The sequence below is a fragment of the Salvelinus alpinus genome, chromosome 29, assembly GCF_045679555.1.
Source record: "Salvelinus alpinus chromosome 29, SLU_Salpinus.1, whole genome shotgun sequence".
Taxonomy (NCBI): Eukaryota; Metazoa; Chordata; class Actinopteri; order Salmoniformes; family Salmonidae; genus Salvelinus; species Salvelinus alpinus.
Window position 1 is genome coordinate 37,158,034 of NC_092114.1, and position 114,644 is coordinate 37,272,677.

At 43.9% G+C, this 114,644-nt stretch overlaps 7 protein-coding genes across 13 annotated transcripts; 2 read left to right on the plus strand and 5 right to left on the minus strand.

Annotated features, from left to right (window-relative positions):
- Positions 1-6,956: 6,956 nt before the first annotated feature.
- plekho1a (pleckstrin homology domain containing, family O member 1a) lies at positions 6,957-36,247 on the minus strand. Its single transcript, XM_071374486.1, has 6 exons — positions 35,976-36,247; positions 35,188-35,334; positions 28,432-28,572; positions 12,533-12,637; positions 11,786-11,887; positions 6,957-11,635 (listed from the first exon to the last, which is right to left on the minus strand). The coding sequence occupies exons 1-6, from the start codon at positions 36,000-36,002 to the stop codon at positions 10,346-10,348; spliced, it is 1,812 nt and encodes a 603-aa protein (XP_071230587.1). The 5' UTR covers positions 36,003-36,247; the 3' UTR covers positions 6,957-10,345.
- Positions 36,248-39,073: 2,826 nt separating this feature from the next.
- Positions 39,074-55,302, minus strand: LOC139558646 (vacuolar protein sorting-associated protein 45-like). The gene is made up of 15 exons (XM_071373904.1): positions 54,964-55,302; positions 54,388-54,522; positions 53,629-53,689; positions 51,812-51,891; positions 51,454-51,522; positions 51,117-51,254; positions 50,932-51,042; positions 50,262-50,396; positions 49,584-49,697; positions 49,181-49,348; positions 46,975-47,133; positions 46,176-46,283; positions 45,938-46,059; positions 45,613-45,744; positions 39,074-39,797 (listed from the first exon to the last, which is right to left on the minus strand). Exons 1-15 carry the CDS (start codon positions 55,054-55,056, stop codon positions 39,713-39,715), a joined length of 1,710 nt encoding a protein of 569 aa, XP_071230005.1. The 5' UTR covers positions 55,057-55,302; the 3' UTR covers positions 39,074-39,712.
- Positions 55,303-55,581: 279 nt separating this feature from the next.
- On the minus strand, positions 55,582-66,615 carry LOC139558650 (retinol dehydrogenase 12). Its single transcript, XM_071373913.1, has 7 exons — positions 63,401-66,615; positions 62,254-62,388; positions 61,764-61,955; positions 61,214-61,375; positions 61,003-61,122; positions 57,705-57,909; positions 55,582-57,449 (listed from the first exon to the last, which is right to left on the minus strand). Exons 1-7 carry the CDS (start codon positions 63,465-63,467, stop codon positions 57,344-57,346), a joined length of 987 nt encoding a protein of 328 aa, XP_071230014.1. The 5' UTR covers positions 63,468-66,615; the 3' UTR covers positions 55,582-57,343.
- A 1,078-nt stretch (positions 66,616-67,693) lies between these two features.
- pogza (pogo transposable element derived with ZNF domain a) lies at positions 67,694-90,929 on the plus strand. Of its 2 annotated transcripts, none has more exons than XM_071373905.1 (19): positions 67,694-67,974; positions 68,820-68,975; positions 69,131-69,205; positions 70,617-70,771; positions 74,255-74,339; positions 75,304-75,516; positions 75,759-75,917; positions 76,174-76,262; positions 76,522-76,874; positions 77,009-77,166; positions 78,154-78,254; positions 79,607-79,753; positions 79,861-79,995; positions 87,336-87,511; positions 87,753-87,893; positions 88,012-88,071; positions 88,171-88,292; positions 88,403-88,424; positions 88,607-90,929. In XM_071373905.1, exons 2-19 carry the CDS (start codon positions 68,822-68,824, stop codon positions 90,243-90,245), a joined length of 3,984 nt encoding a protein of 1,327 aa, XP_071230006.1. In that variant the 5' UTR covers positions 67,694-67,974; positions 68,820-68,821; the 3' UTR covers positions 90,246-90,929. The 2 variants fall into 2 exon arrangements, with proteins under 2 accessions (XP_071230006.1, XP_071230007.1); XM_071373906.1 differs by having other exon boundaries at positions 67,694-67,930.
- On the minus strand, positions 71,035-81,906 carry LOC139558652 (uncharacterized). Its single transcript, XM_071373915.1, has 2 exons — positions 76,502-81,906; positions 71,035-75,956 (listed from the first exon to the last, which is right to left on the minus strand). The coding sequence occupies exon 1, from the start codon at positions 80,977-80,979 to the stop codon at positions 80,230-80,232; it is 750 nt and encodes a 249-aa protein (XP_071230016.1). The 5' UTR covers positions 80,980-81,906; the 3' UTR covers positions 71,035-75,956; positions 76,502-80,229.
- A 297-nt stretch (positions 90,930-91,226) lies between the features above and the next one.
- LOC139558651 (proteasome subunit beta type-4-like) lies at positions 91,227-98,961 on the minus strand. Its single transcript, XM_071373914.1, has 8 exons — positions 98,938-98,961; positions 95,570-95,730; positions 94,819-95,025; positions 92,662-92,808; positions 92,318-92,399; positions 91,800-91,916; positions 91,582-91,670; positions 91,227-91,383 (listed from the first exon to the last, which is right to left on the minus strand). Exons 1-8 carry the CDS (start codon positions 98,944-98,946, stop codon positions 91,371-91,373), a joined length of 825 nt encoding a protein of 274 aa, XP_071230015.1. The 5' UTR covers positions 98,947-98,961; the 3' UTR covers positions 91,227-91,370.
- On the plus strand, positions 96,756-109,538 carry LOC139558648 (DNA-binding protein RFX5-like). Of its 6 annotated transcripts, XM_071373908.1 has the most exons (12): positions 96,800-96,840; positions 98,808-98,899; positions 100,301-100,450; positions 100,639-100,672; positions 100,771-100,853; positions 101,388-101,471; positions 103,300-103,428; positions 103,612-103,728; positions 104,061-104,139; positions 104,258-104,456; positions 104,576-104,670; positions 104,799-109,538. In XM_071373908.1, the coding sequence occupies exons 3-12, from the start codon at positions 100,341-100,343 to the stop codon at positions 105,717-105,719; spliced, it is 1,851 nt and encodes a 616-aa protein (XP_071230009.1). In that variant the 5' UTR covers positions 96,800-96,840; positions 98,808-98,899; positions 100,301-100,340; the 3' UTR covers positions 105,720-109,538. The 6 variants fall into 6 exon arrangements, with proteins under 6 accessions (XP_071230008.1, XP_071230011.1, XP_071230012.1 ...); XM_071373907.1 differs by lacking the exon at positions 98,808-98,899 and having other exon boundaries at positions 96,756-96,840; XM_071373910.1 differs by lacking the exon at positions 98,808-98,899 and having other exon boundaries at positions 96,756-96,840; positions 103,306-103,428.
- Positions 109,539-114,644: the final 5,106 nt, after the last annotated feature.

Here is a 114,644-nt window from a genome sequence, read left to right on the forward strand (position 1 = left end):
AGGACGAGAGGTCAAAAGGACGAGAAGTCAATAGAGTAATAACGATTAAGGGAAATAGGGTTTTTTCTGTAATAGGGAATTATTGATCAATGGTTCAGACGCATGGGAGGAATACGTCTTCTGAAATAGGATACTTGTTATTTGGCCATTGGCTAGTTTTATTGCAAGGAATTCTAATTGGTCAACCACAGGCTAGGGATGGGTTATAAAACTACATGCTGTCCCTTTGTTCTGGGGAGAGAACCACTGGAGAGAATAACTGAGAGAACATCACTGTGGACAGGGGAGAATGACCATCTACCTCTCAGTATAACATCTGTGATTTATCCTCTTTGAATAAACCTATTTTCCTCCCCCTGATTTGCTTTGGGGTTTGTGTTATTGAAGAGTAACATCAACTTCTAACAAAAGTGTGAAAATGTTTTGGGTTAAATTGACTCTACTGGGAGTTATTTTAACCCTCAAGAGAGTTATACACTCCCTGGAGTCAATGTTGATATCTGGAGTTCATTGGGACGGACTATTTTTAACTCCATTAAGAGTAAGCAGAGCCATGGAGTTAAATCTATGGAGTTATCCACTGATGTGGGAGGGGCCTCATTAGATGCAGGTAGATTTTTAAAATAGTTTGTAACAATATCTGTGTTTTCACATGTACATTGATTGTTTTTGATCTTATGCTTCACATTGATCAGAACAGTGCCTTCAGAAAGTATTTACACCCCTTGACTTTTCCATGTTTTTGTTGTGTTACAGCCTGAATTGAAAATGGATCAAATTGATATTGTGTGTCACTGATTTAAAACATGCTTAACCAGTCACATAAAAAGTTGCATGGACTCACTCTGTGTGCAATAATAGTGTTTAACATGATTTTTAAATGACTACCCCATCTCTGTACCCCCCCACATACAATTATGTAAGGTCCCTAAGTCGAGCAGTGAATTTCAAGCACAGATTCAACCACAAAGACAGGGAGGTTTTCCTATGGTTCACAAAGAAGGGCACCTATTGGTAGATGGGTAAAAAAAAGCAGACATTGAATATACCTTTGAGCATGGTGCAGTTATTAATTTTACACTTTGGATGGTGTATCAATAATACACGAGTCACTACAAAGATACAGGAGCCCTTCCTAAATCAGTTGCCGGAGAGAAAGAAAACCGCTCAGGTATTTCACCATTAAAACAGTTACAGAGTTAAATGGCTGTGGTAGGAGAAAACTGAGGATGGATCAACAACATTGTAGTTACTCCACAATACTAACATAAATGACAATGGTGATAATGGTGGTGCCTGCATCATGTTAGGGGTATGCTTGATAATGGCTGTCTTTTGTCTCCCTCACGACGCCAGGTCAGCGGAGTCAATCACCACCTTTCGGAGACACCTGAAACCCCACCTCTTTAAGGAATACCTAGGATAGGATAAAGTAATCCTTCTAACCCCCCCCCCCCCCCCCCCCCCCTTAAAAGAGTTAGATGCACTATTGTAAAGTGGTTGTTCCACTGGATATCATAAGGTGAATGCACCAATTTGTAAGTCGCTCTGGATAAGAGCGTCTGCTAAATGACTTAAATGTAAATGTAAATGTCTAGCAATGATCAACAACCAAGTTGATAGAACTTGACAATTATTTTTACGAATAATGGGCAAATATTGTACAATCCATGTTTTCAAATCAAATTGTATTTGTCACATGTGCTGAATTCAACAGGTGTAGACCTTACAGTGAAATTATTTACAAAAGCCCTTAACCAACAATGCAGTTTTAAGAAAAACAAGTGTTAAGAAATAATTTAACAAAAAAAAAAAAAAACGGATAAACTGTAGACCACAGTATTTACCAAGAGAGTTTTCATCTATATTCTTGGTCGCTGTCTATTTACCACCACAAACCGATGCTGGCACGAAGACCGCACTCAACGAGCTGTATAAATCCATAAGCAAACAAGAAAATGCTCATCCAGAGTCGGCGCTCCTAGTGGCCGGGGACATTAATGCAGGGAAACTTAAACCTCATTTCTACCAAATCAAATTTTATTTGTCACATGCGCCAAATGCAAAAGGTAGACCTTACAGTAAAATGCTTACTCACAAGCCCTTAAACAACAATGCAGTTTTAAGAAAATACCCCCCCAAAAAGCAAGAGATAAGAATAACAAATGATTAAAGAGCAGCAGTAAATAACAATAGCAGGGCTATATACAGGGGGTACCGGTACAGAGTCAATGTGCGGGGGCACCGGTGTCTCGGTAATTGAAGTAATATGTACATGTTGGTAGAGTTATTAAAGTGACCAGCATGTCACAGTAAAGCAGCCAGAGTAAAAAAAACTCTAGACCACCTTTACTCCACACACAGAGATGCATACAAAGCTCTCCCTCACCCTCCAATTGGCAAATCTGACCATAATTCCATATAACTCAAAGGAAGTAAACTGATAGAGAAATGTACTCTGCTGTAGTTGATTGTTAATTCAAAACAACACAGAAAAGTGTAAAATCGAAGGTAGACAAATATCAATTGGTGTTACATTTAAGCAACTCCCAGAGTTGGATATTTACTCAATTTAGTGTTGTTTTAACAAAAACAATATCAACACCGTAACCAGGGTAGTTTTAACACATAAATGGGCGTGGGACCATATAAACCCCAAAATAGTGTTACATTTTTTTAACTAGGCAAGTCAGTTAATAAGAAAAAAATCTTAATTTCAATGACAGCCTAGGAACAATGGGGTAACTGCCTTGTTCAGGGGCAGAATGACAGATTTTTACCTTGTCAGCTCAGGGATTCAATCTTGCAACCTTTTGGTTACTAGTCCAATGCTCTAACCACTAGGCTACCTGCCTCCCCTGACTCCATAGCAGTTTTACTGCAATTTTACTGTGCAGAAAGAACTTTAACCCTTGTGTGGTGTTTGGGTCTGTGGGACCCATCTTCAATGTGTACTAAAATAGAAAATTCAAATTCAACCTGAGACTCATGAACATGTAAAATAACACATTTTCATTGAGTGCACTCTGTGCACCCCCCTACACATTTATACCCGAGGGTAATAAAAGTGTGGGAAAGTGTGTGTGTAGGTGAAAACAAGTAAAAATTGTACAAAAAGGTTTGCTATGTGCCTTCCCGCTGTCTTCCTCCTCCATGGGCCTGCTGTTTCAACATAGCACAAAGAACCTGTCTCCCTGCCTGTCTCCCGCTTTTCTCAAACTCTTTACCCTTTGTAGTGTGTGAAACTACACAATGTCTTGCTGGAACCTGCACAATGTTATTACAATACATTATTTCGATACATTATTTCAATACATTGTAAAAATGCAGTATTTTCCCACACTCTACCCCAGCCAGGTGCACATTGGGGGAGGGACACAACAAATAAATTGCTTTGCGTGTGTGGTTCCTTACCACAATCAATCAGTATGGCAAAAATAATCTCTGCTCAGGGGGCCGTAGAAATAATTTTTGCAGAGAGAGAAGCTAGTGTGGAAGGTACATCTTCCACTTTGGTAGATTCAGCCAGCCCCAGGACAAGCCTGTCAGCAACCAGCTCATCAGCAGCCTGCAGGAGGAGAAATATGGAATAAAAAAATAAAAAAAATGAAATTGGATGGTCTTCTTGCCCAAGGAATGAGCCGCCCCGCATGGCTGCCAATGTGATAAGGATGCAACCAGGGCAGACGCGGATGGCGGTTACTCATGTGATGTACATAGAATCTTCTTTTGAACTGTTCATCCCCGACACCATTCAGAAAATCATTCTGGACTGCAATAATTTGGAGGGTAAGCGTGTTTTTTTTAAAGAGATGGAAGGAGATGGATCAAACTCATGTACATGCATACATTGGGGTTCTTATCCTTGCTGGTGTTTTCAGATCCAATGGGGAATCCACAGAATCCCTGTGGGATGCAGAAACTGGCAGAGAACTTTTCTGTGCAACACTGTCTCTGGAAAACTTCCAACTTATTTCCAGGATTATCCGCTTCGATAACCGAGACACAGACCAGCTTGACGGCAGAGAGACAAGCTAGCTGCAATCAGGTCATTGTGGGACAAGTGGGTGGACCGCCTTCCCCTGCCTTCCACTTGCAAGTTCCCCTGCTGCCCCTTTAGGCAGTACATACCGTCTAAACCCACAAAATATGGAATCAAGATCTGGGCTGCCTGTGATGCTGCTTCATCAAATGGGTGGAACTTGCAAGTGTAAACGGGGAAGCCAGATGGAATAGCCCCTGAGAAGAATCAAGGGAAGCTGGTTGTCCTGGACGTGACACAGGGACTCCGTGGCCACAACCTCAAATGCGATAACTTTTTTACTTCGTAGAAGCTGGGACAGGAGCTCCTCAAGAGGAAGCTGGCAATGGTAGGAACAGTACGAAAAAACAAGCCAGAGCTCCCACCTCAGCAGTTGAATACACGGAACAGGCCTATCAATTCCTTTAAGTTTGTGTTCATCGCCGACACATCCCTAGTGTCCTACGCGCCAAAGAAAGGCAAAAATGTGGTACTCATGAGTACGCTGCATAGAGATGGGAGAATCTATGGCCAAGAACATCAAAAAACAGAAAAAATAATGGATTACAATGCCACAAAAGGAGGGGTGGACAATGCTGGTGACTGGCTACAGCTGCAAAAGATGAACCCTACGCTGGCCACTCGTGATATTCTTCAACATATTGGACATCTCGGCGTACAACGCGTTTGTCTGGATGGCGTTGAACCCAGATTGAAACAGAGGGAACCTCCAGAGGAGACGGCTCTTTCTCAAGGAGCTGGGCAAGTCATTGGTAACTTATCCCAAGGACCCCAGCTTATGCAGCCATCGTGAGGAGGATTCAGGAGGAGGATGCTGGTAACCATCCGCCTGACCCACAAAACCACCAACTCCAATACTGGAAGTAAGTGTGAGTGATGTTGTTGCATGTGTGTGTGTCTGACTCTCCTACCTTGGCCTGCTGTAACTATATATGTGAGTGAGTTAGATGTTAGTAAAATTCCTGAACTAAGTGTTTTCATCATTCTAGATTGCAGCCGATAGCAACAAGAAGCGCTGCGTGTGACCAAAGAAGGACAGGAAGACACAGTACACATGCATCAAGTGCAAGAAATACATTTGCAACACACCCACAGTAAAACTCTGTCCCTCATGTTTTATTTATTTATTTATTTATCCGTTATTTTACCAGGTAAGTTGACTGAGAACACGTTCTCATTTGCAGCAACGACCTGGGGAATAGTTACAGGGGAGAGGAGGGGGGTGAATGAGCCAATTGTAAACTGGGGATTATTAGGTGACCGTGATGGTTGAGGGCCAGATTGGGAATTTAGCCAGGACACCGGGGTTAACACCCCTACTCTTACGATAAGTGCCATGGGATCTTTAATGACCTCAGAGAGTCAGGACACCCGTTTAACATCCCATCCGAAAGACTGCACCCTACACAGAGCAGTGTCCCCAATCACTGCCCTGGGGCATTGGGATCTTTGTTTAGACCAGATGAAAGAGTGCCTCCTACTGGCCCTCCAACACCACTTCCAGCAGCATCTGGTCTCCCATCCAGGGCCTGACCAGAACCAACCCTGCTTAGCTTCAGAAGCAAGCCAGCAGTGGTATGCAGGGTGGTATGCTGCTGGCATGTGGTGTGTAGACCGGCCTTAATTTGTGTTCAATGGGGCTCATTTAACATTTCCATAAAATACTGTATGTAAAATTTGTCCATCCAATTTGTTCAGTTCAGTTCAGTCCTAAAGCCTAGTGTCAGCCAATGCACACTAGAACATGCTTAGCCTGTCTGAAGTGAGTGGACCGGCCGGCTGAGCAGACCCACAGCTGAGCCACATCAAGGGATTTATAACTCCAGAGATACCATGCTATCCTATCGCCGCAGTCCCACTTTACTGCCTCTGAAATATTCAGTCCCTTGTGTCCCTAAAAGCCTTTCGTTGTCATGTTATTTTTATAAGCAACCATGTGCGCGGTGCGTTCATCTGCAAAGGAACGACGCATTAGTTTCAGAGCTTTGGTTCCTCCTATACAGCTTCTGAACGTGCCGTTGGTTAGTCATGTTGTGGTTGTAATAAGCAGGATGTATTTTTAGTGCTGTTGCTAACGTCCCTCGCTGGGCCATGACAAGGAGCAAGTTGTAACCTCCCTACTCCAAACGAACACGTTCTCCTTCGAGGCAAGCATGGCAACGTGGAGCACTGCGTGAGGAAATTATGTTTCTCTCTCCTGCATACCAATGTTGTTGTTGGGTTCTTTTCTACACGCCTGATGTTGTGCTTCAGTATTCCTGCTCTTGTTGGCTCCAATAGTGTACAGTAACTACCTGTCTGATGTTATGTTTACTCTTACTGTACTCTAGCTGTCCTTTTGCATCCATTCATTTGGGTCATATTTATCTATTATTATGAAGTCCTCTCCTATAAAATAAACTGATGAAAACAGGGGCCAGGCAGTAGCACTTTTGCTCCAGGCTCCAATATTACTAATGCCATAACTGGAGCGTCATTATTAATCCATTTGAATCAGTGGCCAAGCTATAGCCAGATGCTGCAAGGTTATTGAGTCACAATGGAGCACGGAGCAGCCACTCCCCCCACAACCCACACTCATCTACCCCCCCCCCCCCCACACACACACAAAGGAATCAGGTGATATGATTCTTCCACCGTCACATCTGCTCTACCATACAACCTTTAAACTGTTAATCCCTCTGCGTAAACAGGGCTACTGGCAAGAACATGCAGTAACACTCCTCTAGTACAAAATGGATGGGGGGTAAAATGAATTGAACCGCAGTAAAGATGGAGCCGTGAGTCACGTTCGTAATAATGTATTATTAAATTTGAATACTTAAATCAGTCCTAATGGGTAAAATGATAAAAATGAAATTCTGCACCGAAGGGACTCAAACCCATAGTTAAAAGTGATGAAAGACAAAGGGAATTCAGTGTAAATAATTTATTTCACTTATACATACATTAGTCATTTCACAATTGCTGTTAATACAATCTATTTATGCAGATTGCTTGAGACATGTTAATGCCTTTTCACTTCTTTCTGGCAGAGTTGCTATACACTGGTCTATGGCTTAGCTCAGATTACAAAGCGGTGGTGGATATCTCTTTCGTTATCAACATTAGGCCTACTATATTGCATGTTGTCATGTGCATCAAGGGCATATAATTGCTGCTGAAGGGACACATACACATAATCAAATAAACCAATAAACCGCAATCATATATGACTGATTTTAACCGTATGTAAGGTGAGCCTGGTGTAATGGGGTGATGTTTGTCCTGTCCTAGATGCACTGTGCATTTTAATTTCAACTCAGTGACCTATGAATCATGTTTTGGCAGTCAGCCAATGACATGGCAGGAAATGCTAACCATGTGACTAAACAAGGACATGATACTGAGAACATTGATTTCCACCCTAGTTTGGTATGAAATAGTGCAGTGTGACCAACCCATCTTCATATCTCCAAGTTTAACATCTCTGTGCCCTGAAAATGTTTCAGAAGCTTTCATTATCCCCTCTCTCATAAAATAACTGATCCTCATGAAATGATTAATGAAAGCCTATGAAATGTGAGATTACCCTGTGCACCTTTTGGAAGAGACAGAAGAACTGTTGAAATCATCTGCCCACTTGATTCGAATCGTAACGAACGCTACAGAGACTCAACATGACGCCTGCAATTATAATCCCATAATAGCGTTTCTCCTCAGAAGCTGATCAGAGTTAATGAGCACTTTCTCTTGCTCTCTGCCACCGAATCACTCACATGCAGGCTTTTGTAGATCATAGAACCTCAATTAACCAAAACAATAGAGGCATTCTGAGTACAAGCAGGAGACCATGTTACATGACCAGAATAATAAAAGTAAATTTAATAGAGCGAAGTAGTTAGCTACTTAATATCCTTGCAATCAAAGTGGCCTTGTGGTCCGTGAGTTTCAGCTATAAGTGTTGGGAATCCAATTGGTGACATTAGTCAGTTTGATTGCATAATGTAAACAGACATCTTGAGTCTGTCCCTGGAATACTATTGCTCAGTTTAGGACAGAGAAGGGATGAGGAACTAGTTCATTATCTGACACGCTCACAGTAAGAGAAAAATCGCCTTTGTATTCGGTCTCTGAGAAGACCAACAACTACAATACTTGGTTTCTGACACCAAGAGACTGGGGAAATTCTTAATGTTTTGAAGGTCATTGGACTTGACTGCAAGTTGTCAATAACTGAAGCTAACCGAAAGAGAGCAATCCCAGGCAGCTTCTCCACATATGAATTTCCGCGAAAACACGTTCCATTCGTCCATTATAAAAAAGCATCTAATGTTTATGTTTACAGTACAAAGCATTTTCCAATGAAACCTAATCCACCTCTGGCGGATAATAAATGTAAATACACGAGCAGCATTACTTTCCCTGGTGGTGTCAGCGTTACCGAGGCACGGCAACTCTGATCTTAGCCCTGTTTATGCCTCTGTCTGAGTCACCCACTCTTCCACGAACCAGGATTGAGCCATGGTCTGCTCCTACAACCCAGAAGCCCATCCCTCCATTCACAGTGGACCACAGAGCCATTGACAAAGGGAACAAAAATGAGTGCACAGAAAATATATTATGGGTTTAAGGTCCATCCAACCTATTCAAATCAGAAAGCAAATGGCAGTGATAATGAAATTATTATTTCATTACTTGCTCAGCTTGATTTGACTAGTATACAGCACACTGCATTCAGAAACTATTCAGACCCCTTCACTTTTTCCACATTTTGTTACGTTACAACCTTGTTCTAAAATTGATTTTGTTTAATTATTCCTCATCAATCTACACACAATACCCCATAATGACAAAGCAAAAAACAGGTTTTGAATATTTTGGGAAAAAATTTAAAAAATGAAAATATCCCATTTAGTATTCAGACCCTTTATTCAGTACTTTGTTGAAGCACCTTCGGCAGTGATTACAGCCTTGAGTCTTCTTTGGTATGACGTGACAAGCTTGGGAAGTTTCTCCCATTCTTCTCTGCAGATCCTCTCAAGCTTTGTCAGGTTAGATAGGGAGCGTCGCTGCACAGCTATTTTCAGGTCTCTCCACATATTTGTTAGATCGGGTTCAAGTCCGGGCTCTGGCTGGGCCACTCAAGGACATTCAGAGTCTTGTCCTGAAGCCATTCCTGCGTTGTCTTGTCTGGGTGCTTAGGGTCATTGTCCTGTTGGAAGGTGAACCTTCGCCCCAGTCTGAGTTCCTGAGCGCTCTGGAGCAGGTTTTCATCAAAGATCTCTCTGTACTTTGCTCCGTTCATCTTTCCCTCGATCCCGACTAGTCTCCCAATCCCTGCCGCTAAAAAACATCCCCCCAGCATGATGCTGCCACCACCATGCTTCACCATATGGATGGTGTTGGCCAGGTGATGAGCGGTGCCAGACGTGACGCTTGGCATTGGGGCCAAGGAGTTCAATCTTGGTTTCATCAGACCAGAGAATCTTGTTTCTCAGGGTCTGAGAGTCCTTTAGGTGCCTTTTTGTAAACTCCAAGCGGCTGTCATGTGCCTTTTACTGAGGAGTGGCTTCCGTCTGGACACTCTACCATAAAGGCCTGATTGGTGGGGTGCTACTGAGATGGTTGTTCTTCTGCAAGGTTCTCCCATCTCCACCGAGGAACTGGAGCTATGCCTATGTGTTCTTGGTCACCTCCCTGACCAAGGCCCTTCTCCTCCGATTGCTCAGTTTGGCCGGGCGGCCAGCTCTAGGAAGAGTCTTGGTGGTTCCAAACTTCTATTTAAGAATGATGGAGGCCACTGTGTTCTTGGGGACCTTCAATGCTGCAGACATGTTTTGGTACCCTTCCCCAGATCTGTGCCTCGACACAATTCTGCTCCTTTGACCGCATGGCTTGGTTTTTGCTCTGACATGCACTGTCAACTGTGGGACCTCATATAGACAGGTGTGTGCCTTTCCAAATCATGTCCTATCAATTGAATTGACCACAGGTGGACACCAATCAAGTTGTAGAAACAAGGATGATCAATGGAAACAGGAAGCACATTTGAACAATTTATCATTATGGGGTATTATGTGTAGATTGATGAGGGAACACATTTATTTAATCCATTTAGAATAAGGCTGTAACGTAACAAAATGTGGAAAAAGTGAAGGGGTCTGAATACTTTCTGAATGCAAGGATCAAGATAGGAAAGTGCAAAGGGAGCAATAAAGCCTAAAAGCTTTGTACTTCAACACTGGCATGTAATGACAACAAAACATGACAAAAATGTATTTACTCCATGCCCCTAGTGCTGGAGACAACCCAGCGTGCTTTTCAGCTGTGGTGGCGACAGAGGCATGCGTCCTCCAGCCTATAGTCCGGTGGCGGTGTTGGGGGCCTGTCTGTTGTCTTCTTTTCAGAGCGGCGGTTTAGTGACTGCGTCTGCAGCTCCTTCACCTCGTCCAGCACCTTCTTAGCCTGGCGCCAGGAGGAGACGGCCTCCTGCAGAAGTCGCTCCGCCTCCGCCCGTCTACTCTCCAAATCACAGTCACTGAGAAGTGAGTGTGCACTCTTACTATGGAGTGAGTCAGCACGGGGCGAGTCAGCACCTTTCAGAGAAGGTGAGCCGATACTCTTCAGACTTGGGGAGTTCTTACCAATTATATTTGGCGAGTCCTTACCCCTCAGAATAGTATCCTTGATGCGAGGCGAGTCAGAACCCTTCAGACTTGATGAGTCAAAACTTTTTGAAAAGGGTGAACCAATGTTCTTGAGACGTGGGGAGTCAGAACCCTTCAGACTTGGCGAGTCTGTTTCCTTGAAACTGGAAGAATCCAAACCCTTCATACAGGGCGTGTCAGTAACCCTGAGACGGGGAGAGTTGTTACCCCTCAAATTAGGAGAGTCAGCCCTCTTTGAATGGGGTGAGTCTGTACCTTTTGAGCGGGACTTCTTGCCCTTCGTACGAGGCGAGTCTTTCCCCCTCAAACGAGGCGAGTCTTTCACCCTCAAACGAGGGGAGTCACTACTCTTACTGCGAGGTGAACCTGAGGGCCTGGAGTGAGGAGACTCAGAGCCTCTTAGATGGTACAAACGGGGTGAGTCAATGCCCTTTAGATAGGGCGAGTCTAAACCTTTTGCACGTTGCAGTTCCTCCAATCGCATTTCTTCCAGCAGTTCCTGAGCCCTCTGCATTTTCTGGGCGATAAGACTCTGCAGTGGCCCGACAAGCTGGACAGGTTCACCTATGGGGCGAGGGTGAAGGTCACCCCTGACTGGCCGCAAGGAAAGGACCTCGTCCATGGAGGCGCAGCGGCTCCTACCTTGGGCATTGAACCTCTTCCCTGGTGGAGGGGTATGGGATTGAGCCTCAAGATGGTGCGCCCGGTCCCAGGAGAGCTCGCTCCCGTGAGGCAGGCTGCTCGTCTTGGGTACCTTTAGGTCCTTTGTGGTGACACAGAGTTTGGAGACGTCTGTGCCAGAACGCTGACGACCTGTGGTCCATTTGTATAGGTCAACCCTGAAGTTATTTTCCCAGAAGCTTTCTTCCTCATCTTCTGGGGTGGAGTCATCTTCCTCGTGGACAAGGTCAAGGGTCAACATTCCGTCTGAGGAGGTGGATGCCTAGGGAGAGCACAAGAGAGTTTAGCATTCGACGCAACAGACCAGGATAATCCTTACAATACAAACAGTATAATTCCTTGTTTGCCTTCCAAAAATATAATATTGACTTGGAACTGAATTGTCAATGTTAGCCAAGGTAGCAACACCCACCACAGCCATGAGATGTCCCCGGGTGGGCAAGCGCCGTGCATGGGGAATCTTGGCACGATCACGTGTAGGGTGCACCAGGACACTGTCCTCTTCAATTGTAACCTATGGAGACAATCAGAAAGAGATAGAGTGATTTTTTTTGACAATCAGCATAACAGAAATGTATATTTGTGGAGGGAGAGTTATGGGATTGTAATGTACAGAACATGATGTACATTAGAGTAGAGTACATTGTAGGGCGTTGACAGAGGATTCTTACAATCAGGGCGGCAGACATGCTGCAGAGTTCATTCTCACTTCTTGATGATCTCTAGCTACGGAAGATGGATTTTCACCCCATAGTGTGTGATGGGGAGTGAGCCACTGTTTGATCGCGAGGCACTGGGAAAACATGTGGGAGTCGGCAGGGACGGAGCATTAACAAGGACTCTGTTCCCGATGGAGATGGATGAGTCAGCGAGATATAAACACTTTGATCTCTCATTCACGCCTGGGGAGATTGAATTTACGTGTTTCCCGTATTGATAGATTTTGTCCAAATTCACCAATTTTACAGTGTGCTTAGTAACTGCAAGGTTACATTTTGTTAGGGCTGGCTGTGGGGGCATTTGGAGGTTTCATTCATAAATGTTGCACGAGAGACACGCTAATGAGAGAGAAAAATAAGAAAAGCTCTAGAAAGCTGGGGAGAAGTGAGAGCTAGCGAAATAGGGACAGGGAGGGGGAGGAGAAGAGTGACTGACCTACCTCGTCAAAGATGCGGTTCTTGGCTTTGATGATGGCTGTATTGAGGGCATTGACCCACGACTCCTTCTCCTCGGGGCTAACAGCCAAAAACACAAGATTGGGAACCTGAAGAACAAAAGGAAAGAATCAATTGATTGGTTGAAAGAAGATGAGAAGGTTTAGGCTACTCCACCCCTCCTTCTTAAGTGTGCACTTGCACACTCCCATCATGGATTTGAAAGGAATAAATTGGGGTAAGCATTGGTTAGAGGGAGAGTCGGAAGGTAGCCAATTTGTGAGAGATGGAGAGGGGCACAGAAAGCTTAATGGGGCGGCTTTGCCTAAATCACCAAGAAAAGGGGATTGCACCTCATTAAATGCATTGACAAAGAATTATGTTAAAGATGGTTCTTATCTAGAGCACGGTCTAAGCTGTAAACTGGAGGAAGAATCTCTGCAAAGCTCGACAAAAACAGGTAAATTGAGTATCTGCCCTCCAATTACATCTCCTTGTATATACTTACAATCTTCTCTCAAACACACACTTCCCCCTAGAATATCACACTAAGACAGTGAATAATGACGCAAAATGAACCACAAGCTGGTGCCAAGATCTACAAGAACTGCAGTGGGTCAGAAGTGACAACTGTGAGTGGAATCTCTGTAGGATTTGGGATTTAGAGGTAATGGGATTCTCTGGATTATGTCTTTCTGGAGAAATCCACCAATCCCGGTCTGTGGTGGGGGTGTATTAATGTCCGATCTAATGTGGCAACACAACCATATCATCATCAAGGGAGACAAATAAATAAATTCCATCAGCTAGACACATTTTTTGCACTAACTCTCTTGCACTGACTCTGCACACACACTGGACTCTACCCATACACTCACACATACTTACACTGATACCCCAACACACACACGCGCACACATGCATACTGACGCCACACACACACACACTCACACTTACCACATACACTCATTGGTCAGTTTATTAGGCACATCCATCTAGTGCCGGGTCAGACGGACCCCTTTTGCCTCTAGAACAGCCTGAATTCTTCAGGGCATGGAAACGTTGCTCAAGTGGTATCAAGGGACATAACGTGTGCCAGGAAAACATTCCCCACATCACTACACCACCGCCACCAGCCTGTACCGTTAACACCAGGCAGGATGAAGCCATGGACTCATGCTGCTTACGCATCTGGGTCTGGGTCTCGCCTTGTCATGATAGTACGAACTGGCCATGACAGACCCAACAGACTTGGAACAGCTCCGCCACACTGTCTCCTTGCAGGGAGCCACCATTGGGAGACATCAGGAGTTGCTACAGGGCCTTTTGGAAGGGCTCAGTTCCTTGACGGAACGCCACGACCATGGGTTAAAGGCTATTATGGAGCAAATCAGAGAGTTAGCTCAGACTGTCTGCCACCTCTGGAAAAAACCCAATCACCCAGGATTTTTGTCCCTGTCTGTGGTGAGTTGGTACAGCCTATCCTGACTCCCCGTGAACCCCGCTTACCTCCTCCAGAGTGATATTCGGGGAATCCTGGTACCTGCCGTGGTTTCCTTTCTCAGTGCTCGCTTATTTTTGAGTTACAGCCATCTTCGTTTTCTTCAGACCGATCAAAGATAGCGTGTATAATTACGCTAATGTCGGGAAGGGTGCTCTCCTGGGCTACAGCAGTTTGGGAACAACAATCTGCCATTTGCGGTAATTTGCAGGAATTCATGGCAGAGGTGAGAAAAGTTATTGAGTCTCCGGTATCTGGGAGATAGGCGGCCAGCAAACTGCTTGACTTACGTCAAAACTTTCGCACGTTGGCTGCCGAGAGTGCCTGGAATCCGGAGTCTCTTTTCGATACTTTTCTGCACGGATTATCTGAGGAGGTAAAGGATGGGCTAGTTGCTCGGGAACTGCCGGTGGACCTCGACTCTCTTATCGCCTTAACCATTAAAATTGATGGACGCCTAAGGGAATGCAAGAATGAGAGGAGGTCTGGTCTCGTGCACCCGATATGGCGCGTTCACCTACTATGGAAACCAGATGTTTCCGAAGGCAGCTCTTCCGAGAGAAGTTGAAGTCACCCGAGCTCTCTCGTGAATCTACGACGGCTGAGTTGGATACTCCTGAGCTTATGCAGTTGGGAAGAACTATGCTATCAGTTTGAGAGTGCTCACGGAGGATGAATAATAACTGCTGTCTGTACTGTGGAGGGGCAGGACATTTTATTGCTACCTGCCCTATTAGGAAACCCTTGTCCCTAGTGGGTACCAGTACTATGGTGAGTCATACTGGGAGCTTGGTATTCCCACGCAGCCTCTCTCTGTGCCCATGGATGCTAGGGCACTGGACAGCCGCTCTATAGGGGAAGTCACCCATAGTACTGTGTCCGTTCAATTACGGGTTTCTGGTAACCACAGTGAGACAATACAGTTCCTCCTCATTGCATCTCCCCATGTTCCGGTTGTTTTTGGATTTTCCTGGCTCCAAAAGCACAATCCTGTGATTGACTGGACCACAAGCTCCATCCTGGGTTGGAGCCCATTTTGCCATTCCCACTGCCTTCAAGCAGCACAGCCTTCCCCTAGTCGTCTTCCTCAGGAGGTTAGCAAGACATGTTATCTTCACAAAATACCATGACCTCCTGGAAGTGTTCAGCAAGGCACCTGCCCCTGCGCAGTCCTTATTATTGTGCCATTGATCTTCTCCCAGGCACTACACCACCTTGGGGTCAGTTGTAATCTCTGTCCCGACCAGAGACCATTGCTGTGGAGGAGTACATAGAAGAGTCTCTGGCCACTGGGGCCGTCCCTCCGTCTGCATCTCCTGCCGATGCAGGGTTTTTCTTTGTGGAGAAGGACAAGACCCTGCGCCCACGCATTGACTACCGGGGACTTAACTTCACTAGGGTAGGGGGCACTATTTTCACTTCCGGATGAAAAACATGCCCAAAGTAAACTGCCTGCTACTCAGGCCCAGAAGCTAGGATTTGCATATAATTGGTAGATTTGGATAGAAAACACTCTAAAGTTTCCAAAACTGTTAAAATAATGTCTGTGAGTATAACAGAACTGATTTGGCAGGCGAAAACCTGAGAAAAATCCATCCAGGAAGTGGGATTTTTTTTATGTTTGTAGTTTTCTATTGAATGCCATTACAGTATCCATTGACTTAGGACTCAAAATGCACTTCCTATGGCTTCCACTAGATGTCAACAGTCTTTAGAAATTGTTTCAGGCTTGTATTCTGAAAAATGAGGGAGTAAGACCTCTCTGAATGAGTGGACACTACAGTGTCGCAGAGCTTTTTCATGCGCGCAACCGAGAGTGCGCCTTTCTTGTTTACCTTTTATATTGATGACGTTATTGTCCGGTTGAAATATTATTGATTATTATGACTGAAAACAACCTGAGGATTGATTATAAAGATCGTTTGACATGTTTCTACGAACTTTACGGATACTATTTTGATTTTTCGTCTGCCTGTTGTGACTGCGTTTGAGCCTGTGGATTACTGAACAAAACGGGCAAACAAAACTTAGGTTTTTAGATATAAACATGGACTTTATCGAACAAAACAAACATTTATTGAGTAAATGGGAGTCTTGTGAGTGCAACCATATGAAGATCATCAAAGGTAAGTGATTAATTTTATCACTATTTCTGACTTGTGTAACTCCTCCACTTGGCTGGTTACTGTTTGTAATGATGTGTCTGCTGGGCGCTGTTCTCAGATAATCGCATGGTATGCTTTCGCCGTAAAGCCTTTTTGAAATCTAAGACCGTGGTTGGATTAACAAGAAGTTCATCTTTAAACCCATGTATAACACTTGTATGTTTTATGAATCTTTGAGTATTTATGTTTTTGAATTTGGGGCTCTGCAATTTCACTGGATGTTGGCCAGGTGGGACGCTAGCCTCCCACGTACCCTAGTGAGGTTAACGATATCACTGTCAAAAATCGTTATCCCCTACCTCTCCTCGGCATTTGAATCTCTGCAGGTGGCTACCATGTTTTCCAAGTTGGACCTTTGGAATGCCTACCACCTGGTTCGGATACGGGAGGGGGATGAATGGAAGACAGCCTTCACCACAGCCAGTGGACAATATGAGTACCAAGTCATGCCATTTGGACTCACAAACACCCCCACTGTCTTCCAGGCTTTGGTCAATGATGTGCTTCGGGACATGCTAAACCGGTTTGTGTTCGTCTACCTGGACGACATCCAGTTTTTTCCCCGATCTGCCCAAGAACATGTACTCCATGTCAGACAGGTCCTTCAGCGCCTCCTGGAGAACTGTTTGTGAAAGCCGAGAAGTGTGAGTTCCACCGCTCTTCTATCACCTTTCTGGGATATGTCATGGCTGAGGGCAATGTTCAGATGGATCCTGGAAAGGTGAAAGCAGTGGTGGATTGGCCTCAACCAACATCCAGGGTGCAGCTGCAACGGTTTCTTGGTTTTGCAAACTTTTACCGACATTTCATTTGGGATTACAGCACCCTGGCGGCCCACCTCTCAGCACTCACCTCCCCCAAGGTACCGTTCAAATGGTCTCCAGCTGTCGACAAAGCATTTGTGGACCTGAAGCATCGGTTCACAACAGCACCCATCCTCATCCATCCGGACCCCTTGCGTCAATTTGTGTTGAAAGTGGATGCTTCAGATGTTGGAGTGGGGGCCATACTGTCCCAGCGATCTGCCCAGGACCAGAAGCTTCATCCCCTTGGGTTGTGCTGTGGCGGAGATCTTTGTGGGCTTATACTTGGCCTTGTCTGAGGATGGTAAGTTGGTGATTGAAGATATCCCTCTAGTGGTGTGGGGGCTGTGATTTGGCAAAGTGGGTGGGGTTATATCCTGCCTGTTTGGCCATGTCCGGGGGTATCGTCGGATAGGGCCACAGTGTCTCCCGACCCCTCCTGTCTCAGCCTCCAGTATTTATGCTGCAGTAGTTTATGTGTCGGGGGGCTAGGGTCAGCCTGTTATATCTGGAGTATTTCTCCTTTCTTATCCGGTGTCCTGTGTGAATTTAAGTATGCTGCCTCTAATTCTCTCTCTCTTTCTCTCTTTCTTTCTTTCTCTCTCTCAGAGGAGATGAGCCCTAGGACCATGCCTCAGGACTACCTGGCCTGATGACTCCTTGCTGTACCCAGTCCACCTGGCCGTGCTGCTGCTCCAGTTTCAACTGTTCTGCCTGCGGATATGGAACCCTGACCTGTTCACCGGACGTGCTACCTGTCCCAGACCTGCTGTTTTCAACTCTCTAGAGACAGCAGGAGTGGTAGAGATACTCTCAATGATCGGCTATGAAACGCCAACTGACATTTACTCCTAAGGTGCTGACCTGTTGCAACCTCGACAACCACTGTGATTATTATTATTTGACCCTGCTGGTCATCTATGAACATCTTGGCCATGTTCTGTTATAATCTCCACCCGGCACAGCCAGAAGAGGACTGGCCACTCCTCATAGCCTGGTTCCTCTCTAGGTTTCTTCCTAGGTTCTGGCCTTTCTAGGGAGTTTTTCCTGGCCACTGTGCTTCTACACTTGCATTGCTTACTGTTTGGGGTTTTAGGCTGGGTTTCTGTACAGCACTTTGTGACATCAGCTGATGTAAGAAGGGCTTTATAAATACATTTGATTTGATTTGATCCCTGTGCTTTCCTGTTCCATCGTCTCAGTCCTGCTGAGAGGAACTACGATGTTGGCAACCGAGAACTCCTGGTGGTGAGGATGTCGTTGGAGGAGTGGAGGGACTGGCTGGAAGGAGCAGAACAGCCTTCCTGGTCTGGACCGACCATAAAAATGTGGAATATCTCCGTTCAGTGGGCCCTCCTGTTTACCAGATTAAACTTGACCATTTCCTACTGTCCAGGGTCTAAAAATGTGAAGCCTGATGCTCTCTCCTGCCTATACAGTTCCTCTGCCACACCATCGACTTCCAAACCATTCTCCCTATCTCATGCCTTGCTGCCACCGTGATTTGGGGTATTGAGAACCTGATTCGCGAGGCGCAACACTCCCAGCCTAGACCTGAAGGGGGCCCGGCTAACCGTCTGTTTATCCCTAACCCAGTCCGGTCCCGGATCCTGGAATGGGCTCATTCCTCCAGGCTGACCTGTCATCCAGGGTCCCGTCGTACACTAGCCTTCCTTCGACAACGTTTCTGGTGGTCCCTGACGTCTCTGCCTTCGTCACCGCATGCACTGTGTGTGCTCAAAAAATGGAAACGTTGCCCGGTTCTCCAAGGCTGCCCATTTCATCCCTCTCCCCAAACTACCTTCTGCCAAGGAGATGGCCCAGCTTATGGTGCAGCATGTCTTCCAGATCCATGGACTCCCGGTAGACATGGTCTCCGATCAGGGTCCTCAGTTCTCGTCTCAGTTCTGGAAGGCATTCTGCACCCTTATTGGGCCATCGGCCAGCCTGTCATCCGGATTCCATACCTAAACTAACGGTCAGTCGAAGCGAGCCAACCAAGACCTGGAGACCACCTTAACTTCTTATGGCTGCAGGGGCAGTATTGAGTAGCTTGGATGAAAGGTGCCAAGAGTAAACGGCCTGCTCCTCAGTCCCAGTTACTAATATATGCATATTATTATTAGTATTGGATAGAAAACACACTGAAGTTTCTAAAACTGTTTGAATTATGTCTGTGAGTATAACAGAACTCATATGGCAGGCAAAAACCTGAGAAAAAATCCAAACAGGAAGTGGAAATTCTGAGGCTGGTTGAGTTTCAACCAAGATCCCATTGAAATCACAGCGAGATATGAATGAGCATTCACTTCCTACGGCTTCCACTAGATGTCAACAGTCTGCAGAACTTTGTCTGATGACTCTACTGTGAAGGGGAGCCGAATGAGAGGAGAATTAGTCACCACTGCCATGAGGTGAACATTATTTGACCACGCGCGTTCACATGAGAGGCAGCTCCGTTCCATCGCTCATCTGAAGGCAATGTAATTCTCCGGTTGGAACGTTATTCAACATTTATTTGAACAACATTCTAAAGATTGATTCAATACATCGTTTGACATGTTTCTACTGACTGTTACGGAACTTTTGGACATTTCGTCAGGTTTTAGTGAACGCGCTTCGTGACTTTGGAATTGTTTACCAAATGCGCTAACCAAAGTAGCTAATTGGACATAAATAACGGACATTATCGAACAAATCAAGCATTTATTGTGGACCTGGGATTCCTGGGAGTGCATTCTGATGAAGATCATCAAAGGTAAGGGAATATTTATCATGTAATTTCTGGTTTCTGTTGACTCCAACATGGCGGCTAATTTGACTATTGTTCTGAGCTCCGTCTCAGATTATTGCATGGTTTGCTTTTTCCGTAAAGGTTTTTTGAAATCTGACACAGCGGTTGCATTAACCTGTTTGGGGTGCAGCCCGACACCGGTACACTTATGACAACATCCAGCTCAAGTGCAGGGCGCGAAATTCAAAAGCTATTTTAAAAAAATATTTAACTTTCACACATTAACAAGTCCAAGACACCAGATGAAAGATAAACTTCTTGTGAATCAAACCAACATGTCCGATTTTTAAAATGTTTTACAGGGAAGACAAAATATGTAAATCTATTAGCTAACCACGTTAGCAAATGACACCACTTTTCTAACTCCATCAGTTTCTTACTCCATCAGGTGCTATCACAAATTCGACCAAATAAAGATATAAATAGCCACTAACCAAGAAACAAATTCATCAGATGACAGTCTGATAACATATTTATTGTATAGCATATTTTTTTTCAAAAAATTTGCATATTTCAGGTATAAATCATATTTTACATTTCAGCTACACTCAGAAAGTGCACCGAAAGCAGCCATAATATTTACAGACACCAACGTCAAATAGCTAATTACTCATCATAAAACATTTCCGAAAAATATATAGTTTGCAGCAATTGAAAGATAGGCAACTTGTGATTCCAAACAATATTTCCGATTTATAAAATGTTTTACAGCGAAAACAAAATGTATCGCTACATTAGCGTAGCCACAATAGAGAGACACATTTGGGCGCCCACGACCCGTTCACATGCACGACAGATATATGAAATAACATCATAAAATGAGTCTTACTTTGGCTGATCTTTCATCAGAAGGTTGAAGAAGGTGTCCTCTGTCCAGATGAGTCGTTGTTTCGATTCAGAATGGCAAATTTCCCTCTTCAATTAGCATTGGCACGAGCCGAGTGGCATACATTTCTCCAACGTAAACACAGTCAGAGGACGGAACACGGCAAAACTCCCGAATAAAGTTTCAATAATCTGATTAAACTATATTGAAAAAACATACATTACGATGATATGGTCACATGTATCAAAAAAAATTCGAGCCGGAGATGTTAGCCGTTCGTTACGAAGGCAAAACAGAAGTCAATCCCACTTCCTTCAGAGTACCGGAAGTGGACGCTCACGTCAAAGAAATAGTTTTTTTTCCACCACAGGACAAGATGAGCACAAAAATTTCTTCTCTGACATCCTCTTTACACCAATAGGAAGGCGTATAGAGTGTCAGCAGACTCCTAAGTGTCAAGACCATGTATAGGCATCAAGTTGAAAAGAGCATCGATTTCTGACATTTCACTTCCTGGTCAGGAAAAGTGCTGCAGAAGGACTTCTGTTTCACTCAGAGAAATAATTCCAACTCTTTTAGAAACTAGAAAGTGTTTTCTATCCAAAAAGAATAATACTATTCATATTGTACGAGCAAGATTTGAGTAGGAGGCCGTTTGAAATGGGCACGATTTCACTGGCTACTCAACACTTTGCCTTGCAGCCTTAAGGAGAGGTATATCTATAATTCCATGTGTATAACTTGTATTATCATCTACATTTATGATGAGTATTTCTGTTGAAACGATGTGGTTATACAAAATCACTGGATGTTTTTGGAACTAGTGAATGTAACGCGCCAATGTAAACTCAGATTTTTTTATATAAATATGAACTTTATCAAACAAAACATACATGTAATGTGGAACATGAAGTCCTATGAGTGTCATCTGATTAAGATCATCAAAGGTTAGTGATTCATTTTATCTCTATTTGTGCTTTTTGTGACTGCTATCTTTCGCTGGAAGAATGGCTATGCTTATTGTGGTTTGGTGTGACCTAACATAATCGTTTGTAGTGCTTTCGCTGAAAAGCATATTTGAAATCGGACACTTTGGTGGGATTAACAACAAGATTACCTTTAAAATGGTATAAGACACATGTATGTCTGAGGAATTTTAATTATGAGATTTCTGTTGTTTTGAATTTTGCGCCCTGCACTTTCACTGGCTGTTGTCATATCATCCTGTTACCGGGATTGCAGCCATAAGAAGTTAAGGTGCCTGGTCTCAATCAACCCCACTACCTGGAGCCGTCAACTGGTCTGGGTGGAGTATGCCCGGAACACTCTTCCCAGGGCGGCTATTCTCAAGACCAACTCCAGATATCGTCGAAAAGCGGACCTTCGCTGGACCCCAGCTCCCCGCTACCGCATTGGGCAGAGGGTATGGCTTTCCACTCGGGATCTGCCCCTTCGGGTAGAGTCCCGCAAGCTGTCTCCCCGGTTCATTGGTCCTTTTCCCATCTCCAGAGTCCTGAGTTCCACTGCTGTCCATCTTGTGTTACCCCGTATTTAATTATACTGTATTTACCCCTACCTTCCATGTGTCTAGGATTAAGCCTATGTCTCACTGTCCTTTGTCTTCTGTCTCCAGGCCCATCCCTCCCCCCGGGTTATAGGTGGCCAGCCAGCATATACGGTGAGATGCCTCCTGAAGGTTCGACCGTGGGGCAGGGGTTTCCAGTACCTGGTTGACTGGGAGGGTTATGGCTCGGAGGAGAGGTGCTGGGTCCCTGCTAAAGCCATCTTGGACCCGGTCCTCATCGCCGATTTCCACTGCCGACACCCTGGTCAGCCAGTTATGCGCCCAGGTAGAACGCCAGGTGGCGGTACTGTCACGCCCTGATCTGTTTCACCTGTTACTGTGATTGTCTCCACCCCCTCCAGGTGTCACTTATTTTCCCCAGTGTATTTATCCATGTATTTCCTGTCTCTCTGTGCCAGTTCACCTTGTGTGGTAGTCAAGTCAACCCGCGTGTTTTTCCCATTCTCCTTTTGCTATTCTCTTTTTGATAGTCTTCCCGGTTTTGAACCCTGCCTGACTCTGGACTACTTTCCTGCCTGCCTGATCATCCTGCATCCCCTGACCTTGATTCTGCCTGCCCTTCGGTACCCTTTGGACTCCAAACTGGTTTTGACCCTTTTGCCTGTCCACGACCATTCTCTTGCCTTACCCTTTTGGATTAATAAATATTGTAAGACTCCAACCATCTGCCTCCTGTGTCTGCATGTGGATCTCGCCTTGTGTCATGATACTGATAGGAGTGGAACCCGATGTGGTCGTCTGCGGCAATAGCCCATCCGTGACAAGGACAGACGAGTTGTGCGTTCCGAGATGCCGTTCTGCACCCTACTGCGCCATTATTTGCCTGTTTGTGGTCCTCCTGTTAGCTTGCACAATTATTGCCATTCTCCTTCGACTTCTCATCAACAAGCTGTTTTTTGTTTGTTGCACCACTCTCGGTAAACCCTAGACACTGTCGTACATGAAAAGCCTAGGAGGCCAGCCAGTTCTGAGATAGTGGAACCGGTGCACGTGACTCCATTTTGGTTAACGGGCTGATGTACCTAATAAACTGCCAACTGAGTGTACGCTGCTGCTACTGTCTATTATTCTGTTGCCTAGTCACTTTACCCCTACCTACATGTACATAGCTACCTCAATTACATCGTACCCCTGCACATCGACTTGGTACTGGTACTCCTTGTATATAGCCATGTTATTTTGACTTGTTATTTTGACTCTCCCTGCCCACACCCGCCCCATCTGGAAACCTCTTTGTTAAGGTTTATGTTTGTGTCATGCTTATGTTTGCAATACTGACAACAAAGTTTGTATATGTCGATAATGTATTATGTGTAAAACATATAAATAGTGGCAGGGTCTACAAGAAATCATGGACTACAAGAAGAAAACCAGCCACGTCACGGACACCGACGTCACGCTTCCAGACAAACTAAACACCTTCTTTGCACGCTTTGAGGATAATACAGTGCCACCGTCGCGGCCTGATAACAAGAACTGCGCCCCCCCCCCCCCACTCTCCTTCTCTGTGGCCGATGTGAGTAAAACATTTAAACATGTTAACCCTCACAAGGCTGCTGGCCCAGATGGCATCCCTAGCCGCGTCCTCAGAGCATGCGCAGACCAGGTGGCTGGTGTGTTTACGGACATATTCAATCGCTTCCTATCCCAGTCTGCTGTCCCCACATGCTTCAAGATGGCCACCATTGTTCCTGTACCCAAGAAGGCAAAGATAACTGAACTAAATGACTACCGCCCCGTAGCACTCACTTCTGTCATCATGAAGTGCTTTGAGAGACTAGTCAAGGATCATATCACCCCCACCTTACTGGCCACCTTAGACCCACTTCAGTTTGCATACCGCCCTAACAGGTTTACAGACGATGCAATCGCCATCACACTGCCCTATCCCATCTGGACAAGAGGAATACCTATGTAAGAAGGCTGTTCATTGTCTACAGCTCAGCAGTCAACACCATAGTACCCTCCAAGCTCATCATCAAGCTGGAGGCCCTGGGTCTCAACCCCGCCCTGTGCAATTGGGTCCTGGACTTTCTGACGGGCCGCCCCCAGGTGGTGAAGGTAGGAAACAACATCTCCACTTCGCTGACCTTCAACACTGGGACCCCACAAGGGTGCGTGCTCAGCCCCCTCCTGTACTCCCTGTTCACCCATGACTGCGTGGCCATGCACGCCACCAACTCAATCATCAAGTTTGCAGACGACACAACAGTAGTGGGCTTGATTACCAACAACGACGAGACAGCCTACAGGGAGGAGGTGAGGGCACTCGGAGTGTGGTGTCAGGAAAACAACCTCTCACTCAACGCCAACAAAACAAAGGAGATGATCGTGGACTTCAGGAAACAGCAGAGGGAGCAACCCCTATCCACATCGAAGGGACAGCAGTGGAGAAAGTGGAACATTTTAAGTTCCTCGGCGTACACGTCAACGACAAACTGAAATGGTCCTCCCACACAGACAGTGTGGTGAAGAAGGCGCAACAGCGACTCTTCAAACTCAGGAGGTTGAAGAAATTTGGCTTGTCACCCAAAACCCTGACAAACTTCTACAGATCCACAATCGAGAGCATCCTGTCGGGCTGTATTACAGCCTGGTACGGCAACTGCTCCACCCTCAACCGCAAGGCTGTCCAGAGGGTGGTGCGGTCTGCACAACGCATCACCGGGGGCAAACTACCTGACCTCCATGACACTTATAGCACCCGATGTCACAGGAAGGCAAAAAAGATAATCAAAGACAACAACCACCCGAGCCACTGCCTATCATCCAGAAGGCAAGGTCAGTACAGGTGCATCAAAGCTGGGACGGAGAGACTGAAGAAAAGCTTCTATCTCAAGGCCATCAAACTGCTAAACAGCAATCACTAACTCAGAGAGGCTGCTGCCTACATGGAGACCCAATCACTGGGCACTTTAACAAATTGATCACTAGTCACTATAAACAACGCCACTTTAAATAATGCCACTTTAATAATGTTTGCATATCTTACATTACTCATATCATATGTGTATATACTGTATTTTATACAATCTATTGCACCTTGCCTATGCCGATCGGCCATCGCTCATCCATATATTTATATGTACATATTCTCATTCCCCCCTTTAGATTTGTGTGTATTAGATAGTTGTTGGGGAATTGTTAGATCACTTGTTAGATATTACTGCACTGTCGGAACCAGAAGCACAAGCATTTTGCTACACTCGCATTAACATCTGCTAACCATGTGTATGTGACCAATAAAATTTGATTTGATTTGATGTACAGGTTTCAAGACTAGTCATTCAACTGAGACTGCTCTTCTCTGTGTCACGGAGGCGCTCCGCACTGCTAAAGCTAACTCTCTCTCCTCTGCTCTCATCCTTCTAGACCTATCGGCTGCCTTTGATACTGTGAACCATCAGATCCTCCTCTCCACCCTCTCCGAGTTGGGCATCTCCGGCGCGGCCCACGCTTGGATTGTGTCCTACCTGACAGGTCGCTCCTACCAGGTGGCGTGGCGAGAATCTGTCTCCGCACCACGTGCTCTCACCACTGGTGTCCCCTAGGGCTCTGTTCTAGGCCCTCTCCTATTCTCGCTATACACCAAGTCACTTGGCTCTGTCATATCCTCACATGGTCTCTCCTATCATTGCTATGCAGACGACACACAATTAATCTTCTCCTTTCCCCCTTCTGATAACCAGGTGGCGAATCGCATCTCTGCATGTCTGGCAGACATATCAGTGTGGATGACGGATCACCACCTCAAGCTGAACCTCGGCAAGACGGAGCTGCTCTTCCTCCCGGGGAAGGACTGCCCGTTCCATGATCTCGCCATCACAGTTGACAACTCCATTGTGTCCTCCTCCCAGAGTGCTAAGAACTTTGGCGTGATCCTGGACAACACCCTGTCGTTCTCAACTAACATCAAGGCGGTGACCCGTTCCTGTAGGTTCATGCTCTACAACATTCGCAGAGTACGACCCTGCCTCACACAGGAAGCGGCGCAGGTCCTAATCCAGGCACTTGTCATCTCCCGTCTGGATTACTGCAACTCGCTGTTGGCTGGGCTCCCTGCCTGTGCCATTAAACCCCTACAACTCATCCAGAACGCCGCAGCCCGTCTGGTGTTCAACCTTCCCAAGTTCTCTCACGTCACCCCGCTCCTCCGCTCTCTCCACTGGCTTCCAGTTGAAGCTCGCATCCGCTACAAGACCATGGTGCTTGCCTACGGAGCTGTGAGGGGAACGGCACCTCCGTACCTTCAGGCTCTGATCAGGCCCTACACCCAAACAAGGGCACTGCGTTCATCCACCTCTGGCCTGCTCGCCTCCCTACCTCTGAGGAAGTACAGCTCCCGCTCAGCCCAGTCAAAACTGTTCGCTGCTCTGGCACCCCAATGGTGGAACAAACTCCCCCACGACGCCAGGTCAGCGGAGTCAATCACCACCTTCCGGAAACACCTGAAACCCCACCTCTTTAAGGAATACCTAGGATAGGATAAAGTAATCCTTCTAACCCCCCCCCCCCCCTTAAAAGAGTTAGATGCACTATTGTAAAGTGGTTGTTCCACTGGATATCATAAGGTGAATGCACCAACTTGTAAGTCGCTCTGGATAAGAGCGTCTGCTAAATGACTTAAATGTAAATGTAAATGTAGCCTACTACCCTCCTGAAAAAAGAACATGAAATCCTGCTTACGCTTACTGATGCATGGAATGCAATGGTTCGAACAGTTTTGTGTACAATGAAGTTTGTAGGCTACACCATTGACCAGACAAAGGCGATCAAGGAAGGGGACCAGCAGCAAAGCAGTCAGCACAGCAGCTACGTAGGTAGCGGAGTGGGCACAGCAGGAAACAAGGTCTGAGGTTAACACAGGCTTAGGAGATCTTATACATTTTGTTCTATGAGATAATATCAGTCAGTTAACATGACCTCTATGAATTATGAAGCCTTTAAGTGCTTTTGTTAATTGCATAAATGCTTCAAGATCTCCTAAGCCTGTGTTTACCACAGACCTTATTTTCGGCGTTTATCCAAAAACGGCATTCATTTTCCCATAGGCTTTGTACAATGAACCATGGCGGAATTAGTGCCTAGAAAAAGACGCCATTACTATTTATCTCTATTGGGATACAAAGACTCAGTATCCGTAGCCACTCCATTATCTTTAACTCTGCAATGTTGGAAAAGGACTCGTAAGTAAGTATTTCACTGTAAGTCTACACCTGTTGTATACGAAACATGTACATTTGATTGTTTTGATTTGAGCTTGTACTTTGTCTCATACTCTCTCTTTATAGAGAACCACAAACTATGTCTGATGATAAGCTTGTACTTTATGTCTCATACTCTCTCTTTATAGAAAACCACAAACTATGTCTGATGATAAGCTTGTACTTTATGTCTCATACTCTCTCTTTATAGAAAACCACAAACTATGTCTGATGATAAGCTTGTACTTTATGTCTCATACTCTCTCTTTATAGAAAACCACAAACTATGTCTGATGATAAGCTTGTACTTTATGTCTCATACTCTCTCTTTATAGAAAACCACAAACTATGTCTGATGAAAACCGCAAACTATATCTGACGATAAGCTTGTACTTTGTCTCATACTCTCTCTTTATAGAAAACCACAAACTATGTCTGATGATAAGCTTGTACTTTGTCTCATACTCTCTCTTTATAGAAAACCACAAACTATGTCTGATGATAAGCTTGTACTTTGTCTCATACTCTCTCTCTATACAAAACCACAAACTATGTCTGACGATAAGCTTGTACTTTGTCTCATACTCTCTCTTTATAGAAAACCACAAACTATGTCTGACGATAAGCTTGTACTTTGTCTCATACTCTCTCTTTATAGAAAACCACAAACTATGTCTGACGATAAGCTTGTACTTTGTCTCATACTCTCTCTTTATAGAAAACCACAAACTATGTCTGATGATAAGCTTGTACTTTGTCTCATACTCCCTCTTTATAGAAAACCACAAACTATGTCTGATGATAAGCTTGTACTTTGACTCATACTCTCTCTTTATAGAAAACCACAAACTATGTCTGACGATAAGCTTGCCTCAAGTTTCAGATTTTAACAAAAGAAAACTTCAAATGCATTTTCAGCTAAAATCAACACCTGCAGTAAGGACTTCCCACTGAGGCCTACACACCCCAGGCCCTGCTGAGCCTCCCTGCCTGACTCCTTCACTCTCCCTGGGCAGAAGGACTCACTATATTCCCAGGCTGCTTGCAGCGGAGCAGGGTGAACCTGCTGTGGTTCTTCTTACTGCGGCTCTTGGCCTTGCGCAGCTCCTCAGAGCGTTCGTAGTCAGCCAGGTCAAACAACTCCTGGACTTTCCTCTCATCCTTCACCTGGAAACACACAGAGAAAACAAGAGGTAGTTACAACTCAGGTCTGTGCAAGATGGCACTGGCAAATGAGTTTTGTCAATTTGTTTTGAACCTTAAACCATCTGTCTACCACAAAAATAGACCTATGCACAAACACACACATATGCACACGCACACACACACACAGAGAACAACCTACTGTGCATTACAGCAGGACATCTTGAGTTTAACCCAAGGGAAAAGACTAATTACCACTCTCTGTTATCCAGCAGCTTTCGACAGCACAGAGACACACCACAGTGCCTGGATAAAACTCAGCCGTTTGAAATAAAACCTTTTCTCACATTCGTATCATCCATTATTTTAGGATGTTAATGAGGTTTCAAATGGAATTCTCTTGCATATCAGGCCTTACATGCCCATACAGAAGATCTTCTGTAGGTGTAATGGTCTTTTTAGGATATGTCCAAATGTCTATAAAACAAATCCATTACAGGCCTGATGTTACCATGTTTTGATCATACTTTTACCCAGAGCATTGAAAAATGTGTTTATTTTCAAAACCTGCTTCCCAATGCCACCAAAACGCAATAGCCAGAAAAAATAGGTAGGTAGAAAAATTGAGTCTTGGAGCGGGTGTTCATGTGTTACTCCCCTGCCTCCCATTATTGGTCTTGTTGCCCCGCCGCAAAGTGTCTAATTTAAACGCAGATCAATTGTAATCAACAGTGCTGGGGCAGAGACATCGACCTCTCCATTCAGCCTGACTGACAGGTGATTACATACAACCCCAGGGGTGGTGGGACCTCTCAGAGGGCCCCATTAACTTCAACACATCAACGGGATCACTGGGGGTCATGGTGGGTGTGCGTGTTTGGAGGTGTTGGGGGTTGGTTATTGACATGGATACAAGTCTATGTGTAGGTCTGTTGTGAGAACCTAAGGAGACGCAGAGAGACATGGTTGAACGCCATTGGTACACACAGCAATGGTGTGTGTGGGTGGATGTGACTGTGTGTTGGGAAGGGGCAGGGGCGTTCCACTTTCATCTGGATGAATAGAGTTTTTCCACAGCAACAGAGCCGTGCATCAGAGGAATCTTCCGATGTTAGAACGAGACACGGAGCCACTCTATGATCAAAGAAACAACCACATACGGTATAATTAAATAATGTGTCACAGCCTTGGATCAACCCCCATTAAACCACTAGCAGCCTGAAATCCACTTGTTAGGGCTGTTATTAGTTGTGTCCTAAATTTGACCATCTGCCTTTTAATTTCATTGAGGAACTGTATTATGCCTAGCGATACAGTATATGAGGACAAAACATACATCAAAGTGTAGTCCAATTTCTTCCTGACAAAATACAGATCTAAACTGTGCCCCACCTCATGCTGATACACCTTCATTAACCACCCAAATTGCATTTAAAATGTAAAAGATAAACAAGAGCTGTGTGTGTGTGTGTGTGTGTGTGTGTGTGTGTGTGTGTGTGTGTGTGTGTGTGTGTGTGTGTGTGTGTGTGTGTGTGTGTGTGTGTGTGTGTGTGTGTGTGTGTGTGTGTGTGTGTGTGTGTGTGTGTGTGTGTGTGAGTGAGTGAGTGAGTGAGTGAGTGAGTGAGTGAGTGAGTGAGTGAGTGAGTGAGTGAGTGAGTGAGAGAGAGAGAGAGAGAGAGAGAGAGAGAGAGAGAGAGAGAGAGAGAGAGAGAGAGAGAGAGAGAGAGAGAGAGAGAGAGAGAGAGAGAGAGAGAGAGAGAGAGAGAGAGAGAGGCTCACAACTATAATATGGGGCAAAATAAGCCCTGAGGATCCATTCTGGAACGCCCACCATCCCATCAATATTTCACTCCCCTCCTGCTACGTATATGGAAAAGCAGAGTTGGGGGTGGTAGTGGGAGTAAAATACCCACCACTAAGAATAACCCAGCAACATACCGCCGTGAAACGCAAAAATAGAGAAAGTCTATACTAGCCGGCGGAAGCCCATCAAACAGTACAGTGCAAGGAAAAACCCTAGAGCGAATGGAAAGGCGATGTCCGATTGGTCACACTCCAAAATCTGGTTGACATGCCGTTAATACCCTGTAATCAAGCCCTGGAGGAGTTATGTTTATATAAACCAGGTTGGAATTAAGAGGGGAAGTGGATTAAAATCATATTTTCAATCAGTGTGAAAAATGTGATGTAGTTAAGAGCTGGGGAGTATAAAGAGGCTGGTTTATTTATAATATAATACTATAAATATAATATTCCCCAGAACTGACCAGTAGGCTTTCCTGAAATAACTAGCATAGCAAGTATGGAAAGCTAAACCACCATGGCCTCCCTGCACCAATCATATAGATTTATTACATTGACCATGTGGTATGCTTGACCAGTCATCTTGCACTATTTCCAAATTACAGTACATAGGGGTTTCACCAACAACCCAGTTCTCCACTGATCACGTTGATCCGTTGGACCAGTAACAACACTTGTGTGGTCCTTGACGAATTTTAGAGGTGTGTTGCTAAGCTCCTCCAGTCACAGGGCTCCTGTATCAACCACTAAACTTGGTCACACATTCGCCTTCTATACCAATCCCATTGCAACAGTATCTGTAAACTACATCAATCACAAAGACCTTGACCAACTACAAAACACTTTGCCCAACTGCGTCACCACATTTCTTCAACGCATGGCCTAAAATGTTACCTCAAGTACCCCCTGGCCTCGGTTATACAGTGTCTGATGAATACAAGCTTCACTTTCTCGCTCTAAATCCTGTTTTGTTGGAGTGTCCTCGTTCATATGCCGTGCACGTCACCACTGAAAACCATAAAGACCTCTCTCTATGTATCTATAAACATAGGTGGAACTCCCAGCAATTATTCACATAGATCATAGATGTAGTGTTTGAAGTGGAAGCACTTTGAGCATTCTACAGGAGCATCTCTGTCTGCACGTGTAAAGCCTCCTATCATCACAAGACTTGAGAAGAGAACAGAGAGTTCTCTTCTGAAAGATGTATGATGTGTGTAACCTGCAGCCAATAGCACAGCTGTAAGATAAGAGCAGAGCAATATGCAGGGGTGATATCCTCGGAGCAGAGACAGGACACACTCCTCTGCACAGGAACACACGCCTCCATAACATACACTCTCAGCACTATTCTCAACTATGACAACATACTGTACACTTTTCACACAGAAGACATGGCCTTCTATGGAGGAACAGACCTCAATGTAACTCACGTATCTATGCAGTTCATGTGTTGTGTACTGCATGTTCTTGCAGCGTGTCTGTCTGGCCAGCCAATCAAGGCTCTCAGAGCTATGGCTCTGTAGACTATTATGGGAAGCTTGAGCTGACGATGATTTACTTAAAAAAAAAAAAAATCCTGGTTTTGCACAGATTTTCACTGTGAGCAGTAGCTGAGTCGGCATATTACGAAAAATACACCGCAGTTAGCGGGCTCTTTGAGATTATGGAACTTTTAATGATATCTTGACATTTTCAACATAAAAATACTGTAGCTGTTCCTTGAGTCATTTCCCCTGACACTACTAAGTAACCGGCAGGCGATGAAATCCAATAGTCTTAAAATTATATTTGTGCTCTGCGCCCAAGTCTCGTGGTAGCGCTACCGACCTCCAGACTATATGCCCTCCAGCGGCAGGAGTTCTCTCTCTGAACTTCCCTCTAAAATATCACCTTTCCTTCACAATAAAAGCACAAAAAAATAAGACAGGAGAACAGATAGGAACATATTTGTGCTCTTCTTAGTGGTCAAAGGATGAAGTACATTTTAATCATCTGGGGTAGTACAGAGTAATGTCACCAGCAGTTAACTTCTCAAAGTCCCAGTTGCATGGTAGCAAATCCTCCTGGAGAATCTCTCACATCGAACTGGTGTCCCGTGTGAGGATGCTTAGAGGTAATAGAGCAACATAGCTGCTTACTGCCCTTCCCTAGTTTATGTAGCTAATCTTATGAGTTAGCAGACAATTTGATACGGTCAATGCCAGCCTGCACACTCATGCCACAATTCAATCAATTGCAGATAAATTCAACCTCAATGTCGGTCACGTTTTAACGCAAGTGTTTAACAGCCGCAGGCTGTATATTTTGTGGATATTGATGCTTGATTATGTTGATTCCAAACCACACCTGACATGAAATACAGTATACACTTTCAGAGTGAACCCACAGTATGATTTTCCTTCATCTGTGATTGATAAAAATGATTGAGGCAATTCATTCAGTGAATATGGGTCAAAAACATCATTTGTGCTCAAACTCGCTCACGACATGATATCACTCAACGTCTATAAAACATTAAATCAAACTCAAAGACGGGAGTTTTAGATGAAAGATTATCCCGGGCCCCATGAGGCGGTTCGGCTGTGGTTACGCTGAGCGTCGGAGATACAAGTCTCTGTGTTCTTTTTAGCCTTCTGGCCTACTTCATGAATAGCGTGCTTGTCTTTTCAAAGTTCTCATTTGAATAATCCACCACCATTAATCATGTGGTTAAGAAGTTGCAGCAGAGCACATAACACACACAAGTACACGCAGGTCAAATAGTTATCACTGGGTTTGCAGTTACCTTCACCTGACAAATAGGTAGCACACCACTTACCAATATACATGATATAACAATGGCTCCTTAACAAACATTGAATTGTACGTGTAAAACGAACAATAGGTGCATTACATAAAATAACTATAAAATCCAACAAATTACAGAGCATGTGGGAGACGCGATAATGAGAGAAAGAGAACCACGCTGAACTGATACGTTCTGTTCCACAGGTGAACTCATTACAAAGCAACTGAACCTCAGCTGAGCGTGTGTGTGTGTGTGTGTGTGTGTGTGTGTGTGTGTGTGTGTGTGTGTGTGTGTGTGTGTGTGTGTGTGTGTGTGTGTGTGTGTGTGTGTGTGTGTGTGTGTGTGTGTGTGTGTGTGTGTGTGTGTGTGTGTGTGTGTGTGTAAACGGTAGGGTTGAGGGGGTGGAGGCCTTAGATGCTTGGGGGTCCTCAGGCACAGCGAGAGGCGCAGCTGTGTCAGCCGTGGTCTTTTCAGTTTCTGACACGTGTTTGTTGCTCATCCAGCAGGCTGTAAGGGAGCACAGCACAGATGAAAAAAATCATTTTAAAACTCTGGTTCTAAAATTATCCGGGAAACTGGCATTGCGTGCAGCTGGAGCCCTGAGTCCCACTCTCTCTTTCATTAGAGCAATAGAGAGATGCAGCCCTTATGTGGAACTTTCATTCGCTGTTCTGGGAATCCTTTCCAGGAATCATTTAAAGGGCATTATTCAGCTTTCAGAAAGACATGTGCCCTCTCAGCTGTCAGTAGCGTTTATCTCCATGGTTACTGCTTGTGGGAGGAGTATTGAAACAGCGACATCAAACAGAATCTGACCCTCCTCCTCCTCCAAAAAAAAAAGAGAATACAGAAATGGACAGGTGATTCTGTCCACGCCCTGTCCTTGCCCTGTCCATGGTGATGGTTCAATGCCTTTCGACAGAATACAGTAGATGAAGGGTGTGAATTCGCTACAGCTCAAGGTTTAACATCTAGGTCATGTGATCTTGAAACTTGTGCTGATAATGAGGCTGTTCACTGGAACCTTTCATGTCATAAAAGCACTTGGACATAAGTCATTACTTTCAGCCAAACAAAATAGTTATATTTCTATGCCATGGCCAAAACCTTGTTCTATTGTAACGGACAGTATTCTACATTTTCCCAACGATGCTACTGAGTCACCAATGTCCATAGTAGTACCCACTAGGCACACACTGGTTCAATCAACATTGTTTCCACAACATTTCAATTAAATGATTTTGAACCAATGTGGAATAGACGTTGAATTTACTTCTGTGCCCAGTGGGTATTTTGTTGACCTCAAAAGTTGGGCACGTTTGAGCCAGTGAAAGTAATACGAATTCAGCGCATAATGTTTTTTGCTTGCATGGTAATTTGTGCTTAGATTTGACAATTTAGCCTATTTATTTTCAACAGCCAAGGAAATTCAGTCAGATTTGATCCCCTTTCCATGGAGAGCCTCGATTTCCAGACTTATAACAATAGCTGGTTTTGAAAAACTTAAGGAATCTTGGTTAAATTTGTTGTTGGAAACAACAGACCAAGCGCTGACAGCCCAGGCGTAGGTTACATGCAAGGCTATTTTCACAAAACAAGTTCCCCAGAACTCTGAAACCTGAGAAACCCAGGATGTCCATCTACGGCTAAAAGGTGAAATCCATGTTTGCTGTCAAAGCTGTCATCTTAATGATGCATCTTAGACAGGCTGTGTGGTATTTGTGGTTCATTGGCCTTCAACTGTGTGGTGCATAGACATACATGCATACAGACAGACAGACAAACAGACAGACAGACACACAGACAAAAGCATCTCTACTGAAGCAAGGTGAGCCTGCAACAAAGGAAACGTGAACCTTCTAATAGCAGTACAGGCAAACTAAATCAAATGTTCATATGTTCCCACACAGTCACACACACACACACACACACACACACACACACACAGGTTGGCCGTAACAATTTCAAGTACAGGGGTGCCTACTGTAGGCATAGACACAATTACAGCCTACACATGCGATTGGAGGTAAAAGAGAAGTGCATACCTCTTTCTCAGAGATGTACAGATGGTCTCCTCTCAGTATCACGAAACGGTTTTTCCATATTTCCCTAAAAATCCCTTTACCACAGAACTTGCGGATCCAGCCGACTTTGTCTGGCTGCGATGACAGTTGGTTGACATCTTGAGGACCCTGCATGTTCAAAGTGGAATAAATCCGTTAAAACCTAGTTAAGTTTACGTAACAAGATGTTCGCGAGAGTACTGAGAAAATAAGAGCTTCTTTCAAAGGCAAATGCATTTTCAATTTCATTCTCAGTAAGACATAGGACCTATGAGTCTCCTCGCTTCTTTCCCCCAAAATGATAACTGTGCGCTCTTCTGTGCGTAAAATTGAATTGCAGGTCTTATACCATCCAGGGTGTGGCAAATAAAACATATGAAAGCTACCAACCGATAGAGCACAACGAGCATCTGGCAATGGTACACTAATGACAAGAAAACACATTCTCCTCTTTCTTCACTGGAAGATTGAAGCCGTATGTTGAGGAAATTCGTGCAATGGCACAGAAGCAAATTGACAGGCTACACATTGAATGTGGGACGCGTAAGGAGCTGCCAAAAGGCCATTGTTTAGGAATTGTAGGCTATCAAATGTGTGATCTAGACAATGTGTGTGATATTGCCGCCAATGTGAGCTGTGGTATCAAAACGCGCATAATGCCCGATTCTGGGCAAATTGCCAGTTATACCCTAGAAAATGTATAGCCTAATGCAAAGATGCATATCAAAAAAATATGCACCCAATACTTGAAGAAAAAAGCTATATCTTACCCGTTTGGCTAAATTGCTCTTCTTCATAATGACAGAATCACTTTTGTGGTTGTGAGACAGGGAGTTGATCCAGTTTCAAGTATTTTCCTTTCTTTCAATAAGATATTTTTTTTAATGAATAAGCTGTCTTTCCCTTTCTTCTACTGCCCCAATATGTCGTATTAACGGTTTCTATTCTTAATTTCGATGACGTGGTCAGGTCGTGCACTGTCCGTTATTACGAGACGTTGGCATCGTCCCTCCACCTCCGTAGGTAGGCTACACTGATCTCGAACAAGCGGGCTGAAAGGGTATTCCCGTTACTATAGCGCTCGACAGCTCCATCTATTGCGCTGTCGGCGTGATGTCACCAAGACGGCTGATGTCAAATTGCTCGTAGGTTAGGAAAATAGAAGAGCAAGGGTCAGTTGAGAGGAAGCCAACAATAACCTGCCCATATAGGGGCCTATAAACAAAAATCCACAATTGATATCATTATGATAATGATTTTATATGCCATTATTGATTTTCGATAGAACCTATACATTATTGTAATAATTAGGACTACTAGATTTATCCATAAAACCAAGAGGATGAGATGGGAGGTTAGCCCAAAATATTTCAATTTGAACCATATTACAGAGGGGAAGGTGAGTATTTGTGGACCATCATAGAAATATAATCTATTCTTTCTATGGTGAGTATTTGGGGACCAACAAAGAAATATAATATATTCTTTCTATGGTGAGTATTTGGGGACCAACAAAGAAATATAATCTATTCTTTCTATGGTGAGTATTTGGGAACCTACATAGAAATAGAATAGATTATATTTCTATGGTGAGTATTTGGGGACCAACATAAAAATATAATCTATTCTTTCTATTATATTTCTATGGTGAGTATTTGGGGACCAACATAGAAATATAATCTATTCTTTCTATTATATTTCTATGGTGAGTATTTAGGGACCAACATAGAAATATAATCTATTCTATTTCTATGGTGAGTATTTGAGGACCAACATAGAAATATAATCTATTCTTTCTATTCTATTTCTATGGTGAGTATTTGGGGACCAACATAGAAATATAATCTATTCTTTCTATTCAATTTCTAGGAGACCACAAAGTTTTATCTCATGTTGGAGATGTTTAAATGACTGTTACATGCACTCCAGACAGTAGGCTAGTACAGTCACGGCCAAAAGTTTTGAGAATGACACAAATATTAATTTTCAGTCTGCTGCCTCAGTTTGTATGATGGCAATTGGCATATACTCCAGAATGTTATGTATAGTGATCAGATGAATTGCAATTAATTGCAAAGTTCCTCTTTGCCATGCAAATGAAGTGAATCCCCCAAAAACATTTCCACTGCATTTCAGCCCTGCCACAAAAGGACCAGCTGACATTATGTCAGTGATTCTCTCGTTAACACAGGTGTGAGTGTTGACGAGGACAAGGCTGGAGATCACGCTGTCATGCTGATTGAGTTCGCATAACAGACTGAAAGCTTCAAAAGGAGGGTGGTGCTTGGAATCATTGTTCTTCCTCTGCCAATCATGGTTACCTACAAGGAAACACGTGCCGTCATCATTGCTTTGCACAAAAAAGGGCTTCACAGGCAAGGATATTGCTGCCTGTAAGATTGCACCTAAATCAACCATTTATCAAATCATCAAGAACTTCAAGGAGAGCGGTTCAATTGTTGAAGGGTCAACACTGCAAATATTGACTCTTTGCATCAACTTCATGTAATTGTCAATAAAAGCCTTTGACACTTATGAAATGCTTGTAATTATACTTCAGTATTCCATAGTAACATCTGACAAAAATATCTAGACACTGAAGCAGCAAACTTTGTGAAGATTAATTGTCATTCTCAAAACTTTTGGCCACGACTGTAGTTGTCTATTTCTTGACTATTTTCAGCTGTGCCTGTTCCCTCTCCCCTCCTCAATATACAGATATACAAATGAGAAGAGACAAATGCTGTACATATGACTGCTCAGTCAGACTGACTCCATCACATTTACCTTAGTCATTACAAACACAAATTGGGCAAATTATCCTGTCGTATGACTCATGTCTCTTGGGTTCAGATGGAAGTTGTTGGCAAATTAGAGACATCCTGGGGCGACTTTCCTAGTAGTCATATTCCCATCTACTTAGCCTCTAAATAAACAAACTGAACACCGCATTTTTTTGACCTCAAATAAGAAAAAGCAGTGTTGTGTAAGTATTCTGAATTAAGCTGCTCAGAGAACAAACTCAGAGCCTTTTCCTGATCCCCAGATCTCTCAGAACACTCAGCCAGAATCTCCAGGGGATGCACCCGGACTGTGCAGTTGCTACTGTGTTATGGTGAACAGGCTCTGGTTTATTTGGTATTAAAATAAATCAAATGGATTCAAACAGGGAGAGTACAATAAGAAATGCACATTTCCCTTTCCCGTTGTAAACGCTTTCTGCTGTATTACTTATGAACATAACCCAAGCAATGCTGGTTGTTGTTGTGGAGGATTAGAGGATCTGATTTGGGGATGGGGGGGGGGGGTTTGGAGAGGTTTTATAGTGAGGCAGGCTGAATATCTGTGGCCCATGTGGCTGGCAGTGGAGGTAGGCACTTGGCAAAGAAACAACTGCCAAACATTGGCTGCCAAACATGTTTGGGTTGTTTGTTGTGGAGGGGGGTGGCATTCAATTCCTTACCTAAACATGAAATCACTGAGTTGAACCAGAGCAATCATACTAACCCACAATCAAAGACCAAACACAGCCAACAGTAGATACAGTTTACAATCTGTACTTTCATGTCATAGCGGAAACACGGTGCAGGAAATAGTATAAAAACAAAAAGTACAACAGAGGGGCATTTCTCAAAAGATATTCAGAGAGAGTATGGCTTAGCATAATGGAATTGGATGGGGGAACAGGATTATGTTATCATTATTGATCGAAGGGGGAATGTTGTGCACAATAACACTAGATATGAATGAAATCAAAACAGTTAGGGCTACTTCCATCAAATGCCACAAGAAATGGGTGATGGGAAGGAAAATCGATTACACCATAACAGGAAATTTGTACAATCCCAAAGATAAATGAGGGACACACAACATTTCACTCTTTATTGGTATTTTCTTTAAAATATTCACACAGTCATTTCAAAATCAGTATGTTTGGACAACATGTACATAGCATGTGGAAATGTACATAGGCAAGGAAGAAAAACATACACTGTACATATTGTAATCTTCGAGAGAAATGTTTGACATTTTTGGGCCCATTTATTCACTTTTAAGATAAACAAGACTCAAAAGTCGTGTCACTTCTGTTTTCAGTAATTAAATAAGGGTCTAATATAAGACTGAAGTTTTCAACTTCAATTTAAGAGGAAATGTGACATTGCAATAGGTTCAAATGTTAGACACTAACATTGCGAGTGTTCCGTTCAGTCACAAGTCAGCCACTGGGTAACCTAGTTACGTGGGGAACAGATCGCTTTAGTACCCAGGGTTAGGTAACCTGGCTGTCTAATTGGGTTACATGTTCATTTGGTTGGAGTTAATTGGCCCAGTTACAAGTTTTTAAGGGGTTGATAAAGAGTCCAGCAGTGTGGTGGTGACAGCTGAGCACACCGGAATGTTTTTAGTGGGACGCCTTCATGAATTAAAGCATGGGCTAGTGATACCAATAAGGAACGGACACAAGATATCGTGAGAGTGTGGGGGGGGGGTGTGTGACGACAAACATTCAGCGTCTGTTTGGTTGACCACCCGCCCTCTGCAGCCTCTCGGCCTGGCCTGCACCCGCCGTCAATGTCACCTCCTCCAGGAAGCTGTGCGAGAGGGCAGAAAAGGAACATATCATTCCGTTGCTTCCTCACGAGTTGAGAGACGCATGAGCAGTACATCAACATCTCTGTGACTCTCAAAATAAATGTTCATCTAAAAACAGAAGCCAATATGACAGACACGATTACCTCAGTCCCAGCCCTGTGACACTGACAGACACACAGTGTGTGTCACTAGGGTTCCGGTCTGTAAAGCAAGGATATGGCTGAGACATGGCAACAACAAAAAAGAGACCTACTAGAGAAATGTCAAAATACCTATTTCTGTTAGCTGATCAAGCCAAGACATTTCAAGGTGTGATTGCAAACGACACGAGAGACATTTAGGCTTCTTCTCACTCTGAAAGGCAAGGTTCTAAAGAGCAGCCGTCTTGTCTCTCTTACAGTCCTCTGCCAATGAAAGATAGTCATTTTGACTTTTGATAGAGCAGTAATTTCAAAGTATTGCAGTGATATATCAGGGATACCAGCGCGACATTTGCCGATGTTCATCTGTTCTCAGTGGGTTTCCATTCACGCAGCCTGCTCTGGGCGACTAGCCTATGTCAGCGAGTGACTAAACACATGGTCTAGGTCTAGGACCTAGGTCAGATAACCTACTATCCACCCATCTACACATTTATTTATTTTTATCCTGAGGTTAAAGTTCAAACGGCACAAGAGAGCAACGTGGTATCATTCAATCAGCCATTTTATAATTCAATACCAGTCCTGGTTTCAAAAGGGAGATACTGACCCCTGCAGTGACGATGGTACTGGTCCATTATTGGTTGGCATATATCTCCAGCCTTTTGGCCCAGCACACAGCAGTACAGGGTGGCCTGGACAAATCGCCCAAATGTGTTTATTGTGTCTTTGTGTGGCTGGTTGCAGGGAGCATTATCATGAAACAGCTCATGAGTACCTATGAGCATCGAGTGACTCATGCAGTACAAAAGGGGGGAAGAAGCTTAAAAGACGCATTTAAGAGCCCCATTCATATTGGCTTACAGTGCCTCTGGGTGAAGGGGTAGACCATGAATCAAATGTACCACCAACTGTGGCTATGAGCTACAAAAGCATGGGACGTGCCGTCACAGCCAACATTAAAGGGTTATTAAATAACGTGTAAGTAGATGTCAGAAGAAGACTACTTGTGGCGCAGCGGTCAAAGGTACTGTATCTCAGTGCTTGAGGTGTCACTACAGACACCTTGGTTCGAATCCAGGCTGTATCACAACCGGCCGTGATTGGGAGTCCCATAGGGCGGTGCACAAATTGGCCAAGCGTCGTCCGGGTTTGGCCGTCATTATACATAACAATTTGTTCTTAACCGACTTGCCTAGTTATATAAAAAATGAATAAAAGAAAAATGAATGTGCATTGTTATTTTCAGATCATGGACTTTTTTCGCTTGAACCAAACCTCCCAAGCAACACACACAAACACCCAGAAGAGTTGGAAACCAGGGCCAACCAGGCAGGAGGGCAACAACTTGCCTTGACCCACTCTGCAACCTATGGGTTAAGTGCCTTACTCAATGTCACATCGGCAGGAGACGGTATCTAGATGGCATCTATCTTGGATACCTAGAATCTGCCCTAAGAGCGAAACTATAAAACTGGCAGAATTTTTTTTATCTCTAAAACTGAATGAAAATACAGCTAGCAGCATAGAAGTGAATAATGAACATGTGACACTATGTCAACATCAGCTTATATAAACAAGCCTGCTTGTGACAGGCAAAACAGAGACAACGTCACGACACTAAAATGTAAACAACTCATATATAGCGAGAATCAGCATTTCACTAGCATGGGACAGCAACGGCACGCTAAAAAATAAACCTCACAACACAGGTGCACCCATTACCTTTAACAGCACAACAGTGACTGCTGCAGTACAACACGAAACGCCTCGGGACCAGAGAAAGACAGTTGAAAGTTGAACTCCCAGACGTGGAAAGTTTAAGACGGTGTTACATAACCCGGTGTGGGAGACACTTCACCTGAGGGGCATCAGCAAGCGCTCCGCGATAAAAATGTGAAAGACGTGGCCAAGGAGCATCATCACTCAGCACATACAGTAGGTGCTGCTTAGCAACCCGGGTGATGTAATAGCACTGCAAACAGGAAGCGTTGGTCTCTCTTGGCTAAATCACTTCTCAGGTAAGACCTGGTCAATCTCAGCCTGCTCGGGTTGGAATTTCATCAACAGTTGACGAGGACCACTAAGTTGTCATATAACCGGGAGAAAAATGTATGGTTTGACATTTGTGTGTGTGTCCAGACCCCGTGATGAAAGAGAAGAGGGCTGATCCCACACAGGAGTGTCAGAAGGGGCATCACAAAAAGAGCACGGACGCATCTCCTGAGCACCATCGTGTTACGTAATCACACAATGTTCTATTCAGCCAACACAGAGACAGAGAGACAGAGAGAGAGAGAGAGAGAGAGAGAGAGAGAGAGAGAGAGAGAGAGAGAGAGAGAGAGAGAGAGAGAAATAACTGCTTTTCAGAGAAAGGGCCTTGATTCCACATCTTCGCACAACACAAAGAACAACTAAGGTTCAAAAGAGGACTACAAGCTGAATTACTCTTCAGGCGACTCCATTGCAACCAAGGGATATCATGGACATAGTAAACCATACAGAACACAACTAATATCCTTAGTCGTCATCTAAAAAGTTTAGCCCCATTTTTATTTTACCTTTATTTAACTAGACAAGTCAGTTAAGAACAAATTCTTAGTTTCAATGACGGCCTAGGAACAGTGGGTTATTAGCCTTGTTCAGGGGCAGAAAGACAGATTTTTACCTTGTCAGCTCGGGGATTTGATATTGCAACCTTTCGGTTACTAGTCCAACGCTCTAACCACTAGGCTACCTGCCACCCCCATGAGTAGAAAAGTTACAGAAAGGGACATTTTACTCAAAAAACAAAATTTTATCGAGTAAAATTCCCCTTTAACATTGGTGAAGTTATTTCATGTAATTTAACAAAAACCGAAATGCCGAAACTTTAACATTAGTGAAGTCATTACAGAAAATGACATTCAAATGTGGCCTACACTGTACGTACAGAACAGAACACTGACTCCCAGAACACTGACTCCGAGTCGATATTCACGTCATAAGAAGGAATTCCCCTCAATCACAAATTGGGGAAAGCAAACATTATTTTCCAACTTCTTGTCGATTTTTTGTTATACAGAAATAACAAAATATGTAAAAGAAAAAGATGCTGTGTTGTTCAATGTACATGTAACCAAGTCGGAAAATCCCGACCTACGGTTCGCAATGCTCCCACGTAGGGAAATAGAGCCTGCGAGAAAAACACTGTGGCTTCAAGCTATTCGGCGTGGGAGAGTGGGAAATGTGGGGACCTGGTGTCCAAGTAGGTTACATGTACAGTACCAGTCAAAAGTTTGGACAAACCTACTCATTCAAGGGTTTTTCTATATTTTTACTATTTTCTACATTGTAGAATAGTAGTGAAGACATCAAAACTCAAAACCAAAAAAGTGTTAAACAACTGAGATTCTTCAAAGTAGCCACCCTTTGCCTTGATGACAGCTTTGCACACTCTTGGTATTCTCTCAACCAGCTTCATGGAGGTAGTCACCTGGAATGCATTTCAATTAACAGGTGTGCCTTGTTAAAAGTTCATTTGTGGAATTTCTTTCCTTCTTAATGCATTTGAGCCAATCAGTTGTGTTGTGACAAGGTAGAGCTGGTATACAGATGATAGCCCTATTTGGTAAAAGACCAAGTCCATATTATGGCAAGAACAGCTCAAATAAGCAAAGAGAAACGACAGTCCATCACTACTTTAAGGCATGAAGGTCTGTCTATCCGGAAAATTTCAAGAACTTTGAAAGTTTCTTCAAGTGCAGTCGCAAAAACCATCAAGCGCAATGATGAAACTGGCTCTCATGAGTACCGCCACAGAAAAGGAAGACCCAGAGTTACCTCTGCTGCAGAGGATAAATTCGAGTTACCAGCTTCAGAAATTTCAGCACAAGTAACAGATATATCTCAACATCAACTGTTCAGAAGAGACTGTGTGAATCAAGCCTTTCTGGTCAAATTGCTGCAAAGAAACCACCACTAAAGGACACCAATAAGAAGAAGAGACTTGCTTGGGCCAAGAAACACAAGCAATGGACATTAGACTGGTTGAAATATGTCCGTTGGTCTGATGAGTCCAAATTCGAGACTATCATTTGTTTTTCAACATGACAATGGCCCAACACACCTCCAGGTTGTGTAAGGGCCATTTGACCAAGAAGGAGAGTGATGGAACGCTGCATCAGATGACCTGGCCTCCACAATCACCCGACCTCAACCCAATTGAGATGGTTTGGGATGAGTTGGACTAGAGAGTGAAGGAAAAGCCGCCAACAAGTGCTCAGTATATGTGGGAACTCCTTCAAGACTGTTGGAAAAGCATTCCTCATGAAGCTGGTTGAGAGAATGCCAAGAGTGTGCAAAGCTGTCATCAAAGCAAACGGTGGCTACTTTGAAGAATCTAAAATATATTTTGACTTGTTTAACACCCATATTTAACAAAGAAATTGGCACTAAACTACTTCCATATACACTGAGTGTACAAAACATTATGCACATACTTATTTAACCTGTTTCCTCCCCTTCATCTACACTGATTGAAGTGGATTTAAGTGACATCAATAAGGGATCGTCCATGACAGACTGACCAGGTGAAGCCAGGTGAAAGCTATGATCCCTTATTGATGTCACTTATTAAATCCACTTCAATCAGTGTAGATGAAGGGGAGGAAACAGGTTAAAATAAGTATTTTGAAGCCCTGAGACAATTGAGAAATGGATTGTGTATGTGTGCCATTCAGAGGGTGAATAGGCAAGACAAAATATTTAAGTGCCTTTGAACAGGGTATGGCAGTAGGTGCCAGGCGCACCGGTTTGTGTCAAGAACTGCAACGCTGCTGGGTTTTTCACGCTGAACAGACTCCCGTGTGTATCAAGAATGGTCCACCACCCAAAAGACATCCAGCAAACTTGACACTGTAGGAAGCACTGGAGTCAACATGGGCCAGCATCCCAGCGGAACACTTGACACCTGGTAGAGTCCATGCTCCGACAAATTGAGGCTGTTCTGAGGGCAAAGGGGGGGTGCAACTCAATATGTTCTGTACACTCAGTTTATACTTCCATGAATATTTATCTGGTACCGGGCTACCTTCAGATTAGTCTTGTGGACGTCCAAGAACAAAGCAAAACGAAATGGACATGTTTATGAGAGTCTCACCGTTCCATAGAGGGGTCATATTTGTGTGTAGCCCAAACTGTTCAGATGCTACAGACAGACGTTAGCAGATTGGCGGTACCGACTTCAGACGAGTCCCGTGACGCTTGTGGGGTCGTAGAGCAAAACGGAGAACACCATCATATTCGGGAGAGTCTCATCTGTCCATAGAGTGGTCATATTAGTTCAACCAAACCGTTCGGACGCTACAGAAGTATTCGTGAGAAGACCGATTTTCGGGATGTCTCATGGTCTGACAAACACCGCTGTAACTCGGCCACCCTTGGCGGATGCAGTGGATTGCAACGCATCCCATGCAAAATACAGATATCTCTATCTTACAAAAGAAGGATTTTAACAGGGATGTTTTTATTATGCTAATTAGATTTCCGCAGCGCGGGAACATTGACTCTAAGGGTTTAAGCCATTTTGATCATATGTGTAGACCTGGTATCAAATAATGGATGTCTAATGGCTATGTCTGGATGTAATTTGACTGAGGCGAAAAGGTCACGAGGTGTGGTTGATGATTCTGACCTCTTGGTGTTGTGGATGGTGGTGCCGCCCAGTACGATCCGAACCCCAGGCACGGTGCGGTTCAGGTTATAGATCGCCAGTGCCTCCTCATAGGTGGCCCCTCCGATGACGAAGACTATGATATCCTGTGGCCTGAAGAGGAAATACATGGTTACCCCTGATAGGCTATCATCTGGTTGGGGTAATCCAATAATGGTGATGAACCGTAAGCCTATCCGTGCTCATACACACAGAATATGTGTTTTTACGTATCAGTAACAGTGTATGTTTGGCTATACAGGTAAAGGGTCTGAGGTTGTGTCTAAGTGTGTGTGTGTCAGTCTACCTGTCTCTAAGGGAGCTGGGTCCTAAGTAGGGGAACTGACTGTCCTTCAGCCGCCCCTTGATCAGCTGGTCCAAGGTCTCCTGCAATAACGGTGCATGCTGCGTGTACACATTCTCAACTCCCTGGAGACATGCACACACACAAAACAAAGGTGTTTTATTAGAAACTGGCCGAGAATGGCTACATGGACACACAACTCCAGCTAGTATCTGTCTAAATTGTGGAGAGAATGGTGTACCTTCAGCCCCTTGAAGAACTGTTTGGTGATGGCGACAGCATCTTGGGGGTTGACGAGGTCACTTCCTCTCACCCTCTTCCCTCCATACTCCACCATGGACGTTACCATCTGAGGTAAAAGATTAAACAGGATAAACAGGCATACGTTGATTCTTCTAACCTGGTTTTCACCTAGATTGGTGAGACAGATACATCAAACATACTGTATTGTACTTTGTTGAGTTGAACAAATATTTATTTATCTCACAGAGGCATTGACAAATCCCAAAATAATAACATCCTCCACATAATATAAGACAGATACAACAACAATATACAGTCCTCATATTGCCAAGGGTCAGGTAGTATACAGTCCTCATATTGCCAAGGGCCAGGGAGTATACAGTCCTCATATTGCCAAGGGCCAGGTAGTATACAGTCCTCATATTGCCAAGGGCTATGTAGTATACAGTCCTCATATTGCCAAGGGCCAGGTAGTATACAGTCCTCATATTGCCAAGGGCTATGTAGTATACAGTCCTCATATTGCCAAGGGCTATGTAGTATACAGTCCTCATATTGCCAAGGGCCAGGTAGTATACAGTCCTCATATTGCCAAAGGTCAGGTAGTATAGAGTCCTCATATTGCCAAGGGCTATGTAGTATACAGTCCTCATATTGCCAAGGGCTATGTAGTATACAGTCCTCATATTGCCAAGGGCCAGGTAGTATACAGTCCTCATATTGCCAAAGGCCAGGTAGTATAGAGTCCTCATATTGCCAAAGGCCAGGTAGTGGTACAGTATAGAATGTTCCCTTACCCTGCAATGCCTCTCTGACACGCCCTTCCTGTTGAGCTCCTCCATGAGGCCCGGCAGGATGCTGCTGCTGTGTCTCTCGTAGCGCAGTGCGTACAGCATCACCAGGCGCACCGCGTCCATCTCGCTCACCCGCGGGTTCTGCAGCAGCCGACGCACGTTCTGCAGAAAAACAGGGAGGATATTTTACATAGCCTTTAATACAGACTTAAATTCTTTATTTTTCTATGATACTTCACTATGATTTCTATGTGCAGTGTTTCATTGTATTCTGAAAGTCATTATTATTATTACAAGTGGCCAAGTCAATATACAATACAGCAGTAGGCTGTATTCTTCAACAAACAGGGAAAATTGTGTATTTTTTTATGCGAACTGTGTGTGTTATGGTATAATAAAGCATTGAGCTGTAAGCCCCCTCCAGAAATAAACATGTGATGTCACATGTTCATTGTTGACAGTGATAGGACCCTTACATATTGGGCAGTTCGGTCTGGTGCCTGCTCTTTGTCTACCTGATGTCAATGTCTATTTCAGGCCTGCATCTGGTCAGTGTCTAGCCTCTGCCTGGTTCATATTTGACTTGTGTTCCATCTACATAGAGTATCTAGTAGTGTGATTCTAGTCAGTCTCTGGCACCACGTCAGTGTAGAGCAGGGTTGTAGTGTTGATTCATTTCAACAGCCAATTCAGGAAATGACATTGGTAATAATAGAAATGTTTCCTACCGGTAAATTGAAAAATAAAACACAGTGCATTCGGAATGTATTCAAACCCCTTGACTTTTTCCATATTTTGTTACGTTACAGCCTTCTTCTAAAATTGATTAAATTATTGTTTTTCCTCATCAATCTACACACAATACACCATAATGACAATGCAAAAACAGATTTTTAAAATGTTAGCAAACGTATTCAAAATGAAAAACAGAAATACCTTATTTACATAGGTATTCAGACCCTTTGCTAAGAGACTCGAAATTGAGCTCAGGTGCATCTTGTTTCCATTGATCATCCTTGAGATGTTTCTACAACTTGATCAGAGTCCACCTGTGGTACATTCAATTGATTGGACATGATTTGGAAAGGTACACACCTGTCTATATAAGGTCCCGCAGTTGACAGTGCATGTCAGAGCAAAAACCAAGCCATGAGGTCGAAGGAATTGTCCGTAGAGCTCCGAGACAGGATTGTGTCGAGGCACAGATCTGGGGAAGGGTACCAAAACATTTCTGCAGCATTGAAGGTCCCCAAGAACACAGTGGCCTCCATCATTCTTAAATGGAAGAAGTTTGGAACCACAAAGACTCTTCATTGAGCTGGCCGCCCAGCCAAACGGAACAATCGGAGAAGAAGGGCCTTGGTCAGGGAGGTGATCAGGAACCCGATGGTCACTCTGACAGAGCTCACATGACAGCCCGCTTGGAGTTTGCCAAAAGGCACCTAAAGACTCTCAGACCATGAGAAACAAGATTCTCTGGTCTAATGAAACCAAGATTTAACTCTTTGGCCGGAATGCCAAGCATCACGTCTGGAGGAAACCAGGCACAGGTTGGGGCAAAGGTTCACCTTACAAAAGGACAACAGCCAAGACAACGCAGGAGTGGCTTTGGGACAAGTCTCTGAATGTCCTTGAGTGGCCCAGCCAGAGCCCGGACTTGAACCCGATCAAATATCTCTGGAGACCTGAAAATAGCTGTGCAGCAACGCTCCCCAATCCAACCTGACAGCGCTTGAGAGGATCTGCAGAGAAGAATGGGAGAAACTCCCCAAATACAGGTGTGCAAAGCTTGTAGCATCATACCCAAGAAGACTGTAATCACTGCCAAAGGTGCTTCAAAGTACCGAGTAAAGGGTCTGAATACATATGGAAATGTCATATCAGTGTTTTATTTCTAATACATTTCTAATTTGTCAATGAGGCCCTTTATCCACTTCCCCAGAGTCAGATGAACTTGTGGATACCATTTTTGTCTCTGTGTCCATTATGAAGGAAGTTAGAGGTAGTTTCTCGAGCCAATGCTAACTAGCGTTAGCGCAATGACTGGAAGTCTATGGGTATCTGCTAGCATGCTGCTAGTTAGCATTGGTTATCAAACATAACTAACTTCCTTCACACTGGACACAGAGAAATAACTCTGGGGAAGTAAATGAAGGACCTCATTGCCAAAATCCCAAAGTATCCCTTTAACTTCAGAGCAGAGTCTTACCTGTGATGCGCTTGAGTGGTCATTCTGGCAGGCCAGCTCCTGCTCCAGCTCTGACACCTCCATCAGGTGCCTCTCGCTCACCAGGCGGGACAGCTCGCCCACCACAGTCACGTGCTTCGACACTGTGCCCGACATCTTTTTGAACTGGGGGTAGTTGTCTACAAACGCCTGCAGAGAAAAACAGAGAGAATGATTAGAAAGAAGAAAGAAAACAGAACGATTTCTTAAACTTGCAGCAATTATTTATAGTTTGTATCATTATTGGAATTAAGAAATAATTTATCTAATTCCGAGTGGTTATTAACCAATGAGACTGAGACGTATTTGTGGTTCTAAATGAGCAACTACTACAGGACATGCTGGGAAATTGAGTTCTTGTGGGACTACAGTTCCCAGGTCTCACCTTCATATCAGAGATGGACTCCAGCTTCTGTTGCTCCTTGGGCTTCTTCTTCTGAAAGTCCTCCATCAGGTTCTTGATGTTTGTGCCAATCTCTCCAAAGTTCAGGTACAGATTCTGAATAAGAGAATGTGAGAGTGAATTGGAAGTTGTCAGCCAACATCTGGCCCTGTCGGAATTCTTTAACCTTCCCCATTGACCGGCTGCTACACATTCCGGCATTTTTTCCTTCAGAGTCTTCTTAAAGAGGGCTGCTGGCCAGCGTTCCTAACCTTTAGGCCAGGGATCATCAGCTAGATTAAGCCACAGGCTGATTATTTCTTGAGCGGATGGTCAGGGGGCCGGAACATAATTACAAAAAAATTGTAGACTGCAAATTGACCAGCAAGAAGCCCAAATAGATATAACATTTGACGGAAACATAATCATTTCAAACCTTGCTTATATGTGATCATATACAAATGTCTATCTATTATGCATGGAAATAGTTTGGAACAGATTAAAAAAATTAAAATCACTTGGTGCTATAATACTGGTGTTTTTACAATCATTTATGTCCAACATTAAGAAAATAACATTTGTATAACCCTGCTCTGGGCTACCGGCCAGCCGGCCCAATGGGACCATTTCAAAGCCAAATGGCACATTTGTGCAGAATTGGAACCAGGCCTAGAGACTCACATTGGCATAGAACTCATCGTTCTCTGCAGACAGCACCACCTCCTTCAGGTCCTTGCTGATCCCTGGGACTCTGGACAGGTCAATGCGGTTGTTGTTGAGGCCAAGCAGCTCGTGCACCATGGCCTGGTACGTCCACTAGATGGAGCAGGGAAACAAACAATGAAACCTACAATGAAATAAAGTTAATGTCATCTCTAAATTCCTTCAGCGATGAAGAGTATATGTAGTTTTCACCATTTGATTAGCTTGTCTAATGTGAGCTAAAGATTGGTGCATTAGCTGTGACACTAAGGGCCTTGAGTACATGACCTAGTTTACAGTGCAGTTTGCAGGCTTGGTAAATATAAGTACAAGACTCTGCTGCCCCCAAGTGATCAGAGGCTGCAGTACACATCAGAATGATGTGAATATACTGTCTGTATGTAGTATGACTATAATGACCTGATCATTGCCTATCTTTTTGTAATAATGTAGCCTGGGTTCCCGACTGATAAAATGCTCAGTCTGGTCCCGGGCTAGAAAACATGTATACCAAACATATTATCTAAGTAGATTATCTTACAAATTATTTTCTATTAGTTCCCATTCAGATAACACTTAGTTTCACTTAGTTTTGGAGCATTTACTTCTGTTGTGCATACTGAATACAACCCTGACTCTTAGTTCTGACCTGGTTGAGTAGTGGGGTGATGGCGTCATCGCTGCGGTCCAAGATGAGCAGGAGAGGAGGCACCTCTGTCTTCCTGAAGTCAAACAGCTCATACTCCTTGGTGATGATTTGCTGGGGGAGGAGATGGGTAGTGTGATTGCGTGTGTGTATGCGCGTGTGATAGGTGTGCATGTGATATTAGTCACCTTCACGCTCTCTCCCAGTCGCTTGGCCATGTCTGAGGACAGCTGGTAGCGGATCATGGGACATTTCTTCAGGGCCAGCAGCACCGAGGTCAGACCCTGGGTGGTACGTGGCAGGAGAGTTGGCTCCCAGCTACGACCCTGCAATACACACACCACACACACACACACACAGTATGAGATATGAATGCACTCTGTAAATAGATCAGAAATACAGAGGGAATATGACATACGCAGAGACAAATAGAAAACGTTCATCTAAAATCAATGCAGATGAATAATGGGTCACTTTATAAATTGTCACATATCCAAAGCGTTATGGCCTATTTGCATGTCTTACCCTTGCCACACCACTGAGGTTGAGGGAGAAAAGGTGTGGGTTCACAGCAATGAAGTCTCCATAGAACTCCTGCAGTCATATGAGAGAACTTGAGTTATTCGTTTCCAGTTTAAAATGTCAAAAGATATCACATACTCATTTCTACTATTACAAGACTACATGTAGCGTAAAGGGGTTCTAACTAGAAGTAGAAATGATACAACATTTAGATTTAGGACAAGTAGGAAAAACCTATGGACCATCATTCTACCAAAAAAAACAATACAAATAAAAGTCCAGAAAATTTAAAAAGAAAAGAAAAGTTGGGTAACTAACGTATGGTTCCTATCCTAAAGTACTGCCCTTAGTGTTAACTTACCTGCACTTCTGCGACCACCTCCTGTTCATCCGCCTCGGCCAGGGCTTTTATCTCACTCTTACTGATGACGTTGCTGAAGTCTAGAAAGGATTATGAGGAGGATGTCACCCATACAGAAAAATATATTGATATATTTCAATAAAATCTGAATATATTTCAATATATTGGGGAAATATATTGATCAAATATATAAATAAATAAAATATATGTACATATATTTGTAAGATATATGTGAAAAAATACACATTCACACCTCACAACCTTCTCTACCTCAATGATGATGTTGAATCTCTATTGACCTCTGGTACCTTAGCATTAGGTTCCCAAAATGCCGTTTTGCATGCAATAGTTGGATCATTGAGTTGTAGTTGAAATTAAATTCTGCAGCTTTTGAGGTATAGCCTACCTGCCACTTATGAAACATAGTAAAAAAGAAATTAGGTGTTTCGAAAAACAACACTTGAATGTAGAATATATGTAAATATATTTTCCCGAGCTATCAATCACAATTTGAAATGTTCCATTATTTTTGTCAAAATTGCTCCGGCTCAGTAAATTTGGTTGGGGATCATTTATGGACAGCTTCATGTTATGGGTATGCTTTTCACCGGCAGGGACTGGGGAGTTTGTAAGGATCAAAATAAGTAATAAAAGGAACAAAGCCCAGGTACAAAGTTAGAGGAAACCCCACCTCAGTCTTCTGAAAACCTAACCCTGGGATAGGGTTTTATTTTTATGCAGGACAATTATACAAATGTTAACGCCAAAGACCAGAATGGCTTTCTAAGAAGTGTTGACTGTTCCTGAGTGGTCTAGTCTCTGTCCTGACTTAATTCTGCTTAAAGAATCTGAGACAAGGTTTAAATATTGCTGTCTGTAAATATAATATATACGGTCAAGCATGGTGGTGGCAGCATCATACTATGGGGATGGTTTTCAGCGGCAGGGACTAGGAGACTAGTCAGGATCAAGGCAAAAATGAACTGAGCAAAGTACAGAGAGATCCTTAAAGAAAACCTGCTCCAGAGCTCTCAGGACCTCAGACTGGGGCGAAGTTTCACCTTCCAACAGGACAAGAACCCTAAGCACACAGCCAAGACAACGCAGGAGTGGCTTCATGACAAGTCTCTGAATGTCCTTGAGTGACCCAGCCAGAGACCGGACTTGAACCCAACCGAACATCTCTGGAGAGACCTGAAAATAGCTTTGCAGCAACGATCTCCATCCAACCTGACAGAGCTTGAGAGGATCTGCAGAGAAGGATGGGATAAAGCCCCCCAAATACAGGTGTGCCGAGCTTGTAGCGTCATACCCAAGAAGATTCAAGGCTGTAATTGCTGCCAAAGGAGCTTCAACAAAGTACTGCGTAAAGGGTCTGAATACTTATGTAAATGTAATATTTATTTTTTATTTTATTTTTACAAATTTGCAAAAATGTATAAAACCTGTATTTGCTTTGTCATTATGGTGTATTGTTTGTAGATTGATGAGGGGGGAAAATAAGGCTGTAACTTAACAAAATGTGGAAAAGGTCAAGGGGTCTGAATACTTTCCAAAGGCACTGTACATGTTGTTAAAACACGTGTCAATATATAATTGTTCTGTATGGGCAATTACCGTCAACATGAAATTACTGAGTTGTCATAATTCACGGTTGATACATGGGCAATCAATTTTGAGTCTAGTTCTAAACCATATAAATGATCCAGAGACATAAGATCTTAGTCCTTGTTATCTGTCTTTGATCTATCTAAAAACATTCACAAGAATCAGAACATTGAACCATATGATTTGAACAACAGTGCAGAAATCCTTACAGATGAAGTAGACACTGTACTTGGGTCGCCGGAGCTCCTGTATCAGATTTTCCACATTCTCCTGTAATGAGGGCAGAGAGAAAGTCAGGGGTGTCATACAAATCCAAAATTGAGCATGACTAAAGTCCTTTGCCTTCAAATAGTGCATAGTGTATGGATGCAATGCAATATGCAGTGTACATTCGGTATAGGTACAATGAAGCAGTTGAAATATGCATTCATACAGTTGTGGATGGACACAATCCAGTAGATACAGAATGTGTAGGCTAAAGTCTTAAAGGCCCAGTGCAGTCAAAAACATGATTTTTCCTGTGTTAGATATATATTTCCACACTATGAGGTTGGAATAATACTGTGAAATTGTGAAAAAGATTATCCCTTTTAGTGTAAGAGCTGTTTGAAAAGACCGCCTGAGTCGGTTTTGCTGGGATGGAGTTTTGGCCTTCCATGGTGACGTCATCACACAGTAAATTAGTTAATAGACCAATAAGAAAGTTCCTAACCTCTCTGCCAATAACAGTTCATTTTCAGTTTTCCCCTCCCCACTCAGACCACTTTGAGACAGTCCTAGCTAAATTCATGCTTGAGAAATTGCTAAGAAGCTATTTGTTTATTTTTTATCATTTTAATTGATAACAATCATAGAAAGTTACTTAGTTGTTACCCAGATATGATTTGATATGGAGATAAAAACAGATGAATTGGACCTTTAATGCAGAGCAAAGGCTGGCTACAATGTGTATACAGTGACTGGGGCACCTTGGTTGGCCTGAGGAAGCAGATGGCTTTGAGGTGCTTCATGTTGTCTCGATTCTGTGAGTCGATTCTTTCGAACAGGTAGACCTCCTTCTGTAGGATCTCAGATTGAGTGTAGACCACACTGACGATGCTGGTCTGATGAGAAAACACAAACAAATAGGCATGTGATGCAGTACATTCCTTTTTACCTGAGCCAGAGATTTTGCTGAGAGATTAATGAGATTCATTATTTTCCTTCCATGACTGGTTGTGACAGCTGAAAGGTTACAGTCCTGAATATGGTCTTGAGTCCAAATGATGCAGGCCTATCCACATTTGTGTATCCACTTTTCTGATGTTTTTCCTATGCAACTTCCAATGGGAGTAGCTGCTGACAGTATGACATTATCAAACATCCTTGGTTCTCCTTTCTATATTATTAACATTTCTCAGGAATTGTTGAATAATTCAAGGTTCTGTCCCTTCAACGTGTCTGTCTCTGATAGACAATGGATGTCAACAAAAGTAACCTGATACATTGTAACCACTGTAACGTTACATCGTTAGAACTACTACATTCTAGCTACAATTACTTACAGTCTCTTTATCCATGAGCAGAACCTTCATCCCTGGTCCGCTGTTTTCTATCATTTTGGAGATATACTGCTTGACAGCAAGTGTCACATTCATTTTGACAATGTTCTAAAATGCAAATGATGGCAGCTTGAAAAATACACAAAGACCGAATTATATTCGGTAAAGGTATCTTAAACCAGGTAACGCTTCGATTCGTTTGGTCAAATTAAACTATTGTTGACAAATGTTCAGCTCAGCTGAGGTTGGTTACAGCTGTCTGCTTCGAAATGAACCTCGAGATACATTTCCGGATGAAGAATTGGTTAACTGATTCAGGACCAGTTTGTAGAGCAAACGCACAGGCAAAAGCATTAACTGAGCATGCATTTCACTGATCCGAAGTCAGCATGTGTTTGTTATATCCCACAATGCACCACTAATTGTTTAACGACGAGGACGCCTTTTTGGTAAGGGCAAACCATTCAAATGAAAGAGATTTTGTTATTATTAAACAACTTCTGAAAACATTGCTAAATATTGAGATGTACAAATAGCACATCATTTATTACAGTCTTTAAAGTAAGTAACCATTTTTAAAGGTAGTTTAACTAAACAAAATAACTGTGGTGTAAAAATTGAAAACATGAAAAATACTGAATTTTATTACATTCGTCAGTCTATTCAACAGCATGAAGACCATTGTAACAATAATAAACTGCAATGCAATTCAATACAGTAAAAAAATGTGACCAAAACATACTGTATTATAATAAAACATGATACAAGCATTGATACATTTGTATTTTCCCACAATATAAACTCAGCAAAAAAAGAAAGTCCCTTTTTCAGGACCCTGTCTTTCAAAGATAATTTGTAAAAATCCAAATAACTTCACAGATCTTCATTGTAAAGGGTTTAAACACTGTTTCCCATGCTTGTTTAATGAACCATAAACAATTGATGAACATACACCTGTGGAACAGTCGTTAAGACACTAACAGCTTACAGAAGGTAGGAAATTAAGGTCACAGTTATGAAAACTTAGGACACTAAAGAGGCCTTTCTACTGACTCTGAAAAACACCAAAAGAAAGATGCCCAGGGTCCCTGCTCATCTGCGTGAACGTGCCTTAGACATGCTGCAAGGAGGCATGAGGACTGCAGATGTGGCCAGGGCAATAAATTGCTATGTCCATACTGTGAGACCCCTAAGACCGCACTACAGGGAGACAGGACGGACAGCTGATCGTCCTCGCAGTGGCGGACCACGTGTAACAACAGCTGCACAGATCGGTACATCCAAACATCACACCTGCAGGACAGGTAAAGGATGGCAGCAACAACTGCCCAAGTTACACCAGGAACGCACAATCCCTCTAACAGTGCTCAGACTGTCCGCAATAGACAGGACAGGATTGGCAAAAAGTGCTCTTCACTGACAAGTCTCGGTTTTGTCTCACCAGGGGTGATGGTCGGATTCACATTTTTTGTTGAAGGAATGTGCGTTATACCGAGGCCTGTACTCTGGAGCGGGATCAATTTGGAGGTGGAGGGTCCGTCATGGTCTGGGGCGGTGTCACAGCATCATCGGACTGAGCTTGTTGTCATGGCAGGCAATCTCAACGCTGTGCGTTACAGGGAAGACATCATCCTCCCTATGTGGTACCCTTCCTGCAGGCTCTTCCTGACATGACCATCCAGCATGACAATGCCACCAGCCATACTGCTTGTTCTGTGCGTGATTTCCTGCAAGACAGGAATGTCAGTGTTCTGCCATGGCCAGCGAAGAGCCCGGATCTCAAACACGTCTGGGACCTGTTAGATCGGAGGGTGAGGGGTAGGGCCATTCCCCCCAGAAATGAAATGTCCGGGAAATTGCAGGTGCCTTGGTGGAAGAATGAGGTAACATCTCACAGCAAGAACTGGCAAATCTGGTGCAGTCCATGAGGAGGAGATGCACTGCAGTACTTAATGCAGCTGGTGGCCACACCAGATAATGACTGTTACTTTTGATTTTGACTGCCCCTTTGTTCAGGGACACATTATTCAATTTCTGTTAGTCACATGTCTGTGGAACTTGTTCAGTTTATGTCTCAGTTGTTGAATCTTGTTATGTTCATACAAATATTTACTCATGTTAAGTTTGCTGAAAATAAACGCAGTTGACAGTGAGAGGACGTTTCTTTTTTTGCTGAGTTTATAGTATAGAAAATGTGTATTTTCCCACAATGTATAATATAGAAAATGTGTATTTTCCCGCAATATATATATAGAATACAGGATATCTCACAATTACCCTTCTGAGATGAAAGTTAAGAGCAAACATGGGAAAAAATATGGCAGTATCCGGGGTGCTCTGGCAGGTGGGGTTGGGAGTGTCAACTTGTTGCAAGGCGAGTTGTTCAGTTGTTTTTAATGAGTCCAACAAGCCCGGCGCTAACACCCCATAGTCTCAGTGCTGCAAGATCATCTCTCCCCTCAGGAGCTGGCTCCTTTACCTGACAGTCACTGAGAAACAAGCACATGTTAACTTAAAGCTCACCTAAACGCCTAGTTATTTATATTGTCTACACTCAGAATAAACACCACATTGTACAAACATACTCTTGATGGGATACTTAACCATCACATACACACACAAAATACACTCCTACTGTAAATGTAAATCATCCAACTCCAATTAACACCCAAACACACAGACACAGAGAGACTGATTCAGGTTAATTCACTCTACATACAGGGATGCTAAACTCAAAGTGGTACCTGAAGTAGCAGCCACTCTTCTCCTCCAGCCCCTCATTGACGGCGCAGTAGATGGTGGTCTGGGCACCCTCCCTGGGGGTCTTCATCAGGAGCCAGGCGGGGGCTGACAGCATGGAACTCAGCGTGGGGTACTTTGACTGCGAGTGGCGCCACAGCTCTGTCCGGATAACCCCGGGGTGCAGGGAATACGACGTCACTCCAGTACCTGATGGGGTGAGTGTAGGGATAGGGCTCCTAACCTTAAAATGTGGACATTCAGAGACATCACGTGGCAGGGAGCACTGCACTGTACACCAGTTATAACCTGATTTTGAAACAACATTATTTGTTTGTATAATTTTTGTTGTGCATACTAAGACGGCTACTGATAGGGGGGGGGGGGGAGGGGGGGGCAGCGTTAATAGAATCCTGAAATACAGTAATTGCAAAGGTCATGATACTTGATGAGTACTCTTTGACAAAGGCCTCAACGGTATGGGCTTTAATCCACTAGTAAACATGAGTTGCCTTATCTTTAGCCATGCATTGCTAAACCATGATAGTATACAGTAAAATCCATAACTATGGTAAAATACAACTTGATTGTTAACCAATAAATGTAGACCTGTGTGTTGGAGCATCTATTTTCTGACCCCGCACAAAGTTATGGCCCATTGATAATGTATTTCTATGTAAAGAGCTGGGGTCCACAACCCCTCTTTTACGCTGCTGCTACTCTCTGTTTATCATATATGCATAGTCACTTTAACTATACATGCACTTAGGTTGGAGTTTACATACACTTAGGTTGGAGTCATTAAAACTCGTTTTTCAACCACTCCACAAATTTCTTGTTAACAAACTATAGTTTTGGCAAGTCGGTTAGGACATCTACTGTGTGCATGACACAAGTAATTTTTCCAACAATTGCTTACAGACAGATTATTTCACTTATAATTCATTGTATCACATTTCCAATGGGTCAGAAGTTTACATACACTAAGTTGACTGTGTCTTTAAACAGCTTGGAAAATTCCAGAAAATTATGTCATGGCTTTAGAAGCTTCTGATAGGCTAATTGATATCAATTGAGTCTATTGGAGGTGTACCTGTGGATGTATTTCAAGGCCTACCTTCAAACTCAGTGCCTCTTTGCTTGAAATCATGAGAAAATCAAAAGAAATCAGCCAAGACCTCAGAAAAAAGTATAGCAAGTATAAACACCATGGGACAACACAGCCGTCATACCGCTCAGGAAGGAGACGCGTTCTGTCTCCTAGAGATGAACGTACTTTGGTGCGAAAAGTGCAAATCAATCCCAGAACAACAGAAAAGGACCTTGTGAAGATGCTGGAGGAAACAGGTACAAAAGTATCTATATCCACAGTAAAACGAGTCCTATATCGACATAACCTGAAAGGCCGCTCAGCAAGGAAGAAGCCACTGCTCAAAAACCGCCATAAAAAAGCCAGACTACGGTTTGCAACTGAACATAGGGACAAAGATCGTACTTTTTGGAGAAATATCATCTGGTCTGATGAAACAAAAATATAACTATTTGGCCATAATGACCATCGTTATGTTTGGAGGAAAAAGGGGGAGGCTTGCAAGCCAAAGAACACCATCCCAACCGTGAAGCACGGGGGTGGCAGCATGATGTTGTGGGGGTGCTTTGCTGCAGGAGGGACTGGTGCACTTCACAAAATAGATGGCATCATGAGGCAGGAAAATTATGTGGCTATATTGAAGCAACATCTCAAGATATCAGTCAGGAAGTTAAAGCTTGGTCGCAAATGGGTCTTCCAAATGGACAATGACCCCAAGCATACTTCCAAAGTTGTGGAAAAATGGCTTAAGGACAACAAAGTCAAGGTATTGGAGTGGCCATCACAAAGCCCTGACCTCAATCCAATAGAAAATTTGTGGGCAGAACTGAAAAATCGGTGCGAGCAAGGAGGCCTACAAACCTGACTCAGTTACACCAGCTCGGTCAGGAGGAATGGGCCAAAATTCACCCAAATGATTGTGGGAAGCTTGTGGAAGGCTACCCGAAACATTTGACCCAAGTTAAACAATCTAAAGGTAATGCTACCAAATACTAATTGAGTGTATGTAAACTTCTGACCCACTGGGAATGTGATGAAAGAAATAAAAGCTGAATTAAATCATTCTCTCTACTATTATTCTGACATTTCTCATTCTTAAAATAAAGTGGTGATCCTAACTGACCTAAGACTGTCACGCCCTGACCATAGAGAACCATTGTTTCTCTATGGCATAGTAGGTCAGGGCGTGACTAGGGGGTGATTTAGTATATGTATGTCTATGTTTTATTCTAGTTTATTATTTCTATGTGGGTATTCTAGTTTTCATATTTCTAGGTTGGTGTGCTTGATATGGTTCCCAATTAGAGGCAGCTGGTTATCGTTGTCTCTAATTGGGGATCATATTTAAGTAGCATTTTTTCCACCTGTGTTTTATGGGATTGTTTTGAGTTAGTGCACGTAGCACCTCTGTAGTCACGGTTCGTTGTTAGTTTATTGTTTATTTGTTTTTGTCTTTGCTAAGTTTCACTTTTTTCATTAAATTATGTGGAACTCAACATCCGCTGCGCCTTGGTCCGATATTTATTCCAGCGAACGTGACAAAGACAGGGAATTTTTACTTGGGATTAAATGTCAGGAATTGTGAAAAACTGAGTTTAAATGTATTTGGCTAAAGTGTATGTAAACTTCCGACTTCAACTGTACATACTACCTCAATTAGCCCGACTAACCTGTGCCCCCGCACATTGGCTACCCGGACTATCTGCATTGTGTCCCGCCACCCAACACCCGTCAACCCCTCTTTTACGCTACTGCTAATCTCTCTGTTTATCATATATGCATAGTCACTTTAACCATACCTACATGTACATACTACCTCAATTAGCCCGACTAACTGGTGCCTGTATATAGCCTCGCTACTGTATATAGTCTCGCAACTGTTATTTTTCACTGTCTTTTTACTGTTGTTTTTATTTCTTTACTTATCTAGTGTTCACCTAATACCTATTTTTTACTTAGAAATTGTACTGTTGGTTAGTGCCTGTAAGTACGCATTTCACTGTAAGGTCTACACCTGTTGTATTTGGCGCACATGACAAATAAACTTTGATTTGATTACTGTACATTTAGCCATTGAACAGGATATGCAGTGGAAATGTAAAAATCCATTACTTAATTTCCTACACATAACTAGGTTAATTCATTTGAATTTGTCTAATTTCTAACTACATGTATATGAGTAGTAATAGAGCTGTAATAAGGCAACCCCTCACCTTTGGTCCTTCGTGCCAGCTCCCTAGAGAAGAGGAGGTTGGCCAGTTTACTCTGCTTATAGGCGATTACTGAGTTGTACCCCTTCTTATCAAAATTAAGGTCTTCAAAGTGGATTTTCCCTGAAAGAAGAGGAGGTAGAGCCAGATAAAAATATAACTCAATTGATTATATTTATTTTATGACAAAAATATCTGAACAGGATGGGCTTACCTCCTTGATGAGCGATGCTAGACACATTGATGATGCGGCTGGGGGTGGAGGCTTTCAGCATGTCCAGGAGCAGATTGGTCAATAGGAAGTGACCTAGGTGATTGACGGCAAATTGACTCTCAAAACCTTCCACTGTGAGGCTTTTGGGACACAGCATTATACCTTTGAGGAGTAGAGGGAGAGTATTTAAAGGATGGTTCAAAAAGCTCAAGCCCACAACTTTGACAACGAAAAACATGCTCTATTTCAAAGCATATCCAGAGTAAGAAGGATCTTCAATGACAACACCAACACAATTCAGGCTCTCAAAGTATGTTGGGTAAAATCATTTTATTTTTAATAATTTTTTTTAACTAGGCAAGTCAGTTAAGAACAAATCCTTATTTTCAATGACGGCCTAGGAACAGTGGGTTAACTGCCTTGTTCAAGGGCAGAACGACAGATTTGTACCTTGTCAACTCGGGGATTCAGTCTTTCAACCTTTCGGTTACTAGTCCAACGCTCTAACCACTAGGCAACCTGTCGCCCCAGTCTGTGGCATCAGTCTCACCTGCGTTGTTGATAAGTATGTCCAGACGGGTCTCTGTGGCAATGAATTCCCGAGCAAACTGACGTACTGAACCGAGGGAGGCCAGGTCTAGTTGTTGCACCACCACGTTAGTATTTCCTGTGGAACTGCGGATCTCTGCTGCAGCTGCTTCTCCCCTGGTGAGGTCTCGGCAAGCCATGATCACCCGAGCTCCTGAGAACACGCAGTACCGTCAGTCTGAGAACACCCTCATCACATTACCCTCCAATAGAATATATAGGATCAGCCCTATCATCAGCTGAACAACATCCACAATCTATCACACCCCGCCACTAAGCCTCCTACACTCAGGCCTTCCATTGAAAAGCCACCACAGTTGCCCTTAAATCCAAATTTTCCTCAGATTGCATTGGGACTTGTTTGTGTCCAAAAGGGACACCATGAAAGGTAAGGTAAATCACAACACAGTTAGAGTACAGTCCAATAGAGAAGTGCCATAGGCCTTCTGTACCTCTCATGGCCATATCCCAGGCCGTCTCCTTGCCGATGCCAGTGTTGGCACCAGTGATCACCACAGTCCTTCCATGTAGTTTGGCACGGCTGCGGCATATCCCACCGGCGATCCACTTTCGCAGTAAAACATAGCCTGGTTTGGAGACAAACGGCACTGAGCCAAAATATCACTCTTACTTCTTCTTATGTTGACCTATGAACTTTCCACTAGAGGCACCCTACCTGTTGATTGTGTAAGTACTGACAGGTTGGCCACCTCTCTCATGGGAATAGAAAGCATGTTCATTGGTCACATTGGCCCACAATAGTTTTGCTACTCATCGCTTTTAATCCTGGGACTCTATGTGAAACATGTGGAAGAGTAAACATCCTTATTTTGGAGCACCAATGTGATCAATCCATGGACAGGGAAAGATAGAGCAACTGAGGGCAAACCCTTTATTACTGGCATTGTGTAAAAACAAAGTCTATGGTCGGTACAGGGACAGTGAACAGTTACAGTCCAATAGAGAAGTGCTGTTAAGACAACAGTTCAAAGGACACTGGACTGGTTCCATATGGGAGGAATTTCACAAGCCCTAATCTACCACAATTAAAATCTCTCAACCAAACAAGATTTAATCCTGGCTTAACATTTTTCAAGTCTGCGTAAAAATCCCTTTGTTGTGGAAATAGGAATTGTTAACATAGCATATACTGTATGTGCAATTGTAAAGCCTTTACACACATAACAGTATATGTCGGGATCTTGGAGCTACAGGGAGTGAACACGTTACAAATCACAAACCTTAAATAGACACTACAATCAAGCATTACCACATACCACGGTCAGTCATGCTTCAGTGATTCTGTGGATTTTCATGTAAGTCAAGAAAAATGTACAATCTGAAGACTTTTACATCCTGTATGTTACAACATGGCACAACACACTTCATGCAGGCAGTTTTGATATACAATACACTTTGTTGGTGGTTTAGTAGTGTTAACTTTTGTTGAAATTAGGCTACTATTCCCCTAGCATATATTCCCATGTAGAAATGTTAGAAAAATATTACCATTATAGAAAACTGTAAAAGTAATTGAAAGGAGATCTGAGACCCACAATACATCAAGATAACTTGCATAGCAGTAGAGCTGTGACTTACTGATGGTTGTCACTGTGGTCACAGCGCCGTACTTGACTAGCTGGTTTTTCTTCAACTCTTTCCACATCTTATCAGCGCTTGTTGCCAGAACAGTTTGACTACCCCAGACCAGACAACTTAGCCTAGTAAATCCTGAGCTTAGCGAGTCTGGCTATTCTTCCTGAACTGTGTTGCTTTGAATGTTGTTACAGCACGAGCAGTGATACAGATCGAGTGGCTATGAATAGGTCTAAGTATCTTACACAGGAGGTTTAGTCTTATAGCCAGATTAAACCAGAACTACTTCCTTAAACAGTCAATGGTGTACCACTAGTATGGCACACTAGTATAGTTCTCCTCCTTGAACATTCCTTAAAGTGGGATTGTGTGGTGTCTTTATACACTGACTATACCAAACATTAGGAACACATTTAACCTGTCTCCTCCCCTTCAACTACACTGATTGAAGTGGATTTAACAAGTGACATCAGTAAGGGATCATAGCTTTCACCTGGATTCACCTGGTCAGTCTATGTAATGAAAAGAGCAGGTGTTCTTAATGTTTTGTATACTCAGTGTATTTGTCAAGAGAACACCTTAAAGACAGATCTTGTCTAGCTCTGGTCCAGTGAGATTGTCCAAGCCCTGGTCCAGCTGCTCCCCCTCAATTTCGACATTGGTAGCAGTAGTGGCATAGTCCCTGTCTCTCAGGGGAACAGCGTGCTCTCCGTGTATTTGAGTGTACTAATACTTCAACTTTTGTTATAATGACACATGAAAGGACCTAGTGTATGGGTAGGGCCCACTGAGGTATGGGTAGGACCTAAAGTGCCACCTACTGGACTATTGTAGGGCTACCATTTAAAAATAGCAATAGTGAAGGCAAATAGGACAAAAAGCTATAGCTAGATTTTGCATTGGCTAATTATTCATAATGGAAGGAAGTTATTTTACTACAAAAAATCTGGTAATCATATTGTTGACATTGTCAAAGATTTTGATTGGGAGGCTACCAGTGGTTATATTAGCATGTAAATCTAGGTGGGGAAAACTCCAGCAAAGCCAATACACAACACAACAGAACACTAAATAATACATTAATTGGACTATAACAGTGACAAACTGTGCCCACAAACTTATGGGCCTACATAAAACTGTCCCAACAGCAGAGTCCCAAAACCTTACCACTGCTACACCTGGCTATCAGCGGAGCCTTGTCTGGCAGCGAAACAGTTCATTCAGCCTAATTTACTGCCTTTAAAAAAACATAGCTGATATGGCTAACTTGTGTAAACAAATGTGGTTTCTACTGACAATTGAGATGTACAAACTATGGCATAAGGGGATGACGAGCGGATAAGAGGCAATTCGTAATTTCGATTAAGACATTAATGAGCAAGCTAGGATGGACATAATCAATATAACTATTTGTTCAGCACTTTTGAAATGTACCGCGACAGAATTCAGAGCATAGGCCGTTCTTACAGTATTCTCCCTGTACACCAAGTCAGAACCGTAGGATAAATAAAATGGGGAATATCAAATCAAATTAATTTATATAGCCCTTCTTACATCAGCTGATACCTCAAAGTGAAACCCAGCCTAAAACCCCAAACAGCAAGCAATGCAGGTGTAGAAGCACACAATGAAAGCTCTTACAATATTCGATGATGACATTTCTTTAAAACAGGCTATGGGCTACATGAAGAGAAAAGGAACCAAATGTTTAGGTTTAGGCACATGGGCTACTAACAGCTTACTACATTTACATTTACATTTAAGTCATTTAGCAGACGCTCTTATCCAGAGCGACTTACAAATTGGAAAGTTCATACATATTCATCCATATTCATCCTGGTCCCCCCGTGGGGAATGAACCCACAACCCTGGCGTTGCAAGCGCCATGCTCTACCAACTGAGCCACACGGGACCACCCAACTGAGCCACACGGGACCACAACATACACTTAGTATTGCTTTCTTAGCTACAGTATACATATGTCCCTGGCATATCACATAATTTATGCAGCAGCATACAAGACATTTTTGGACTCATCTTGTTGTGCTGTGCTCACTTGAAACATGAAGGTGGCAAGGCGGTCCTTTGTGGGCACATTTTTTCATCAAAGTCTGGCATTCTCTGGATTTATGGTGCTTTCAAGAGAACTGGGGAAAAAACAAGGTTGAATTATCTTCAGGTCAGAGCTCTAGAAAGAGGCCAGAGTTCCCGACTTGAAAATCCGAGTTGGATTACCGTTCAAAATGTATTTTCCCAGTCGGAGCTCGTTTCTTTCTGAGTTCCCAGTTGTCTTGAACTCACTGAAGTCTGAGATTTCCCAGTTCCAAGTTGTTTTGAAAGCGGCAGAAATCATGCTGGATTGACAGCATGGCCAATGTTGAATGTTTATCCTTTTAAGCTTGGAAAAGAGACCCTTAAACACAGACTTGGACCACACATCCATTCCAATGAATAGCAGGCTAGTGGTTGCTTTGCAATGCTTGCAGTTAGCCACTTATTCCTTCCAAACCACTCATTGTTGAATTTGCGATTTCCAACTTGTTCTGTAATGTTTATGTCCAATGGCTGATGAACACCGATATGTTTTATCTATAATTTCTCTTCATATGACAAGGATTGAAAATGATTTGCCAGTAGATTGTCGACTTGATTCATGATGATGACCACTAGCTTGCTAGCTAAGATTTTGAAAGTATGATGTTGACATGATCAGTCCAATCAAAGCTACTGTAGATATAACGTGATTTGACATCCTTTTACCTGTGGCCAATGACCTTGAGCCTTCTTGGATGGGCACTTCTAATGTAACTCAAAAGCAGCATTCAACGGGCTTGAATTTTCGAGCTCTCCCCGTAGATTTTGCGGTGATGCAGTGTACCCATGAGTAACAAAACACTGAGCCAATCCCAGCGCAACTAGAGAACATTTTCCGCTGGCTGCCCCACCACTACAGAAAGTACTGAGCTAGGCTGAAACACCTGAATTTTGGAGCTGCCTTACTCCAGAAAGCAAAAAATAGATAATCTTTGTATGCAGCTTTATTAACTCAAAAGAGTATAATTTTTTTAAACATTGTTTGCAAACTGATATGTGACAAGTATTAATGCCAAAATAACACGCTAAACACCCCCCTGCCCTGAATGACGGGTCTCCACTACAGGCTACACTCATATCAATATTGAGTTAGTAACTAGTGAATTTGGAAAGAATCAAATGCAACATAGAAATGTTGTCATTTAGCTAGCTGAGCTAGACCCATCATATACCAGTGGGTACGCTCCTGTATGCGCCGGTTACGGCGAAATACTCTGCTTACCGGTACCTAGCTACTAGCTAGCTTTCGCTTTGCCTAGGCTGGTACATTTATATTTGTTTTAGCCTGTTGGCCATGTTCACTGGCAGAAATGTATTAGTTGGCTCAGCTAGCTAGCTAACGTTAGTTACCCAGCTAGTTTGATGCGTGAATTGTTACAGTAACGTTAGCTAGCTATCCGTTTTTTAAACCAGCTTTGTCAGTTTGTTAGCCACTGCTAATACCTCCAGTTGTCACTCGACCCTGGCCTCCTCCGGTAGCTGGACTGGTGCGCGAGGATACATACAGATTATTAGCTAGCTAAATTAGTTAACACCAGCTACCTAACGTTAGCTAGCTAGCAAGAGATTCCGATCGGAAACGAGAGGGGCAACGGTCGGATGATAGGATACTCCCACGCACGAGCTAGCTAATTTTTGTTTAATGATTTGGCCTAGGTCAAATCAAATGTTAATTGTTGCTTACGTTATAAACATTTTGCAGATGTTATCGCAGGCGTAGCGAAATGCTTATGTTTCTAGCTCCAACAGTGAAGTAATACCTAACAATATACACAAATTAAGAAAGAAATTCAGAAATATCAGCTAGCTATGTAGTTCGGTTGTGGGCCTTATATAGCGGGTTGACGTTTGAGAGTAACGTCGGTGTTACTTGCACATTATCGTGCAAATAACTTCACAGTTTACAGATACTTCTTCAAAACATGTAGAAATGGCAGATTGACAAAAGGAATGTTAGCATACTACTATTGCTTCTGGTAATCGCAGTTAGGTAAATAGAGCTACAGATAAAATTACTCTTTGAAAGCAAAAGTGGTGAGCCTTTTACATTGGATTATTATGACATTCACATGCATGGCTGCAACATTATAACAAAATGCCTGACAACTTGTACCATGGAGAAACGCATCGAAATTGAATATGCATGATGTGGAGATAGTCATACAACATCCACCAATGTATCAAAAATATATCTGCGCGTGTATTAGGAGTTGAACAAAGTACATTTTTGGAAGATGGAAACATTATAAAAGTCGTCTGCTTTTCATGACGGAGATGGTCACCCCGCTCTTGTTTTAAGATCGTAGCCAATCAGAGCGTCTACATCAAAACTGGAAGTGACGTAGAGATTTTCTTGCGCCTTCCTACGCGAGCCAAAAAGGGAAAAACGATAGCAGTCACTATTCTACAGATCTTTGTTGTCCACTTCACTTCTCCACGGTTTGTTGTACTTTTTATTTAACTTCGGCAAAATAGTGAACAAGGTAAGTAATTTGCATGCTTCGTGAATAGATGTAGATGTTGCCAGTTGTTGAACTCAGTTAGCTTGCTAGCTAGTTAGCAGTGTTGCTAGCTCAAGTCTTGATGTTTGCATGGAGTCGTTGCAGAGTCGGCTGCACGCGCACTATCCGAATGTCACTACTGATCCAGGACAAGTTAGTTTGTATTGCTAGTTGTAGGGAATGTGAAGATTAGAAGACTGGAAACTGATCTTAGACCAGTGTTCATGAGCAGCATTTTCTCTTCACACCTTTTTGGGCTACCAGACCAAATTTACATAGAAAAGTTTGTTATAGATCTGTCATTCGCTTTGAAAGCATGTCTAGCATGTCTATGTTTCCGTTAAGTTTCGTTTTTGCGTCTTTTACTTTCAGTTTTGTACACCAACTGAAAATAAAATATTGTTGGTTATGGAAAATATATTTCATAGCGGTTTAGCTGGTACAATGATTCTCTACACTATACTTGTTTTGTCACAAACTGAAATTAAGCAAACTATTAGAATTTTAGCAACCAGAAAATGGAAGAGTGATTTCTGTATAGTGCATCTTTAATGGGATTTATACACACAGTTCATGCACAAAATTTGGTAAAGACAATAAAAATAACATACATTTTCTCTTCCTCTGTAACTACAACCACACCAGCTTCCCCTTTAAAACTGGACAACACACATGCAGCGAATAAGATACACAAGGAGCACGAGCTGATGCTCCACTTTCTGACTTTGCATGATTGTCACACTGTCTTGTCCAGGTCATGTGCCAATATTCTAAAACATGATCATAGATATCATCGTAACATCCATATTATATCAACTAATCTACAGTTATGAGCATGGCGGACTCAGACGTCAACATGACAGACTCTGAGGTCAACGTCACGGACTCGGAGCTCCACATGGAGTGTGTGGAGGAGGATCTGACGCCGTGGCAACAGCAACCAGATGAGGAAATGGAAGAAACAAGCAAGGGACCCAGTAAAGGTGAGTGTGCTGTGTGCAGACTCGGTGTAACCTGCTTCCCTCGGTCATGTCATTCTGTATGTTTTGGGACTCAATTCTCAATAGCAACAGTTTCATCAGTATTATTGTCGTATTCTATCGTCGTCAGTTCATGGTTCTTTAAATTGCCTTCCCAGTACCTCCCGATGACACTTCGGTGATGCACCTCAGCCGCGGCAGTAACATCACAACCAAACCCATGCCTGCCCTTGGTGAGTGCTCTGGCATGATATTATATATTTTTTAGGAATATACAGGTAACTGGCAAATAAAGGAAAACTACATTGTCCTAATAGGGCGTTGGGCCAACACAAGCCAGAATGGCTTCAATGCACCGTGGCATAGATTATACAAGTGTCTGGAACTCTATTGGAGGGATGCAACACCATTCTTCCACAGGATATTACTTCATTTTGTGATAGTGGTGGAAAATACTGTCTTGGGCGCTGCTCCAGAAGCTCCCATATGTGTTCAATTGGGTTGAGATCTGGTGACTGAGACGGCCATAGCATATGGTTTACATTGTTTTCATGCTCATCTACCCATTCAGTGCCCTGTGTGTGGGTCCATTGTCATCCTATGGGGGCGTAGCCATGGTAGCCTAAATAATGGCCTGCCTTTTTATGCATGACCCTAAGCATGGTGGGATGTTCATTGCTTAATTAGCTCAGGAACCACACCTGTGTGGAAGCACCTGCCTTCAATGTATACTGAACAAAAATATAAATGCAACATGTAAAGTGGTGTTTCATGAGCTGAAATAAAAGTTCCCAGAAATGTTCCATGCGCACAAAGAGCTAATTTCTCTCAAATGAGCACATTTGTTTATATCCCTGTTGTTGAGAATTTCTCCTTTGCCAAGATAATCCATCCAGGGGTTGCATATCAAGAAGCTGATTAAACAGCATGATAAATGTACAGGTACACCTTGTGCTGGAGACAATAAAAGGCCATTCTAAAAAGTGCAGTTTTGTCACACAATACCATAGATGTCTCAAGTTTTGAGGGAGCATACAATTGGCATGCTGACTGCAGGAATGTTAATTTCTCTATCATAAGCCGCCTCCAACGTTGTTTTAAAGAATTTGGCAGTATGTCCAACTGGTCTCAAAACAGCAGACTACGTGGATTCACGCCAGCCAGGACATCCACATCCAGCTTCTTCACCTGTGGGATTGTCTGAGGGGGTGCTGATGAGTATTTATGTCTGTAATAAAGCCCTTTTGTGGGGAAAAACTCATTCTGATTGGCTGGTTCTGGCTCTCCAGTAGGTGGGCCTGGCCCCCCCATGGCTGCGCCCTTGCCCAGTCATGTGAAATCCATAGATTAGGGCCTAATTTATTTATTTTCAATTAACTAATTTCCTTATATAAACTATAACTCAGTAAAATCTTTGACATTTTGCATGTCGCGTTTATATTTTTTAACAGTATACTCCATATCCCTCATTTACTCAAGTGTTTCCATTATTTTGGCAGTTACACACATACTCTTGGCAACTGTTTTGACTTCATTTCTTTTTTGACTTACTGACCTGTAGCATAAAACATGTTTCAATGGACACATGCAACCAACCTGTTTAAGCCTCATATGGAGTATATTGACTTTTGCCCATCTCTGCAGCACCGTTACTACCCAAACCAGTGGTCCTGACTCAGGCTATGACTCAAGTGCTGCAGCCTCTTCAGACCTCCATGCCTCAGGTGCTGCAGATGCCGACCACTATGTTGCCTAGCACCAGCAGCACCACTGGGAAGAACATCATATTCACCACACAGGTACGCAGACATGATTCCTTATTCTTAATTTCAGAGAAGCATGTTTGTTCTACATCATATATTTCTATATGAACTAGTGATGGAGTGATTTTTCTTAGTAGATTGCTGATGAGCAGCAGCGCGTTTCAGGTTGACAACAGTGGACCATGCAGTGCTTCATGAACTTGTGTTTTTCTATAGGAAGATTGAGCCTCAGTGAGTACAGTTACATTGTCACGCTCGCTGTCTTCAAATCCCTGTCATAAATGAGCCAAGGCGCAGCGTGCATGTAATTCCACATCTTTAATTGAAGTGAAACCTTCACAAAAAAAACAGGTAAACAGAAAACAAATGTGACGCAACCGTGGCGCACACTCACAGAAAATAAGTAATTACCCACAAACACATGTGGGAAAAAGGCTGCCTAAGTATGATTCCCAATCAGAGACAACGATAGACAGCTGCCTCTGATTGGGAACCATACCCGGCCAACAAAGAAACAGACAAACTAGAATGCCCACCCAAATCACACCCTGACCTAACCAAATAGAGAAATAAAAAGGCTCTCTAAGGTCAGGGCGTGACATACATCCACACAATAATATGATTGTGGATAGTCAGGTTAATATAGTTCAATTTAAATGTTTACATGCTTTGTAAGAAGAACAATTTCCCTAATAATCCTGTTTACATGGACACATCTAAAATCAGGGTTCGGGATAGGACTTTGATAATTTCACATTTTTGCCCATTCATCCTCAATGGCACACATACACAATCCATTTCTCAATTGTCTCACAGCTAAAAAATCCTTCTTTAACTGTCTTCACCCCTTCATCTACACCAGGTATTCCCAAACTGGGGTAAGGGGGTATGCACAATGCTGTCGGGGTACGCCATATTAAAATGTTTCTTCACATTTTCAAAAAGTCCATTTGTATTTTCCAACAGGGCTATACATTTAGGTGATTTTATTTTATTTTTCTGGGGGGTGAGGCCTCATTTCACTGCCAAAAATAAAATTAAACCATCTAGTGTTCAGTGAAATAACACAATGTCAAATACAGGTAGCCTATTCAAATAATTAACATCCAATCACATTAACCGTTACTCTCTCACGGGAATTCCACTAATGGTCCGTATGTAGCCGTAGCCAAACGTAGCTGCTGCTCATGTTGGTATCTGTACTGATGGCGCAAAAGCCATGACAGGGAGACATAGTGGAGTGCTAACGCGCATGCAAGCAGTTGCTCCCAACGCCACTTGGGTACACTGCAGCATCCACCGAGAGGCTCTTGCTGCCAAGGGAATGCCTGACAGCTTGAAAGATGTTTTGGACACTACAGTGAAAATGGTTAACTTTGTTAAAGCAAGGCCCCTGAACTCTTGTGTATTTTCTCCACTCTGCAATGATATGGGCAGTGACCATGTAACACTTTTCCAACATACACTGGTTATCAAGGGGCAAAGTATTGACACTTTTTTTGAATTGAGAGACGAGCTTAGTTCTTTTCTGACCGTCATTTTCACTTGTCAGACCGCTTGCATGATGAGTCTCTCACACAACTGGCCTATCTGGGTGATGTTTTTTCTCGCCTGAATGATCTGAATCTAGGATTACAGGGACTCCGCAACTATATTCAATGTGCGGGACAAAACTGAGGCTATGATTAAGAAGTTGGAGCTCTTCTCTGTCTGCATTAACAAGGACAACACACAGGTCTTTCCATCATTGTATGATTTTTTTGTGTGCTAATGAACTCAAGTTTATGGACAATGTCAAATGTGATATAGTGAAGCACCTGAGTGAGTTGGATACGTAATTACGCAGGTACTTTCCTGAAACGGATGACACAAACAACTGGATTTGTTACCCCTTTCATGTCCTGCCTCCAGTCCACTTACCGATATCTGAACAAGAGAGCCTCATCGAAATTGCAACAAGCGGTTCTGGGAAAATTTAATCAGAAGCCACTGCCAGATTTCTGGATTGGGCTGCGCTCTGAGTATCCTGCCTTGGCAAATCGCACTGTTAAGAGACTGATGCCCTTTTCAGCCACGTACCTATGTGAGAGTGGATTCTTGGCCCTCACTAGCATGAAAACGAAATACAGGCACAGACTGTGTGTGAAATTATTGAAGACTTTTTCCAATACAACCCAACACTGCAGAGTTATGTGTATTCTTTCAAGCACACACTTGTCATTAACATGTGGTGAATTATTCATTCTTATGTTTAATAAATGTATCATACAGTGTGTGTGTGTGGCAGGCTTACAATGATGGCAAAAAACAACATTTGAGAGTGCGCTGACCCTGGTGCAGGAGGGAGTACGCAGCTGGAGGTTGAATGTTTGAAGGGGTACGGGACTATTAAAAAGTTTGGGAACCACTGATTGAAGTGAATTTCAATAAGGGATCACAGCTTTCACCTAGATACACCTGGTCAGTCTGTCATGTTCCTAATGTTTTGTACAGTCAGCGTATTTAAAAGATAAACATTTTGTTTTTCTGAACTAACTTCACTCGCGCTAAAGAAGGAAGCTCGTGCAAGCCTATGCGCAGATCAAATACAAATCTAGAATGCTGATGAAGGCGTTTACATGTCCTAATATTTCAAAAGATTGCTCAGAAAAACAGGTGTTTTAATCAGCTTATGCTTACTTTGATTATGACGTACGCCAATTTAAGATATGCAGAGTAGAGGTCGACCGATTTCAAGTTCTCATAACAATCGGTAATCTGCATTTTTGGATGCCGATTATGGCCGATTACATTGCACTCCACGAGGAGACTGCGTGGCAGGCTGACCACTTGTTACGAGAGTGCAGCAAGGAGCCAAGTTAAGTTGCTAGCTAGCATTAAACTGATTGTTTTTTACAAGATAAATCTTAACATAGTCACTAGTTAGACTAGTAATATCATCAACCATGTGTAGTTATCTAGCTTGTCCTGTGTTGCATATTATCATCGAATCACAGCCTACTTCATCAAACAGGTGATGATTCAACAAGCGCATTCGTGAAAAAAGCACTCGTTGCACCAGTGTACCTAACCATAAACATCAATGCCTTTCTTAAAATCAATACACAAGTATATATTTTTAAACCTGCATATTTAGTTAATATTGCCTGCTAACATGAATTTATTTTAACTAGGGAAATTCTGTCACTTCTCTTATGTTCTGTGCAAGCAGAGTCAGGGTATATGCAGCAGTTTGGGTCGCCTGGCTCGTTGCGAACTGTGTGAAGACCATTTCTTACTAACAAAGACCGTAATTAATTTGCCAAAATTTTACATAATTATGACATAACATTGAAGGTTGTGCAATGTAACAGCAATATTTGGACTTACGGATGCCCTGATTGTTCTCAATTAGATTACTGCTGAGCAGCGAACGTTTAGGTTGATGACAGTGGGCCAGGCTGAGCTTCACGGACTTGTTTTTCTATAGGAATAATGAGGTTAAGTCATTGCTAGGACCTTTGTCTTTCTGTGGTGCAGAACATTCAAGGGGGTACACAGACCATAAGTGCCGAACCGGTAGGATATATCCTGAATGGCCAGCCCATCACCGTGCTGCCTGGTGGTAAGTAGCTAACCATTAGACATGTCTGTTCTTGTTATCTTATCAATGTCCTGATAGATAACCCAAGTATTTCACTGCCCACCTGAAACCTAGAAGTAACCACCTTTTTAGTGGGATCCAGAGAAATGTCACAGGGAGTGTTTTGTGTTCTGTAATTGTGTCATGAAAACTTTGGGTCATAAAATAATGGATATTTTTTCCAGTGGGTTGTGTTTTGTCAAATGCAAATAGACAATAGCTATGTTTCCATTATTATTCCAGTGATTTTATATATATTTTTGCATAGAAATAGATGCAACAATTGTCTGCTACGGTGCATTTTCAATGAACTGTTTGTGACGATTAAAAACGTCTGGACTTAATAACGTCACACCTCGCAAAAACCTAGTGTCAAATAAAAATGTAAGTGGTTGCACATGAATAAATTGGCAACAGCCTGCATGCCCTCCCACCTATCCGTTTCATGTCTCAGGTAGGCCGCAAAAGCCAGCATGGATAGAATGCAAGAATTTACTAATATTTGCCATATACTAATAATTGTCATATGCCAACATATCCTCACGGTCCGCGTCATGGTGAGACTTGCACTCCTGTAGATCTGACATCATTTGATGGTGAAACCTGCATCCAGCCAAGAAGAAAAACAAAGCGTAGCAATTTCAGGCATTCTTGAAAGTCAGGACAATCCTTGTCCTGCAAACAGTCAGCATTTCAAATTAAATGTGGAGTAGAGCATTATAGATAACATCACGTACCCCGCATGCCATCAAAATGATATGGCAATAATAATTTATTCAGTTGGACAAAAGGAAAAATCCACCTCTGTCGCACAGATAAAAATGTTGTTGACCGTAAGAACATTTCTCCTATAGCTTCCGTCGCAATGTTATTATTTTTTTTGCTACATTGCTTTTGTCGAATAAACCTGCCTATTGTGAGCAGCTCACTACTGTTTTTCCTCCAGGCCAGGGAACCCAGCTGCAGCTAGCGCCCCAGCAGACCCCGTCTCAGCCCAGGGGCAGACCGTCCGCCAGCGGCTTCACCACAGTGCGGATCCCCGTCACCCTCACCATCCGCACCACCAACGGAGTCCAGACCATCAGCACTGTGGCCACCGGCGGGGTTACCCTCTCATCCTCCCCCGCGACCCTCCACACCACCGCTCCATCTGTCACAGGTAAGGAAGGCTCTAGTCCTTGTGGGCCATCAGTCTCTCCACAAGTTGAACACAGGGATTGTAAGTTAAATTACAGTCTTAGCAAACCAATTATTGTCAGTATGAATTTAAGTCTAATCTCAAAGGGTAAACTTTATTGTTAAAAAAAAGCCACCTTCTGTCATCTGCTATGGATCATTGTCTTGGACACTAATCCTGCTTTGTGTGTGTGTGTGTGTGGGGGGGGGGGGGGGGTGTTTCAGCCAGTTCTTCAGGTGCAGCAGGAAGCCATGCTGTGAGACCCCTGCCAATCTCACCCAGAACAAAACAGCATCCGACCCTGCAACCAGCTCCCAGCACTAACAGGTCCCCAGCTACCAGTGGTCCGAGCACGGCTCCCTCTCCTAGTGCACCCCTCAGAGGTTAGTAGTCTCCAGGACCACACAGCTTTCCTGTAACAGCTAACAGAAATAGGTTGGTGTACTGCGTACATCATTCAGTTATTACTACTGTGTAGCCTGTTGTCGTTTTACCACTCTAAACAAGAAATTGTCTATACTAATAGAATATCCTATTGAAGTCCAAGGTAATTTACTACTGACCAAGGCCCCTGTTGTGTACTGTGATTTGGCACATTAAATATTTTTTTTACACAGTGTACTGGTGTTTATTTTGCAGTGATTGCACCAGCCCCCGCCAAGACAAAGATGTGCAAGCGCTGTGGATCCGAGTACAAATTGGTCAACGCCCTCCGGGGTTTCATGTGTGTAAGTGTGCCTTAGGTAGACTTTGTACTCTCTTTGGGAAATGGATCTAACTTTTTAGTGAATGTTGATGTTCATATAGATATTATTAGCCCAGGCCCGACCGTGAAGGACTGTTGTTGAAAGCTCGTCCTGATGTGGCAAAATCCTCTGCTATTATGTCATCTTTTCTAAAAGTGTCTTGTGAAGTCTTAAACGCTGATAATGGTAATAGATAGAGATGTATGAATATTGATATTTACCCTACTGGTCCCTCTTCTAGCTCTGCAGCAAGCAGATCGCCCTGAGCCTGGATGCTATCAATGCCACGGCCAAGCTTTCCTCCAAACCTTCCAAATCTTCCAAGTCCTCCAAAGCCACCGCCTCCTCTCCCTCCTCTTTGTCCTTCTCCGAGACCTCCAAGGAGCCAATCACCACGCCGGTGCGACCGGTGTATGTTCCCGAGGGTGGCAGCTCCATCCGGGAGGCCGACCAGCAGGGCAAGCTCATCATGCTGGTGGAGGACTTCTACTACGGCGTGGACAAGGGACGCAACCTGAGTGGCGCACCAGTGGAGAAGCCGCCGGGCATCTTCAAGTGCATTCACTGCGAAAAGACCCTGAAGACTAACATCAAGTGAGTGGATGGAGTGTGGGGAAACAGGAATTCATGTTATGTTTTCAAATAAATGTCACGTTTTACTGAATTGACTGAAATCTTACCCTCTCACCCGCTTTGTCCTCCATCTTCCACTCCTCACTGTCTTCCAGGCTGATGAACCACATGCGTCACCACGTGGAGATGACGGCACAGCAGAACGGCGAGGTGGACACGCACAACGCCTGCCAGCACTGCTTCCGCAACTTGGCAACGCCCTTCCGCTTGCAGTGCCACGTGGAGAGCGTCCACAGCCTGTTGGAGTACACCAGTGAGGACTAGCTCGCTCCCCACTCACCCACCAACCATTCAGTCATACCACATACAGTCACTGTCGCTAAAACAAAGTGAATCTATCGGCACTTGTCATCCCACCAACATTCTCCCACGCAGTCAAAGCACATTGAATCAGCACTAGATGCTGATATATTGCCTTGTTGGGAATTGGGTGAATTTAACCCTTTGCCTACGATGGTCACGCCCCCCGCGGAAATCAAATTAACATAACAAAATCCCCATCAAATCTGTCTGTTTAAACTAGAAATATCAGGGGGTTTTGCATGGGCTGCGGCTCTATCCACCGCATCCACCGATATATCTGCGGTGAATGTCAGACCATGAGACATCCCGATAATCGGTCTTCTCACGAAATTGTATGTAGCGTCCGAATGATTTTGGCTACACACTAATATGTCCCATTTGTTGAAAGCTGAGACTCTCGTGAACATGCTCCAGGTCGCTCACAAGACTTGTCTGAAGGTTCCCGGTACCCGATTAAAAAAATAAAAAATAATAATACATTTAGAAAAATGAATGGAAGTGTAAATGGAGATAGTTTAGTGCCTAAAATACATGTAAAAAATGAAAAAAAAAATTCCTAATCTTTCTTATCTCTCAAATATAGGACAGACACGTCAGAACAAACTTCCTTTAGATTTTTTGTTGGACTATCTGTTCTTCCATGTAGTGAATCTGTTATTCAATACATTTCTATTGGTTAATAGCAGTAAAGGCCAAATTCAATGTTTCATGTTATTTTTTTGATACCTTAAGGGGTCTTAAAATTCTAAACCAAATAGTTAAATAATCCTTGGCATGACCATCTTAAAACAATTTCATGTATTAGTTTAGAATTTCGTTGCCACTCTAGTAAGCAGTCACTCTTATCCAGAGTGACTTTCAATACATGCATACAGCAAGAGGACTGAGCACTTTGAATGCTTACGTGACTCTCGGGCCTTTTCTCTGTTTATCACAGCTAAGTGTAAGATCTGCGAGTGGGCATACGAGAGCGAGCCTGTCTTCCTGCAGCACATGAAGAACACCCACAAACCGGGAGAGATGCCCTACATTTGCCAGGTAAACAGTGCCCACTTGGGGCCCGATTCAGACGTAGGAAATCTATTCCTTTTTTTACGCATTTTGATTGAAGCACTTCTCAGTAGTTGGTATTCAGACTTACCATATGCAGGAGTGTAACGGGCTTTGTAGGTGTAGCTTAAATTTGATTAAACTGCTAAAAACACTCCCACTTGCTGGCCAACAGTTTCATTCAATAGGGATTTCAGTACATTTATCGAAAGCCATCCCTTTAAATTAAAATTAGAATTCTCTGCAGATGCAATATATATGAAGTGATATGCAGCAAAATGCATTATACCGGGTTATTTCTGTATTTTGCAAGTTATAGATCTTCAAAATTTGATTGCTGAAATGCAAAACATTTTGGGACTATCAAAAATGGACTAATGAAACAAATACAACATTCTTTTGGTGGAGTTTTCCTTTAAGTTCATGGTCATAATACCCTTAGAGAAAAGTGCATAAAGGAATTGCGTTCCATTTAAGCGCACTTAACTCGGATCAGAATCGGCCCCTTGGTCATTACTTATACTGTCTCTAAGTCCATATACATTCTCCGACCAGTTCATTAGGTACACCCATGTAGTACCAGGTCGGACCCCCATTTGCCTCCAGAACAGACTGAATTCTTTGGATAATTATACAAGGTGTCGGAAATGTTCCACAGGGATGTTGGTCCATGCTGACGAGATGACATCACTGCAGATTGGACAGCGGTATATTCATGCTGAGAGCAGCCCATTCCATCTCACCCCAAAGCTGCTCTATTGGGTTGAGGTCCAGGGACTGACCAGGCCACTCAAGTAAACTGAACTCGCATGTTCCAGGTGATGTTTTTCCACAATTGTCCAGTGTTGGTGATCATGTGCCCATTGGAGCCACTTCTTGTTTTTAGCTGATAGGAGTGGAACCCGGTGTGGTTGTCTGCTGCAAAAGCCCATCCTTGACGAGTTGTGCATTCCGAGATGCCGTTCTGCATACCACTGTAATGCACCATTATTTGTCTGTTTGTGGCCTGCCTGTTAGCTTACACAAAAGCCCCAGGTGGCTGACATTTCTGAGATATTGGATCCGGCGCACCTGGCACCGATGGCAAACTACGCTCCGTCGCTTAGGTCACTAATTTTGCCCATTCCAAAGTAAAACTGGACAATAAAGGAACGCCCTGATGTTTGTCCGCTTGCAAGCCACGTGACTCACGTATGAGCGATCCATTTTCATGAACGGGGTGGTCTAATAAACTGGCCGGTCAGTGCATTTCTATCCAATGTCCTGTCGAGGGGAAAAGCTCACTATATCAACACGAAATGTCTCCTAATGCAATTCACCCCTCCCTCTTCTTTGTGAAGGTGTGCGACTACCGCTCGTCCCTGTATGTGGACGTTTTTGCCCACTTCCGTGAGTTCCACAACGGCACGGCCAATCTGCTGTGCCCCTACTGCCTCAAGGTGTTCCGCTCCAGCAGCAACTACCAGAACCACTACAGCCGCCACCAGGTAAACCCAATGAGGCTATATGCCACATCAGCTACATGTGGTACATCTATGGCCATTGGCAGCCAGTCTATTCCACTCCACCCATTTTCCTATGTGTTTGTGTGCAGAAAAAAAACGTGTTTCAATGCGACCAGTGCCGGCTTCAATTCCTCTTCGCCAAGGACCGGGCAGAGCACAAGGTGCAGTACCACAAGACCCACCTCAAGCCACGGCAGCTGGAGGGCCTGAAGCCTGGTACCAAGGTTTGTTTGTGTGTGTGCGCAATATTTTGAATTTGTGTGTGTGTGTGTGTGTGTGTTATCTATATATATATCTATTACATTTACATTTACATTTAAGTCATTTAGCAGACGCTCTTATCCAGAGCGACTTACAAATTGGTGCATTCACCTTATGATATCCAGTGGAACAACCACTTTACAATAGTGCATCTAACTCTTTTAAGGGGGGGGGGGGGTTAGAAGGATTACTTTATCCTATCCTAGGTATTCCTTAAAGAGGTGGGGTTTCAGGTGTCTCCGGAAGGTGGTGATTGACTCCGCTGACCTGGCGTCGTGAGGGAGTTTGTTCCACCATTGGGGTGCCAGAGCAGCGAACAGTTTTGACTGGGCTGAGCGGGAACTGTACTTCCTCAGAGGTAGGGAGGCGAGCAGGCCAGAGGTGGATGAACGCAGTGCCCTTGTTTGGGTGTAGGGCCTGATCAGAGCCTGAAGGTACGGAGGTGCCGTTCCCCTCACAGCTCCGTAGGCAAGCACCATGGTCTTGTAGCGGATGCGAGCTTCAACTGGAAGCCAGTGGAGAGAGCGGAGGAGCGGGGTGACGTGAGAGAACTTGGGAAAGTTGAACACCAGACGGGCTGCGGCGTTCTGGATGAGTTGTAGGGGTTTAATGGCACAGGCAGGGAGCCCAGCCAACAGCGAGTTGCAGTAATCCAGACGGGAGATGACAAGTGCCTGGATTAGGACCTGCGCCGCTTCCTGCGTGAGGCAGGGTCGTACTCTGCCAATGTTGTAGAGCATGAACCTACAGGAACGGGTCACCGCCTTGATGTTAGTTGAGAACGACAGGGTGTTGTCCAGGATCACGCCAAGGTTCTTAGCACTCTGGGAGGAGGACACAATGGAGTTGTCAACCGTGATGGCGAGATCATGGAACGGGCAGTCCTTCCCCGGGAGGAAGAGCAGCTCCGTCTTGCCGAGGTTCAGCTTGAGGTGGTGATCCGTCATCCACACTGATATGTCTGCCAGACATGCAGAGATGCGATTCACCACCTGGTTATCAGAGGGGGGAAAGGAGAAGATTAATTGTGTGTCGTCTGCATAGCAATGATAGGAGAGACCATGTGAGGATATGACAGAGCCAAGTGACTTGGTGTATAGCGAGAATAGGAGAGGGCCTAGAACAGAGCCCTGGGGGACACCAGTGGTGAGAGCACGTGGTGCGGAGACAGATTCTCGCCACGCCACCTGGTAGGAGCGACCTGTCAGGTAGGACGCAATCCAAGCGTGGGCCGCGCCGGAGATGCCCAGCTCGGAGAGGGTGGAGAGGAGGATCTGATGGTTCACAGTATCAAAGGCAGCCGATAGGTCTAGAAGGATGAGAGCAGAGGATCTATCACACACACAGTTGAAGTCAGAAGTTTACATAAACCTTAGCCAAATACATTTAAACTCAGTTTTTAACAATTCCTGACATTTAATCAGAGTACAGATTCCCTGTTTTATGTCAGTTAGGATCACCACTTTATTTTAAGAATGTGAAATGTCAGAATAATAGTAGAGAGAATGATTTATTTCAGCTTTTATTTCATTCATCAGATTCCCAGTGGGTCAGAAGTTTACATACACTCAATTAGTATTTGGTAGCATTGCCTTTAGATTGTTTAACTTGGGTCAAATGTTTCGGGTAGCTTTCCACAAGCTTCCCACAATAAGTTGGGTGAATTTTGGCCCATTCCTCCTGACAGAGCTGGTGTAATTGAGGCAGGTTTGCAGGTCAACTTGCTCGCACATACCTTTTCAGTTCTGCCCACAAATTTTCTATAGGATTGAGGTCAGAGCTTTGTGATGGCCACTCTAATACCTTGACTTTGTTGTCCTTTAGCCATTTTGCCACAACTTTGGAAGTATGCTTGGACAATGGGTCATTGTCCATTTGGAAGACCCATTTGCGACCAAGCTTTAACTTCCTGACTGATGTCTTGAGATGTTGCTTCAATATATCCACATAATTTTCACGCCTCATGATGACATCTATTTTGTGAAGTGCACCAGTCCCTCCTGCAGCAAAGCACACCCACAACATGATGCTGCCACCCCCGTGCTTCACAGTTGGGAAGGTGTTCTTCGGCTTACAAGCATCCCCCTTTTTCCTCCAAACATAACGATGGTCATTATGGCCAAACAGTTCTAGATTTGTTTCATCAAACCAGAGGACATTTCTCCAAAAAGTATGATCTTTGTCGCCATGTGCTTTCGTCTGGCTTTCTTATAGCGGTTTTTGAGCAGTGGCTTCTTCCTTGCTGAGCGGCCTTTCAGGTTTTGTCGATTATAGGACTCGTTTTACTGTGGATATAGATACTTTTGTACCTGTTTCCTCCAGCATCTTCACAAGGTCCTTTGCTGTTGTTCTGGGATTGATTTGCACTTTTCTCACCAAAGTACGTTCATCTCTAGGAGACAGAACGTGTCTCCTTCCTGAGCGGTACGACGTCTGCGTGGTCCCATGGTGTTTATACTTGCGTACTATTGTTTGTACAGATGAGCGTGGTACCTTGAGGTGTTTGGAAATTGCTCTCAAGGATGAACCAGACTTGTGGAGTTTTTTTTTCTTTTTCTGAGGTCTTGGCAGATTTTTTATTTTTTTCCCCCATGATGTCAAGCAAAGAGGCACTGAGTTTGAAGGTAGGCCTTGAAATACATCTACAGGTACACCTCCAATTGACTCTATCACAAGCTTCTAAAGCCATGACATAATTTTCTGGAATTTATCAAGCTGTTTAAAGGCACAGTCAACTTAGTGTATGTACACTTCTGACCCACTGGAATTGTGATACAGTGAAATAATCTGTCTGTTGGAAAAATTACTTGTGTCATGCACAAAGTAGATGTCCTAACCAACTTGCCAAAACTATAGTTTGTTAACAAGAAATTGGTGGAGTGGTTAAAAAACGAGTTAATGACGCCAACCTAAGTAAACTTCCGACTTCAACTGTGTGTGTGATATATACGTGTGTGTGTGTGTGTGTATATATATATATATATATGTGGCCTGCTGGAGGTCATTTTGCAGGGCTCTGGCAGTGCTCCTCCTTGCACATAGGCGGAGGTAGCGGTCCTGCTGCTGGGTTGTTGCCCTCCTACGGCCTCCTCCACGTCTCCTGATGTACTGGCCTGTCTCCTGGTAGCACCTCCATGCTCTGGACACTACGCTGACAGACACAGCAAACCTTCTTGCCACAGCTCGCATTGATGTGCCATCCTGGATGAGCTGCACTACCTGAGCCACTTGTGTGGGTTGTAGACTCCGTCTCATGCTACCACTAGAGTGAAAGCACCGCCAGCATTCAAAAGTGACCAAAACATCAGCCAGGAAGCATAGGAACTGAGAAGTGGTCTGTGGTCACCACCTGCAGAACCACTCCTTTATTGGGGGTGTCTTGCTAATTGCCTATAATTTCCACCTTCTGTCTATTCCATTTGCACAACAGCATGTGAAATGTATTGTCAATCAGTGTTGCTTCCTAAGTGGACAGTTTGATTTCACAGAAGTGTGATTGACTTAGTTACATTGTGTTGTTTAAGTGTTCCCTTTATTTTTTTGAGCAGTGTGTGTGTGTGTGTGTGTGTATATATATGTATATATACAGTATATCACAAAAGTGAGTACACCCCTCACATTTTTGTAAATATTTGAGTATATCTTTTCATGTGACAACACTGAAGAAATGACACTTTGCTACAATGTAAAGTAGTGAGTGTAGAGCTTGTATAACAGTGTAAATTTGCTGTCCCCTCAAAATAACTCACACAGCCATTAATGTCTAAACCGCTGGCAACAAAAGTGAGTACACCCCTAAGTGAAAATGTCCAAATTGGGCCCAATTAGCCATTTTCCCTCCCCGGTGTCATGTGACTTGTTAGTGTTACAAGGTCTCAGGTGTGAATGGGGAGCAGGTGTGTTAAATTTGGTGCCATCGCTCTCACACTCCCTCATACTGACTGGTCACTGGAAGTTCAACATGGCACCTCATGGCAAAGAAATCTGAGGATCTGAAAAAAAGAATTGTTCCTCTACATAAAGATGGCCTGGGCTATAAGAAGATTGCCAAGACCCTGAAACTGAGCTGCAGCACAGTGGCCAAGACCATACAACGGTTTAACTGGACAGGTTCCACTCAGAATGGGCCTCGCCATGGTCGACCAAAGAAGTTGAATGCACGTGCTCGACGTCATATCCAGAGGTTGTCTTTGGGGAAATAGACGTATGAGTGCTGCCAGCATTGCTGCAGAGGTTGAAGGGGTGGGGGGTCAGCAAGTCAGTGCTCAGACCATACGCCGTACACGGCATCAAATTGGTCTGCATGGCTGTCGTCCCAGAAGGAAGCCTCTTCTAAAGATGATGCACAAGAAAGCCCGCAAACAGTTTGCTGAAGACAAGCAGACTAAGGACATGGATTACTGGAACCATGTCCTGTGGTCTGATGAGACCAAGAAACTTATTTGGTTCAGATGGTGTCAAGCGTGTGTGGCGGCAACCAGGTGAGGAGTACAAAGACAAGTGTGTCTTGCCTACAGTCAAGCATGGTGGTGGGAGTGTCATGGTCTGGGGCTGCATGAGTGCTGCCGGCACTGGGGAGCTACAGTTCATTGAGGGAACCATGAATGCCAACATGTACTGTGACATACTGAAGCAGAGCATGATCCCCTCCCTTCGGAGACTGGGCCGCAGGGCAGTATTCCAACATGATAATGACCCCAAACACACCTCCAAGATGACCACTGCCTTGCTAAAGAAGCTGAGGGTAAAGATGATGGACTGGCCAAGCATGTCTCCAGACCTAAACCCTATTGAGCATCTGTGGGGCATCCTCAAACGGAAGGTGGAGGAGTGCAAGGTCTCTAACATCCACCAGCTCCGTGATGTCGTCATGGAGAAGTGGAAGAGGACTCCAGTGGCAACCTGTGAAGCTCTAGTGAACTCCATGCCCAAGAGGGTTAAGGCAGTGCTGGAAAATGATGGTGGCCACACAAAATATTGACACTTATACAAGCTCTACACTCACTACTTTACATTGTAGCAAAGTGTCATTTCTTCAGTGTTGTCACATGAAAAGATATACTCAAATATTTACAAAAATGTGAGGGGTGTACTCACTTTTGTGATATACTGTGTATATATATATATACACACATCTATATATATATATATATAGATGTGTGTGTGTATATATGTACAGTGGGGAGAACAAGTATTTGAAACACTGCCGATTTTGCTGGTTTTCCTACTTACAAAGCATGTAGAAGTCTTTAAAAAAAAAAAAATCCAGAAATTCACATTGTATGATTTTTAAGTAATACATCAGAAAAGCAGAACTTAATATTTGGTACAGAAACCTTTGTTTGCAATTACAGAGATCATACGTTTCCTGTAGTTCTTGACCAGGTTTGCACACACTGCAGCGGACATTTTGGCCCACTCCTCCATACAGACCTTCTCCAGATCCTTCAGGTTTCGGGGCTGTCGCTGGGCAATGCGGACTTTCAGTCCCTCCAGAGATTGTCTATTGGGTTCAGGTCTGGAGACTGGCTAGGCCACCCCAGGACCTTGAGATGCTTCTTACGGAGCCACTCCTTAGTTGCCCTGGCTGTGTGTTTCGGGTCGTTGTCATGCTGGAAGACCCAGCCATGACCCATCTTCAATGCTCTTACTGAGGGAAGGAGGTTGTTGGCCAAGATCTCGCGATACATGGCCCCCATCCATCCTCCCCTCAATACGGTGCAGTCGTCCTGTCCCCTTTGCAGAAAAACATCCCCAAAGGATGATGTTTCCACCTCCATGCTTCACGGTTGGGATGGTGTTCTTGGTTTTACTCATCCTTCTTCTTCCTCCAAACACGGCGAGTGGAGTTTAGACCAAAAAGCTCTCTTTTTGTCTCATCAGACCACATGACCTTCTCCCATTCCTCCTCTGGATCATCCAGATGGTCATTGGCAAACTTCAGACGGGCCTGGACATGCGCTGGCTTGAGCATGGGGACCTTGCGTGCGCTGCAGTATTTTAATCCATGACGGCGTAGTGTGTTACTAATGGTTTTCTTTGAGACTGTGGTCCCAGCTCTCTTCAGGTCATTGACCAAGTCCTGCCGTGTAGTTCTGGGCTGATCCCTCACCTTCCTCATGATCATTGATGCCCCACGAGGTGAGATCTTGCATGGAGCCCCAGACTGAGGGTGATTGACCGTCATCTTGAACTTCTTCCATTTTCTAATAATTGCGCCAACAGTTGTTGCCTTCTCACCAAGCTGCTTGCCTATTGTCCTGTAGCCCATCCCAGCCTTGTGCAGGTCTACAATTTTATCCCCGATGTCCTTACACAGCTTTCTGGTCTTGGCCATTGTGGAGAGGTTGGAGTCTGTTTGATTGTGTGGACAGGTGTCTTTTATACAGGTAACGAGTTCAAACAGGTGCAGTTAATACAGGTAATGAGTGGAGAACAGGAGGGCTTCTTAAAGAAAAACTAACAGGTCTGCGAGAGCCGGAATTCTTACTGGTTGGTAGGTGATCAAATACTTATGTCATGCAATAAAATGCAAATTAATTACTTAATCATACAATGTGATTTTCTGGATTTTTTTCTTCTGGATTCATGTTCTGAGAAATGAAGGCTATTCCATGCGAGAAATTGCCAAGAAACTGAAGATCTCGTAATCATTTCTCAGAACAAAAATCGGCTGACGAGTTTCAGAAGAAAGTGCTTTGTTTCTGGACATTTTGAGCCTGTAATCAAACCTACAAATGCTGATGCTCCAGATACTCAACTAGTCTAAAGAAGGCCAGTTGCATTGCTTCTTTAATCAGGACAACAGTTTCAGCTGTGCTAACATAATTGCAAAAGGGTTTTCTAATGATCAATTAGCCTTTTAAAATTATACATTTGGATTAGCTAACATGCCATTGGAAAACAGGAGTGATGGTTGCTGATAATGGACCTCTGTACGCCTATGTAGATATTCCATAAAAAATCTGCCGTTTCCAGCTACAATAGTAATTTACAACATTAACACTGTATTTCTGATCAGTTTGTTATTTTAATGGACAAAACAGGGACATTTCTAAGTGACCCCAAACCTTTGAATGGGGGGGGTGACACACACGTACATATGTATGTGTGTGCGGGCACATGTGTGAGTGATTGCTAGGGCGTGATATTCTGAATTTTTGTGTGTGATAGACAAAAATAAATAATCGTCTCTTCTGTGACTGGAAAGTATATAGTGGTTGTGAATGTTATGCATTTTCCCTGTGCATTATGGGAACATTAGTAATGTATATTAAGTGGTCTAAGAATATTTGTGTTCCAGGTGACTATCCGGGCCTACGCGCTGCAGGGCAAGCAGTATTACTATCAGGAGTCTTCGGGCCGAGGAGACCTCCGACCCTCCAAAGTGATTGATGTTCCGTCTGCTCCCCAAAAACCAGAGCCCAAGAAGAAGCCTGTCGAGAGCCTGATGAAGCTGCTCACTAAGTTCCAGATGAGGTAGAGGGTTGATGTTTTTCCCCGATTGTATTAGCACGAAATGGAATTGATGCCAAGCTTTATTCAGACTCGATTGCGTTTAGCTTTTAGTTTTGCCGTATAGCAAAATTGTTGACCATTTTTATAATTTGGAACAGTGTTCTAGGATGATGCGGCTAGAAATTTAATATAAAAAATGGATAAGCTTGACATTCCATCGCTGTGCACCATGGGTAACCTGCCTCTGCCTTCCTCCCCACAGTGCATCGCTGGCCCAACAGAACTGCATGGAGTGCACCTTTAAGATTCCCGACTTTGCCAACCACTTCCCCACATACGTCCACTGCTCCTTGTGTCGCTACTGCACCTGCTGCTCCCGGGCTTACGCCAACCACATGATCAAGTGAGTGACATTGCTCAACTGAAGATTCCCCAAATGATTTCTTACATCAGAGGGTAAGTGAAATGTTGGTTTGGAGAAAGGTGTATGACACATGTTTTCTGTCTCTCTTCATTTGCAGTAACCACGTGACTCGCAAGAGCACCACCCAATATCTGGCCCTGTACGAGTCATACCCAAGGTAACAATAATTTCCTCCGAAATTTTTGGGGGCAGTGTTTAATTGAATGTAGTGTGTTTTTAATCCTGATTGCTCAAAACCCTTTTGGTCCCATTTCAGAATGGATGAGATGAGGTGTACGTCGTGTAACTACAGAACCAAGGTGGGTGACATGATGGCCAACCACCTCATGGATCACCCAGACCATGATACTGCAAGCTTCAGCAAGCTGGAGGAGGAAGGTTATTACGTTTTGAGTTCCACCTTCTGATATTTAAGTATCTTTGTAAAAGGTCAATCCTTTCTATATGGCAACCTTTTTGATTTTTTTTTTTTTTTTTTTCCCTTTCAGATGTGCCTGAGGCTTCTCAAAGGTATTTAATATCCTCTTATATATGGAGTGAAATTACTTACTGTTGGACAGAATTGAGCTTGGTCTCAAGTTGAAGCTTAGTTCCACTTTGGTTGCACTGTGACACTATTGCTTCTTCATCAAATGTGTGTGTCATTGACTGAGCTTCCTGAAAACTAACATGTTTTTCTTTTCCTCCTGTAGCATTGTCGTTCCAAAAATCAACCCAGGTCAAGGAGGGTCTTTTGTGCCTATCCATCTGCTACCAGCTGGCAATAGTTCCACCCTGCGCTCTATCAAACCGCTCCTATCCTCCAAACCCAGCATGACTATCATGGTCCTTGGTCCCAATAAAACCATGCCCTCCACTGCCCCTGCTTCATCCAATGGTGTCTGGACAACCCCCAAGGTTGGTGGCTTGGGCCATGTGATGGAGCCCCAGGCAGTGGGGTCCGAGGGGCTGAGCCAGAGAGAGCTTTTCCACAGAGGAAAGGCCAGGATGGACAAATCCAGGAAAGAAGGGTCAACCAAATTAACGGTGCACCAGCTGAAGGTGATGCTCTATGCCCTGTGCAATGGCTTCCCCCAGGCATCCCTGCGCTTTGGCACCCAGCCAGAGCTCATCCAGGACTGGATGCTGCAGCAGGAGATCCAGCGCCTCCAGAAGGACTGGATCTGGAGCACGGACCGCATCGCAGAGTGGGTGATGTGCCAGCGGGAGCAGCAGCTGCCAGTCACAGAGGAAAACCTGCTCCAGACAGCCACGCAGGCCTTGGAGGCGTCGCACGAGATCGGTGAGTTCTACGAGTGGGCTGTGGAGTTCATGCTCCGCCACAACCTCAGTCTGCAGGCCACCTGCTCCGCCAAGCACCCGTTGCCGCGCAACGTATACGAGAGCGTCCGCATCTTCACTCGCTTTGTCTCCAAGCAAGTCAAAGATGTCGGTTTCCGGCCACCCTCCATCGGATGCATCGACGAGCTCTCTGTGTTCGTGGACCTGGATAAGCTCAAGACGGACCCTGAAGCGTTTCAGTTGATCGGCACCGGGGAGCCCCTGATAGAGGTGGTCCTAGCGGGGCTGGCTGACGGCACCATGCTGCCCACCATGGTGTTCCTCAAAGGCAACCCTCCACACCTCCAGAAGGCCATCCCGGACTCGGTCTTCCTGGAGGCGCGCCCGCAAGGCTTTACGGACAACGAGCGGCTCCAGCTGTGGCTCTCTAAGGTGTGGCAGAAGCATGTGAACCCCCAGGCAGGGGGAAAAGGTCTGCTGATCATGGACACCCACCACGGCCACCTGGCTGACGACTTCCTGGCTGCCCTCAACAGCAGCAACACCCTGCCGGCGGTGATCCCCATCGGCTGCTCCTGCCGCCTGCAGCCCCTGGAGCTGTGCGTAGCGCCTGTTATGAAGGAGTTTCTACAGGCCCGCTGGTGTGAGATGCACACCCAGAATGAAGGAGCTGTGACTCTGGGGCCAGGTGACCTGGCCCTACTGCTGGTGGAATGTCTAGGTGATGTGGTCTCATGCTTGGCAGCGCAGCCCCAGATCTTCCAGCAGTCCTTCATGATGGTCAGCACACCACCACAGGATGAAGGAGATGAAGGCCCGGCAGAACTGGTGCAGAGCCTGACCGAGGCTCTGGTCATGCTTTCTCCAGCAAGGTCGAAGAGCGCTGTAGTGCTAATGAAGGTGGAGCCAGAGGACAAAGGGGTGAGCTCAGACATTACGTCGGCATACACCTTGCCCTCGCCGCCACCCAACCCGCAAGCCCTCAAACAAGTGTTTGAGAAGGACAGCGATCTGGAGTCTTTCCACGGTTTTGAGGAAACTGATTGTTGATCATTTGCGGACCGACACCTCAGAGACTACGGACTTGGATCTTTTGACACTTTCAAACCGAGGGAATTGTGACATTTGAAGCAGAGATGGGATAGCTCTGGAGACTGTACCAGACCTGTTAAACTGTGTGCACATGCTTGTTCCTTTAACTTGGGATGGTGATGTAACTTTCAAATGTGTTTTTGTACATTTTCTATGACAAGCTGCTGTGTCTTACGTCTAACCCTATAAAGGTTCAACACAACCTGTCTTATGCAATTAAAAACAGTCTCTTCCTGTCAACACTAGACTACAGGCTTTGTAAATAACCTTTTCTTATCAGTGAGATCAGAATGTCACTTCTAGTAGGGAATGTTTGATATTCTGTTAACTCACTTGACTGTATGTGGAAATGGTGCCGGAGCTCTGACATATCTTCCAATCTACTTTTCATTTAGAAAGCTGTGAAGCTAAGACAAACAGCCCATCCCTTATCAATTGGCCCTTGTTTCAATTTACCGAAAGCAATGTAGCCATGTCTAATGAGAAATTACCTCAGACCAACCAAGCCGTTCACAGGAAATCTCAGATCATGCCTTAGGATGGAATCCAAGAGATGGCAGTCTACCTCTCGGTTTGTCTTTTTTCTTCACCTGAACGATTAACTATTTTTAAATATGAAATAAAGTGCTGGGTCTGCTTTAATGGTGGGTTTTCCTTTGTGATATTAACAGCATATAGTCTGGTGCAGTTCTGTATGGTTGAACCAAAAATGTGTTTAACATGGAAGCAGACAATATTTGTTCTTGACACAGGGTCCTCTTACCCCTGATGTGGATAAATCTGGGTATTACAGAAGTCCAAAGATGTCATTTCTTCCCATGAATGTTTGCCCTCAGCTCTGCTTGTGTGGACCTTTCCAATTACAGTATATGAATATATTTCAATTTCACCAGATTTTAAGCCTGACTGTCATTCAAGTTTAAATAACTCACCCATTCAGAAGTTTACAACATTTATTTTTCATATTACAAAAGGGAGGGAGGGTGCTAAATTTGTTACATAGCAGTCCTATCAAAGCGGTAACATTGTAGAATGTAATGGAACAGACCAATAGTGTGGCTTAACGTACAGTCCTTATCGTCCTCATTCAAACCCACTGCAAAAGAAAATGTGGATTCTTGTTACATTGTCATGTGAAATATTCAACGAGCTCTACGTAGTTGTTCAATTAAAATGATATGATCAATTTAGGACAAAAATGACAACTTTAAACAATTTTCCTCAAGTGATAATACTATGGACCTTTGACACTTATGACTGGACAGTCAAGACCGGTTATGTGGCTATAACTTACCTGACCATGTGGGCAATTTCCCAGTTGGTCTCACAGGACATGGGGCCAACAATCTCCACGCCTTCTTTTGTCACAATGGCAATTTCATGCTATAAATAGACAAACGGTAACGTTACAAATAGCTACGACACTAGTAGCTTCAAAATAGAAACATTGACATTCCCAATGTGCCGTTGAAAATAACATCACATTCAGGACAGTTCCCGAGACTGACTCACCCTGTTGTAGGAGCGAGCGTCGCGATAGTATAGCACCTTGAGGCAGCGCTCAATCAGAGCCCGGGCCTCCTCCTTCGTGATCTCCACCTTGTTCTCTACCACCTCCCTCATCAGGGGCTGCATGGATACAAAGAATAACCTTACACTAAACAAACCCAGAAATACTGCAAGGGTCTGTGTAGAACTTCAACTGTGGAACATCCATTTTTACATACAGTATCAACATGAGGTAACATCTTAATTTTATGCAGAAGCATCATGCAGTACAGATTACTTCCAATTATATTCATACAATTTCTTGTTCCAGAAGGGGTTGCCACTATTTCAATATGAACTAGTGTAGCTCAGCTCTACAACCTGAAAAAGGAATTACAACTTTAGCCAATCTTTCAAATAGAAACTATGGCATCTTATCTTTCAATTGCTAAAGATAAATTATAAACTATGAAACGTATAGAAGTTAATACTGCCACCCAGTAGCAGTCCACTCGTGTTTATTAGCTTATTTGTCCTCTCACCTGGGCCAGGTAAGCGCCAAACCCTGTAGCCACTGTAGGTGCCTCATAGGCCACACCCAGCTTGTCCACGTAGCCCAGGAAGCTAGAGAAAAATACAAGTTATTAATTTATTTTGTTGTAGCTAGCTACTATAATTATTTATAGCTGCAGATCCCCAGTCAGTTAGATGTTAACATCGAGACCAGGGTAGGAGGTTTGTTAAAGGCAAAAACGAACATGACAACGGGCACTCCCACATTTCTAAGCAATTTTAAGAGCTCTACCTCTTGGCATGAACTCTGATAAGGACAAAAAAAAAAAAAAAAAAAAAAAGACTAGTTAAAGATGCTGAAAACTCAGGCCACCTCTTGTCATTGTAGAATCCACCGATGACCACAGTGTTCCACAGTGGGTTCATCTTGCTGCGGCGGTTGTACATTACCCGCGTCAACCAGGAGTGGATGGCTTTTGGGCTGTAGCTGTGGCCGTCACCTAGGAGCTCCTCATCAATCCTGGGACACAAACAGAGAGATCTGATCACTGGTGGTCCTCAGGGAGATAACCAAGCAAAGGAAATGATGCCAGAAACCATTCAAACAAAGCAGCCCCTCCAGAATGTTTCTCAGTCTCTTCCCCACCTTTAAGATGTCTTTAATGCTTCTAGAAAAATTGCAGGACACAAGATCAATTGGTGGAAGTCTGCATTACTACCTCAGTGGTACAATAACCCAGAGTCGTCTATTCCTATATATCCCCCAGTAGTCCAGAATGTTTTATATCTTGTCTGAATGTATCCCTCCTTGCTAAATGTTGTACTGACATTTTAATAAAAAGTATTTAGAAGATGTAGAAACAGATGGACTACATCTTACAATTTCACATTTCAGTGGTTGAACATCCATTCATATTTTTTTTCCAGTTTCAACACCACTTTATGGCGATTGAAAGAAAATGTACTCCTTAAACTCCAAATGTATCAGGAGGAACAAAAAAAACTATCCATATAACAGAGACAAAAGACCTCAGGTGGAATAAGCCTCCCAAACTTCCAGGGGTACCATTGGTCATTTGCTCTGCATTCACTTGCTACTTGGCTAAATCCAGAAGCTTCCTTGTCATGGCATGCAATCGTCATGTTGACCTGCACAGATTACAAATGTTCCTCTGAAACAATCTAAATTAAGATTTGGCCCTATTATTTCTCTCTCCATTTGCAGAATCACCCAACTCCAACCGGTACCTCCAATTGCACCATCCCTACGGTAAAGTGTGGTGGCAACATCATGCTGTGGGAATGTTTTTTGGCGGCAGGGACTGGGAGACTAGTCAGGATCAAGGGAAAGATGAACGGAGCAAAGTACAGAGAGATCCTTGATAAAAAAAAACTGCTCCAGAGCGCTCAGGACCTCAGAATGGGGCAAAGTTTCACCTTCCAACAGGACAACGACCCTACGCACACAGCCAAGACAATGCAGGAGTGGCTTCGGGACAAGTCTCTGAATATCCTTGAGTGGCCCAGCCAGAGCCCGGACTTGAACCCAATCGAACATCTCTGGAGATCTGAAAATAGCTGTGCAGTGTCGCTCCCCATCCAACTTGACAGAACTTGAGAGGATCTGCAGAGAAGAATGGGAGAAACTCCCCAAATACAATGTGCCAAGCTTGTAGCATCATACCCAAGAAGACTCGAGGTTGTAATCACTGCCAAAGGTGCTTCAACAAAGTATTGAGTAAAGGGTCTGAATACTTATGTAGATATGATATTTCAGTTTTTTTTCCCTGTCTAAAAACCTGTTTTTGCCTAGTCATTATGGGGTATTGTGTGTAGATTGAGGGGATTTAAAAAAATATATATATTTTAGGACAAGGCTGTAATATAAAAAAAAGTGGAAAGTCAAGCACAGGTGACCAGGAAGGATTAGCACAGGTGAGAGAAGGCATACAGTTCTTACGGTATCACAGATGCAGCTTATAGAATGCATCTCTCTGCACCTTCTGTATAGGAATGTGTATTGGAGCTATTTATATTTCATATGTGCAATAAAATGGGAACTTCACCCGAAAAGGTTAACATTTGTAAAGCTGATTCTTGTGGACGTGTTATGGACAGCTCTCTCCTGTGCCAGTAACTTTTCGTAGGGAATCGCCACTAAATATACTATGAACTACTCTATTTGCTGTGTATGTGCCTGCTTGTGTATTTGCTATATATGTGCCTTGGTCCATGATTGTGAATGGAAATATTCACAACGTATTGGGCTCCCGAGTGGCACAGCGGTCTAAGGCACTACATCTCAGTGCTTGAGGCATCACTACAAACAATCTGGTTCGAATCCGAGCTGTATTACAACCGGCCATGATTGGGAGTCCCATAGGGTGGCGCACAACTGGCCCCAGCGTCGTCCGGGTTTGGCCAGTGATGGCCGTCATTGTAAATAAGAATTTGTTCTTAACTGACTTGCCTAGTTAAATAAAGGAATTGTAAAAAATATTTACGTTTCTGAAAGAAACCTTAAACTTACACCATCTGTTCGATGATCTGCTTCATGTACTGGTAGTCTGCGTAGTCGCCGGAGGCACCCAGGATGGTGTTGTCGTTCACTTTCATGAGTCGAGAGATGTTACGGAACCGTGCTAGGGAACCATAGGAGCCCAGCATATCAGCTGCGATTATGACGCCACCTGTAAACTTCACTCCCAGCACTGATGTTCCTGTCACCATTGGGTTTCTTGAGTTAAGGGTGGGAAAAATGTGAAAGTTTGTCATGAGTAAGTCTTATTAGGTAACGTTACACTACAAATGCAATACAGAGGGATGCATGCTGAACTGCTGGACGTTTATTTAGACTCATGCATATATAATGAAACTATACCGGGAGTAGGATTAATTAAATAATATGCTTCAATAGTATCCTTTATTGTGGTGAGTTTTGTTAACTAGCTAACTAACGTTACCTCACTGCCATGTCATACTAGCATTAACCACCATACGTACACTATGATTAGGTAGCCAACTAGCGAGGCATAGATGGGCAATTTATCATAAGCCAATTTGTTGGAAATAGAATAAGAAATCCCGAGAGCATATGAAGTTTAGTTAGATACCTAGCTAGCGTTAGTAGCCCAACATAGCTAGCTGGCGTAGTTAACATAACTAGCTAGAGTAGCTACATCGGCTTGCTCCACCATGATGATGCAGCTGACCGAGGAAATCGAAAGCGTGAGGACATTATTAGGGATCTGTACTCAAATGACTCAAAATGATTTACTTACAGCGTGTGTTTGATAGGTCCGCATCCTGGGGTTAGACTACTGCCTGGAAATGAATAAAATTGTCCGGGTTTTGGTCCATTCTCCCAGAAATTGAGTTTCAACCCGCTTGGATCCATGTTGCAAATTTGCGGATGTGACGACAAACCTTGTTTTGTGTTCTGCTGCAAAGAATATGGAATTGTGGGATACAGGAGGCAGACAATTTTAACTGAAGCACAAAATTACATCTCTTATTTCTAACCACATGTAAACGTTTACCAGTAGCATAATCAATACAAGAAACTCAACAATAGCTGTATTAGTTTTATTATAAATGTTCAACAATAGCTGTATTAGTTTTATTATAAATGTTCGATGATTTAGTCCAAATGAAAGGAGTAGAAACAGAGGAGTTAAATTGTACTAAATGCTGTTAGAAGGTCAAGTTTACGTATGGTGCGTTCGTAAATTCAATCTGGAGTGCCAGAAAACACTGAGAGTGTGGTCTGGGCGTTCGTAAATTCTGAGCATTTCGTTCTCGGAGAATTCAGAGCGCACATTGGACGCTCTGGCCGGGGAGTAGGGTTGATCCGAACGTTTTGACTTCACAACAGCTGTCAAGCACCCAAGCTAAAGTTAGCTAGCTTGCTATCTACTTCCAGACATAAATGAGAGAACACCTCACTCTGACCATTTTTCTCAACCTAGCAGAACTGGTTAGGCAGTGTTCATGTTATCCAGAGCGTTGGTGACTGTAAACTGTGCAACAATTTAAATACGCTTTTTTTGCCGACGTTTACTGACACCGGACATTTTCAACGGGTGTTGGGTGTTCGTAAATTCATCAGTGCGCTCTTGCCTAGTTAAATAAAGGTTAAATAAAATAAATAAACACTCAGTCAAGAGTGCTTTGAAAACGGATCGCCAGAGGGAATTTACGAACGCACCCGTAGTAAACTAATTCTAGATCTGTGAAAATCCGCCCCAATAGGAAATAACATATTCCCATATGTGTAAACCAATCAAGTTTCTGTCACTAGGCAGAATATTGCCAGACGAGCCATCAGCTCAGTTACTGGGCAGACCAGTCATAACGCCTCCTATCAGAATAATCTTTAGCAAGAAAATAAAGCAATTGAACCAATAGATTTGAAGTTGCACTTGGTATCTGAGTAGAATTAGAACAATCCACCAATTGGAATTGACGTTTGCTTTGTAGTCAGGCAGACATAACATAGTTGTCCAATCACAAAAAAATCTGAAAGGGGATTTTTGCTGTAGCTTTGGCTCAGGTACTTTCTTTTTCTTTTATAAAATAAATACTTAAATAGGTTTTTATCATATATATCACAGAATAGTATGTGCAATATAAGCATTACTTTGATTTATTGTTGAAAAAGTTTTAATTCTGTTAGAATTCATGTTTCAAAAGATGTTTCAATGCTCGCTAATGTTAGCATTTAAAGCTAGCCCAGCTAGCTAGCTATCAAGCTTAGCTAACGTTAGTCACTTGCTAAGATTAAATAACAGCATTCAGTGAATCTACAAGTGTTAAATGCCTGTCGAACTTGTTTTGTTATCTTTGTTATATGTGCATTTCAATTCCCAGAAAACTGACAACCAGTGTGTGGCTAGCTAGCCACAGTGAATTGAAACATGTTGTGTGGATAAACCCAAAAAGCGGGAAGTATGCAAATTGTAGAATAGCATATGCCGAGACATGAAAAAGCCATTGTTAACGGTCTCAAATAATTAAAGTTGGTAGCTAGTTAAGAAGGCGAAGCGAATAGCTTGCAACGCTAGTGAGAAAAAGACCCGTCATGGCTGGTAGTGTTACTCCAAAACCATGCCTCTTATAGTATTTCGGCACCGTGCTACTGTAGTGACAGCCTGGTGAGCCAGCTTCACAGCGGCTGTACTCTGTCATTGCTCAATGCGCCATTGCATTATGCCTATCAAGCTTTATAATAATGAACACTTCTGTTTTAATTCTCCTACTTAATCGCCCTATTGTCATGTTTTGGAAATGCAGACAGCATCGTGCATGTTTTACTCCCATTTGTTATTATTATTCCAGACACTGATAGTGCGGTAGTGGGAGTGTCGCTGGCTGTTCAATTGACTGATGTGTTTTCTATTTTGGTGAAAGCCTTGTAGCTGTTGCATGCTTCATTGTACTAGATCTTGGCTATACAGTACACACCAGACTTGATCATTTTAAAAAAACAATTAAATGCAAATATTGATAGTACATTGAATATATTGACAGGAAAAAAATATTCTATTTCACTTTTGCAGTACAATCCATTATAAATAATCCTGAATTAATCGTGAATAACGATGAGAGAGAAAGTTACAGAGGGTCAAAGATCATACCCCCAGCCAAGACATGCTAACCTTTCCCCATTACCAATAACAGGAGAGGAGTACGATCTTTGACCCTTTGTAACTTTCTCACTCATCGTTATTCACTATTAATTCGGGATTATCCGTAATCATGGTAGAATCCACATTAGGTTAATGTAGAATTGTTTAGAAACATATTCTATTCCTATTTACAATAAAGTGACTCCAAAATGACACTACATAATTTATATTGGGCACAAAATGATCTGAAACACAACTAAAACGAAGTAGAAATGCATCCAACGAGTTTGTAGTCACAAGCTTGATGTAGTCATTGCGTGCTATGAATATGGGACAAAATACTAAACTTTTGACTACTTTATTTATAAGAATCTTTAGGCGTGTCATTAATTTTGACCCCTACAAGTATTACTTGTTAGACAAAATCAAATCATATCAAATCAAATTATATTAGTCACATACGCCGAATACAACAGGTGGGCAGGCACCTTACAGTGAAATGCTTACTTACGAGCCCATAGCCAACAATGTAGTTTAAAAAAAATACAGATAAGAATAAGAAATAAAAGTAACAAGTAATTAAAGAAAAGTAACAAGTAATTAAATATCTTTCTCTGAGCAATTGTATTAGTATAAAATAATATAATTTCCCAATTTGTCTAAGCATACAATATAGCTCAGTATTTCAATTACTTATTTTATACAGTCATTATTGCTCATTTTTTCAAGGGTGTCAATACTTTCGGCCCCCACTGTATATCTCTCTATTATGCGTGGGAATACTTTGGAACAGATGATTTTACCCATTGGTCAGAATATGCGGTTTTGATTGAACACCATACTTCATTGCATTCCATAAAATCTTATTATTGAACCTGGCTGACAACTCCAGGGTGAAGGAAGTTTCTGATGAACTCCACCAACGGAGTGGAGCAGAGAACAGGCCTTGTGGAATTCAGCTCCGACTACATCGATTCGCCCAAGGTCAATACTTCAAAACATTTCAATTTTGAAATGCTTACCTTGTACATATGTTTGTCCTCTGTAATTGCGTGTCTTTGTTTGTTTGCTGAAATCCACACTTTTCAATATACGTCAATCAAAAACTGCCGACTTGTTCCTTGTTGAGATTCAATTGGCACATGCACACTTGCGCTGAGTTGCCATCTTAGTGCAACAGCAATGAGCAAACAGTCTGTGGTTGTACTTGACTAACATTTATTGAAAAAGTATGGATTTAAGCTGTTGGGTTCTAACTTGAAATATCCTTATTCATGTTACCATATTAGAACTGGGTGTATGGAAATCTACTGAGTGAGAAATGGGAGTGCAAAAAGTTGACATTCTATCAGAACATGTTATTGTTAAATCTCATGTATCCTTTGGAGAGGAGAAGGGCAACAGCCTGGTTTCAGTCACTGATAAGGTAGGACAGCCATGAGTTAGGGAGGAGTGAAGAATGTGGGCCGAGATGTATTGGCTATCCAGATGTGCAAGGAGGAGCCTCCACCTAGAAGGAGGGTATAAATATATGGGCCTGTGTAAACATGTCTTTGTCTTTTCAGCTGTTTGACCCAATGGGTGAATAAACTTGGTTTGAGCTTTGACTGGTTGTCTGTTAGTTTTTCACTCTGTTTGTCAGAACCTAACAAAGCAAACAAAGAAAGGCACGCAACTACAGAGGATAAACATAGGTAAATGGAAGCGTTGCATAATATTTTCAATATTTTTTATTGACCTTGGGCATGTTGTCGGAGCTGAATTCCACAAAGCATTGTCTCTGCTCCACACCGTTGGTGGAACTTATCAGAAACTTCCTTCACCATGGAGTTGAGTTTAGTCAGCTACATTGAACCCTGCCAACTCATATCAGTACTACCATCATCATAGTCAGGTATGATCCTCAGGTGTTACCTTCCTAAAGAGCTGCTATTGTCAGTTTCCATTTCGATTTAAATGGAATAAAATGAAGGCTTCTTCTTGTCATCTTTTTTTTCACCTTTATTTAACTAGGCAAGTCAGTTAAGAACAAATTCTTATTTTCAATGACGGGTAGTTCAGGGGCAGAACGACAGATTTTTACATTGTCAGCTTGGGGATTCGATCTTGCAACCTTTCGGTTACTAGTCCAACGCTCTAACCACTAGGCTACCTGCCGCCCTGGGCAGCATTGCTGTTCTTGGGTACCTTATCAGATGAAAAATCACTAACATTGTGCATGTCCAATAACCAGCATTGTTGAGCATTGTTGGATGTGGAGGGATATATTTTCCATTCTCAACTAAAACTAAAATGTACTTTTAAAATGTAAAATGACAGCCCCCAGCCAAATGCCATAGTGCTTTGAACAGTTTTATCACATTTACCCTCCTCTCCTAATTTCAGAGGCCTCAGGGTGCGTTTGCCACCGCTGTGTGAGCAAACAATGACGGAGGACAGGTTGAAGGCAGACCCCTCCAAGCGGGAGGGTCTGGACTCAGGAGAGGGAGACACAGAGCCTAGCCTGCTGCTGCAGAAACTAAAGAGCAACATCTCGTAAGTCCCACCCCTCTGTCCACACAGCCACTGCTTAAATGATCAAAATGGACAATAAAGATTGTGTCGTATCAGCACCCTCTCCAACATTACCTGCTATTTATCTCATACAGCTAATCCATCAGTCTCATTAGAAAGTCTTCAGAAATGTGTTTGGGTCTAACTGTAATTGTTGTTTCTTTTCGTAGTAAGAATATACAGGGAAAAGTGGACGTTATCTTGGTAAGTGACGAGACATCTTTGGTATTGTATTGTGTATGAATTGCCTTGTCTATGAATGGTTTAAGACCCAGATTCTCCTATGTCTCTCCTACCCACAGCAAGATGTGCAGCGCTTCTCTGACAACGACAAACTCTACCTTTACCTCCAGCTGCCTTCTGGCCCCAGTTCAGGGGAGAAAAGGTGAACATCATTATCATCAGCAATCACTCTGGGTCTAGCACTCTATGATTGTCCTCCTGGTGGGACATATTTGTGTCTCTTCAGATGACTGAAGAGGCTGATGTATGACCCACAAATCCCACTAAATAGGCCAGTGTATGTGGCGGTAGTGGTTGATAGTGGTTGATGTTTAGCTTCTTTTGTTGTTGCCGCTTGTCCTCAGTGGCATGGTTGAGGTCTTTTTCATGTTGTGCAGCCCCACTGTGGATGGCCTTCCCCCATTTGTTTTATTTCCATTCAGTCCGTTAGAGATGCATTAGGTGTCATGCAATCAAGCATTAAAGCAGTGCTCCATCCAGAGGGGGTGTACTGTACCTACCTACTGGTGGTTTAAGGTTTGTAGAGAAGAAGTTTTGATCTGGATGTTATTGTGTACTTTTGAGATGCAAAGATTCTGCACAGGTCTGCGCAGATCAACAGATTTCAACAGACCATGCAGATCTATGTATCTCGAACATGCACACGTCTCCAAATTCCACAAACTCTTTTTCTCAGTCTGGCAATGGCCCCGCTGGCACAACTTAGGCGGTGGTGTATTTCTGCATCGATGTCAGCTTTGGAGGACAGAACACTGCCAAGGTAAGGGAAGAGGTCCACGTTTTCAAGGGTGTTATTGTCAACATGTACACACAGAAACTCAAGGAGCATACAAAGCTCAATAAAGGTCAGAGATGTACTACATCTGTTTGACAACCAGTCACATATTGACTTTTTCCCCAGTAACACTTAAAAATATTTATAAATGCTGTTATAAGTAGTTTATAAACTCTTAATTATTTAGTTAATAGTTTATCAATCAGTTAAAAACAGTTATGACACAATGATTGAAATTGTGTGATTGTTATTTTGGTGCATGTCAAAATGTGAGTGCACATTGATTATTATTGTTGCCAGTTCCACAGTGCATGTTTGAGCTGGAATAAAACAGCAGCAACATGAACCATGTGCTGGCTTTTCATCTTATTATTTGTTAACCTTTTCTGGGGCTCAGCACCGTTTGAGAAGTTTGGGATGTGCATATCTTCTTACAATTTAAACATTTTTTCTCACCAGCTTAACTATACTAAACAAAAATATAAAGGCAACATGTAAAGTGTTGGTTCCATGTTTCATGAGCTGAAATAAAAGATCCAAGAAATGTTCCATGTGCAAATGCCACAGATCTCTCAAGTTTTAGGCGGAGTGTGCAATGGGCATGCTGACTGCAGGAATGTCCACCAGAGCTGTTGCCAGATAATTGAATGTTCATTTCATAAGCCGCCTCCAACGTCGTTTTAGAGAATTTGGAAGTACATCCAACCGGCCTCACAACCGCAGACCACGTGTAACCACGCCAGCCCAGGACCTCGTCTGAGACCAGCAACCCTGACGGCTGATAAAACTGTAGGGTTTGCACAACCGAAGAATATCTGAACAAACTGTCAGAAACCATCTCAGGGAAGCTCATCTGCGTGCTTGTCGTCCTCACCAGGTTCTTGACCTGACAGAAGTTCGGGGTCGTATCCGACTTCAGTGGACGGATACAGATGAATCACGGTTTCAACTGTACCGGACAGATGGCAGACAGTGTGTATGGTGCCGTGTGGGCGAGCGGTTAGCTGGTGTCAAAGTTGTGAACAGCCGGTGGTGGCGGTGGGGTTATGGTATGGGCAGGCATAAGCTACAAACAACGAACACAACTGCATTTTATCGATGGCCATTTGAATGCACAGAGGATACCATGATGAGATCCTGAGGTTCATTGTCGTGTCATTCATCCACCGCCATCACCTCATGTTTCAGCATGATAATGCACGGCTCCATGACGCAAGGATCTGTACACAATTCCTGGAAGCTGAAAATGTCCCAGTTCTTCCATGGCCTGCATACTCACCAGACATGCTACCAATTGAGCATGTACAGGATGCTCTGGATCGACGTGTACAACAGTGTGTTCCAGTTCCCGCCAATATCCAGCAACTTTGCACAGGCATTGAAGAGCAGTGCGACAATATTCCACAGGCCACAATCAACAGCCTAATTAACTCTATGTGAAGGAGATGTGTCACGCAGCATGAGGCAAATGGTGGTCACACCAGATACTGACTGGTTTTCTAATCCACGCCCCTACTTTTTTTTTTTAAGGTATCTGTGACCAACAGATGCATATCTGTATTCACAGTCATGTGAAATCCATAGATTAGGGCCTAATGATTTTATTTAAATTGACTGATTTCCTTATATGAACTTAACTCAGTAAAATCTCTGAAATTGTTGCATGTTGCGTTTTAGATTTTTGTTCAGTGTAGTTTCAAAATGTGTACATTGAACTGTCACTTTTTTCCTCCACAAGAAAAATATATTGTTTTATCAGCAAAAGGTGGCTGCTGAGATATACTGATAGCTTGGTTATGTTTGTCCTGAGCAGCAGCAGCAGCAGTGACCCCAGCTCCTTCAACACAGCTGACCAGCTGCACACCTGCAACTGGATCCGTAGCCACCTGGAGGAGCACATAGACACCTGCCTGCCCAAGCAAGACGTCTACGAGACATACAAGTAAGTTATTGTAATGAGGCACAGCTGTGACTGTGAATTAGAAATGTACTTGTGAACCCGGACTACCTGCACATCAGTAAGAAATACTCGTTTTTTGTTTTCCATTGCAAACGCTTTGCTACGGTGTGCCGTAATGAAAACGACACAGCTAATGTTATGATCTATTGCCCCGGAATACCCCAGGAGATACTGTGAAAACCTGCAGCACCGGCCTCTGAGTGCTGCCAACTTTGGGAAGACCATCCGTGACATCTTCCCCAACATCAAAGCCCGGAGGCTCGGTGGCAGGGGACAGTCCAAATATCCTTTTAGTCTGTCAGGAGGTTGTTTTGGGAGGCCCTTTAAGTATTTTAACACAATTTTACTTTTGCTTGCCACAACTGCATTGACACCTGCAAATTAAGTATTCAAGCGTCTCCCTGAATGCTAGATGGAATTCAGGGATTCACCTATACTTCAATGCATCCTATTTGCATCCTATTTTTATATTGTTGCACAATGTGGGAAATGTGGATAGAATGATGCCACCGAGTACAAAGGATCAAACAAGTATTACCATACCCTCTCCACTTATCAATAGGTTGCGGTTCCCTTTTCTGTTTTCAGTTCATCCTTAACTCCTCCTCTGACACGTATTGTTATAGTGGAATCCGTAGGAAGACAGTGCTAAACATGCCACTGTTGCCAAACCTGGACCTGAAAAATGACCCAGTATGTATGACTAGTCAACTGCACTTCCTGTTTATATGATAGGACACAACCATTGCTTTTGCTATAGTTGTGTGCAAAAATGACTCTCAATGGTGATTAAGACTCTTCTTCCATGTAGTCGGAGCTGACGGAGCTGGTGCAGACCTACAAGCAAGAGGTGACGGAGGCGGCTTGTGAGCTCATCTGTGATTGGGCCCAGAAGATCCTCAAACGTTCCTTTGACACAGTGGTCGAGATCGCCCGTTTTCTTGTGCAGGAGCACATCGTCAACCCACGCTGCAGCCAGGCTGAACTCGTCACTTCTGCCGCGATGGCAGGTGAGTCTCAGTTTCCTCATCTCCATTACACTGTGTTCAGTCATCTGCAATACCATCCGCAACCATCTCATGATTGGAATTTCTTGTAACCATCAGTCATTTTTCTTTGTGTCTCACAGGAGGACCTGCAAAGCCCCACAAGGTGATCAAGAAGAATCCAGTACCGTCAAAAGGAGGTGGGCCGGAGACAGAAGGGAGCAGCTCTGATGCTAAGGTAGCGCATCAACAATAACCTTTCAAAGACTAAATGCAAAGTACAGAAACATACTTCTCGAAGTTGTAATAATGAGCCATATCTACTCATATCGACTTTATGTAACACAATGATGTTGTTTCTCTCAGAGGGATAAAGAAGTTGGGGATCAGTCGTCGCCAGGGACACTGCAGTCCAGTGACAAGCCAACCAAAGGGGCGGAGTCAGTACGCCCGGGGGGTCGTGACCTGCAGGTGGAGGCTCTGATGAAGCACCTGCCCCGAATCCTGCCTCGCAGCTCCGTCCCGGAAAAGTCCCAAGGCGGCGCTCTCCCCGTCATGATCCTCCCCCACACCGTCAGCCTATCCTACCCCGAAAAAGCCCCGCCGGTTACCATGGCGCCTGTGGCACCGTCGTCGGTGGTGCAGAGGGCCCGTGCCGTGACCAAACGGGCCCTCGAGGCTCCGACTGCAACCAGCGGGGGCCCCGGGCCGGGATGCACGCCAGGCAAGCGGAAACGAGGACGACCCAGGAAGCCACGGCCAGAGGACACCACCTCTCCGCAACCGCCCCCTCCGTACCTACCTTCGGTCAACCAAGCCCCCATCATGAAATCCCTCACCGGAGGGGTGATCCAGAAAGCCTGCTCGTCCTCCTCCTCTTCCCAGGTGGTGGAGGTTGTGTTCCAGGACCAGCATGCCGTGGTGCTCGGCCAGCTACATTCGGTAGCGGACTCTGGCAACCCAGAGCACCGGGGTGTGGTGCTCGAGACTGACCCACGGCCCCTGCTGCTGCTGCCAGGGACCAGCCACACAAACTGGGACATGGGCAGGGCCATGGTAGAGGTCATCCAGAGGGCACCGAGACCCCCCACCACCAAGAACAACAACAACTCCCAGTCTACCCCCCAGCACCGCCTGCCCCTGCCCACTTTGCTGGAGGATCGAGGTCAGGTGGAGATCACCCTCACTCCCACGGAGCCTTCGGAAGATCTGCCGACCCCCACCACCCAGGCTAGCTCGGAGGGCCGCCCTGCGCCTGATGACAGCACTAAGGTTGAAAGACCCTAGCACTGGCCCTCCCAGTCCCGAACCTCACCCTCCTTGTCCCAGAGACTAGGGAGCACTAAGGGACTTTATACTACCCTCAGCATGAGGATAACCACGCCCAATCCCCCAATCATCTTCTCCCAGGTAGCAAGCTTCATCTTGCTCCACACAGTCCCTCTCCCATCTTACCGATTGGTGGAAATCCGAGATTGGCGGCACAGAGAGCCAAGATTGATGGAGCCAAACCCCTGTTGACCTTCCATTAGTCCTTGCATTTGACAATGTAAAAAGGTCCGTTTATAACTCTCTGCTGTGACTCTAACTGCATGTTTTTCTTTGTAATTGTGAGCGAAGAGATAGATAAAGGCGTCTCCATACTCCTGAGATTGGATTTCTTGTAGTTCTGATGATGAGGAGGGGCTATTTACGGGTTCGGACCATTCGAGGTTCTAAGTGCTACTCTCCCTGAGAGGAACTCCCCTCAAAGCGTTCTTTTTTAAATCTTTGGTTGTGTTATTTTGATGTTTGTAGTTGTGCTTTCAAATAGACTTCCAGAGTAAAGGCGTCCGCATGCTTCCCAGACTAAACAGTTTGGAAGAGTTTGTGCATATATTATGATGACATCATCATGTCATCATGTTCGGGCACATGCAAAACAAATTCTAGAGGCAAGCCGAAGTCGGTAGCTGAAGTCTACGCCCCTTCGTCAGTGATTGGTCAACAGTCGGGATTCTTCAATAAAGTCTTTGTTGTCATTGAACAAGAGACGACTCATTTTCATGCACATTATTTCATTGAGAAATACTGCAACAAACATCTTAGTTAGATGTAAAATTGCGCGACTAAGATCTTTGTAAAAACGTCTAAATTAATGACAGATTTCTTGAGTTATCTTAGATGAATTCTGTCTATTTAGAGGAAGTGTATACTGACTCCGGCGTCTCAAAATGGACAAACAGTACTATTGCTGCACCGTCGTTGGGTTTGCCAAGCCATGTGTGGCTAGTCGCCAACCACACTGAAGCATGCTGACGCCTTAAGAAAGGAGAAGGCATGACACTGCTGGTGCAACTACATTTAAATGATGCTCCTGTCAGGCATCAGAACTGTATTCTAAAACATTGTGTGACAAGTTTGTGAGTTTGCCCCCCTTCCCCAAAACCCCTAAGCTGGAGTATGACGGAAAAGCGAGCACTTACCTGGGCGTAATTCCAATATTACAGCACTTCCTGTTAGCGACTTAGTGTAGATGACAAAACATTATAGACACCATATAGGCAAGACTATGACAAACAGTCGTTTAGGTTTGCCTTTGTATTTTGAATTTACAGCACCTCAGACAAAGGCATCAAAGCACAAACCTGCGAGCCTAGTGTAAAACCTTGAGCGTGGCAAAGAAACTTAATGGAATATTAGAGCTGATTTCGTAAATAATTTAGCCTGACGCTAATGTAGTTTGCCAAACCCTTTTTTATAAGTACCTGTATAAACTCTAGTACAATAATATCATTTTCACAATTTCAAACTGTCTGGCAGAGACAACTGTTGTTTAGCCACCATTGCCTGGCTTTGCCTAGGGGTGCATACATCTTATGTGGTTTACGTAGCAGTACATGATAATGTAAGATACTGATACCCTTCTCTCCAAACCCAGCATATTCTCCAAAGTATGATCAACCTTAAATAGGCTGGTTATGTGTTCTTTTTTTATACCTGCCATCCTTTGACAAGGGAAGATTTCAATTTGTAATCTCCAGCCTTAGCCCTTTTGGAATTAAATTGAAACAGATGTCAAGAATATTTGCACTGATATGAAGAATGCAAAAAGGGAAGAGCCTGTTAGTTAATAATAGTAATGATTACTAGAAATTATAAACTGGGTGGTTCGTGCGCTGAATGCTGATTGGCTGAAAGCTGTGGTATATCAGATTGTATACCACAGGAATGACAAAACATTTATTTTTACTCCTCTAATTATATTGGTAACCTGTTTATGATTGCAATAAGGCACATCGGGGGTTATGTTTAAAGGCTGTATTTAGGCACTCCCCGTTGCGTCGTGACTAAGAACCGCCCTTAGCCCGTGGTATATTGGCCATACACCACATCCCATCGGGCCTTATTTCTTAATTAAACAATGATTAAAAACATGATTGTTATGCTTGAGGTAGTTTTGGAACAAGCAATGTTAGCTTTATTTTTCAATGGAGTTGATTGTCAAATTTGACTGAATTGAGAATAAGCACAACAGAATTATACTTTATTATTAGCTTATGCCACGTTATTGTCCTTTTGTAAACTATGGGCTTATGAAGAGACAAACTGGATGTAAATTCATGGTGCATACATTTGGTGCTGTAATGGTGATGACTCAAGATTGTCTACACACTACGCTATTTTCCCGGGAAAACAGGGATACCCTGTCTGTCTTCAAACCCTGTAGATTTTCTTCCCTGCCTGTATGTAGTACAGGGGTGACCAACCATAGACATACATGTGGCCAACCTTCTTGTAGGCAGGCTTTTGTCCCTGCCCTGTTCTTACACACCTGATTCTATTCTACTAATCAACTGCTCATTATTAGCTAAATCAGTTGTGTTAAAGCAGAGCTAGAACGAAATCCTGCACACTTTGTAGCTCCCCGGTGAGGACGGTGTGCCGCCCCTGATCTAGTATATTCTATTGGTCTGTTAATTGTGTAATTACATGTGCATAGTTATAGTAACTCACCTTATCCTCATTCATGACATTGGACTATGAGCTAGCAATGATCTCCCGAGTTGTATTAGTCAATCGACAGATCAAGTTAATATCAGTAAAAGAGGTAGGTTTGAATGAAGACTACAGATTAACTGTAGGCCCAGGGGACTTACATGGGAAACCTCTTCCATAAATAAGTATATGTCCTTTAGTGTGCAGTCAAATGAGTATTGCAGTAAGTGAATGAGTGAGTGGGAGAACTTTCACTGTGGAGCCACGGTGCTCAAAAGAAACGGGTCAGAGAATCAAAGATAAGGATCGGGATACGGGTAGCAGTGCCTTGACCTTAACTGCCGGTTAAACCACATCATGACCGACCTTGGTCAAGCTTTGCAGATGCTCTGTTGATGGTGGTAACACTCTAAACTAGCCCGGCTAGCTATGTAGGGGTTAAGTAGCTTCATAGCTTTGCTTTGCGGTTTGTTTGAGTTCATGCAAATAAAAAGTTTGCAAATTAGTAATTTTGCTCTTGTTGTTTTATCAAATCTATGAAAACATTTTATCATATGTGCTTTTGTGGATATAAGTCTGTGAAGTTTCATTTATTGTACAGGTCACTTGAAGTACAGTTTTAACATGAATGTCTTTGAATTTCAAAGACACTTACAGTTCAAAGAAACCTATCCATGCATGGTTTTATGTGACAGTGATTCTATTACTCTAAAATAAAAAATAAAAACACTGTTACTCCTAGCTTAGAAAAATGTCAAAACTTAAAATGTATTGACTAGGGGTTTAAAAATGGGATGTGTTATCTGTTTTAGTTTACATGTTTAACCCCCAGGTTGTGTTTTGCACTTTATTCATACCGGAAGATTAACTAATTTATAATTGGTGTACACATAAAAACAGAATCCTGATTTGATAATTAAGTGTCACACCTTACATGTTAGTAATTGTAATCCAATTCGTTTTTTTGTAAATCATCGTCTCAGAGATTTTGTGACATTTACATCTATGCTTCCTTTAAAAAAACACAACTAAACAAAATGATGCCAACGACTAATGTGAATATATTTTCCTATGCTGACTGTAATAAATGTTGTTAAAGGTAACTGGAGGGATGTTACAGTAGGTGTTGATCGTTTCTGTGTCATTTTTTAACTCTTCTCTTAAAGTGGCAATCAGCAGTTGAAACAATAAGAAAGTGTCCTCTGTTTTGTTAAAAAGCTGAGGGATGGGGCTAGAGAAATGTAACCACTTCATAGACAGAGCTATGGATGCAAGGACTGACAATCCATGACATCACAATTATAGTTTTAGTCATGTTTTGAGGCTATACAGTGTACATTTACTTTGGGAGTAAAACAAGATTGTATTTTGGGTTCTTAGGGGGTATGAGAGTTGAACTTAGCTCATGAGGCATTTATAACCCACTGGGCACAAATTGGTTGAATCAATGCTGTTTCCACTTCATTTAAATTACGTTGAACCAACGTGGAATAGACGTTGATTTGACGTCTGTGCTCAGTGGGAAGCTATATTCTTCCTAGAATTAATGGGTACGTATAATTCATTTATAAATCCAAAAATCGATGTAGTGTAGTTACTGCAGATTGCCCCTTTAAAGACACACTCCAGCTATTGTTTTACTTTTCCTGTTTAAAAATAATATCCCACATATAAAGACAGTAATGTACAAACAATTAAGGTTGAAAAAATGTTTTGAGCAAAATAGTTACCTTTTTTACACAAGTGTAAACTTCATCGAGTAGGCCATTCAATGAGTTGGTCTGACGGTGCCCTCAGATGTCATCGGCCTCCCGGCTTGCTTGCGGAAAGCTAGAGAAGCAATAAAGAACATAAGAGGAAAGCCCCCCCCACCCACTACCTATTGTGACTTTTGTTAGGTAAATCAGGTGATAAATTAGCTGAAAAGGAGACTGGAGTAGGACTTTAAGAAAGGGAGAGGGAGGGCCATTGAGGCAATGGAGCTGTTTAGGTTTATTTGTGTTTCATTTCTGCTTTGTTGTTTGTACTTATATATACAGTATATATAAAGAAATATGTTCAAGAGGCCTTTGCTTTGAGTTCTTCCTAGTCTCGGAACCCATATTAAGCTCTTCCAGACCAGATGCTATCACTGGAGAGTAAGGAGATTCTACAGTCATATGAATCAAATTCAGTCAATGATTGAATTGAAGTTTGCTCTGCCTGGCCACAGTGGCTAAGGGTCCCAAAATGTTTGTTTTTTTCCTAACAAAGTATTTTCAGAATCGCAGCCCTAAATTATGAAAAGTATGTTATGTATTGTCTAATCATTTGCTTGTAGTTTGGGTAGTGTACCACAATGCACTTTCTGGTCCCAATGATCAACCAATTTACAGAAATTCACCCGTTTTACTGGTACCAGGGATTTTACTGTACCACAGTGGAGTAAAAGGGAAATGAGACTGGTGTCTCGTCCCACATTGGCCACCGGGTGGCATACTATGCACAGACCAGTGGAGGCTGGTGGGAGGAGCTATAGGAGGACAGGCTTTTTGTAATGGCTGGAATGTAACATCCTGACCAGAGTTCTTATGTGTTTTGCTTGTTTAGTGTTGGTCAGGACGTGAGCTGGGTGGGAATTCTATGTTGTGTGTCTAGTTCGTCTGTTTCTGTGTCCAGCCTAATATGGTTCTCAATCAGAGGCAGCTGTCAATCGTTGTCCCTGATTGAGAATCATATATAGGTGGCTTGATTTGTGTTGGGGATTGTGGGTGGCTGTTTCCTGTCTCTGTGTTTGTGTTCTGAACCAGATAGGACTGTTTCGGTTTGCCACATTTTGTTATTTTGTTCGTTGTAAGTGTTCACTGTTTTTATTTAATTAAACATGTTGAGCACTGGCTACGCTGCGTTTTGGTCCGATCCCTGTTTCACCCCCTCTTCTAGTGAAGAGAGGGAAGGCTGCCGTTACAGAACCACCCACCAAACTCGGACCAAGCAGCGTAGCAACGGGCAGCAGCGGCAGCAGCAGCAGCAGCGGGACCAGGAGAAATGGACATGGGAGGACGAGCTGGACGGAAAAGGACCCTGGGCAGAGCCAGAGGAGTATCGCCGCCCCAAAGCAGAGCTGGAGGCAGCAAAAGCAGAGAGGCGGCGTTTCGAGGAGCTAGCTCGGCAGCAGGAGCCGGATCTGGGTTACACCACTTGGGAGGAAATAGACAGGTGGTCGGTTGACCCAGGGAGAGTGCCGGAGCCCGCCTGGGTTTCGATGGAGCAATGTGCAGAGGGATACCGGCGAATGAGGTTAGCACGACGACGCGGTAAGAAGCCCGTGAAGAAACCCCAAAAATTTATTGGGGGGGGGGGGCTAAAGGATAGTGTGGCGAAGTCAGGTAGGAGACCTGCGCCCACTTCCCATGCTTACCGTGGAGAGCGGGAGTACGGGCAGACACCGTGTTATGCGGAAGAGCGCACGGTGTCTCCTGTACGTGTGCATAGCCCGGTGCGGGTTATTCCACCTCCCCGCACTGGCCGGGCTAGATTGAGCATTGAGCCAAGTGCCATGAAGCCGGCTCTACATATCTGGCCTCCAGTACGTCTCCTCGGGCCGGTGTACATGGCACCAACCTTATGCATGGTGTCCCCGGTTCGCCAACACAGCCCAGTGCGGGTTATTCCACCTCCCCGCACTGGACGGGCTACGGGGAGCATTCAACCAGGTAAGGTTGGGCAGGCTCGGTGCTCAAGGGAGCCAGTACGCCTGCACGGTCCGGTATATCCGGCGCCACCTTCCCGCCCCAGCCCAGTACCACCAGTGCCTACACCACGCACCAGGCTTCCAGTGTGTCTCCAGAGCCCTGTTCCTCCTCCACACACTCTCCCTGTGGTGCGTGTCTCCAGCCCAGTACCTCCAGTTCCGGCACCATGCATCAAGCCTCCTGTGCGTCTCCAGAGCCCTGTACGCACTGTTCCTTCTCCCCGCACTCGCCCTGAGGTGCGTGCCCTCAGCCCGGTACCACCAGTGCCGGTACCACGCACCAGGCCTATAGTGCGCTTTGAGAGTCCAGTGTGCCCTGTTCCTGCTCCCCGCACTAGCCTTAAGGTGCGTGTCTCCAGTCCGGTACCACCAGTTCCGGCACCACGCACCAGGCCTACTGTGCGCCTCAGCAGGTCAGAGTCGGCCGTCTGCTCAACGCCGCCTGCACTGCTCGTCTGCCCAGCACCGTCTGTACTGCCTGCCTGCCCAACGCCGCCTGCACTGCTCGTCTGCCCAGCGCCGTCTGAGCTGCCTGCACTGCTCGTCTGCCCAGCACCGTCTGAGCTGCCTGCCTACCCAGCACCATCTGAGCCATCCGTCTGCCCAGCGCCGTCTGAGGCATCCGTCTGCCCAGCGCCGTCTGAGCCATCCGTCTGCCCAGCGCCGTCTGAGCCATCCGTCTGCCCAGCGCCGTCTGAGCCATCCGTCTGCCCAGCGCCGTCTGAGCCATCCGTCTGCCCAGCGCCGTCTGAGCCATCCGTCTGCCCAGCGCCGTCTGAGCCATCCGTCTGCCCAGCGCCGTCTGAGCCATCCGTCTGCCCAGCGCCTTCTGAGCCATCCGTCTGCCCAGCGCCATCTGAGCCGTCCGTCTGTCCCGAGCCATCTGAGCCGTTCGTCAGTCAGGAGCCGCTAGAGCCGTTCGTCAGTCAGGAGCCGCTAGAGCCGTCCGTCAGTCAGGAGCCGCCAGAGCCGCCAGCCAGTCAGGAGCCGCCAGAGCCGCCAGCCAGTCAGGAGCCGTCAGAGCCGCCAGCCAGTCAGGAGCCGCCAGAGCCGCCAGCCAATCAGGAGCCGCCAGAGCCGCCAGCCAGTCAGGAGCCGCCAGAGCCGCCAGCCAGTCAGGAGCCGCCAGAGCCGCCAGCCAGTCAGGAGCCGCCAGAGCCGCCAGCCAGTCAGGAGCCGCCAGAGCCGCCAGCCAGTCAGGAGCCGCCAGAGCCGCCAGCCAGTCAGGAGCCGCCAGCCAGTCAGGAGCCGCCAGAGCCGCCAGCCAGTCAGGAGCCGCCAGAGCCGCCAGCCAGTCAGGAGCCGCCAGAGCCGCCAGCCAGTCAGGAGCCGCCAGAGCCGCCAGCCAGTCAGGAGCCGCCAGAGCCGCCAGCCAGTCAGGAGCCGCCAGAGCCGCCAGCCAGTCAGGAGCCGCCAGAGCCGCCAGCCAGTCAGGAGCTGCCAGAGCCGCCAGCCAGTCAAGAGCCGCCAGCCAGTCAAGAGCTGCCAGCCAGTCAAGAGCTGCCCGCCAGTCATGAGCTGCCCGCCAGTCATGAGCTGCCCTCCAGTCATGAGCTGCCCTCCAGTCATGAGCTGCCCTCCAGTCATGAGCTGCCTTCCAGTCATGAGCTGCCTTCCAGTCATGAGCTGCCCTACAGTCATGAGCTGCCCTACAGTCATGAGCTGCCCTACAGTCATGAGCTGCCACTCAGTCATGAGCTGCCACTCAGTCCGGAGCTGCCATTCAGTCCGGAGCTGCCTCTCTGTCCTGAGCTACCTCTCTGTCCTGAGCTACCTCTCTGTCCTGAGCTACCTCCTAAATCATGTGGGGGCCTTGGGGAGGATTCTTAGGCCAAGGTCGTGGGCGAGGGTCGCCACTCAAAGGACGCTAAGGAGGAGGACAAAGACAGTGGTGGAGTGGTGTCCTCGTCCGGCGCGGACAGATGCCCACCCAGACCCTCCTCTTGAGTTTTAGGGGTGCGTTCGGAGTTCGCACCTCAGGAGGGGGGTACTGTAACGTCCTGACCAGAGTTCTTATGTGTTTTGCTTGTTTAGTGTTGGTCAGGACGTGAGCTGGGTGGGAATTCTATGTTGTGTGTCTAGTTCGTCTGTTTCTGTGTCCAGCCTAATATGGTTCTCAATCAGAGGCAGCTGTCAATCGTTGTCCCTGATTGAGAATCATATATAGGTGGCTTGTTTTGTGTTGGGGATTGTGGGTGGTTGTTTCCTGTCTCTGTGTTTGTGTTCTGCACCAGATAGGACTGTTTCGGTTTGCCACATTTTGTTATTTTGTTCGTTGTAAGTGTTCACTGTTTTCGTTTAATTAAACATGTTGAGCACTGGCTACGCTGCGTTTTGGTCCGATCCCTGTTTCACCCCCTCTTCTAGTGAAGAGAGGGAAGGCTGCCGTTACATGGAATTGAATTAGTGGAACTGAGTCAAAAATGTGGTTTCCATATCTTTGATGTGTTTGATACGGTTCCATTTATTCCAATCCAGCCATTACAATGAGCACATCCTCC

Coding starts and splice junctions, on each gene's coding strand:
- plekho1a (XM_071374486.1), bottom strand. CDS start 36,002: ATGAAGAAGAGCAATTTAGCCAAACGG. Junction 35,335..35,975: donor AGAGCAATTTAGCCAAACGG/GTAAGATATAGC, acceptor TTGAACATGCAG/GGTCCTCAAGATGTCAACCA. Junction 12,638..28,431: donor GCAAGCAGCCTGGGAATATA/GTGAGTCCTTCT, acceptor TTTGTTCTTCAG/GTTCCCAATCTTGTGTTTTT.
- LOC139558646 (XM_071373904.1), bottom strand. CDS start 55,056: ATGAATGTGACACTTGCTGTCAAGCAGTATATCTCCAAAATGATAGAA. Junction 51,043..51,116: donor GACTGGGAGAGAGCGTGAAG/GTGACTAATATC, acceptor CTCCTCCCCCAG/CAAATCATCACCAAGGAGTA. Junction 50,397..50,931: donor TCACCCCACTACTCAACCAG/GTCAGAACTAAG, acceptor TGCTCCATCTAG/TGGACGTACCAGGCCATGGT.
- LOC139558650 (XM_071373913.1), bottom strand. CDS start 63,467: ATGTGGAAAGAGTTGAAGAAAAACCAGCTAGTCAAGTACGGCGCTGTG. Junction 61,376..61,763: donor CATACTTATCAACAACGCAG/GTGAGACTGATG, acceptor TACTCCTCAAAG/GTATAATGCTGTGTCCCAAA. Junction 61,123..61,213: donor TAGCATCGCTCATCAAGGAG/GTAAGCCCATCC, acceptor CTCTTCTTTCAG/GGAAAATCCACTTTGAAGAC.
- pogza (XM_071373905.1), top strand. CDS start 68,822: ATGAGCATGGCGGACTCAGACGTCAACATGACAGACTCTGAGGTCAAC. Junction 76,263..76,521: donor CCCTCCGGGGTTTCATGTGT/GTAAGTGTGCCT, acceptor TCCCTCTTCTAG/CTCTGCAGCAAGCAGATCGC. Junction 79,754..79,860: donor ACCACTACAGCCGCCACCAG/GTAAACCCAATG, acceptor GTTTGTGTGCAG/AAAAAAAACGTGTTTCAATG.
- LOC139558652 (XM_071373915.1), bottom strand. CDS start 80,979: ATGACGGATCACCACCTCAAGCTGAACCTCGGCAAGACGGAGCTGCTC.
- LOC139558651 (XM_071373914.1), bottom strand. Junction 92,400..92,661: donor GGATTCTACAATGACAAGAG/GTGGCCTGAGTT, acceptor ATTTTTCTCTAG/CTTCCTGGGCTACGTGGACA. Junction 91,671..91,799: donor ACGCTCGCTCCTACAACAGG/GTGAGTCAGTCT, acceptor GTCTATTTATAG/CATGAAATTGCCATTGTGAC.
- LOC139558648 (XM_071373907.1), top strand. CDS start 100,341: ATGACGGAGGACAGGTTGAAGGCAGACCCCTCCAAGCGGGAGGGTCTG. Junction 100,451..100,638: donor AAACTAAAGAGCAACATCTC/GTAAGTCCCACC, acceptor TTCTTTTCGTAG/TAAGAATATACAGGGAAAAG. Junction 104,457..104,575: donor CACTTCTGCCGCGATGGCAG/GTGAGTCTCAGT, acceptor TGTGTCTCACAG/GAGGACCTGCAAAGCCCCAC.